This window comes from Dama dama, chromosome 9 (assembly GCF_033118175.1).
Source record: "Dama dama isolate Ldn47 chromosome 9, ASM3311817v1, whole genome shotgun sequence".
Lineage (NCBI taxonomy): Eukaryota > Metazoa > Chordata > Mammalia > Artiodactyla > Cervidae > Dama > Dama dama.
Window position 1 is genome coordinate 33,288,938 of NC_083689.1, and position 107,027 is coordinate 33,395,964.

The 107,027-nt window shown below is 37.6% G+C and overlaps 1 protein-coding gene across 3 annotated transcripts; it reads left to right on the forward strand.

Annotated features, from left to right (window-relative positions):
• Nucleotides 1–538: 538 nt before the first annotated feature.
• CEP120 (centrosomal protein 120) lies at nt 539–82,144 on the forward strand. 3 transcript variants are annotated; one of them, XM_061150904.1, is made up of 21 exons: nt 539–667; nt 921–999; nt 8,362–8,518; nt 10,087–10,201; nt 15,114–15,255; nt 36,283–36,431; nt 42,683–42,880; nt 44,628–44,855; nt 45,819–46,035; nt 47,553–47,730; nt 50,786–50,935; nt 51,687–51,869; nt 53,601–53,697; nt 53,803–53,955; nt 54,713–54,802; nt 58,961–59,053; nt 60,310–60,471; nt 64,056–64,178; nt 68,406–68,504; nt 77,348–77,493; nt 80,395–82,144. In XM_061150904.1, the coding sequence occupies exons 2-21, from the start codon at nt 951–953 to the stop codon at nt 80,627–80,629; spliced, it is 2,964 nt and encodes a 987-aa protein (XP_061006887.1). In that variant the 5' UTR covers nt 539–667; nt 921–950; the 3' UTR covers nt 80,630–82,144. The 3 variants fall into 3 exon arrangements, with proteins under 3 accessions (XP_061006887.1, XP_061006888.1, XP_061006890.1); XM_061150905.1 differs by having other exon boundaries at nt 580–667; nt 918–999; XM_061150907.1 differs by lacking the exons at nt 539–667; nt 921–999 and adding an exon at nt 1,009–1,152.
• Nucleotides 82,145–107,027: the final 24,883 nt, after the last annotated feature.

Below are 107,027 nucleotides of genomic sequence, written 5' to 3' on the forward strand. Positions count from 1 at the left end.
ACGTGACAATGTTTTTGTTTTAGGGTAGTTTTTACTGTACAGGAAATTCTCAGCGAGCTTACGTCACTGCCAGCAGTTACAGCAGTTACCGTAATGACGCTACTTTAGTTTACAAAGCGTGAAACCTGGGCTGCCGTCAGGACAATTTTAGTTGATTTTAGAGTTCAGACTTAAATCATTATTTTTCCAGGATTTAACTTCTAAGCAGTATTGACACTGGTGGCCTGAACAGAGCTAGCTTTTTTGTTTTCTAAATTTATATTGATGTATTTCCCAGGTTTTGTCTAGGACGAAAACCAGAGAATACATTACATTCACTTTCCTTACTGGGGAAGTTCGGGAAGGGTTTGAAAACTGCAGTAGTGCGCCTGCGCGGTTGGTCTCCACCAAATCGCCCGCTTTCCCCGGTCCGGCTAGCAGGGGGCGCTGTGAGGCAACGGCCAGTCTTTTCTTCAGGGCTCTGGAACGTAGCGTAAAAAGGGTAAGAGGTGAGGCGGGCTGAAGGGCGTTCTATCCTCGACTGCCCTGATCTCTATCACCCTTTGTCCTCCAGCCTCCCCGGGGCGCTGGGCCTGCGGGCCTGGTTGCTAGGCGGAAGCGGGGAACTGCGGCGGCCGCGGCGGCAGCAACCGGGGTGTTTGAAAAGCTTTTACGCAGGCGGCAAAAGGTCCTCTGGCGGCGGGCTCGCGTCTCCCTGAGGACAGGCCGGGCCGGGTGGCCGACCGGCTTTTGCCTGAGTCGGGACCGGGTTGCGGTTGGACTGGCGGCCCCGGGCCGGGGAGCCGGGCGCGCTGCAGGCCGACCGCCGAGCGGGATCCGGGTGTCCAGGGCTGTGGGCGGGCGGCAGAAGCCTCGCCGGGGGTTCTGCCTGGGGTCGCAGGCTGCCCGCCACTCACCCGGGCCCCTCTTTCTCCCAGCAGACCCCCGCCTACCGGCCGCCGACTGCGACCATGGTCTCCAAGTCCGACCAGCTGCTCATCGTCGTGTCCATCCTAGAAGGTGAGCGACCGGGAACTTGGTGTTTGCAGTTGCTGCGCTCTAAATATTAACGGAGTAACGTGGGACTGGGACCGAGGCTTTGTTATCCTGAAGAACCCTGTCATCTTCGCCGGTGCAGTCCTCAGAGGCTTGTTTGAAGTTGTATGCTGTAAGGTCTGTTGGGCAGTTGATTTAAAAGTCCCCCAGGGGAGTGGGAGTATGGGAGGTATTAAGGGTAGGTGTTATTTAGCGTGATTAGCCGTAGACCCAGAGAATGGTGGAGAAGGTTTCCATCAGAAGCAGCATATCGATGCTGCTTACAATATGAGCTGAAATAGTACCTGGAAAGCAGGTTCTGCTCAGCGTCCTCCTGGTATCAGTGTTGAGAACTTTGCTCTGACTCAAATACATATTTCTTGCATTTTTCAGAAGTGTTTATGTGTTCTTGCATTTTCAGATGTCTTTGTGGGGGCCCTTCCGTTTACAGGTCTCTACTGGGTGCTTAGAGGACTTAAGTTGTCAAGAGGGTCTATTGCACATGCCCGGAAGTTGGGTTTGTTTGGAGACTAGCTGAGTGTCAGGCACTGTGCTGGGAATGAAAACACAACAGACCTGGTTCCAAAAACTACCGGTGTAGCCCGGAGAACAAGAAATTCTTATCAAGGTGTGGAAGAAGGAATGATCACCTCTGTCTGGGGAAGCTGGGAACGTTTTCCCAAAGGAGATGCCGTTTATTTTAGTCCTAAAGAATGATTAAAAGTTTGTCGGGGGAGAAAAAAGGAAGGAAGGGCATTCCAGGCAAAGGGAAGCGCCAGTGGTGTTTAAGGGATAGTCAAGCCAGACATCTTCTTTGCTTGAATTCAGTGTGGTTGGAGAACAGGAAAGTGGAGGATATAGGAGTTGATGGGTAAATTGAGGTTAGGTTTTGAATAATAGGACAAGAAGGAGTCATCTTGAACGGTGAGAGGAATGGCTGGGGACCCCTGCCCTTCAGGGGAGGTGTCTCATGGAGGCCTGACACTCTTTGGGAGGTGAGAGGGAAGAAAAGATAAAACTAGTCTTTTAATTTTGGAGGAGAGGATGGGCCGGAATCCATAGTGTTGGGGAAGATTTTAGCTGTTAGGTTACTGACTGTTTAAAGACATAGGACTAAAATCCTCTTCTAATTTGGTGAACAAAAACTTTTGGACTGTGGCCCATGCTATGAGGTAACAGAAATGTAAGGCACTCTCTTTCCCTTCAAGGTTGTAGGGTTCTGTCTCCTTCGGGAGGTCAAGGTAATGTGCAGGACATAGTATGTTGGGATGTAATGTAGATAAAGTAAAAATAAATAATACAGGCTGTAAACACAGGTTTGGGAGGTGGATGAGGTTGATGGCTGAAGTGCCTTGGTTGGTAGGTAATCAAGGATAGAAGAGTCATTCCAGGCAATTAGACAGCTCAGACCACTGTGGGATTGAGTATGGTGGTTTCCAGAGAACCTGGAATTGGGAAGGTCAGTTAGGTGTTGCTATAAACATATGCAGTCCTCCAAGCCGTTCCTCCTCTTGTGTTTGTATTTTCATTCATTGTAACCACGCTGTTGCTTCAAGCCAAGACCCTGGGAGTCTTCGTCTTCCTGGGTTCCTTCTCCATCCCCAACATCCAGATGGTCACCAAGTGTTGATTTTATTTTAAAAATAATAGTAGGTGCTTTATATAACTTTTTTTAAAATGTAAGCTTTTAAATGAACGAGTTTCCATTGTGGGTGCCTTGCTGTGGGCTGTCATTATCCCCCTAATCTACTGTAGTAATCTTCTCAGTAGTCTGTTTGATAAATCTTTTCAGAAAACACTGTCCACCTTACTGGCAGGGGTAACTTCTGAAATGCCAAGCTAAGTTTCTTAAAGTCCTTTGATGTGCTGAGGGATAAGGTCTTGCTTAGAGTGGCATACATGGCCCTTTAGGGTAGACTTGTGACCTACCTTTTCAGCCTTCTCTTTCCTGCTGTGTGTATTCATATGTTCCTGGTCCTTCAGCTGTTTGAACTGCTTGCAATTTCTTGGCTATGCTTCTAGAAGTGCTCTTTACTCAAAAGAAGATCACTGGGCCTCTACCATGAGCAAACTTTGGCCCAAGTACTAGATTCCAGGGATGAGAATGACAAGGGTTTCTGATTTCAAGGTCGTCTTTGTCTTTGGGACGAGGCAGGCACCTGTTGTTCCCGTACTTATCCTCAGTTTTCAAGCTAATTGGAAGTTGTGGTTAGGATAGCCTTTAAATATAGGGGTGTTTTTGGACACATGTGAAATTCATTTGTGAAACTTAGTGATTGGTTAGAGCAGCCAACAGTGATGTCCCGTGAGAGGCCCCTGAGTTCTAATGGGGAGAGCCATGCCCAGCGTGGCAAGGCTCTTCATAGGGAGTTTCAAATGAGGACTTTAGGTTGACACTCACAGGTTTGCAATCACGGTCTTTATGACCAGCTTAATTCCTTTTAAGCAGCTTGAACCAGGGTGAGTAGCAGGAGGGATGCACTTATTTAACAGTGGTTAAACTCCGCTCACTGAACCCCCTCACCAGACCTGCAGACACATTGGCTGTAAGATGCTTAGTGCTTATTTCTTCTTTAGTGTTTTGTTTTCACTGTGTTAAGTCTGTTTCCACTGGACCCTCAACTCTTCAAGAACACATACTCTGTTTTCTTCCTTTTGCATCCCATTTTCTGGCATAAACCGAACTCTGAATATGTCTTCAGCAAACTGAAGGAATGAAGTCTGTCAGTACAAATGAACAGTAATGCAGAGAGAATATTTTACTATTTCTTGATAGTGTATAACATTGTCATTGAAAATAACATGAATGAATGAACGTGTTTATTTTCCTTTGGCTAATTTGTAAAGTATCCTTTACTGTGTTGTGTTAGTTCAGTTGCTCAGTCGTGTCTGACTCTTTGTGACCCCATGGACTGCAGCACGCCAGGCCTGCCTGTCCATTGCCAACTCCCAGAGTTGACTCAAACTCATGTCTATTGAGTCCAGGATGCCATCCAACCATCTCATCCTCTGTCGTCCCCTTCTCCTTCCGCCTTCAATCTTTCCTAGCATCAGGGTCTTTTCAAATGAGTCAGTTCTTCGCATCAGGTGGCCAAAGTATTGGAGTTTCAACTTCTGCATCAGTCCTTCCAATGAATATTCAGGACTGATTTCCTTTAGGATGGACTGTTTGGATCTCCTTGCAGAGACTCTCAAGAGTCTCCTCCAACACTACAGTTCAAAAGCGTCAATTCTTCAGTGCTCAGCTTTCTGTATAGTCCAACTCTCACATCCATACATGGCTACTGGAAAAACCACAGATTTGACTAGATGGACCTTTGTTGGCAAAGGAATGTCTCTGCTTTATAACTTTTCTTCCAAGGAGTAAGCATCTTTTAATTTATGACTGCAGTCACCATCTGCAGTGATTTTGGAGCCCAAAAAATAAAGTCTGTCACTGTTTCCACTGTTTCCCCATCTATTTGCCATGAGGTGATGGGACCAGATGCCATGATCTTAGTTTTCTGAATGTTGAGTTTTAAGCCAACTTTTTCACTTTCCTCTTTCAACTTTCATCAAGAGGCACTTTAGTTCTTCTTTGCTTTCTGCCGTAAGCCGTAAGGGTGGTATCATCTGCATATCTGGAGAAGGAAATGGCAACCCACTCCAGTACTCTTGCCTGGAAAATCCCATGGATGGAGGAGCCTGGTAGGCTGCAGTCCATGGGGTTGCACAGAATCGGACACAACTGAAGCTACTTAGCAGCAGCAGCATCTGCATATCTGAGGTTATTGATATTTCTCCCGACAATCTTGATTCCACCCTGTGCTTCATCCAGCCCAGCGTTTCTCATGATGTACTGTGCATATAAGTTAAATAAGCAGGCTGACAATATACAGCCTTGATGTACTCCTTTTCCTATTTGGAACCAGTCTGTTGTTCCATGTCCAGTTCTAACTTGCTTCCTGACCTGCATACAGGTTTCTCAAGAGGCAGGTCAGGTGGTCTGGTATTTCCATCCCTTGAAGAATTTTCTACTGTTTTTTTGTGGTCCACACAATCAAAGGCTTTGGCATAGTCAATAAAGCAGAAGTAGATGTTTTTCTGGAACTCTCTTGCTTTTCGATGACCCAGCGGATGTTGGCAATTTGATCTCTGGTTCCTCTGCCTTTTCTAAATCCAGCTTGAACATCTAGAAGTTCATGGTTCACGTACTGTTGAAGCCTGGCTTGGAGAATTTTGAGCATTACTTGGCTAGCGTGTGAGATGAGTGCAATTGTGCAGTAGTTTGAGCATTCTTTGGCGTTGCCTTTCTTTGGGATTGGAATGAAAGGTGACCTTCTCCAGTCCTGTAGACACTGCTGAGTTTTTCAAATTTGCTGGCATATTGAGTGCAGTACTTTCACAACTTCATCGTTTAGGATTTGAAATAACTCAACTGGAATTCTATCGCCTCCACTAGCTTTGTTTGTAGTGATGCTTCCTAAGGCCCATTTGACTTCGCATTCCAGGATGTCTGACTCTAGGTGAGTGATCACACCATTGTGATTATCTGGGTCATGAAGATCTTTTTTGTATAGTTCTGTGTATTCTTGCCACCTTTTCTCAATGGCTTCTGCTTCTGTTAGGTCCATACCATCTCTAATTTTCTTGAAGAGATCTCTAGACAGTTCCCATTCTATTGTTTTCCTCTATTTCTTTGCATTGCTCGCTGAGGAAGGGTTTCTTATCTCTCCTTGCTATTCTTTGGAACTCTGCATTGATATGGGTATATCTTTCCTTTTCTCCTTTGCTTTTCGCTTCTCTTTTCACAGCTATTTGTAAGGCCTCCTCAGACAACCATTTTGCTGTTTTGCATTTCTTTTCCTTGGGGATGGTCTTGATCCCTGCCTCCTCTATAATGTAATGAACCTCCATCCATAGTTCTTCAGGAACTCTATCAGATCTAATCCCTTGAATCTATTTGTCACTTCCACTGTATAATCGTAAGGGATTTGATTTAGGTCATAACTGAATGGTCTAGTGGTTTTCCCTACTTTCTTCAATTTAAGTCTGAACTTGGCAATAAGGAGTCCATGGTCTGTGCCACAGTCTTGTTTTTGCTGACTGTATGGAACTTCTCCATCTTTGGCTGCAGAGCATATAATCAATCTGATCTTGGTATTGACCATCTGGTAATGTCCCTGTGTAGAGTCTTCTCTTGTGTTGTTGGAAGAGGGTGTTTGCTATGACCAGTGTGTTCTCTTGGCAAAACTCTGTTAGCCTTTGCCCTGCTTCATTTTGTACTTCAAGGCCAAATTTGCCTGTTACTCCAGGTATTTCTTGACTTCCTACGTTTGCATTCCAGTCCCCTATAATGAAAAAGACATCTTTTTTGGGTGTTAGTTCTAGAAGGTCTTGTAGGTCTTCAAAGAACCATTCAACTTCAGCTTGTTTAGCATTACTGGTTGGGGCATAGACTTGGATTACTGTGATATTGAATGGTTTGCTTTGGAAACGAACAGAGATCATTCTGTCATTTTTGAGATTGCATCCAAGTACTGCAGTTTGGACTCTTGTTGACGATGATGGTTACTCCATTTCTTCTGAGGGATTCAGGGATTCTTGCCCAGAGTAGTAGATGTATTTGTCCTCTGAGTTAAATTCACCCATTCCAGTCCATTTTAATTCTCTGATTACTAAAATGTGGATGTTCACTCTTGCCATCTCCTGTTTGACCACCTCCAATTTGCCTTGATTCATGGACCTAACATTCCAGGTTCCTATGCAATATTGCTCTTTACAGCATTGGACTTTACTTCTATCACCAGTCACATCCACAGCTGGGTGGTGTTTTTGCTTTGGCTCCATTCCTTCATTCTGGAGTTATTTCTCCACTGATCTCCAGTAACATGTTGGGCATCTACTGACCTGGGTAGTTCATCTTTCAGAGTCCTATCATTTTGCCTTTTCCTACCGTTCATGGGGTTCTCAAGGCAAGAATACTGAAGTGTTTTGCCATTCCCTTCTCCAGTGGACCACATTTTGTCAGAACTCTCCACCGTGACCTGTTCGTCTTGGGTGGCCCTACACAGCATGGTTCTTGGTTTCATTGAGTTAGACAAGGCTGTGGTCCATCTGATCAGATTGATCCTGTTACTGTGTTAACAGGAAAATTAAGATGCAGGTAAATTTGATTTTGTTAATTTGATTATTTTTTAACTCTCTAGACAACCTGTTCTATATTATATACTGGTATTTGTTGTTGTTCAGTTGCTCTGTCCTTTCTGACTCTTTATGACCCCATGGAGTGCAGCATGACAAGCTTCCATGTCCTTCACTATCTCCCAGAATTTGCTCAGACTTATTACCATTGAGTCAATGATGCCATCCAACAATCTTGTCCTCTGTTGCCCCCTACTTCTCCTGCCCTCAATCTTTCCCAGCATCAGGGAGTCACCTCTTCATTTCAGATGGCGAAGGAACTGGAGCTTCAGCATCAGTCCTTCTAATGAATATTTAGGGTTGATTTCCTCTAGGATTGACTGCTTTGATCTCATTGCTGTCCAAAGCACTCTCAAGAGTCTTCTCCAGCACCACAGTTGGAAAGCATCAGTTCTTTGGTGCTCAGCCTTCTCTCCAACTCTCACATCCATACTTGACTACTGGAAAAACTATAGGTTTGACTATATGGACCTTTGTTGGCAAAGTGATGTTTCTGCTTTTTAATATGCTGTCTAAGTTTGTCATCGGTTTTCTTCCAAGGAACAAGCATCTTTTAATTTTGTGGCTGCAGTCTCTGTCCACAGTGATTTTAGTAACATCTAAAGTGGGTATAATCACATTTTTAACAGTTTAATTTTGAATGTCATTGAGATCATTGCTGCTCCAAGTGTGAACCAAGAACAACACCATTGACATCTCCTGGGATCTTGTTAGAAATGCAGAATCCTGGGCCCATCCCAGACCAGTTGAACCAGAATCTACATTTTAACAGGACCTTGGGTGATTCATTGCACATTAATGTTAGAGAAGCACTAATTTATTAATCACGGCTTTCAGTTTGACTAATGTGTTTATGAATAATGAATTTGAGTATATATGTGAGTATGTGCTTCTGCTGCTGCTAAATCACTTCAGTTGTGTCCGACTCTTAGCGACCCCATGGACTGCAGCCCACCAGGTTCCTCCATCCATGGGATTTTTCAGGCAAGAGTACTGGAGTGGGGTGCCATTGCCTTCTCTGGAATATGTGCTAGTGAGTTAGTTTATGGAATACATGATAAGTTAACCACTGTTAACATGTCAGTTTTTAAAACTTAGGTGCCAGGTGACCATATTTGATTTTTGTAAACTTCCAGTTAACCTGTACAGTCTTTTTTTCCCTAGGTCGCCATTTCCCCAAACGTCCAAAACATATGCTTATAGTAGAAGCGAAGTTTGATGGAGAGCAGTTGGCTACTGATCCTGTGGACCATACAGACCAGCCGGAATTTGCTACTGAGTTAGCCTGGGAGATTGACAGGAAAGCACTTCATCAGCACAGGTGACTGTTATTTCCAGTCTGTTCAGCTCTTGTTTCAGTTTGTGAGGTGTGTGTGCACGGACATGTGTGCACGCTCGAAGGTGCTGTGCTGTGTTTAGTCACTCAGTCGTGTCCAGCTCTTTCTGACCTTATGGACTGTAGCCCACCAGTCTCCTCTGTCATGGGGATTCTCCAGGCAAGAATACTGGAGTGGGTTGCCATGCCCTCCAGGGGATCTTCCCAACCCCAGGGATCAAACCGGGGTCTCCTGCATTGCAGGTGGATTCTTTACCATCTGAGCCACGAGGGAAGCCCAAGAATACTGGAGTGGGTAGCCTACCCCTTCTCCAAGGGATCTTCCTGACCCAGGAATTGAACTGGGGTCTCCTGCATTGCTGGTGGGTTCTTTGCCAGCTGAGCTACTGTGTGTATATATATGTATACACACAAATGTCTTGATAGGCTTCCCTGGTAGCTCAGGTGGTAAACAGTCCGCCTGCAGTGCAGGAAACCTGGGTTTGATTGGGAAGATCCCCTATTAGTCCATGAATTTCTTTGAAATGGTATTAAATTCCTAGAGGATACGAGAATTTTGCATTTCATCTCGGTGACTTCTGGAATATCTGCTCAGTGTCTTCATATTGAGATATTAGTGCCTGCGTTGATGTTTGTGTATACGATTGTGTTAGTATAAAGTGGCACCGCTCTGTGTTTCGTGGACTGAGACAGTAACACAGATAAATACATACATGATGACTTTTGTGCCCAGTGCAGGGATCTCAGTCATTCCATTAGATGATGGCAGTGATGGTGAACCCCAGTCAGCTTACTGTATGTGTAGGGGTTCCAGAATCAAGCTCCTGCTTACATGACCTTATCATGTATTACACTGAATTGTTTTTAACTTAATTTTAATAATTTACAATGTTATAACATTTAATTCTTAAGCTTCTTTCTTTTTTTTTTTTTTTTTTAGCAACAAAAAGAGCTACAAGCATATAAGTAGGGACTCCCTGGCTATACAGTTAAGACTGCCTTCCAGTGTAATGGTGCAGGTTCCATCCCTGGTCTGGGAGCTAAGATGCCACATGCCTCAGGGCCATAAAACTAAAACATTAAACAGAAGCAATGTTGTAACAGATTCAATAAAGATTTCTTTTGTCTACATAAAAAAATCTGTATAAAAAAAACAAGCATATATATGTGTATTCGAAACTTTATGTGTGTAAGTCTAAGAAAAACAATTTAAAATCAGTCTTGAGGATTAATGGTAATTTTTGACTTTGAAAGCATTCTGTGTATCACAGAAGCTTGAGAAACATTGACCTAGATGTTAGCTTCTTGGATGAGAGAGACTTAAAGTTGTTTTTTTTTTTTTACATGTTTTGTGTATTAGTTGGTATATAGATAAGTAGACATAATTAATAGTTCATGCCAGTTGAGTTTTTTAGAAAGTACAGAAAAGATATAGGTTATCCAACAAAATAATAGTTGTCTTGAATAGTAGTAAGTAGCTTTTTCAAAGCTAATAGAAAGTTCAGTATTAAGCAAAAGTGATTTTATTTATCACATGAATTGTTACGTTACAGGCTACAGCGTACTCCTATCAAACTGCAGTGTTTTGCCTTGGATCCTTTAACTTCAGCCAGAGAAACTATTGGTTACGTTGTTCTCGACTTAAGAACTGCTCAAGAAACGAAGCAGGTACTGACCTTTTGATGTTTTGTTACTGACTCTGTCAAACAGTTTGTTATTTTCAGTAGATAAGAGATTGATGGAAAGGACATGGACTATTAAACCTGATAGATCATGGCTCGTACCATGGTATATGGTATGGTAGTTCTTAGTTCTTAAAGTGAATTTGGCATAGAAAATCCTGACCTTCTGATCCTTCCTTTGACCTAGATCTATCTCTCAAAGAAACTTCTGAGTTCAAATCTGTGTTCAAGTTGCTATCACCTTTACGTTTAACATGTTCAGCTCCTGCTGAACCTTCAAAGTGCTCCTCTTATAGAGTTCCTTGCTTCAGTGATGGTCACTGCTCTCCTTCTGGATGTCTTCCTTGACACTCCCCTTTCCTGGCCTCCAGAGCCAACCTTTTCCAGTTGGTTTTCCCTCCTGATTCATGTAATGTCCCACGTTTCATGCTGCCATCTCAAACTGAAGCCACTTACCCAGGCTGTCATGTTGTTCAGGCACTAAATCGTGTCCAACTCTTTGCGAGCCCATGGACTGCAGCACACCAGGCTTCCCTGTCCTTCATTATCGCCCAGAGTTTGCTCAGATTCATGTCTACTGAGTCGGTGATGCTCTCTAACCATTTCATCCTCTGCTGCTCTCTTCTCTTTTTGCCTTCAATTGTTCCCAGCATCATGGTCTTTTCCAGTGAGTCATCTCTTCACATCATGTGGCCACAGTATTGGAGCTTCAGTTTCAGCTCAGTCCTTCCAGTGAATATTCAGGGTTTATTTCCTTTAGGATTGACTGGTTTGATCTCTCTGCAGTCCAACTGCAAGAGTCCAACTGCAATAGGACTCTCTGTTTATTTAACTTACATGCAGAGTACATTATGTGAAATGCCAGACTGGATGAATCACAAGCTGGAATCAAGACTGACATGAGAAATATCAACAACCTCATAGCTTTGGGTATATGGACCTTTATTGTCAAAGTGATGTCTCTACTTTTTAATACACTGTCAAGGTTTGTCATTCCTTTCCTTCCAAAGAGCAAGCATCTTTTAATTTCACAGCTGCAGTCACCTTCCTCAGTGATTTTGTAGCCCAAGAAAGTAAAGTCTGTCACTGCTTCCATTTTTTTCCCCTTCTGTTTGCCGTGAATACCATGATTTTTGCTTTTTGAATGTTGAGAGTTAAGCCAGCTTTTTCACTCTTCCCTTTTACCCTCATCAAGAGGCTTTTTAGTTCTTCTCTTTCTGCCATTAGAGTGGTATCATCTGCATGTCTGAGGTTGTTGATATTTCTCATGTCAGTCTTGATTCCAGCTTGTGATTCATCCAGTCTGGCATTTCACATAATGTACTCTGCATATAAGTTAAATAAACAGGGTGACAATTTACAGCCTTATTGTACTCCTTTCCTAGTTTTGAACCAGTCAGTTGTTCCCTGTAAGATTCTGACTGTTGCTTCTGAACCTGCATACAGGTTTCTCAGGAGACAGGTAAGGTGGTCTGGTATTTCCATCTCTTTAAGAATTTTCCAGTTTGTTATGATCCACACAGTCAAAGACTTTAGCCTGGTTAATGAAGCAGAGGTAGATTTTTTTCTGAAATTCCCTTGCTTTTTCTATGTTCCAGCAGATGTTGGCAATTTAATCTCTGGTTCCTCTGCCTTTTCTAAACCCAGCTTGTACGTCTGGAAGTTCTTGGTTCACATACTGCACAAGCCTTGCTTGAAGGATTTTGAACATAACCTTACTAGCATGTGAAATGAATGCAATTATACCCTAGTTTGTACATTCTTTGGCACTGCCTTTCTTTGGGGTTGTAATGAAAACTGACCTTTCTTGGTCCTGTGGCCACTGCTGAGTTTTCCAAATTTGCTGACATATTGAGTGCAGCACTTTAACAGCATCATCTTTTAGGAATTGAAATAGCTCAGCTGGAATTCCATCACCTCCACTAGCCTTGTTTGTAGTGTTGCTTCCTAAGGCCCACTTGACTTTAGACTCCAGCATGTCAGGCTCTAGGTGAGTGACCACACCATCGTGGTTATCTGGGTCACTAAGAATTTTTTGTATTTTTCTTCTGTGTATTCTTGTCACTTCTTGTAAATCTCTTCTGCTTCTGTTAGGTCCTTACTGTCTTGTCATTTATCGTGCCCATCCTTGCATGAAATGTGCCCTTGGTATCTCTGATTTTCTTGAAGAGATCCCTAGTCTTTCCCATTCTGTTGTTTTCCTCTACTTTTTGCATGGTTCATTTAAAGAAGCCCTTATCTCTCCTTGCTATTCTCTGGGAACTCTGCATTCAGTTGCGTATATCTTTCCCTTTCTTGATTTTTGCTTCTCTTCTTTCCTCGGCTATGTGTAAAGCCTCCTCAGACAAGCACTTTGCCTTCTTGCATTTCTTTTTCTTTGGGATAATTTTGGTCACTAACTCCTGTACAATGTTACGAACCTCAGTCCGTAGTCCTTCAGGCACTCTGTCAGATCTAATCCCTTGAATCTATTCATCGCCCCCACTGTATAATCAGAAGGGATTTGAACTGGGTCATACCTGAATGGCCTAGTGGTTTTCCCTACTTCTTTCAGTTTAAACCTGAATTTTGTCGGCTTTCATAGTAGCCTTCTAATTGGTGTCCTGGCTTCCTGCTCCTTGCATGCCTTTTGTATTATTTAAGAGTAAGGGAACTTCTTGTAACACACTTGTTATGTAAATAATATCCCCTTGGCAAGGTGGTAAAACCGCTCAGGGTCTTGATTATGCTTTTGTTATTGAAAATGCTTCTTAGGTCTTTTAAAATATCTTACAACTTTTTTTGTATGTTACTGACTTTAGAAGTTCTTAGTTTCAGTTTTTCTTAATGATAGTTTTTTGGTCCTACTTTCTTCAGAAAATAAAGTAAAAAAATATTCTCTTTTATTTTAAAGTCCTTGATGGATTTGGATCTTAAATTTTTCTTCACAGAATCCTCATTTATCTGTTACTGACATTTCTGCTCCTGGTAGAAAGATAAAGGCATACCTCATTTTTATTGCATTTCAGTTTATTGTACTTCACAGATATGCTTTTTTTTTTAAAAAAAAAAAAACCAATTGTGACAACTGGTTGTCAAGGAGATCTGTTGGAGCCGCTTTCCAGCAGCATTTGCTCACATTTTGGTAACTGGAATATTTCAAACATTTTCATCATTATATTTATTACAATGATCTGTGATCAGTGATCTCTGATGTTACTATTGTAAGGAGATTATGACTCACTGAAGGCTTAGCTGATGGTTAGCATTTTTTAGCAATAAAGTATTTTTTAAATAAGGTATGTACTTTTTTTTAGGCATAATGCTACTGCACAGTTAAACTACAGTATAGTGTAAACAGAACTTCTGTGTGCACTGGGAGACCCAAGAACTTTGCTGCAATAAGTCAGTTTATTGTGTTCGTCTGGGACCCACCCTGCAATATCTCCAAGAGTATGTGTGTAATTGCAAATAAGCCACTCAGTCTGGCCCAAATTTGGGGCTATTCAAAAGAAACTGAAATGCTTTAAAAGAGGACTTGTTTCTCCTCCATCTTTGGGTCACCTCTCTTCCCCCCAAGTCTTGAGAAAGGTTTTCCTTCTAGGCTTAGACCCAGAATACTTGTGTAGTTTCTTTGGTTAAAGAGAACATAATGCCTCTGAGAAGGAGGATGTCCAAGCCAAGCTCTTATCTCTAAATGCTCTTGGCATTGCTTTTACCTGGTTAGTTCTTTAGGGCAGTTAGTCTTCATATTGGTGAACAGAGTTAAGAAGGAATATTTCAAAAGTATGTTAGTTTTGGGAAAACTAAATATTGTCTTGCTTAATGTTTTCTGTTTGCCAGCAGAAATATTTGAAGTTGGATAGTAGAATATTTTAATTTCAGGGTAAATTGATTCTCTGTAAATAAACACAAACAGAAGAAACCAAATTTGTTTTTCTGAGTTAATACCAGAAAAATAAAATATATCGTAAATTCTGCGAGCAACTAAAAGTCTTTTTTTTTTAGGCTAATGCTTAAAGTTAGAAAATATCTGTCATAAATACAGCAACAAACTATGAGTTTTTGCCTTAAAAAAAACTTGGTTATGGATTTGAAAAAATACCTATGGTTTATTTCATCCTATTTTACCTATAAACATAGTTTGAATATAAAGCTGCAGTTTTTGGTTTTGATCATCAGTTCCTTCGCCTTTCTATTACAGTGTTCAGAGTAAGAATGCTGTTTATAGGTATTGAAATGGTGCCCCTGCACTAATGGTACATGTGATCATGGGCCATGAGATTCTGCAGGCTGATTTGGGTATTAGAATTCTTGCAGTTACTCTTGGGTTTGAGGAGAGAGGGTGGCTATGCAGGTATTTTAGGATTCCTCATTCTGTGAGAAAGCTTTTATATTTCAGTATCAGTCAAATACATGGCTCATAACCGAGAACGCTGCCATTAGACCTTACTTTAGTATTTTGTGTTTTTATTAACACTAAGCTTTTCTTTTCCTGATTTGATATAAACAGAACAAAGCAGAAATGTGGCAGGCAGAAAAGGTGTAACAGAAAAAGTGAAAAATTAGCAGTTAGAAATTGGAAAACTGATAGTCTTTGTTGTTATAAGGGATGAAGTGAGACAGACGATATAAGAATGAAGATAGAAAGAAATACACATACCTGTTGAAGCATAGGAATAAAAACAACCAAGGCAATCTAAACTTTTGCCTGCTTGTTTTTTTCAACAGGAAACTCAGTTAGCTTCCTAAGCAGGATTCATTTCTTTTGAGGAAAATGTGGAGGAAAAATACTTTAAAAGAGGAGGAAGTTCTGAGAAACTACAGGAAACGTATTTACAACCTTATAGAACATTTCCCACTACTGTTTATTTCCTGTTAACTATTAAGGAGCTTTGCTTTTTTTTGTTACTCTCTAGGCACCAAAATGGTACCAGTTGCTGAGTAATAAATACACCAAGTTCAAGTCTGAGATACAGATAAGCATTGCTTTGGAAACAGACACAAAGGCACCAGTGGACAGTTTTAAAGCAAAGGGAGCCCCTCCTCGTGATGGAAAAGGTTTGTGTATCATCTCTAAGGTTATTCTCTGCGATGTACACCTGTGGACTAGAATTTCAGGAAGGGAGGGGTGGAGGTATTATAGGGAGATAAATGCAAGGGTGTGAACTGATTTTACTCCAGAGCATCAGACAAATGCAACGTTGTTACGCATGAACACTTGTTTCTCTCTGCTGTTGTCTTCAAAAATTAGCAATAAGGAAAGATTGTGTTTTCATTGTTTGATATACAGCAGAATAAAGCAGAATTTTGTATTGTTTATAAAAATTGCTTCTTAGGAAAATTTTCTTCCTTAGATGAGTGCAGGGAAACCAAAAATGTCTTTATTGGTCTCTGTTAACTCAGCTATAGTTTAAGAAAACCTTCACTTTTTTCTTTATTTTTCATTTAATAAACTTTTGTTTTTTAAGAGCTTTTTTAGGTTCACAGCAAAATCAGGTGGGAAGTACTGAGTGTTCCCAAATACTACCCACCCCCCCACAGTCCTCCTCACCACTGTCAGCATCTCCCACCAGAGTGGTACATTTAGACAGTTGATGAACCCACACTGACACATCATTATCACTCAATGTCCATAATTTATATTAGGGTTTGTCCTTGGTATTGTACATCGTGTAGGTTTTGACAAATCTGTAATGACACCCATCGATGGTTGGAAGATCCTACAGAATAGTTTCATTGCCCTAAAGTTCTGTGTTCTGTTTGTTCATCCCTCCTCCCCCTCTAACCCTCGGCCACTACCGATCTTTTTACTGTCTCCATAGTTTTGCTTTTTCTAGAATGTTGTATTGTTGGGATCATGTAGCATGTGGCTTTTTCAGATTGGCTTCTGTCACTCAGTAATATGCATTTAGGTTTCTTCCGTGTCATTTTGTGGCTTGATAGGTCATTTCTTTTTAGAGCTGAATAATACGCCATTGTTTGGATGTACCAGTATTTATTTATCCACTCAAGCTATTGAAGGATATCTTAGTTGCTTCCAAGTTGGGGCTGTTAGGAATAGAGCTATTACAGACATCCTTGTGCAGGCTTTTGAATGGACCTGAGTTTTCAGTTCATTTGGGCAAATACCAGAGAGCGTGATTATTGGATCATATAGTAAAAGCATGCCAAGTTTTATTAATATAAGAAACTGCCAAACGGTAAGAGTGTATGGTAAGAATGTTTAATTTTGTAAGAAACCAACAAACTTGTCTTCTAAAGTGGGTGTGCCATTTTCCATTTCCACCAGCAGTGAATGGGAGTTTCTGTTGCTGCACATCTGTAACAGCATTTACTGTTGTCTGTGTTTTGGATTTTGTTCATTTTAATAGGATCTGTAACAGCATTTACTGTTGTCTGTGTTTTGGATTTTGTTCATTTTAATAGGTACATAGTGGTATCTCATTGTTTTTATTTGCAATTCTCTAGTGATAAATGATGTTAACATCTTTTCCTGTGCTTATTTGCCCTCTGTATATCTTCTTAAGTGAGGTGTCTGTTTAGGTTGTTTGCCCAGTTTTTAATTTTTTTTTTTTTGCATTGTAAGTGTTCTTTGTATATTTTGGATAATAGGTCTTTATCAAATGTCTTTTGCAAATATTTTTTCCATTCTGTGGCTTGTCTTCTTATTTGTTTGACATTGTCTTTAGCAGAGCAGAAGTTTTAAAATTTTAACAAAATCCTGCTCATCAATTCTTTCACGGATTGTACCTACAGTGTTGTATCTAAAAAATAATTCCATAACTATGGTGACCCAGGTTTTTCCTAGGATTTAGTAGGGTTTGTACTTTGGTCTTTTAGGATTTAGTAAAGGTTTCTACTTTACACTTAGATCTATGAACCATTTCGAGTTAACTTTTGTGAAGATTTTAAAGTCATACAGACCTTAAAATAAGTTTGTGTTCATATTTTTACACGTGGCTGTCCCGTTGTTCTAGCACCACTTGGTGAAAGACTGCTCCATTGTATTGTCTTTGCTACTTGGTCAAACATCAGTTGACAGTGTTTATGTCCGTCTGTTTCTGGGCTTTCTGTTTCATTGATCTGTGTGTGTTTCACGACTACCACACTGTCTTACTTACTGTAGCTTTGTAGTAAGTGTGTAGGTTGAGTAGTATTAGTCTAGCAACTTTGTTCTTCAATATTGAGGTGCCTATTCTGGGTCCTTTGCTTCTCCGTTGAAACTTTGGAATCATTTTGTCCTTATGCCCACAAAATAGCTTGTTGGAGTTTTGATTGGGATTGCACTGATTGTGAAGATCAAGTTGGAAGGACTGACATCTTGACAATATTGAATTGCTCTACTCATAAGCATAGAATTTGGCTTAATTTATTCAGTCCTTTGATGTTATTTATCACAGCTTTATAGTTCACCTTGTATAGATCTTCTGCATGTTTTGTTAGGCTTATTTCTAAGTATATAATTGTTTCGGGTGCTGATGTAAATGGTATCTTATTTTGATGGTATATTGAAACATTTTATTTGATGTTGGAGTAGATAGTTGATTTAAAAGTTTGTGTAACTTTCAGGTGTTAGAGCAAAGTGGTTCAGTTATACATATGCATATATCTGTTCTTTTTCAAATTATTTTCCCGTTTAGGTTATTACAGAATATTGAGTAGAGTTCCCTGTGCTATACAGTAGTTCCTTGTTGATCATCTGTTTTAAATATAGTGTGTTTATTTAAAATTTGGGATTTTAAATAACTCCACCTTATCCCAAATTCCCAGTTCACCTCTCCCTCCCACCTTTCCCCTGGTAAGCATGAGTCTATTTTTCTATGTGTGTGAGCGTTTTTGTTTGTAAATAAGTTCAGTTGTATCATTTTTTCAGTTTCTTCAATAAGGGGTATTATATATTAGTCTTTCTTTGTCTGACTTCACTTAGTATGGTAATCTCTATGTAGATCTCTACAAATAGCATTATTTCATTCTTTTTAATGGCTGAGTAATATTCCATTGCATGTACATACTCTATCTTTCTTTATCCATTAGTCTGTCAGTGGACATTGGGTTGCTTCCATGTCTTGGCTATTATAAATAGTGCTGCAGTGAACAGGGGGTGCATGGATATTTTCAAATTATGGTTTTCTCTGGACATATGCCCAGGAGTGGCTTCCCAGTGGTAAAGAATCCGCCTGCCTATTTAAGAGACACAAGAGACAAGGGTTTGATCTCTGGGTTGGAAGGGTCCCCTGGAGGAGGGCATGGCAACCCACTGCAGTATTCTTGCCTGGAGGATCCCATGGACAGAGGAGGCTGGCGGGCTGCAGTCCATGGGGTTGCAGAGAGATGGTCATGACTGAAGCACATTAACACGCACATAGGTACACACGTGTGCCCAGGAGTGGGATTGCCGCATCATGTGGTAGCTCTACCTTAGTCTTTTAAGGAGTCTCCATACTGTTCTCCATAGTGGCTGTATTATTTAACATTCCTATGAAAACACTGTAGAAGGGTTCCCTTTTCTCTACACCCTCTCCAGCGTTTATTGTTTATAGACTTTTTTAAAATTTATTTTTTTTATTGAAGGATAATTTCTTTACAGAATTTTGTTGTTCTCTGTCAAACCTCAACATGAATCAGCAATGGGTGTATATATATACCCCCTCCCTTTTGAACCCCTCTCCCATCTCCCTCCCCATCCCGCCCCTCTAGGCTGATACAGAGCCCTTGTTTGAGTTTCTTGAGCCATACAGCAAATTCCCGTTGGCTGTCTATTTACAGATGATAATGTAAGTTTCCATGTTACTCTTTCCATACATCTCACCCTCTCCTCCCCTCTCCCCCGGTGCACAAATCTATTCTCTGTGTCTGTTTCTCCACTGCTTCCCTGAAAATAAGTCCTTCAGTACCATTCTTCTAGATTCTGTATATATGTGTTAAGTTCAGTTCAGTCACTCAGTTGTGTCTCTGTGACCCCATGGACTGCAGCATGCCAGGCTTCCCTGTCTATCACCAATTCCCAGAGCTTACTCAAACTCATGTCCATTGAGTTGGTGATGCCATCCTACCATCTCATCCTCTGTTGTCCCCTTCTTCTTCCGCCTTCAATCTTTCCCAGCATCAGGGTCTTTTCCAATAAGTCAGTTCTTCACATCAGGTGGCCAAAGTATTGGAGTTTCAACTTCAGCATCAGTCCTTCCAATGAATATTCAGGACTGATTTCCTGTAGGATGGACTGGGTGTATCTCCTTGCAGTCCAAGGGATGCTCAAGAGTCTTCTGCAACACCACAGTTTAAAAGCATCAGTTCTTCAGCACTCATCTTTCTTTATAGTCCAACTCTCACATCCATACATGACTACTGGAAAAACCATAGCTGTGACTAGATGGACCTTTGTTGGCAAAGTAATGTCTCTGCTTTTTAATAAGCTGTCTAGGTTGCTCATATCTTTCCTTCCAAGCAGCAAGCGTCTGTTAATTTCATGGCTGCAGTCCCCATATGCGGTGATTTTGTAGCCCAAAAAAATAAAGTCTGTCACTATTTCCACTGTTTCTCCATCTATTTGCCATGAAGTGATGGGACCAGATGCCATGATCTTAGTTTTCTGAATGTTGAGTTTTAAGTCAACTTTTTCACTCTCTTCTTTCACTTTCATTGAGAGGCTGTTTAGTTCTCCTTCGCTTTCTGCCTTAAGGGTGGTGTCATCTGCATATCTGAGGTTATTGATATTTCTCCTGGCAGTCTTGATTCCAGGTTGTGCTTCATCGAGCCAAGAGTTTCTCATGATGTACTCTGCATATAAGTTAAATAAGCAGGGTGACAATATACAGCTTTGAGGTACTCCTTTCCCTATTTGGAACCAGTCTGTCTTTCCATGTCCAGTTCTAAGTGTTATATATGCACTAGGATATGATATTTATCTTTCTATTTTTTGACTCACTTCACTCTGTATAATAGGTTCTAAGTTCATCCATCTCATCAGAACTGACTCAAATGCATTCCTTTTTATGGCTGCATAATATTCCATTGTGTATATGTATCACAACTTCTTTATCCATTCATCTGTCCATGGACATCTACATTACTTCTGTGTTCTAGCTGTGGTAAATAGTGCTGCAGTGAACAATGGGATACATGTGTCCTTTTCAGTTTTGGTTTCCTCAGGGTATATGCCTAGGAGTGGGATTGCTGGGTCATGTGGTTTTATTCCTAGTGTTTTAAGGAATCTTCACACCATCTTCCATAGTGGCTGTATCAATTTGCATTCCCACCAACAGTGCAAGAGCGTCCCCTTTCCTCCACACCCTCTCCAGCATTATTGTTTGTAGACTTGGCCATTCTGACCAGTGTGAGGTGATATCTCATTGTGGTTTTGATTTGCATTTCTCTAATAATGAGTGATGTTGAGCATCTTTTCATGTGTTTGTTAGCCATCTGTATGTCTTCTTTGGAGAAATGTCTGTTTGTCTTTTTCCCACTTTTTGATTGGGTTGTTTGTTTTCTTGGCATGGAGTTATGTAAGCTGCTTGTATATTTTAGAAATTAATTCTTTGTCAGTTGTTTCATTTGCTATTTTTATCTCCCATTCTGAGGGTTGTCTTTTCATCTTGCTTATAGTTTCCTTTGCTGTGCGAAAGCTTTTAAGTTTAATCAGGTCCCACTTGTTTACTTTTGTTTTTATTTCCATTACTCTAGGAGGTGGGTCATAGAGGATCTTGCTTTGATTTATGTCTTCAAGTGATCTGCCTATGTTTTCCTCTAAGAGTTTTATAGTTTCTGGTCTTACATTTAGGCTTTAATCCATTTTGAGTTTATCTTTGTGAATGGTGTTAGGAAGTGTTCTAATTTCATTCTTTTACATGTAGCTGTCCAGTTTTCCCAACACCGTTTATTGAACAGGCTATCTTTGCCCCATTGTTTATCTTGTTTGTCAAAAATAAGGTCCACATAGGTGCATGGGTTTATTTCTGGGCTTTCCATTTTGTTTCATTGGTTTATATTTGTTTTTGTGCTAGTACCATACAGTCTTGATGACTGTAGCTTTGTAGTATAATCTGAAGTCAGGAAGGTTGATTGCTTCAGTTCCATTCTTTCTCAAGACTGCTTTGGCCATTTGGAGTCTTTTGTGTTTCCATATGAATTGTGAAATTTTTTGTTCTAGTTCTGTGAAAAATGCCATTGGTAATTTGCTGGGAACGCATTGAATCTGTAGCTTGCATTTGGTAGTATAGTCATTTCCACAATATTGATTCTTCCTACCCAGGAACATGGAATTTGTTTATGTTGTCTTTGATTTCTTTTATTAATGTCTTATAATTTTCTGTATACAGTTCTTTTGTCTCCCTAGGTAACTTTATTCCTAGATATTTAACTCTTTTTGTTGCAGTGGTAAATAGAATTGATTCCTTAATTTCTTTCTGAATTTTCATTGTTAGTGTATAGAAATGCAAGTGATTTCTGTGTATTGATTTTGTATCCTGCAACTTTGATAAATTCACTGATGAGCTCTAGTAATTTTCTGATACTATCTTTAGGGTTTTCTATGTATAGTATCATATCATCTGCAAACAGTGAGAGCTTTACTTCTTTTCTGATCTGGATTCCTTGTATTTCTTTTTCTTCTGTGATTGCTGTAGCTAGAACTTCCAGAATTATGTTGAACAATAGTGGTGAAAGTGGACACCCTTGTCTTGTTCCTGATGTTAGGGGGGATGCTTTCAGTTTTTCACCACTGAGAATGTGTTTGCTGTTAGGGCTTCCCTGGTGGCTCAGAGGTTAAAGCTTCTACCTGCAATGCGGGAGACCCAGGTTCAATCCCTGGGTTGGGAAGATCCCCTGGAGAAGGAAATGGGAACCCATTCCAGTTTTCTTGCCTGGCGAATCCCATGGAGGAAGGAGCCTGGTGGGCTACAGTCCACGGGGTCGCAAAGAGTCGGACACAGCTGAGCTACTTCACTTTCACTTTATCACATACAGCCTTTAATATGTTGAGGTAGGTTCCTTCTATGCCCAGTTTTTGAAGAGTTTTCATCATAAATGGGTGCTGAATTTTGTCAAAGGCTTTTTCTGCATCTATTGAGAGGATCATATGGTTTTTATCTTTCAGTTTGCTAATATGCTGTATCACATGGATTGATTTGCATATATTAAAGAATCCTTGCATGCCTGGAATAAACCCAACTTGATCATGGTGTTTGAGCAGTTTGATGTGTTGCTGCATTCTGTTTGCTAAAATTTTGCTGAGGATTTTTGCATCTATGCTCATCAGTGATATTGGCCTGTGGTTTTCTTCTTTTGTGTTGTCTTTGTCTGGTTTTGGTATCAGGGCGATGATGGCCTCATAAAATGTGTGTGGAAGTGTTCTTTCCTCTGCAGTGTTTTGAAAGAGTTTCAGAAGGATAGACATTAGCTCTTCTCTAAATGTTTGCTAGAATTCTCCTGAGAAAGTATCTGGTCCTGGGCTTTTGTTTTTTGGGAGATTTTTGATCACAGCTTCAGTTTCAGTACCTGTAATTGAGTTGCTCATAATTCCTATTTCTTGTTGGTTCAGTCTTGAAAGACTGATCTTTTCTAAGAATCTGTCCATTTCTTCCAGGTTATCTATTTTATTGCCATATAGTTTTTCATAATACTCTCTTTTGTATTACTTCATTGTCTGTTGTAACCTATTCTTTTTCATTTCTAATTTTGTTGATTTGATTCTTCTCTCTCTTGCTCTTGATGAGTCTGGCTAAAGGTGTCTCAATTTTGTTTATCTTCTCAAAGAACCAGCTTTTAGTTTTATTAATCTTTACTATTGTTTCTTTTATTTCTTTTTCATTTATTTCTGCTTAGATCTTTATGATTTCTTTCCTTCTACTAATTTTGGGGTTTTTTGTTCTTCTTTTTCCAGTTGTTTTAGGTGTAAAGTTAGGTTGTCTATTTGATGTTGTTCTTGTTTCTTGAGGTAGGATTGTATTGCTATAAACTTCCCTCTTAGAACTGCTTTTGCTGCATCCCATGGGTTTTGAGTTGTCATGTTTTCATTGTTGTTTGTTTCTAGAAATTTTTTAATTTCCTTTTTGATTTCTTCAGTAACCTGTTGGTTATTTAGAAATGTGTTGTTTAATCTCCATGTGTTTGTGTTTCTTACAGTTTTTTTTCCCTGTAATTGATATCCAGTCTCATAGTGTCATGGTCGGAAGATGCTTGATATGATTTCAGTTTTTTAAAAATTTACTGAGGTTTCATTTGTGACCCAGGATGTGGTCTTTCCTGGAGAATGTTCCATGTGCGTTTGAGAAGAAGGTGTATTCTTCTGTGTTTTGATGGAATGTCCTGAAGATACAATCAATGAGATCCATTTCATCTAATGTATTATTTAAGACTTGTGTTTCCTTATTAATTTTCTGTTTTGATGATGTGTCCATTGGTGTGAGTAGGGTGTTAAAGTCTCCTAGTATTATCGTGTTACTGTCAATTTCTCCTTTTATGTCTGTTAGTGTTTTTCTTATGTATTGAGGTGCTCCTATGCTGGGTGCATATGTATTTACAATTGTTAAGTCGTCTTCTTGGATTGATACCTCAATTATTATGTAGTGTCCTTCCTTATCTCTTGTAATATTCTTTAAGATCTATTTTGTCTGATGTGAGGATTGCTACAGCAGCTTTCTTTTGTTTCCCATTTGCGTGGAATATATTTTTCCATCCTCTCACTTTCAGTCTATATGTGTCTTTAGGTCTGAAGTGGGTTTCTTGTAGACAGCGTATATATGTGTCTTGTTTTTGTATCCATTCAGCCAGTCTGTGTCTTTTGGTTGGAGCATTTAATCGATTAACATTTAAAGTAATTATTGATATATATGTTCCTATTGCCATTTTCTTAATTGTTTGGGGTTTACTTTGTAGATTTTTTTCTTTTCTTGTGTTTCTTGAGTATATAGGTCCTGTTAACATTTGTGGTAAAGCTGGTTTGGTGGTACTGAATTCTCTTTAACTTTTGCTTGTCTGAAAAGCTTTTTATTTTTCCATCAATTTTGAATGATATCCTTGCTGGGTACAGTAACCTTGGTTGTAGATTTTTCCCTTTCAGTACTTTAAATATATCCTGCCATTCCCTTCTGGCCTGCAGTTTCTGCTGAAAGATCAGCTGTTAAATGTAAGGGGTTTCCTTTGTATGTTACTTGTTACTTTTCCCTTGCTGCTTTTAATATTCTTTCTTTGTGCTTAGACTTTGTTAGTTTGATTAGTATGCATCTTGGTATGTTTCTCCTTGGGTTTATCCTGTATAGGACTCTCTGTGCCTCTTGGACTTGATTGACTATTTCTTTTTCCATGTTTGGGAAATTTTCAACTATAATCTCTTCAAAAATTTTCTCATACCCTTTCTTTTTCTCTTCTTCTGGGACCCCTATAATTGAATATTGGTGTGTTTGATATTGTCCCAGAGGTCTCTGAGACTGTCCTCAGCTCTTTTCATTCTCTTTACTTTATTCTGCTCTTCAGAAGTTATTTCCACCATTTTATCTTCCAGCTCACTGATTCGTTCTTCTGCTTCAGATATTCTGCTATTGATTCCTTCTAGAGTATTTTTAATTTCAGTAATGGTGTTGTTTCTCTCTGCATGTTTATTCTTTAATTCTTCTAGGTCTTTGTTAATTGATTTTTGCATTTTCTCCATATTGTTTTCAAGGTTTTTAATCATCTTTACTATCATTATTCTGAATTCTTTTTCAGGTAGTTTGCCTGTTTCCTCTAAATTTATTTGAACTTCCTTGTTTCTAGTATGTTCCTTTATTTGTGTAGTATTTCTCTGCCTTTTCTTTTTTTTTTTTTTTAATTTATAGTGTTTGAGGTCTCCTTTTCCCAGGCTTCAGGGCTGAATCTTTCTTCCTTTTGGTTTCTACCCTCTTTAGGTTGGTCCAGTGGTTTTCGTAAGCTTTGGGTAGGGTGTGATGTTTATTTGTTTGTTTTTCCTCTGATGGGCAAGGCTGAGTGAGGTGGTACTCCTGTTTGCTGAAGACTGGGTTTGTATTTTTGGTTTGTTTGTTGTTTAGATGAGGCATCCTGCACGGGGTGCTACTGATGGTTGGGTGATGCTGGGTCGGGTCTTGTATTCAAGTGGTTTCCTTTGTGTTTGTTCTCACTATTTGGTACTCTCTAAGGTTAGTTATCTGGTAGTCTGGGGTCTTGGAGTCAGTGCTCCCACTTCAGAGGCTCATGACTTGATCTCTCTGGTCAGGAACGAAGATTCCACAAGTGGTTTGTTATGGCATTAAGTGAGATTAAAACAAATATCCAAAAATGAGAAACCAAAGATGAACCCCAGACAAATGACAGTTACAAAATCAGGCAAAAAATAATTAAAATATTGGAATGTATACATATACATATATACCCATAAGCAAAGTCAAAACAACCAACAAAAATAAAGTATAGTAGATTGACCAGGTGAACAAAGGAAATCAGAAATCTATTTACCAGTTAAAAACAAAACTAACTAAAGCACAAACTGGAAAACAAAACTAAAGCTGGGTGCCAAGTGGGTAATAAAGCAGTGAAAACAAAACTAACAAATATGTTTAGAGGAAGGGAAGGAAAGAATAGATATGCAAAGTTAAATAGAGGTAGATGAAGAAGATTTATATACATTAAAGTTTAACTGCAAGGGGAAAAGAACAGTAGGGAAGGCAAACAAAGGAATAAATGTAGAAAAAATATAATAGGTTTAAAAAAATTTTAAACTAAAATTATAAAAAAGAATAGAAGAAGAAGAAAAAAAAAACGGAAGCAGAAAGAAAAAAGGAAAACTCCATAGAACTGCACAAGCCCAATGTAGAGGCAGAGGTTTATAACAACCATAAAAAATGTGACTGAGAGGGGAGAAAAAAAAGCTCAAAAGCTTAATTAGATTTCATAGTGTCAGTAAAATCGACAACTGCAACGGGGTAGGGGGGGAAATAGAAAAAATCCCAAAGTATCTACAGAACAAGTCAAAACATAATAATAAAGGTTTTTCTTGAGTCACTGCTGTCAGAGTCCCTTCCCTCGCTGGGAGTCACAGTCCACTTCACCTCCCTGGGATGCCCTTCAACACTGTGCTGGTATCTGGACCTGCTGTGGGGGCAGCTCAGATTATAACCTGGTCCTACTCCTGTGTGTTCTTGCCTCCAAAGTCCCCAGCTATCAGAACTAGTGTGTTTTCTTTTGCGGGAGCTCTCAATGGCCTTTATATATTCCACAGACACAGAGTCTGCCTAGATGATCGTGTGGATTTAATCTGCAGCTTGTACAGCTGGTGGGAGGGTTTGGGCCTTCTTCCTTAGCCACACCACCCCTGGGTTTCAGTTGTGGTTTTATTTCCACCTCTGCATGTGGGTTGTCCACTGGGGTTTGCTCCTGAGGCTGCCCTGGAGGACTTGGGTTTGCCCTGTGAGGGCCAGGAGTGGAGGTGTGCAGCTGCTTGGGTCGCAGGGGTTCTGGCAGCACCAGGTTCTCAGGGGAGTTGGCGGCCAGGGCAGCAGGAAATATAGTGCTCTAGAGGGGTATGGCAACCAGTATTGGCCAATACGCTCCAGTATTCTTGCCTGGAGCACGGCCCCTGACAGAGAAGCCTGGCAGGCCATGGTCTACGAGGTCTCAAAGAGTGGGACGCTACCAAAGCGACCCTGCGCACGTAGATGCAAGACTTCTTTTGCCTGTGGCAGCGCTGCCCCAGTGAGAGTTGAGCGTGAAGGTGGTGCAGCTGCTTGGCCTGTGGGGATCCTGGTGGCGTCAAGTGTGCAGGGACACGGACTGCCTCTGCTGCGGAGTTATGGCCCTGTCAGAGTCTTTTTTCAAGCCTCCTGTAGCTGGCGATCAGAAGGCCTCTTTGGCCGGTCTTTCTCCGCAGCTCCGCCGGTTCAGGCACTTAGAGGGCCGCCCCCTGGCTGGGGTCATACTCTGTAGCTCAGTGCATCAGGCATTTGATGGGCCTGCCTCTGTTGTTCAGCTGCAGATGCTGCTGTGTGGGGAGAGAGAGGCTGTGGTGATGGCTCCACCCATTACTCATGACTCAGCAGTGAAGTGAAGTCGCTCAGTTGTGTCCCCATGGACTCTTTGCGACCCCATGGACTGTAGCCTACCAGACTCCTCAGTCCATGGAATTTTTCAGGCAAGAGTACTGGAGTGGGTTGCCATTTCCTTATTGCCTTGCTTCTATGGCTTTTATGCTTCTATGCTTCTATGGCAGCTTTCCTCTACAGGCATTTCCCATCACAGTCTCCTTCCTGACATCCCCTTGATCTGTCTCTCTGCAGTCAACAGCAGTCCTTGCCCTGGGATTGCTCCACAATCCCTAAACTCCAGCTCCCAGCCACTGCGCTTTTCAGGGGACTTGCGTCCCTGTCCAGGGTATGTATGGCTGCAGCGAGGACTGTTTGATTCTCATTCCATTTAGCCTGCTACAATCAGCTGTTTCAGTGTCAGCCTTAAATGTTCCTCCTCTGACTCAGACAGTTGCCCCGATATGGGGATTGGACTTCTGCTTTAGTTCCCCCACCTGCCGAGGGCAGGTCCAGTCCTACTGACACTCCTGTTTTTCCTCCTAGTTCCTTCCTCCTACCGAGTTTTGCATGGTTTATATATTCTCTTCCACTGGTCAGGTACTCCTGTCCACTCTCAGCTGGTATTCTGCATGCACTTCTGTGTCTGAAGGTGTACTCCTGATGCATCCGTGGAGAGAGATGTACTCCCTGTCCACCTGCTCCTCCACCATCTTGTTCTTTCCTTTATAGACTTTTTCATGATGGCCATTCTGACTGCTGTGAGGTGATACTGCATTGTAGTTTTGACTTGCATTTCTTTAACAATTTGCGATGCCAAGCACTTTTTCGTGTGCCTCTTGGCCATCTGTATGTCTTCTTTGGAGAAATGTCTATATAGGTCCTCTATATAATGCCTATATAGGCCCATTTTTTTAAAAAGGATGTATTTATTCAGTTTTGGCTACACTGGGTCTTCTTTGCTGTGTGTGGGCTTTCTCTAGTTGTGGCAAGCAGGGACTACTCTTCATTGCCGTGCATGAGCTTCTCATTGCAGTTGCTTCTCTTGTTCCGGAGCACAGGCTCTAGGCTTGTGGACTTCGGTATTTGTGGGGTGTGGACTCGGAAGTTGTATTACATGGACTTATTTGTCCCATGGCCTGTGGGATTTTCCTGGGCCAGGGATTGAACCTGTGTCCCCTGTGTTGGCAGGTGGATTCTTGACCACTAGACCACCAGGAAAGCCCCTGCTGACCATTGTTTTTATGGGGTTGTTCATTTTCTTGATATTGAGCTGCATAAGCTGTTTGTAAATTTTGGAGACTAATCCCATTTTGGTCACATCGTTTGCAAATATTTTCTGCCATTTTGTGGGTTGTCTTTATGTTTTGTTCATGGTTTCTTTTGCTGTGCAAAAGCTTCTGTGTTGAATTAGGTCCCTTTTTTGTTTATTTTTTTAAGTTACTTTTTATTGGAGTATGGTCGATATAAGGTGTTAATTTCTGCTGTATGGCAGAATGAATCCGTTATACACATATGTAGATAGTTTTTTTTTAGGTGCTATTCCCATATAGGTCATTACACAATATTGAGTAGAGTGCTCTGTGCTATGTAGGAGGACCTTATTAGTTATTTAGTTATATATCATAGTGTATATATATCAATCACAATCTCCTAGTTTATCCTTCCCTGCTTCCCCCTTGATAACTATAAATTTGTTTTCTACATCTGTGACACCATTTTTGTTCTAAATGGATGCATTTGTACCATGTTTTAAAATTCCACATATGAGCAATATCATATTTGTCTTTCTCTGACTTTCTTCACTTAGTATTACAATCTTTGGGTCCATCCATGTTGTCACAAATGGCATTATTTGGATCTTTTTAATGACTGAGCAATAGTCCGTTGTATATATGTACCACATTTTTTAAAAACCATTCCTTTGTCAATGGGCATTTAGGTTGCTTCCATGTGTTGGCTATTGTAAATAGTGCTGCAGTGAACTTTGGGATGCATGTGTCTTTTCAAATTATGCTTTTCTCTGTACATTTGACCAGGAATAGGATTGCTGGATCATATGGTAGCTCTTTTTAATCCATTGGTTTATTTGTGTTTTTATTTCCGTTACTCTAAGAGACATATTGGAAAAGATATTTCTGAAATTTCTGTTAACAAGTGTTTTTCCTGTGATTTCCTCTTAACGTTTTATAGTATCTGGTCTTATGTTTAGGTCTTTAACCCATTTTGAATTTATTTTTGTGTTAGTGTTAGAGAATGTTCTTATTTCATTCTTTTACAGGTAGCTATCCAGTTTTCCCAACACCACTTATTGAAGAGACTTCTCTCCGTTGTATATTCTTATCTCTTTTGTCATAGATTAATTGACTGTAGGTGCATGGGTTTATTTCTGGGTGTTCTATCCTGTTCCATTGATCAGCATTTCTGTTTCTCTGCCAGTGCCATACTGTTTTGATTGCTATAGCTTTGTAGTATGGTCTGAAGTTGGAGCGCCTGATTCCTCCAGCTCCGTTTTTCTTTCTCACAATTGTTTTGGCTCTTCAGGGTCTTTTGTGTCTCCATACAAATTAGAAATTTTTTTTTCTACATCTGCAAAAAAATGCCTTTGGTAATTCGATGGGGATTGCATTGAATCTGTAGATTGCCTTGAGTAGTATAGTCATTTTGAGAATATTGATTCTTCCAATCCAAGAATTTGGTATCTGTTTTGTGTTATCTTTAATTTCTTTCATAAATATTTTATGGTTTTCTGAGTACAGGTCTTCTGCCTCCTTAAGTGGGTTTATTCTAGGTATTTTATTACTTTTGATGTCATGATAAGTGGAATTATTTCATTAATTTCTCTTTCTGATCTTTCATTGTTAATGTATTAAAATACAAGAGGTTCCTGTGCATTAATTTTGTATCCTGCAACTTTACTGAATCCATTGTTGTAGTTTTCTGGTTGCATCTTTAGGATTTTCTATATATAGTGTCATGTCATCTTCTAACAGTGATAGTTTTACTTCTTTTCCTATCTGGATTCCTTTTGTTCCTTTATCTTCTCTGACTGCCATGGCTAGGACTTCCAAAACTATGTTGAATAAAAGTGGCGATAGTGGATGTTCTTGTCTTGTTTCTGATCTTAGAGAGAATGCTTTCAGCTTTTCACTTTTATGAATGATATTAGTTGTGGGTTTGTCATATATATAGCCTTTACTATGTTGAGGTAAGTTCCCTCTTTGCCCACTTTTTGGAGAGTTTTCAATCATTAATGGGTATTGAATTTTGTGAAAAGTTTTTTTTGTATCCCCTAATATAAGCATATGATTTTTTAATATTTATTTATTCTTATTTTGAGCTGTGCTGTGTCTTCATTGCTGCATGGACTTTCTCTAGTTGTGGTGAGCAGGGGCTGCTCTCTGAGGTGGTGCTCAGGCTTCTTATTGCGGTGGCTTCTCTTGTTGCAGAGTCCAGGCTCTAGGGCCACAGGCTTCAGTAGTTGCAGTTCAAGGGGTCCAGAGTGCAGTCTCAGTAGTTGCCTGGGCTTTGTTGCTCCATGGCATGTGAGTCTTCCCAGATGAGGGATCGAACCCGTGTCTCCTGCATTGGCAGGGGGCTTATTATCCACTGCACTACCAGGGAAGGCCCTGAGCATATGGTTTTTATTCTTCAGTTTGTTGATGTGATGAATCATGCTGATTGATCTCCAGTACTGAAGAATCCTTGCATCCCTGCAATAAATTCCACTTGATTGAGCTGGGTGATTCTTTTAATATATTGTTGGATTCAGTTCGCTAGCATTTTGTTTTTTGTATCTGTGTTCATCAGTGATATTTGCTTGTATTCCTCCTTGGGTTTATCCTGCCTGGGACTCTCTGAACTTCCTGGCCTTGAGTGAGTGTTTTCTTTTTCATGTTAGGGAAGTTTTCACATATAATCTCTTCACATATTTTCTTGGGCCCTTTCTCTCTCTTCTCTGAGAACCCTATAATGTGAATGAAAGTCGCTCAGTCGTGTTCATCTCTTTGCGACCCCATGGACTCTATAGTCCATGGGATTCTCCAGGCCAGAATACTGCTGTGGGTAGCCTTTCTCTTCTCCAGAGGATCTTCCCAACCCAGGGATTGAACACAGGTCTCCCACATTGCAGGCAGATTCTTTACCAGCTGAGCCAAAAGGGAAGCCCAAGAATACTGCAGTGGGTAACCTATCCCTTCTCCACCAGATCTTCCCGACCCAGGAATTGAACCAGAGTCTCCTGCATTGCAGGCGGATTCTTTACCAACTGAGCTATCAGGGAAATAAATGTGAATGTTGCCTTTAATGTACCATGAGTCTCTTTGACTGTTCTCATTTGTTTTCCTTTTTTCCCCTTTATTCTGCTCTGTAGCAGCATATCCACCATATGTCTTCCAGCTCAGTTACCTGTTTTCCTGCCTCATTTAACTTGCCATTGACACCTGTAGTATATTTTTCTTTTCAGTTCTTGTAAGATTGATCTCTGTTTGTTCTTTAGGTCTTCTAGCTCTTTATTAAACATTTCTTGTATCTTCTCATTCTCTGCCTTCATTCTGTTTTTAAGGTCTTGGATCATCTTTACTATCATTACTCTGAATTCTTTTTTGTGTAGATTGTGTATCTCCACTTTGTTGTTCTTCTGGGGTTTTATATTTTTACTTGATCTGGGAGCTACTCCTCTGATATCTCATTTTGTCTGCTTTCTGTGATTGTGGTTTTCGTTCCACAGACTGCAGGGTAGTGAAAGTGAAGTAGTCATCATCGATTAGTCTTCTTGCTTCTGCTTTCTGACCCCTGGTGGATGAGGCCTAAGAGGCTTATACAGACTTCCTTGTGAGAGAGACTCGTTCTGCCCACTTATGGGTGGACCTGGTTCTTGACCATCTGTGGGGCAGGGCCGTGTCAAGGGGGCAGCTTGTGGGCTCAGAAAGATTTTAGGCAGCCTGTGTGCTGATTGGTGGGGCTGTGTTCCTGCTCTGCTGGTTTGACTTCAGGTATCCCAGCGCTGGAGTCTACAGGCTGTTGGTTGGGGCCAGATCTTGGGGAGAAAATAGCACCCTCCAAGAGAGCTCACGCCAATGAGTACTCCCCAGAATTACTGCCACCAGTGTTTCTGTCCTTGCAGTGAGCCATACCCAAGCCCTGCTTCTGCCAGAGACGCTCTGATTCCAGCAGATAGGTCTGGCCCAGGCTTTTATGAGATCGCTGTTTATTTGTTTTTTACCCTGGTCGTGGTGTACAGGAGACCTTGTGTGCATTCTCCGAGAGTGGAGTTTTTGTTCCCTCCATTACTGTGAATTTCTTGTAATCAAACCTTGCTTGCTGAGAGTTGAAAGCCAGTTTGTTCTGAAGGCTCTTCCTGATACCAGACCTCCAGGCTGGGGAGCCTGACATGGGGCTCAGAAATTTCACTCCTGTGGGAGAACCTCAGGAATATAATTATTTTCCAGTTTGTGAGTTGCCCATCTAGTGGGACTGGCATTTTGATTTTATTGCATTTGTGCCTCTCCTGCCCTCTTGTGGCTTCTTCTTTGTCTTTGGATGTAGGATATCTTTTTTGGTAGGTTCCAGTCTTGTTTTTTGTTTGTTTTGCTTGTTTTTTGGTTGATGATTGTTCATCATTTAGTTGCAATTTTGATTTCTTTTGAGAAGTGAGCCTATGTACAATATTACTCCACCATCTTGTCTCCATACTGGTTAACTCTCTGTAAATGGTGTTTTAAATTTCAAATTCTACTTTATTCTTGGTCTGTAGGAAAGCAGTTGGCTTTTGCATGTTAACCTTATCTGCTGCACTATAATTGTTTATTCTTAGTTCCAGGATTAGGGTTTTTTTGTTCTGTTTTTGGTTTTCCATAGATGGACATTCTACACTTATCTGCAAACAGGGAAAGTTTAGTTTCTTTCTTCCCAATCTGCAAGACTTTGTTTCCTTTCTTGTTTTACAGCGACAGCTAGGATTTCCAGTGTACTATTGAAAAGCAGAGTGAAAGGAGACATCCTTGCCTTGCTCTTGATCTTAGTGGGAAAGCCTCTCGCCAATAAGTATGATGTTAGCTGTAGATTTTTATAGATGCTCTTTATCAAGGTAAGGAGGTTACTCCCTATTTCTAGCTTACAGACAGTGTTTTATCATGAGTAAGTGTTGGATTTTGTCAGATGCTTTTTCTGCATGTACTGATAAGATCACATGAGTTTTCACCTTTAGTCTGTTGACATAGTGGGTTATATTCATGGCTTTTTGAATGTTGAACCAGCTTTGTGTACCTTGAATAAATCTTATTTCATTGTGGTGTATAGTTCTTTTCATGTATTCAATTTGATTGTCTAATACTTGGTTGAGGATTTTTACATCTATGATCATGAGAGATGTAGGTCTGTTGTTTTCTTGTAATGTCTTTGCCTAGATTTCATATTAGGACAATGCCAGTGAGCGACTTCACTTTCACTTTTCACTTTCATGCATTGGAGAAGGAAATGGCACCCTACTCCAGTGTTCTTGCCTGGAGACTTCCTGGGACAGGGGAGCCTGGTAGGCTGCCATCTATGGGGTCACACAGAGTTGGACACAACTGAAGTGACTTAGCAGCAGCAGCCCTATATAATGAGTTAGGGAATATTCTCTCTGCTTCTGACTTGTGAAAAAAATTGCAGAGAATTGGTATAGTTTCTTCCAGAAATTATGGTGAATGTTAGGTAGAATTCACCAGTGAACCCATCTGGATCCAGTACTTTCTGTTCTCTGAAGTTACTGATTCAGTTTCATCACATAGGCCTATTTTTAAAAAGAATTTTCTGTTTCATCGAGGTTATCAAATTTGTGGACATAGAGTTGTTTATAGTATTCTTTCATTAAACTTCTAATGTACATGAAATCTATAGTGATATCCCCTCTTTCATTTTTGATGATAGTAATTTGTGTCTCTTCCCCCCACCCCCCACCCACCCTCTTGGCTGGCTACATTCTTACTGATCTTTTTCAAAGAGCCAGCTTTTGATTTTGTTAATTTTTTTTCCATTGACTTCTTGGTTTCAATTTCATTGATTTTGGGTCTAGTTTTTATTATTTCTCTTCTGCTTATTTTTAATTTTACTTGCTCCTGTTTTCTTAAGATAAAAGTTTAGGTTATGGATTTTTTTTTTTTTTTTTTTGTCTTTTAGTATGCCTTAAAATTTTTTATTGAAAGATGGACCTGATATACTACTAATGCAGTGAGTGGTAAGGGGGAGGAGAGCATTCTATTCAGAAGATCAGTTTCGGTCTTTTGGTGAAGATGTGTCTCCTGTACATTTTGGGCTTGTCTGACACTAGATTTTGGTTAGGCATCTTTGGCAGGAGTATCAAGATGCTCTGTTCTCATTGCATTCTGTTGGTTGGTACACTATTTTCATTTAGTCTCATTACTGATGATGTTCACTTGATTATTTGATTAAGGTGGTGTGTGTCTGTGTTTTCCTTTGTAATTAATAAATACTTTGTGGGGAAGAATTAGAAATTTAGAAAAATATTTATTTTTCTCATACCTTCAATTTATTTATTTATATTATCTAAATATGGACTTATAGTTTTCTCTTAGTTTAGTGGATTATAATCTTTAACCATCATTATTTGTCACAGATTTGAGCATTAAGAACTCTCTTAATTATCTATTTTTAGTACATCAGCAATTCTTTGAGTTTTTTTTTTTTCCTTTTTTTTTTTTTTTTTGGCTATAAGAAGATAGTCTAAGTTAATCTTATACTTTACCTATCTCAGTCCTGGATTCAGCTATTTCTATAAGGAGCTGTGCTTCTTTTTAGAAAAGAATGATGTTTAGAAGTCAGGATTCAGCTGTTAGGTGTGCCAGTTGCTGTTGGGCTGTTGCCGTTCCCATGTATGTATACACATGGATATATATACTCAAACACATGTACATGCACATATATCCTTTTGTATATTTATTTGTCCATATTTATCCCTAACAACATATACTCACATTGAAATGTTCAGTCCTTTTAATCCTTCACCACAAGACTTATCCTAGTGTTCTCCCTTTCTGAGAATGAGCAATGAGACCCATCATAGTTAGTATTTTGACTTTTATTTAAGTACTTTATTAAAGTACTTGTCAGGTACTGTGCTAAGTGCTTTATTTTACTTATCTAATTTGATCTTCTCAACAGCAGTGTAAAAGATTTTCAGAAGAAAAACTGGAGACTAAAGGAGATGGTATAAGTTCCCCATACAACCCACTGAATAGCAGAACTCGGGTTGGAACCTTGGTCTGTGTGACTGTGGTGTTTGTGCTCTTAACCATTAAGCTACTTTTAGCCAGTGCTGCCATAAGCATAATCCTTCAGGATTAACTCCTGAAGGAGTCGGGGTTTGCTGTGGTATACCGTATGCATGCATAAAGTTTTGGTAAGCCCTGACATACTACCCTTCAAAAGGTTGAACTAGTCTGTGCCTACCAACATGGACAGTGCTGACTTGCTGGCAGCCTCCCTAACACTGAATATTATCTGTTACTTTAGTTTTATGTAGTTTGATTTTTCAACTTAATCAGTTGCAAAAACCCCTGTCCTCTGCCATCTCTTCATAACAAAGCCTGTTTGTTCTTCTCAAAATTGTTTATTGTTTTCTGTTATTCTTAGAACACTGTCCAGATGTTTCAGCATGGTCTTCAGGAAGACTCTTTATGATATGGCCTCTCTCCTCTTTCTGTACCTGAGTCTTTGCACTATGGTCCAGCATGCCACACCTGTTTCAGTTCTCTAACCACATCCTTTGTCTTGCCTCTGAGGTTTTGTATGTATTGTTCCTTTTCCCTAGAATACCTTTCCCTCTATCTAGTCACTTTGCTCTTTTCAGCCAGGTTTTGCTTATTTTTCAGTTCACAGTTTAGATTCATTTCCTTCAGGCAACCTGTGATGCCTTTTCTATGTGGTTTATTAAACTGAAGTCAGAGGAAACCTTACTGAGGTATTGACTGTATCTGTGAAAATGGCCAAGTAAATGAAAAAGTATAAGCAGCTTTCGAACTCTTATACTAGTTTATGGCAAACTACAATGTAGTTAATTGTGTTTTTTTCCATACAGTACCTGCCAGCCTGTCTGGACTTGACCCAAAGGACATCGTGGCAGTGCTGAATGAGGAGGGAGGCTACCATCAGATCGGACCAGCAGGGTCCTGTACCGACTTCTTCATCATGTCAGTGACCATAGCATTTGCCACCCAGTTGGAGCAGGTGAGATTGGTGATTCACGAAGAATCTGAAAACATTTTATTTTTAAAATCTGTCTTTTAGGTATTGAAAAGACTTGTAAGTAGACTTAAAAAATAATTTAGAATAATGTTTTCTTTCACGTCAGAAAACATTTTTGTTTTAGGAAAAAAATAAATAGGGATGATCTTGGTAGTAAGAGAATAAATTAGATCTCTTAGAATTTAGAAGAAAGACCATGAGTAAACATTGTTTTACATTGTATTGTGTGACATTGTTAGGACTGGTATGAAATGATTCCCCTCCCTCACCCCCACCCACAAGTATTAAATTATTTACTTTTTGGAGAAATGTATAATGTTGGGAACATTGTCTCAGTCATACCTTAATAGCTATCAGGTCTGGGATTCGATTTTACCCTATTTACAGACTAATAAATTATCCCAAATTCTGCCAGAAGATAGTAGATTCTTAGATCAGGGATAAAGGAGTGTATTACTCTCAGCCCAGCAAACAATATGACTATCAGTGTATTTCTTTCAGTTTCTTCTACCCCAAGTACCGTGGCAGTGACATAGAGGGGCCTAGGTGGTTTCTCCACATTCACCGGGTATGTCCCAGTTTAGGAATACAGAATTTAGGCAATGTACCACTTTTAGCACAAGCAGTACTAGTCTTTGTCTGGGAAGACATGTTACAAGGTTATGAGTTGCACAGTAGTGAGGGCCTGACAGTCTTGGTACACAGTAAGAATGTACCGACCAGGATGAATTCTGGCAGCATTCAGGCTTATTTGTTAGTTTGTAAACAAGGTAATATCTAGTCCCAGAATGTGTGGAGATGCTTAAGGCCTATGGCTGATTATCTCTTCCCATCAATGGCTCAGCACAACAGTAGCTGTTATTTCCTGCCCTTTTCAGGATCAAGTGCAGTTTTTTTTGACATTATGTTGATCTATAGTGTGTGAAATAAATTAATGTTTTTAAAAAATAGAGACTATAATTTATGACTTTACATTTTTATCATGCTATTCACTTTCTTAGAGGTATACATTTTTCAGATAATCCACATGCATAAGTGAAATATGAGTTAGTGACCACACTAAATCTTTGTAAGGTTTATCAGGTAAAGATTTTTCTTAGGAAATAATATTTAGCTTTGTCACACTGAATGCATGCCCACTCTACAAAGTACTTTTATATATGCGTTTTCTTTGAGCATTTCTTTGAAAAAGAGTAATACTCTTTCTCTCCCAATTTGGTCCTCTCATTTTCTCATTAACACTTTGTATGTGTTTTTGTCTTTCTCCATCAGTTTCCTTATTTCTTTCTTCTCTTCATAAAACTGCTTGTTGATTGCCCTGCTTAATATGCCTCACTGGCTGGGGGGAAAGCTAGCTGCCTATTGTCTGTTCATTAATCACATCAGATAATGATCCTATTGTATTTTTATTATGTTATTAAATACCTGCAAAGTATTTAAAATCACTACTTTATTTTTAAAAATATTTTTTCAGCTTCCCTGGGAAGGCATAGTTGTTAATATTTATCAATCACTCACTTTTGTTATGTTTTGTGAAATACTTTGCTAATGTTGGGTTTAAACGTACCACAACTTTAGGAGGTCATTAGTTTTACTTTTGAGATAAGGAAACCAACTCTTGAGAAAGTTCTGTAACTAGTAAATATACTTAGGAATTTCCAGCCATCGGGTCACTTTCCACATTCTGTTGCCGTATTTTGCTCCCTCTGAAGGAGTTTTGGAGTAAGATCAATTTGAGCTGGAGTCTCATTCTCATACTTACTAGCTTCTTTAATTTAGGGAACTTACTTAACCTTTCTCAGGCTTGAATTTTCTTGGTTGTATGGTGTTGGTACTACCAGCTTTGTGGGTGTGTGTGAGGAATGAAATAAAACTAATGTGCTTAACATGTAGTTTGTATGTGTCAAGCTATACACACATACATGTGCTATATGGTGAAAGCTAATCGACCTGTTTGAATCCACCACTAAAACTAATTCAGTTCTTGCTAATACAAAGGAACTGATTAGGACAAATCACTCAGCTTAGTTAAAAATGTAAAACAAGCTTGTCTGGCAAGCTATTTGAAACCTCTGATAAAAATTAAGCCAAATATGTACCTCCAAAGATTAAACAGAAAATTACCATAGAACTCAACAATTTCACTACTGGGTATATATGAAAAAAATTGAAAACAAGGTATTCAAATAAAAACTTAAACGAAATATTCATAGCAGCATTATTCACAATCCCAGAATATCACAGAAATAACACAGTGACCATCCATGGATGAATGGATTAATTATACACACACACACAATGGAATATTAGTGGAATATTATTCAACTGTAAAACAAATGAGGTACTGATCCATGCTACAGCAAGGATGAATGTTGCAAGCATGCTGAGCAAATAAGCCATATATGAAAGGCCACATACTGTATGACTCCATTTATAAAAAAGTATCCAGAACAGGGCAAACTCAGAGAGACAAAAAGCAGATTTGTGATTTCCGGGTGTGGGAACAGTTGCAGGGGTGTGGAATGGGAGTGGCTGCTTACTGCTTCTGGTGTTTCTGCTTGGGGTGACTGAAAAGTTCCGGGACAAGGTGTGGTGATGGTTGCACAGTATTGTGAATGTACCTAATGTTACTGAAATGCACAGTATTTAATGGTTAAAATGTTAACTTTTCTGTTATATGTATTTTACAATAATTTTTTAAAACACACAAAAAAATAAGCCCAGTAATTTATTCATACCCTGATATTGCTTAGTATTACTTGTTTGCTTTTTTGGGGGGAGGGACTAGCCCAAGGATTTTTAAAAATAGCATTTTAGATTTCTTCTTCTCAAGCTAGTCAAAGGCCATGTGAAAGAACATTTAGTAGTAAAGAAACATATTTTTCAGATGCAGATAAGGGACTTAGAATACTGATACTATAAAGTAGTAGAATGGAGGAGTGAGATTATAATAAAAATACTGGATGATAATAATCTTACAAAGACTCCTTTTTAAATAGTGAAATTAAGGGTAAACAAAACAAAACTGTTTCTAAATCCAAGGGTGATAAAGGATTTTTAAAAGCATCTCTTCCCTTAATGGGAATTACTTAGAAGTAAGTGTACTATGAAATATAAAAGGGCTATCTTTATTTCTTAAAATTTTTGTTGCTGCCTGATTACGGAAGAAAGGAAAGGGAAAGTCTCTTTTAAGTAAACTCAGAAATAATCACCCATAAGGGCAGAATATTTTTTCCTCAGATATTTTCCAATTCATGTAACAGTTGACTGTGTGCTGGGTAGAATTGTAGAAGTGAACATGTATTATTTCTTTTAATCTTCAAATAACCATAGGAGAAGTGGAGCTGCAGAATGATTAAGTACTTGTCTAGTCTCAAGGCAAGCCATTGGTGGAACCAAGGTTGAGGACTGGAGAGTACTCCAGAATTTGTTCTTAATAACTACAATATTAGTAGTTTTTGATTATGATTTTAGATTTGATTAATGATTAAAATCTAATCAATTAAACAAATACATTTTAAAGTATAAGATTAAAGTAATAACATATATAATACAGAGGTTCGTGACATTGTACAAGAGGCAGTGATCAAGACCATCTCCAAGAAAAAGAAATGCAAAAAGGCAAAATGGTTGTCTGAGGAGGACTTACAGATAGCTATGAAAAGAAAAGTGAAAGGCAAAGAAGAAAAGGAAAGATACACCCATTTAAATGCAGAGTTCCAAAGAATAGCAAGGAGAGATAAGAAAGCCTTCCTCAGTGATCAGGACAAAGAAATAGAGGAAAACGATAGAATGGGAAAGACTAGAGATCTCTTCAAGAAAATTAGAGATACCAGGGGAACTTTTCATGCACAGATGGGCACAATAAAGGACAGAAATGGTATGGACCCAACAGAAGCAGAAGATATTAAGAAGAGGTGGCGAGAATACACAGAGCTATACAAAAAAGATCTTCACGACCCAGAAGTAGCAGAAGTAGATGTTCTTCTGGGATTCCCTTGCTTTCTCTGTGATCCAACGGATATTGGCAATTTGATCTCTGGTTCTTTTACCTTTTCTAAATCCAGCTTGTACATCTGGTAGTTCTCGGGTCACGTACTGTTGAAGCCTAGCTCGAAGAATTTTGAGCACTACCTTGCTTCGTGTGAAATGAATGCAGTTGTACAGTAGTTTGAACATTCCTTGGCATTGCCCTTCTTTGGGATTGGAATGAAAACTGACCTTTTCCAGTCCTGTGGCCACTGCTGAGTTTCCAAATTGGCTGGCATGTTGAGTACAGCACTTTCACAGCATCGTCCTTTAGGATTTTAAATAGCTCAACTGGATTTCCATCACCTCCACTTGCTTGGTTTGTAGTAATGCTTCCTAAGGTCTGCTTGACTTCACACCCCAGGATGTCTGGCTGTAGGTGAGTGAGCACACAGTCATGGTTATATGGGCCATTAAGACCATTTTTGTCTTTTGTTAATTCTTGCCACCTCTTCTTAATCTCTTTTACTTCTGTTAAGTCCTTGCTGTTTCTGTCCTTTATTGTGCCCATCTTTAAATGAAATGTTCCCTTAGTATCTTCCAGATTTTCAATCTATACCTCCATTCTTTTTCCAAGATCTTGGATCATCTTTAGTATCATTACTCTGAATTCTTTTTCACATAGATTGCCTATCTTCACGTCACTTAGTTACTGTTCTGGGGTCTTATCTTGTTCCTTTGTCTGGGACAGATTCTTCTGTTATATCGTTTTATCTTCCTGTGATTTCAGTTTCTCTTCCACAGGCTGTAGGATTGTAGTTCTTTTTTGCTACTTCTTTCTGCCTGTGGTGGATGAGGCCAGCCCAAGGGGCTTGTGCAGGTCTCCTGGTAGGAAGGACTGGTCCCTGCCTATTGGCTGGTGGAGCTGGGAGTCATCCTTTGGTGGGCAGGGCAATATTAAAGGCTGTGTTTAGTGGGCAGCTGTAGGCTCAGAAAGCCTTTATGCGGTTTATCTGCTAATTGGTAGGGCTGTGTCTCGCCCTGTTCATTGCTTGACTTGTTGCATCCCAGCACTGGAGCCTACAGGTTGTTGGGTGGGGCCAGGTCTTGTTAAAAAATGGTGGCCACCAGGAGGGTTCACGCCAATGGGTACTCCCCAGAAATACCACCACTGGCATCTTTATCCCTGCAGTGAGCCGCATCCACCCCACCTCTCACACCTTCACAGGACACCCTGCAACATCAGCAGTCAGGTCTGGCCCAGGATCTCACGAGGTCACTGCTTTTTCCCGTGTTCCTGGTGTGCCCGAGACCTTGTGTGCATCCTCCAAGAGCGGAGTTTCTCTTTTCCCTGGTCTGAGGGTTTCCTGTGAGCAGGCTTTGCTGGTCTTCAAAGCCAGGTGCTCTGGGGCTTCTCCCAAGACCAGCCCTCCACACTGGGGAGCCTCATGTGGGGCTCAGAACTTTCACTCCTGTGGGAGAACTTTTGTGATATAATTGTTTTCCAGTTTGTGGGTTGCCCACCCAGGGGTATGGAATTTAATTTTATCGTGGTTGTCCCTCTCCTACCCCCTTGTTGTTGCTCCTTGTTTGTCTTTGGATGTAGGATATCTTTTTTGGTATGTTCCAGTGGTTTTTCTTCCTTTCCCCCTCCCGTGGTTGTTTAGCAGTTGTGAATTTGGTGGTTTTTTGAGAAGAGGTGAGCTCACATCCCTCTACTCCACCATCTTGTTCCACCCTCAGTAAACATTTCATTGGTGAAGGGCTCCATTTTCCCCCCTGCAATAGCTCTTTATAGTGGGTGGAAGATAGCCTTTTGTAGCTGTTAATTTACAGGTCTCCAAGTTTTGTAGGAATAACTAAAAAACCATTTTTTTTCTTTCATCAAAAGCCCTGGACTGAGAATTTATAAGGAAAAGTTCAGTGTCAAATATTTCACTACTTTCTTCTAAAATAATATTTATGGACTTTTCATAGACTAATTAAATGAAATGTGAACTCTAAAACAACATAAGTGTTATGTTATACAACATAAATGTATAAAAATATTTTAGTTTCATTTTGCTTGTCTAAGTAAACCTTTAAAAATTAAAACTAGTAACTTAGTAGCAATCTGGCAGAGATTTAGAAATTTTGAGTTACTAATTGAAGGCCTGAATTAAAAATCATTTTAGCAAATGTTTTTGTAGTTTATCAGACATCTATAAGCATGTTTAGTGGTTTATAAAGTAATAATCTTTCCCCCCCCCCCCTTAAATGTTTAGTTAATTCCATGTACCATGAAACTTCCAGAAAGACAGCCCGAGTTTTTCTTTTATTATTCTTTACTGGGAAATGATGTTACAAATGAACCCTTCAATGATTTGATCAACCCAAACTTTGAGCCAGAGAGAGCATCTGTTCGTATCCGGAGCAGTGTAGAAATTCTTCGTGTTTACCTGACTCTTCATTCTAAACTACAGGTAAGTACAGCAGAAAATTGTTTCCAATTAGAGCTTATTTTTTTGTAAGCATTAAAGAGGTGCCTAAACTCTCTTGTTTCTGAAGTACATACCATCTTTCTACCACATCTTATTTTTTTAGGAATTATCCTGACTTGTAAGTCATAAGATGATAGTTATTTCAGAATGTTAGGAGATGTAACATTTTAGTTATTTTGAAAAGAGGTAGGTCAGTTATCAATCATTTATCATATTCAGTAACAAATTGTACCTGGAACTCAAACCTGTGAGCATCACGAATGTTTCATTACTGTTACTGGAGGTTGGCTGTTACCATACAGATCACACTCTAGAGTTCAGAATTTATAAACCTTTTTGCTATTAAAGCAAAGAGATAATAAAACAACTTTTTAAAACCTGCCCTTGAATTAAGTAATTTTGTAAACCAATTTTAAATAGGACTTTATTTTTTAGAAAAGTTTCTCTAATCTGAAATTACTTCTCTGTTCATGATGATTAGCTTTAATCAGACTGAAATGGGTGGCGAAATGTAGGGTGGGGTAGTCCTTTTTTATACTAAAGTGATTCAATAGACTTTGCTTGTACTTTGGGTGGATAGTACAAAAAGCATAAAGAAATTTTAGTGGAACTAAATTTTAGAGGTGGTTGCTAAATCCAAGGTATTTAGAATGTTGACGATTATATAAAATGATGAAGGAAAACAGTAGTTTGATCTTATATCTAACATATTCCTCACCAAACTATTGACTTACATATCAATTTGATTCTTATGGACTTGTAAGTCATAAAAATCCTTTCTTTCCAGCCCGTTAAAAATATCACACTTAATAACATTAAGACTGACATTAGAATTAAAAATATTTTTATGTAATGATTGCATATTGTTCATGTGAATAGTAGGTCTGCTGAGGCTTCAGGGTAGTAAGGGAAAAGAATAGTTATGTAACACATACCTGGAACAGCCATTTGTTTTTTTTTTCTTTTTTGGTAGTTTCCAAAGGTGGTAATGTCCAGGTTTTGATTAGCTAGCAGTGATTCACAGTACATTCCATCTCAGTGATATTCTCTTTTATCTTTTACTGTTAAGCACTGTTTTATATAGAGAGTTTGAAAAACAAGAAAAAAGAAAAATTCATAGTGTTTTATGGGTGAATAAAACAGAATTATTTGAAGTTCTTTAGTTCAAATAGGGCTGATCCACTCACTTAGTTTTTAAGAACTGTGCTTAAATTAATGTTATAATGAAAAGAGAAAAGAATGGTGGATGTATTTCTCTGTTTAAATTCATGTATTCATGATACAGTTTGCATATATACAATAAGATAGTATGGTAAAATATTAAAGTAACCATAGCTCACCAAGGAGACAGAAAAGAGAACAAGAAGTAACATGTAATGTCTATGGATGATGATTCATGTTGAGGTTTGACTGAAAACAACAAAATTCTGTAAAGCAGTTATCCTTCAATTAAAAAATAAATTTTTTAAAAAGTAACACATAGGAGTAAACAATACTGCAAGGAAAAGTGAAAAGAATTAATAACTTTATTATTGAGTTCTGGGTAACTTTGTACTTTATCAACAGTTTTAGCAATCAGGTATGAGAATCTTAGTCACTAGCAGTCAGTAAGATAACCTGCATTCTGCTTTCCTTCTCTGAATCATTTTATAACTTTGTTGTTAAGTTTGTGTGTTTAGGATAAAGGAGAAAGTGTAAATCCTGGTTTTGAATTTCCCTTTCATATTAGATCCATCTCTGCTGTGGAGATCAGTCACTTGGAAGTACAGAAATACCCTTAACCGGACTACTGAAAAAGGGTAGTACAGAAATTAACCATCGCCCAGTCATAGTTGAGGGTGCTTTTACCCTTGACCCTCCAAACCGAGCCAAACAAAAGCTTGCGCCTATTCCTGTGGAGCTGGCCCCCACGGTGGGAGTGTCTGTGGCTCTGCAGAGAGAAGGCGTGAACGCCCAGGCAAGTAGCAACCCACCTTCCCCTCCTCCAGCTTCTCCGATACGTTGGTCATTAGTTACAAAAGTCAAATTTCAGATGCATCATCTCACATAAGAGAGTATTTATCACTCTTAATTCATGGTCTTCATTATACGATAACCCCTTCTCTAAAAAGACCCTTCTGAAAAGTGCTGTGACTTCTGCCATGGTTCATAAGTGACTCTGCCCAGAGTCTTTGAGTCCAGTTTTCTCACATAGTGGAAACCATCTCCCACACTCCAACTCAGCATCAGTGACCACAGGACTCTGGTGGAAGAGACTGTTTTTAGACCTGGTTTCTGGGGATCTGCATTAATAGATCTTTTTTAGTTGACTCAGCCTTAGCTAAGGTTCTCGGTTCCTTAGTGCTTCACAGTCCTCATACTGTCTCCAGGCAATAGAAACATTTATTTGAATGTAGATGTTTTTTGATTATATATAGCCCTTGAGTCAACTTTAGCATCCTGTTCTTTTAAATAACTGATTTTTATGTAGACTCTGAACTAAAGTAAGAATTTAAAAGGACACATACGCATGTATTTTTGGAGGATAGTGAACCAAAGGAAGAAAATCATACTAGACTTCTGGGTTTTTGGTTTTTGTTTGTTTTCTAGTAATGTGGACCTCCTTTGTATTGCTTTGGTAGGAATAACCATTCTTGGGGACACCTATGCCTGACTTCCTTTATTGAACATCCCTTCGTAGGCATTAGGATGCATTTTGATACTGAGCTCTGGATATCATATTTCCTTCCTGTTCATCTCCCTTTTTCTGGTCCTAGATGCTATAAGAAAATATGCAAATTATGAAGAAAAATAGACTAGGAATATCCAAACTGGGAAAGGAAGCTTTTTAAAAAAAAAAAAACAAACAACATCACGTTTTTTGCTTAATTATGAAGGAAAGTTCTTTGCAAATTATACTTTATTTAAAAATTGTTTTTAGTCTTTAATTGAATTAAAGACCCAGAATGAACATGAGCCACACCATTCAAAGAAGAGAGTTTTAACCCCCATAAAGGAGAAGGCACATACTGGGCCGCAGTCACCCAGCGGGTCCCCTGCTCCACCTCACAACCAGTCACCTCCAACCAAAGACGACGCGACAGAAAGTGAAGTGGAAAGCTTATTGTACGATAAGGACGCAAAACTCAATCCAAAGGGTAAGATGTTCTTTTCACAGATCATTTAGGTTTAGATTTTCCGGCCATCTGATAAATGACTGTGAGGGTTTTCATGGGCGCTAAGTAAAAACTGTAAGTTTTTTTTTTTAAAGAGCCAGTAATGTGTGGTGATGTTTTAAAAAAAAAAAAAAAAAAAATCAGTTTAAAGTAATTGCAACTTATGTAACTTCATAATAGAATTTGCTAACAGAAAATTTTTCATTGACTTTCATACTAGAAATAGTATCTTATTCAAAGGAAATTAAAGAATATAGTTCTTTGAAGTAGATTTTCAGCAATCTCAAATTCATTGGAATTTTAGAGAAAAGAGATACTGCCTCTTACAGTAAACTGAAAATAATCATTTTTGATCTCAACTCTAAAGTTGAGACAGTTTGAGAATACACATTTATCTGTCTTATACAATTTTTCTACCTGTTACATAAGAATCTGTAGTTAAATTTAGTAGTATAAATGGTAAGAGCAGTGGTGGATTAGGAATTAGAAGTTTGGGTGCAAGTTATAGGTGTTTCCATAAGTAGCTATAGGACTTGAGCCATTCACTAAACATCTGTGATATATAATAGGATTGGAATAGATATCTCTGTCTTTTCAGTTTTAAAAATTTTTATTGCAGTGTAGTTGATTTCCAGTGTTGTGTTAGTTTCAGGGGTACAGCCCAGTGAATCAGCTGTACATATATCTACTCTCTTTGAGATTCTTTTCCCAAGGCCATTACAGAGTATTGAGTTCCCTGTGCTAGACAGTAGGTCCTTACTAGTCACCTGTTTTATATATAGTAGTGTGTATATGTTAGTCCCATATCCCAATTTATCTCTCCCCCCACTTTACCCCCTGGTGACCATAAGTGTGTTTTTTACATCCGTGACTGTATTTTCTGTTATGTAAATAAGACCATGTGTACCACTCTTTGTAGATTCCACATATAAGTATTATTATTGATACTTGTCTTTGTCAAGTTTTATTTTGTTAGACTATGTCATATGTGTCTAAAATAACCAAGCTACTTTTTTTAAAAAAAAAAAGGATGTAATTATTTACAAAATTACTGTAAAATACTGATGTATATCTGCAGCAAGTCTCAAACACAATCTTTGCAATACTAAGTTATATTCACCTGCTTCTTAGAAATAAGTTAGTGCCAGGCTGCTGTCAGACATTGCTGCCTCAGTACTATATGCTTTTTAAGTTCTGCGCTACATCTTGAGAGTGAGAGTAAGGTTTTCTTTTTTTTTTCCCCCACAGTTCTATGATGGGAATTAAACATCTTGAGAATGAGAATAAGGTCTTTTTTTTTCCCACAGTTCTATGATGGGAATTAAAGCCTACATAATTTTGGACAAATCACTTGGAAGTTTATGCTTCAGTTCATATGTTTATTTAGTTGAGTTATTTAGTTGAGTCTTTGAGATTATATCTTTAAATTATCTGAGTAACTTAAGAGAAATTGCTTGCAAATGAAATTTTTTTTTTTTTAATTTTTATGTTCACCTTAGCTATCAATTCTTCTGTACCTGCAATACTGGCCCAGCCAGTGACAACATCTGTTGCTTCAGAAACAGCCTCAGGACAGAAGATTGCTGTTCCTGCAACATCACATCATTTTTGCTTTTCAATAGACTTGAGGAGTATCCATGATTTGGAGGTTGGGTTTCCAATCAACTGTATACTAAGGTATGATTTGATTTTGTTTCAGAGTGTTATTTTCTGAGAAGAAATGCCTTTTCTGTATTTGGGGTGTTGTAGACAATGTCACCAAAGAAATTATTACATTTGTTAAATCAGTGGACCAGAAGGATTAAAGCGGTTGTGTCCTATGACTTTGAAGATATTGGAGGGTGGCATTGATGGTATGAAGGGTAGTTAATCTTGCCTATTCTGATATAGTAATTATAGGTATTTTACAATACTTGTTAATGTTCTGTTTCAAAATACACTGACTCTTGAACTTAAAATGTCTTGTTTCTGGAAAAGTTGCCACAGTTCAAAATACTTGGATGTATAGTATCTGATTTTTCTATAAAATTGCATTATAATGGAAGGTTATATTCCTGATATCTACCTTTTGTATGTATGAATCTAAAAACCATACCTAATGAACTGGAAGTGGAATGTGTCCACACTGTTTAGAGAATTGAAATTTAGTCTGTTAAATGACTTTATGCGGTGGCTTGTTTTTAATATTACATTTTCATAAACTTTTCAGCTGATAAATATATTAAATGTAATATGATTGTGTGTTTTAGTTTGGAGTCTTTAGGTTCTTATAAATTACTTTGGAGCAAGCAATAGCATTTGTAATAACATTTTTGGTCTTTATGTGACTAACATGCAAAAAATTAGAAAATTTTTCTGTCATTTTGGATTACCATTCCCAAGAACTTCATCAACTTTTTGTTGCTTCCTGCTGTTGTTTGAGGCACATCTGCCTTTCAGATGTCCAAGTGAACTCCTTGTGTGTGTGTATGCTCATTTCTGTCCGACTCTTTGTGATCCTGTGGACTGTATCCTGCCAGGCTCCTCTGTCCATGGGATTCTCCAGGCAAGAATACTCGAGTGGGTTGCCATTTCCTTTTCAGGAGATCTTTCCTATCCAGAGATCAAACCCAGGTCTCCATCATTGGCAGGTGGATTCTTTACCACTGAGTCACCCAGGAAGCCTTAAGTCCACTCCTATTGTATCTAATTTTACAGTTCTTTTGATTGTTTATCAAATTGTTTCCAAAGTCTTCTGAGCTTTGGTGTGAATAAAGGACAGAATCAAAGGGACCCAGCACTGAATGTGACAGTGAAGTCGTAGAATGGAAGTCTTTCCTCACAGCTTAAGTTCTGCCTTTTACTTCATGTTAAAGGCTGAGAATCATGGCTGAAAGACTGTTTTTATTTAAAACTTGAAAGCCCAGAAAGGGTTTCCTCTTACAGACATAGCTTTTCTCACAGGGTTTATATAATATAGAACTATTGCTTTTTCTGTTTTGCTCCTAGTGGAGAAACTGGTTTTAGAGATGATGTTGGCCAGAAGCACAGGGATGATCTAAAATTGGATGAAGGACTTCCCTGGTGGTCCAGTGGTTAAGACGACACACTTCCACTGCAGGGGCATGGGTTCAATCCCTGGTCAGGGTGCTGAGAGCCCACATGCTTGTGGTACAGCCAGAAAATAAAACAAATAGAATAGATGTTTTGAGGGAAAGTCTTGAACAAGCCCACTTAGAAAGCACATATTAGTTTTTGTGTTTCCTGATTGCCACAGGCCCATTTGTTTAATCATCAAGTGATTACAGTAAGCCAGCAGTTTGCCCAGTATCAGGGCAGGGGGCATATAGACAAAGAGCTCAACCTAGTGAAGAAGACAGATTCAGAAATATGTTAGTAAATGAGGAAGGCCAGTATTATAGTACACTTGACAAAGAAAAGTGGAAAGAATATTCTGCCCCAAGGAAATAGTTAGAATCCACTTAATACTCTGTAGAAATTATTTGATCATAAGGACTACTGCTTCTCTTTGATTCATTTTAAGGCTTTTAAAAAAAAGGTTGGGCATTTTATGTTTGATAGATTTTATGTTATCATGCTCTGCATTGGTATGAAATTGTTGTGTCCTATTACCTAATGGAATTTGTGAGATAACATTTATATTAGAAAAAAAGTTTAATGCGTTTCCTTTTTTTAAAATCACTACATCTGTTAAATTTCTAGGGGATGAACTCTGTGAGATGACCGAAATTCAGTTTATGTAATTGTTTAGAAGTTGAATGTATGCACAGGATTCTTCTTGTATTAATAGAAAAAGTAGTTTTCACTAGTAGAGCTTAAATCCTAGTTTTGTCAATAAACAACAAAGTATCAGATGAAAGTTAAGTGAGCATTACAGTATCTTTATATTTGACTTTAAATACAAAATAAGTTCAGCAATAGGCCAGGCATTCTTCTGTTTAATCTGGTGTGACTTATGCTGAAAGAAATAATGTCAATCTTTGATTCTTTTGTAGTATATTCTCAGTTCAGAGACAAAACACTATGACTGCATCCTTTAGGAGTTGACTAAGGGTTTTTTTAACCCATAAAAAAATCAGGACATTATTATATAAAGGAAAATAAGTTTAAAAATTGAACTTAGCAAGCGTTTCTTGACAGTATACTGTGTCACAAAAGCTGTTCCTTGGAGTGCAAAGATGGAAATGATAAGAACTGTGCCCTCAGGAATTCTTTTTCCCCCACATTTTAGTTTTATTATTTCTTCATAAGAATATTTTTGAAGTATAACATTGTGTGAATTTAATGTGTACAGCAGGTTAATTTGCTACATTTATACACCTCAAGGGTACCAGCACTGTCTTTGTTTAAGGGAGTCATTTTCACTTCTAAATCTTTGTCTTACTGGGAATTTATCAAAGTGACTCTCTTCCTTAATTAGTATATTGCCTTCAAATTACAGTATTCTCCTTCTTCCCCAGAGCATCATTTGAAGATGACTTGTAAAGCAACTTTGGAAGCCAGTGCTGGGCAAATAATGCATTTTTTTTCTGTAATCTCTGTGATTTTTTTCTGTTAATACTGAAAATATTTATATAATTTTAAAGTTGGTGATAGTAAAACCATAAGGTATTTGTACCATTTATCTATTAAAATTTATTTGCTCATAATATTCATATTGTACTCTCTTTTTCACAGATTATAAATCTCATCTGTACACTGCTTTAAGATTTTTGTTTTCCTTAAATTCTAGGTACTCATATCCTTTCTTCGGAAGTGCAGCTCCTATTATGACTAACCCTCCAGTAGAAGTTCGGAAAAACATGGAGGTTTTTCTTCCCCAGTCTTACTGTGCATTCGATTTTGCAACTTTGCCTCATCAACTCCAGGATACTTTCCTAAGGTAATGTGTACATGATAGTATTTTTTTCAAATCAGCTCTCGAAAATTTGTATCTTGTTGACAAGAGGAATTCCTTTACATGTCTAAATCCATAGCAGCTTATGCATTTGAGAATCTGGAAACAAACTTAACATCTCTGACACTTGTGCTTCCACTATAAGGTTTTATCAGTATGTGTTCATGAAGGCTTTTCTCAGATTTTCATATCTGGTTTTCCTGAGTTGGGATATTAGAACTTTACTAAAACAATATAGGAGTAGTGAAGGCTCTTTGAAAAGTAATCTTGCTTTTTCCTGTACAATATGTGAAGATAAATACAGGCTGTTTAATTCTTGATGATTCATTTAATGACTGTAATGCATTGTTTGCTTTTTCTGTTTTTTTTTTTAATCTGTATAAAATAGAGATGTTGTTCCAGCTATCTGAAATGGATTTGTGAAGAAAAATGAGATCTTTGAAATATCTTTTTACTTTCTTAGAGTATCACAATTCAAAAAGAATTTTAAAAGAGAAAAAAATAAACATTATGTAACCATTCGTGGGAATAGTGTTTGAAGGGTTTTCTTTATTGCATAGGAAGAGGTGTAAAAAAAATGTAATAATATTTTCTATGTGTTATTTGTAGAACTGAGCCTTTACATTCCAGGTAACAAAAACATGCTTGACTACATTAAAGGAATTCAAAATTTTTAGTCCAGAAAAGCCTTAGTTCACAGTTGATAAGTATGAACACATGTTTCTCTTTTCCTTAGGATTCCATTGCTGGTTGAATTATGGCACAAGGATAAAATGAGTAAAGATTTACTTCTGGGAATCGCCAGAATCCAACTTTCTAACGTCTTGTCTTCAGAAAAAACTCGCTTTTTAGGTTCTAATGGTGAACAGTGTTGGCGACAAACTTACAGTGAAAGTGTGCCTATTATTGCAACACAAGGGTAATGCATTTCTTATATTTAGTCTTTGCTTTTTATTCTGTTTAGCTGGTTATAGCCTTATCCTTTAATGTCATTTTTTTCATATCTTTTCTCTTTGACCCATGGGGGCTATATCCCAGTTTGCTCGTTAGCTTTCTGATACCTAGTATACCCTCACAGAGTGAATCTGTGGTACCATAATACTTAAGAGTGTTGAGTGAGTATTTCTCTCTCCTCTGTTTAGACTCATAATTTTAAGTTCAGGATCAGGCTTTTTTTTTTTTAATTTAGTAATTCAAGTCAAATTTATAATGTATTTTTACATTATTTTGAATTTTTCTACTTGAAAAATATGTAAACTTTTGCCTTAAATATAGTTGGCGAATGTTACAGATGTTTGACTCTAAAAAATGAGTATTTTTTTTTGGCCCTGAAATTCACTGCCACAGTGAAAAACTGGAGTTCGTATATTTTAAATGAAATCATTCAACAATTATCTCTTTATATATCACCTGCCTTTATGTTTATAGTGCAATAAGAATGTGGAAGAAAAGCAGGCCCAGTGAAAAGCTGAGATGTCTTAAGTCTTATTGGAATTTCTTCCCTCACTGTTCCTTCTCCAGTCCACTTCCAGAGACTGAAGGGTTTAGTAAACTTTCTTATTTACTTGGAGATCTGGGAACAGTTTTTTTAGAAAATCGGTTATTCTGGATAATTGAAAATTCTTTTAAAACTTAACATTCTTTTCTGTTAGGTCAAGTAGAATATAATGAAAACAATCATTACTTGTTGGAAGTTATTCTAATGATGATTGCTTTGAATATTAACTTTTATTGACCTGCTGTGTAGACAAGTTTTAAGAAATTTACTTAAGCGAAAACTTCAGAGGTGATTCTGCTTCATTTTACTTTACTCATTTCTTCTAAAATCTGAGATGAGAAGAAGGAAATGTAAAAGTTGATTAAGAGTTCTAATTGTGTGAATCCAATCCTTAAAGTTTTGATTTAAACAAAGCCACGTATTTTTGTTGCCAAAATTTTATTTTCCTTTAACATTTTTTTATTTAATGCCCCATGCAGTTCTGTGATACAGAGAGGTATTCATTATAATAAACATGTCATTATCCTGCTTCCAGGATTTAATCCTGAAGCAATGCTCATATTCAGCAAAAGATTTATGAACGAGAATGTTACAGTCCAAGAAAAGCAGAAAAAAGAGTTCAGAATAATCTATATATAATTGAGTAGGGGAATTGTTATGTGTTTAAAATTTTACCAAATAAATTCATTAGTATGTTTTACAGGCTTTAAAAGTTACATTTTTGAATTAGTGTTTGTTATTACACTGGAGAAAATGTTCCTGTATAAATGGAAAAATGGACAAAACTGTATGAATTTTAATATGCATGAGTACATGCATATCTACATAATCTAAAAAAGAAGAAAATGAAATTTTAGCACTCTTTGTGGGCAGTGAGATTTAAAATTTCTCTTTTATACTTTTGAAGTTTTTCAAATAACCTACTACTGTTACAGGTAATTTTGTAGTGAATGTAGGTATGTACTTAATACTGTGTTTGTGACTAAAATGACATATATAGAAGGTCTTGAAGTCTATAGAAGCTGCTTCACTTTGAACAACAAGTGTCAGGAGCAAGACTTGTTGCCTACTCAATGCTCTAGCCTTGGGGAAGTAAAAGGAAACATAGAAGTGTTTCCATGACGTTTTAAATATTTCTGATTTCATTTGTAGGTCAAATAACAGGATAGTAGATCTTTCTTACACAGTGACTTTAGAGGATTACGGACTAGTGAAGATGCGTGAGATTTTTGTCTCCGATTCATCTCAGGTATGTGTCACTGAATGTTATGAAATTATTCTTTAAAGTGGACCTAATGTATGTATGTGTGTGTGTTTGTTTCAATATGCTTTTTTTTTTAAATTCACATCGTAGGGTTTATCTGCTGTACAACAAAAGCCGTCTTCTGTTCCTCCAGCACCCTGTCCTTCAGAAATCCAGACAGAGCCTCGTGAAACCTTAGAATACAAAGCAGCACTTGAGCTAGAAATGTGGAAAGAGATGCAAGAAGACATTTTTGAAAATCAGGTTACCTTTTAAATGTTACTTAAAAAGTATTTTTGTCCAGTTTAGTGTATCTTTCCTCCTGCAACGTAGGCTTTTCTAGGCTTTTCTTTCTTTTCCACAGGTACCTTATCTAGTCCCTTTGAATTCAAGAATTGCCTTGCTCTTTAAAAGAAAGAAAACTAAGAATTAAAAAATAGGCAGGGGACTTCCTTGGTGGTCAGGTGGCTAAGACCTCCCGCTCCCAGTGCAGAGGGCCCAGGTTCAAGTCCCTGGTCAGGGAGCTGGATTCCCACATGCCACAGTTTAAGAGTTCATGTGCCTCAACTACAAAGATCCCACGTGCTGCAACTAAGACCTGGCAGAGCCAAATAAATAAGTATAAATATTTTAAAAGGTGAACTATCAAAGAATACTCAAAATGTGACCACTTTGCAGAAGCCATCCAGAAGGAGTCTTCTAAACTTTCTCCAAGTCAGAGTTCAAGGACTTGAAGGTTTCTTTTAACTGCAGGACCTCACTTAGCATACCCCCCTGGAATCTCCAGTTGTTAAAGAAGAGAGGTGCAAAACAGCTTACTGATAGCTGTATACTGTCCTGAAATACCCTCAGATTGGGGTAACTCACATCAGGCATCCTCGGTTGTGTTTTAAATAGAATGTCTGAAAGAAATATCAGTGGTCAGTATTATTTAACTGAAAACAACTGTTATTTGAAATATTTACTTGTTTGAAATGTTTTTTTAAACTTTATTTTCCTTTCTTTTTTCTTCCTTTGGCAGCTAAAGCAGAAAGAACTGGCTCATATGCAAGCTCTTGCTGAGGAATGGAAGAAAAGAGACCGAGAGAGAGAGTCACTAGTAAACAAAAAGGTAATGACTGTATAAAAATGGAAGGAGGAAAGATAGAGTATTAATGACATAAACCTCTCTGGAATGAATAACTAAGCATAGTGGTTATATATTGGGCTGGATAAAGTGAATGAATGGGTCAAGGGTAGAAAGAAGAGTTTTCACTATAAAGTGTTTTATACTTCTTAGATTTTGAACCCTGCAAATACGTTACCAGTTCAAAAAGTGAATGAATATAAAAAACCCACTGTACCACACAGAGAACTCTATAGAGTGCCCTGTGGTGACCTAAATGGGAAGGAAATCCAAAAAAGAGGGGAGATATGTGTATGTATAGCTGATTCACTTTGCTGTAGAGCACAAATATTGTGAAGCAACTATTTATCAATAAAAATAAAGCAAACATATCCAAAACCAAAAAAAGTGAACACTCTAGAGAAACAGCCTGTCTCTGTATTTAAAAAGAAAATTAAACATTTAAGTGTATATAAATATTACATTATCATCTATTAGTTAATGAAAAGTATGCCAAACTTTTAAGCTGTTTTAAAAGACTGAATCATGAAATAAATCACATCTTTAAAAATGATAACATAAGACCATCTGATCTTATTCCAGAAAGCCAAAATTTAATATTTATCTATTCATACTCAAGTTACTGAGTAAAACAACCTTGAAAATTAGACCTGTCTCAGATATTCCAAATTTAAGTCTCTAAAAATACTCTTATATTAGTGATTCATGAAATGTCTATAAATGGGAGAAGACAAACTATGGCAGGGGAGTTTGCTACACTAGACCAAGACACAGCCCAGTGTGTGGACTAGAAAATTCTTTAAAGTTGTTTCAGGTCTCTTCTCTGACTTTCAGCCATTTACATTTAATGTAGTTATTGATATGCTTGGGTTTAATTCTACTGTCTTGCTCTCAGTTTTCAATTTGTCGCACACATTTCTTGTTCCTTTTTCGCTCTTCTCCTGTTTTCTTTTGCAATTTGTTGCATTTTTTTTTTTAATGATTCCATTTTATTTTTTACAGTTGCTTTATTAGTAACATCATCTCTTTTGTTGTATTTTTTTAGTGATTGCTCTAGGGCTTATAGAATGTATCTTTGTTGTTGTTTAGTTGCTCCGTCATGTCCAGTTATTTTGTGACCCCATGGGCTGTAGCCTGCCAGGCTCCTCTGTCCATGGGATTTCCCAGGCACGAGTACTGGAGGGGGTTGCTGTTTCCTTCTCCAGGGGATCTTCCCAGCCCAGGGATCAAACCCACGTCTCCTGTCTTGGCAGGCATATTCTTTGAGCCACCGGGAAAGCCCATGCATCTTTATTTATCACAGTTTATCTTCAGATGATATAGCACAATTAGTTTTTAACACAATTTAATCTTTGAGCCATTTTTCTAATGTGATTGATGGGTTTTTCATTGTTGATGTTTGTAACATATGTAGAAGCAAAATAGTTGATGATAACACAAGGTGTGGAAGTGAGGATATGGACATACACTGTTGTAAAGTTCTCATTCTACTTCGCTAGTTTAAGCAATCATCTCTTTTCTAGATTACTGCGTTTACTTCTTAACTTGGTACCCTGTCCTCTTTTCCTGGCCCCTGTAGTTTTTTGATACTCATATCAGCCAAGAGTAGAGGAAGTCAGATTATGTACTCCTCTGCTTAAAACCCATCCAACTGATCACATTTAGAATAAAACTCAAGAGTTCTTACCAGACCTACAAGGCCTTATGTGACCCATCCCCTCGCTTCCTCTGTGACCTCATCTTCTGCCAGCCTTCAGTTCACAGAGTCTGTTCTAACCATGTTGACCTCTCTGTATTTCGTCAGACATGCTGAGCCACTTCTCACCTCAGGATCTACAGGCTGCTTTTCTTTAGAGATACTTTCTGGTTTCTGCTCGGAGTGGTCTGAGGGAGGCCTTCTCTGATCACTATATCCAGAATAGTGTCCTCTTCACCTGCCGCCAGGCACTAACCATCCCCTCATTCTGGTTTGTTTCCCTCATAGCATTTCCCTACTATTACATTAAAGATTCACTTCTTTGATTGTAGTTTGTTTTCCCTCCGAGTATATAGGTTCCACATGACTTTGTTTTGCCTGTTGTCTGCAAGGTGTACAGTTAACATTTGTTTAAACTAAAAGGATAATGATTTCGGGTTTTACATAGTTTTGAGTTTGAGATTTATGGGGAATGTTGGCCTGTTCAGCAGGTATTTGGATTTACAGGTCTATAACTGTGGAGCGAGGTTTGACTTTGCGATACAAACTTGGGATTTCTTTGTATATCTGATGGTATGTAGATAAGGTCACCCCAGGAAGTCACATAGTTTGAGAGGAGAAGACATCCTGAGGCAGAATTCTGGGAACACAGATATTTGGGTTGTCAGAGGAAGCACATGTGGTTTGAATACTCTTACCTGCCTTCCTATGAGGCAGTTTTACATGTGGCACTCAGAATTTTTTTTATTTAGTTTTAAATTAGTTTTTATTGGAGGACAGTGTTGTGTTACTTTCTACTCTACAGCACAGTGAATCAGCCATTACATACGTCCCCGCCCTTTTGGACTTCTTCCCCATCCCGGTCACCACACGGCATTATAGAGTTCTCTGTGCCAGACGGTATGTTCTGCTTAGTTATCTATTTTATATTTAGTATCAATAGTATATATGTGTCAATCCCAATCTCCCACCTCCTCCTATCCCCTCTTCCCCCTTGGTATCCATATATTTGTGCTCTAGGTCTGTGTCTCTATTTTTGCTTTGGCAAAGTGGCACACAGAATTCGACACATTTATATTAGTGATTTGCCTAAGATTTAGGCAAATTAAGATTTATTAATTTATTAAGATTAAATTAATTAAGATTAAAGTAAACCAAAAGTCAGTGGTAGAGTTAACAGAATAAATAAATGATCTTGGTTGATTAGTATGTTGGGCTAAATAAAATACAGTTCAACAAGGACAGATGTCAAATTCTGTTATAGGAATAAAACGTTAACTTGGACAGTGGATATAGTTATTCCAGGTTTATAAATACAAACCTTGGGGATTTTCTTTGATATAACAAACGGTGTGATTAGGATCCTCAGATAGCAAATGCAGTTTTAGATGAACTTCATAGACATGTGTTGACCTGGTCTCTGGCAGTGCACGTTCTTTAGTTTATGAAAGAGTGAGATACATCTGGGTGCCATATTTGTGAAAGGACTTAGTTTAGAATAGAGACTCCAGATTAAGTCCAGCATACTAGAGGATGTGGAAATAATAACATGTGGACAATAGTTGAAGCTTGTGTTTATCATGGAGAAGAAAAAAGACTAGGAGGATATATGATGGCTATCGCTAGAGTCAAATATGTGAAGGTACTTTTTTTCTTCTTCCCAAGGGAGGGAAACATGATTAAAGGGGGGGCTCTAAGGAGCATCAAACCAGAGCTTTACTGGCAGTAGTAAAGAGAAAACTAGGTTGGGGCCTGGGACCTGGTAAGGAGGACAGAAAATTGGTTCACAAAGTCCTGGTAAATTCAGTCTGAACTGAACCATGAGAGAGGGTCCTGTGGAAACCAAGCATCCATCATGGACTCACATCTTTAAAGACAGAGCAGAGCAGGACTTTAGGCATTGGGGTAGAATTTGGCATACCAAGTATGGGCCCATGCAGGAACTCTAACTTTAGAAATGACTAAGAACTCAGTTATTTGAACTGTAATAAAGGACCAGGTCTGAACAATAGGAGGACTGACTTGAAACTGATTAGCTGGTCTATCAACAATATTAGTTGCAGGGAGAGAGCTAAATAAATAAATGAATAAGAAGGCTTCAAAAGAAAACTGGGCTGTTGAACAAGGTAGATTTTTAAGGGGCTAGTTTTTTGTTTTTGTTTTTTTTTTTTTTACTAAACAAAATTTTATTGGCAGTCTACCTTAGCACCGCATGGGTGAAGGGCTTCCTCCGGAGACTGAAAAGTACTGCAGATACCCAAGCAGAGGCTAGGTCAGCTTCTTTCCTTAGAGTGTAGTAGAATGAATTTCTGCTTTGAATTGGTGAATATAATTCATGATTTTCCTATTCTCAGATCCTTTGTTTCAGTAAAATAATAATATATGCACTTTTGAATTTGTGTTTTGAATTTGGGGAAAAGTTAAAAGTGATTTTTATTATATTTTAGGTGGCTGAATATACTATTCTCGAAGGAAAACTTCAAAAAACTCTAATTGACTTGGAGAAACGAGAGCAGCAGCTTGCCATTGCAGAATCAGAGGTACTGTATTCATCTGTCATATGTGTTTATTTCACAGAATCCATTTATTAAATAGATACTCATGAATTCATACTATTCATTTGTTTTGTCTTTGTATAAAATATATTTCATGGAAATTGTCTTTTAGGCATTATGGGGGAAACTGCTATTCAACTGGGTAAAGCATATTTTTATATGTTAGAAGGTGAAGAAAAGGTAGAAAACTGTTGTTTAAAATGGTTAATTATTATTCAGTCAGCTTTGGCTGGCTTCTGCAATAGTGGAGACTTTTGGTTACCTTTGCAATGATGTGGAAGGAATGGATAGTTGCACTACCTACAGAAAAGCATCAGGGGCCTAGAATTATACTTTTGATTGCAGTAAGAAGGGAATATCCCTTTTTCTTGCCCATTAAAGATTATATCCCAAGAAAGGATAAACATGTTAGTATTGGTTGGCCAAAAAGTTTGTTTGGGTTTTCCTGTAACATCTTGCAGAAAACTTGAATAAACTTTTTAACCAACCTAATACTGTGCCTAGTTAGCATTTTTGCTAGGTTTTATTGAATTTTACTTGATATACTTTTTAGCATTACTATAAAGGTCACTTCAAATTATTAGAATTTCTTCCACATGAAATTTATATGCCCATTCCTTGCCCAAATATTTCTTAAAATTTTCTCGGTATATAACTCAAACCTTATGTAAATCCATGGCTGATTCATGTCAATGTATGGCAAAAACCACTACAATATTGTAAAGTAATTAGCCTCCAACTAATAAAAATAAATGGGGAAAAAAAAAAAAAACTCTAACCTTATCTTTACACATTTTCTGGGATTTCTAAATTGATTTACATAGTTAAACCTAAATATAATATAATATGTATTTGTTTCTAATAGTAAGGCTCTGTTATCTTCTATATGATTAGGTAAAAAAATTAGTTTCTAAAGAAGAAAAGAAACTTGGGCATATTTGCTTATATAATAAAATGGGTTATTTAGATCAGTTATTTAGTTATTTAGTCTTAAATAGTTAAGGCTTTTTCAGTTGAATTTATGCATCATATATGGATTTGGGGATATACTTTGTATTTTAGTAGTAAATGATTAAAAATTTTAATTTTAATATACCTAAACATTAACTCTCTAATACCTGAAAATATGAAAATCAGTTTGTAAATTATTCTGAACACTTGACCATATATATAAGGATAATATTGAGCAATATAATGCAACTAGTAGTGAATCACCCTCTTAAAGATGTACCCGTTTTAAGCTTCAAAGAGAAAGAAGAGAACTGAAATCAGAACGTGAACGGAACCTGCAAGAACTTCAGGATTCTATCCGGAGGGCCAAGGAAGATTGTGTTCACCAAGTAGAACTGGAAAGGTTGAAGATGAAGCAACTACAAGAGGATAAACACCGACTTCAGCAGCAAGTAGGGTTAAAATATGTGTTACCTCTTTAAACTGAGAGTTTATTTACATTCTAGAAATAATAGAAATGGTTCGCTAAAGAGTTATAAAAATTCTCAGTAATTTGGACTACTAATTGTATTTATTGCACTGAGATTCAAATGTAAGTTGAATCTTCTTTTCCTGAGTCAAAGCTAAGGACTATATTGGAATAATCTCTTATAATTATTTGCATGAGTATGTGCTATATTTGAGTTAAATCTCAAATTAGAATTTTTTTTCAGATAAATCTCCTCTTAGCAAACATACTTTTCATATATGACTGGACCAAGTTCAGTTAAGAACCAAATTTCATGAGAGAATTGTCTGTGCTCCTCCTCGTTTTTCACCTCTCAACCGCTTCTCCTCAGGTTTCTATCCCCATTGTCCCAGGCAGTTGTCAGAGAAACGACCAGTGGCTCAGCCATTAATTTCCGTGGGCATTTTTCATTTCTCATCTAAATCACACTTATCACCAGCATCAACACTGTTGTTTTTGCTTTTGTATATTCTCTTCTCTCAGTGCCACTCTCCTTGTTTTTCTCTACTTTCTGGCCATGCCTCAGGCTCTCTGAAAGCTTATTTTCCTTTGTCTAGACATTAAATGTTGAACTACCTCCCAGCTCCAGACTTAGACTGTGCTAAGCAGTCTTATTCATGTCTATAGTTTCAGAGACAGCCTATATCTCTGGGACTTGCACATTTGTATCCCAGACCTTACCTTTGCACCCTGGACCCACTTATCTCATTGCCTTTTAGACATCTCTCCTTGGGTGTCTTGGGCGTTTAAAACTCAACATGAGCCTCCTATCCATACTTGACCTTGCTGTAAGTGTTCTTTACTTCAGTGAGCAACCCCTGTAACCTGTTCTTCTGTTGCAGCCTAAGTGATATTTTTGAAGTTTGGGAATCATGACACTCTCTTCTAAAACCATTTAGGGTTGTCTTAATGCTCATAGAATAAAGATCAGAATTACTGTCTTGCCCTATCAACCTTTGCGTAGTTTGCACCCAGCCTACCTACCTCACCTCGTCTCTCGCTGTTGCTGTATGGTCCTCTTCAGGTCCTCGGGCATACCATGCATGCTTCACCCTTTAGAATCTTTGTGTACTCTGCTTTTTCTTGGCCCAGTGAACTATACTAATCTCTGTTTGCAGCTGAGGCATCGCTTTCCCAGAGAAATCTTCCCTGACCCCTACTGTCCAAGTCTAAGTCAAGTTTTGTTATATGTTTTCTTGGTGTACTCTTCTCTTATTCTATTTCTTTATGATATGTTATAGCAGTTTGTTTTTTATTTTCATTAGTGTGATGATTTGATCAGTGTCAGATTGTTAGGTCAGTGAAACTATTTGGGTTTCTATCTGTATGCCTGGAGCCCAGCCAGTCTTCAGTACATAATATGGGCTTAAAAAATATTTGCTGGGAAAAAAAAAAAGGCTCAAGCTGTTAAAAATGAAGCTTATCTATCTTGAAAAATTTCAGTGTAGATTAGATATATATGATGAATGCCTCTGAAGTCTTTAGTAAATTCTGGCATGAAGAATAGTTTCCCTAGCAGTTCAGGGTCAGGTAAGACCATATTATTTAGGTGGTTATAAAGATAAATTCGATTGTTATTATGGCAGTCTCATGTAGATTTATGAAAGATAAAGTTGTAAAAGTGGGCAATTGTGCTGGGATTCTCCAGGATTGCTTCTCTTCTACGATTTGTCAGGAAGATTGAGCCATCTAGAAAAAAATGCTTCTAAGATATGTTAGAATCCCTAGGGGAGCTGTTGGAAAAAAAAACAACAAAACAAAACATGGGCATTGCTACCCTGTCCCTACCCTACCTGAGGTATAATTAGCTTACATCTTTGTGGAAAGAATTAGTATTTTGGAAAAATTCCCCAGAGCACTCCTAAAATGTAAGCTAAAACCTGTGGGAAAAACTGGTAGAAAGCAGAAGTTTTGGGGGTGCCCAATTACTAAGTCCATGACTGTAAACATTTCCCCTCTTCTGTATTAGAGAACTTTGCAGGCCCTTACTCTGAACCAGGTTACGTGTACGTACACACAATTCTAACAAGACGGGTAGAAGGGACAGATACACCATCAGTGCACAGTGATGAAGTATATACATTCAAATATGTAAAAGCAGTTATTAGAAGTGAAAAAAGCCAATGTAAATTGTGATCCACTTAGCAAAGGAAAAAGAGCCCAGTATGCCTAATAGTAGATTGATAATGTGCCTGTCAAAAAGTGCCAAACACTAAGTTTATTAGCTTTTGTTTTAAACAAAAATGTGACAGATTCTTTAGAGAAGTTTCTATTCAATTTTAAAAGTTTGCGTGTTCAAAGAGGTAAACTTTAGTTATATGGGAAACTTCTACGTATGGAACACTCACTACCTTAAGATGCTAGATAAATCCTGATTAGAATTATTGATAATTACTAGCATAAATAAGAATTTATTGGTAATTTAAGTTCCATTTTTGCTACCAGTTTTCTCAGTATTTCACATTTCGTTAAGTCTTAGAGAAATAAAAAACTGGTTTACCTAATGATGGCTAGTCATATTGGTATGTTTTTGGAAAGCTTCTTTAACAGTACTTGAAAGTGAAGGGAAAGTGTTGGTCACTCAGTCGTGTCCGACTCTGTGACCCCAGGGACTGTAGCCCACCAGGCTCCTCTGTCTGTCGGATTTCCCAGACAAGAATACTGGAGTGGGTTGCCATTTCCTTCTCCAGGGGATCTTCCTGACCCAGGGATCAAACCTGGGTCTCCTGCACTGCAGATGGATTCTTTACCGTCTGGGCCACCAGGGAATCCCTGTGCTTACTTCCATTTGATAAAAAAAAAAACCCCAGATTTTGAAACAACACTTTTATTATCTTTTTGTCTTGATAGTTTTGAAACTGTTTTAAGGGAAATTACAGTGTTTAGTCAAGACAGTCTTTTTTTTTTTTTTAATTTAAGGAAATATTGCCTGCTTTCATTAGAGGACCATTCTAGGAGATGAAGATATCTGAGTTCTGTTCGTATGTCTGCCACTTGCTGGCTGTATGGCACTGCCTCAGTAATCTAGTTCTCTGACCCTCAGTTTTGCTACCTATAAATATGAAGGGACTGAGCCAAATCTTTAAGTTGTAATCATATTGGAATTGTGAAATTCATAGAGTATCAAATTATAAGAACAATAAATACTGCATTAAAATTAAACTTACTTTCATCAATAATCAGGTATACCTATAATGTTCGATCATTCATGACACATTTTAAAAAATTATTTCCAGTGTTTTTATAATATTACTTTTCTGTCACCTAAAATTTAACAACAATGTTCTCAAGATACTGGTTTAATAAGAAATTTCATACTCTTAAAAAGTTTTTGTATATTGTTAATCAGTTGACTTACTGAATTTTTAAGATTACTAGAGCAGTTAATTTTCCTCATTACAGTTTATGTATTTTCTAAATTTTCTAAATATGAACATGCCTTAAAGATAAAATGACACTGTTGAATTCTGTAATACTACACTTTGCATACCTCTGTTTTAAAACGGCTATAATCTTTTTTTAATACAGCTTAACGATGCTGAAAATAAGTATAAGACTTTAGAAAAAGAGTTCCATCAGTTCAAAGATCAGCAAAGCAGCAAACCAGAAATTCGACTACAGTCTGAAATAAATCTTCTCACTTTGGAAAAGGTACCTGTGTTGGTTTATGGCATCTTAACTAGCCCTAATGATCATTTTATAAAATCAGTAAATGATACTTGCATATTCAGTGTAATAACATTTAACTGTAGTATTCTGATATCAAATAATACATCTCATCAAAGAATTTGATGCACATGACGCTGTCACTTGAATTTCATCGCTTTATTTTTAACAATTATAGCCTATACTGGAGTCATTGGTTGAAAACTGCAGAACTGAGTAACTCTTGGACTAAAGGAATTCACAAACCTGTCAGGAAAGCTATAACAGCCAGGAGAAACTGAAGCTTTAAAAAAGGAGAGGATGGTTGGACCGTAGAAATAAAATGTAGTCCTTGATATAACTATTCAAGAGGCAAAAAGGGTGTATATAGAAAATTTGGAGAGAAGAATAAGAATGTGGTTTAAAAAATGGAGTTGGAAAAGGGTATTAACTGATTTCTTCTAGCATTTCTGAATTCATTAAATGTTTCTGGAGCTTGTCAAATGCCATGCTATCTTTGGTTCCTCCTCTTACCTCATACCTATTTAATTGCAAAGTTCTGCTTCTCACATATCTAGACACTCTCAGCCTTCTCTTCATTTCTTTACCAGTGACCTTGAATTTGAATCAAGCTGGACATTTCCCACCCTTTTTGATTAATCCAAGTATTTAAAGTACTTCTGTTTTTGTATTATGAATTCTGTGACCTACCAGAGGTCTTTGAAGCATTCAGACAATATCTCATAAATTCTCACAAGCTCTATTAAGTAGGTGTCAAAAATATTTGCATTTTTACCTTGGGGAAATTCAGGACCAAATATCTCAAAATTGGAACAGAAATATTTATCTTATTAATCTTTTCTGAATATAAATTAGATAATATCCACCACAGAAATAAATGGTAAGTGATTTTTAAAATTCCTTCTTCCAACTGCATTTCTACCAATAGAATAGAAATCACCAAACATAGTACAAGTATAAATAGTACCATGAACTTGTTAAGGGAAAAAAAAAGTGTAATTGAAGTGCCTTTATATCAGACCTACTGAATTCATCTACTGTTTTTAAATACCTAGTAAAACAAGACTTCTCAGCTCATTTTAAAATTCTTTGTAAGTGCTTTTGGAGCCAGAAGAGGGCAGAATCTTATTTCTTAAGTAGTAAAGTCATAAAAGCACAAAAAGGAAGGCTTAAGTGAAGAAGTCCCTGATTTAGTCTGCAACTTCTAATTATGTCTGATTGAGAGCTTTTTCTTTTCTGTTTACTCATCTCTTCAGTGTAACACAAATATTCCCATTCTTCACTGAAATGGTCTACAGATAAGTTAACATTAAGATTTAAGTTAACATTAACAGTTTTACTAAATTCACTTCTTGATTCCCTTTATAAGAAGTAAAAAATAGTTTGATTTGCTTTAAGCTAGGAAATGACTTTATATGGCTTAAAAGTAATTTGGACTTTTAAAAAATAAGATAGGGAAAGCATTATAATTTAGTAGGGCATAAAGAAGAAGACATAAGTTCTACAGAAGCCAAAATTGGTGTACTTAAGAGCATTTGGTGAGTTCCTATTGTGTGCCCACTCCTGACTTAAGAAAGAGGGGAAAATGAGAGAAAAGAAAAGAATAAGAGGAAAAATATGTTATCCTTTTGAAAGGGACCTCACAGAGTTTGTAACCTAATTGGGGAGATAACCCAGAGAGGCTTAAATGATTGTATATAATTAAATACCAGGGAATGTGATAGAAACTCTTTGCAACTCAGAAAGAAGAAATCATTTGATGTTCAGAATAGAGTAGTTTTAAGGCATCTCCATGTAGAGTTAGAATTTGAGCTGAACCTTAAGTTTTAAGCAAGCAATGAAGCAAAAAAATGGACAGGTTCAGGAATTAACTTGGACTAGGAGATGGAGGGGGACAAAACTGGTGGTTGGTATTTCATACTGAGCACCAAGAATGTTGAACAAGTAGGATGGAAATTGTGTTTTGGTGCTTTAACACCGAGGCAGAGGAGTTTGGGTTCAATACTTGCCAATAGGCAAGTATTTAGTAGCTATTGTAGATGCTTTAGTAGAGAGTAAACTGATGCAATAGTGGCTTGCAGGATTTGTAGATAGAATATATTTAAGGCTGAGGAGACAAGAGAAGATGAGATGAGCCTGAACTTAGGAAATGGTAGTAAGAATACAAAAGAATAAAACTGGAAAATATTTCAAGGGAGAAATCTGTAGTTTCTTATGACAGATTGGAACTGGAGAATAGAAGATTAGAGGCAAAGACAATGCCATGCCAACAGTAGAGAATTAGGAGTTGTGGATATATCAAGGATAGAAATAGGGACATTAAAATCAGTGGAAGTCTGCTTGGTCTTCACTAGGCCCTGAATTGATGCTGGGTGCTGAGCAGAATTTTATTTTCAGTCTGTAACTTGGCTTATAATTTAAGTGCAAAAAAGGTTTCCTCAAGTCTCATGTCTACTACCCACAAAAAGGGCCCTTAACTCGAGGTCTTTGAATGTCCTGAAATTGTGTCAGAACTTTGGTTGTGTACATTTTTCTGGGAATTGGGTGTGTATATTACATTAGAATCACAGAGGCATTTGTATCATTAAAAAAAGTTAGGAATCACTGATTTGATAGTTTGGGATGAATTAGGAAAATGATGTTTACATCTCAGATTTGTTAGCTATCACTTTTTTGTTGTTTGTTAAGAATAAAGAAATTATATGTTTTGATTATATATGTGTTTTAAATTAGTGTGAATAACAATGCAAATGTGAATTATTTTGATAATCATGGCAAAACGGATGTAACCTACCCAGTTTTTTCTGATGGAGTCAATTTAGTGGGTATAAACGATCTTTCTAGTTGTCCTAACCCTCATCCTGGGGCTTGTCCAGGACACTATACCTTCTCCAAGATGGAGGGACATGATCACTTTTATAATTGAATACTATTCTTGTATCTCACAGTTATAAACAGATTTTTGCTTTTCCTCTGACATATGTCCAGTTAAGTAATAGGAATAAATCTTTGGGGGCATAAGTGGAAGAGATCATATTTGATAATCTCAGAATATTATTCAGCTTAAGACGTATGAGTCTACTTGTGAAATGTCAACACATTTAAATCCAAGCTCTAGGGATTTGTAAAGCAGCAAAAACCTTGACTCCATGAAGTCATATATTACTGCAGAGAACGTTCTGGTCTTTTGTGAAGGGGTTTTGGCAATCTACTTTTCCTTTCATTTTATTTCCTCCTGAGTTTTCTGAAGTTTGAATATTTGGATAGTGTCTTTGATTTTATTTTTCTGCAAAACATTAGGAGTTGTGTGTATGGGAAAAACTAGAATCGATATTCAAAAGCTACAGCAGTTTAGATGAACAGTATGTTACTGTAATTCAGCCATATTATCACCTTATCACTTCAATAGTAAAACTGTCTGTTGGCTGCATGAATTTGTTTGGTACTTGGTTTGAAACTTTGAGAGAGCACATTCCAAGAGCTAGCCAAGTTGGCTTCAGTTCATGCACAACAGATTGCCTGCTGCAAGTATAAATAACTGTATTTTAAAAATTGAATCTCTTTCGTGTTTCTCTTCATGTGTTTGAGGAAAAATAGAAAATAAAAGTTAGATGAGTGTTTTTAGGAGCATTATTTTTCTTACTTGGGTTTAACATTCTTAAAATATTTTTGACTTTGTAGTCTTACTAAACTGCTTTCTGATAAAACAGTTCACTGTTCTCAGAATTCTGTGATTTTTGCCAAAATGAGTTATAAAAGTATCTCTACAAGCTCTCTTCACTGTAAGACAAAATTCCACATAATGATAGGTCTCCAAAAGGAGTAATCTGGTTTCAGGGTCGAGAGTGTCAGCTAAATTGGAATGCTAACAACTGCTTTTTGTAAAAAAACAACCCCCAAAAATGTGTTTTTTTTTACTCTATGATCTTTGTTATATGTTTTAAATACATTTATAGTAACTGTCTGGAGGTTAAGACTGATTCAGTTCCTTTTAGTATAGGCTGTTAGGCAGTAAAAATACGACTATATTTTAAACAAGAAAATGTTCACGTGCCATAATATTTATAGTAAATTATATAACAGTTTTAGATGATGTCGTATGTTACACTGTATAAACTCTTTTCTTAAGCCAGACTCCTTGTATATATTATCTTTCAGTGATTGTACACAGTGGTATAGTGTTTCACTTGATATGATTTTAATCACTGTTAGGTTGAACTTGAAAGAAAGTTGGAATCTGCAACCAAGTCTAAACTGCATTACAAGCAGCAGTGGGGACGGGCTTTGAAGGAACTTGCCAGACTTAAACAGGTACGTAGTTTATAGCTGATGATGATTATTCTTTCCATGCCATTTTCCCTTGATTCTTTACAAGTTTGCATATGTGGCAATATCTGTTATGTTCGGATGTCCATATTTGAGTCTCCAGTTCTATATTTGAGATTAGGGCCTTTTTTTTTTTTTTTTAATGTATTATATATAAGATCTTCCTTTCCTTAATTAAAAACTGAAACTTATAGGTCTTTTTTTTTTTTTTCCTCCTTAATTGCAACTATCCTCTGGCCCACGGAAAACTGGGAATAATTTCTTCTACTTATAAACTACCATCCTTTTCTCCCTAGTATTAATTTCCTTCTATTGGGAGTGCCTTTAGGAGGGAGAACTTTAAGAACATACTTTTAAATGTTACCTCCTAGGAAGACATAGTAATTTCTTCATCAAGCAAAGGAATCACGGGATAGCTCTGCATAATTTTATAAGAATTTAAAAGTGATAGTACTTTCCTGAATTCTTTGTTACTTTTTTTTTTTCCCCTTCCTGGTACTGGGTGACAAATGCTATTAGCTTTATGAGAAATTAATTTTAATTTTGGGTATAATTTCTTCAAATTATTAAGGTCAAATAAAATATGAACAAGATTTTCATTTTGAAATTAGTGGTTAGTTTATTCTAAGTTTTGCTTTTGTTAAATGTGTCCATTTAAATTCTGAATGAAATTTGGTACATAGGGTCTCTTAGATTTGTGTGTTTTTTTTTTAATGTGTCTCCCAAACCATCAAATGTTATTAAATATCTTTATGGTATTGTTCTAAATGCATACCAGTGTCATAGAAGAGTATTTACTAGACTGCCTGAGAATAGCACAGTTTGCCTTAACATAGCTTGTAGATGAATTGAGATTGTAAGCATAAAATAATATTACACACAGTGAATATGTTTTATAAATGCTCACAAGACTAAGGATGATCATATATAGTATCAGGGCCTCCTGTGTTCAAGGCACTGCCCTAGATTTATAGATACAAGTTAAACATAGGTCTTTGTCTCAGGGAGCTTGCCATTTAGTAGTAGGGAAGAAAACTATGACATTTACTGCCTAATAGTAAGAGCCCTGAAAAGAACTGTACAGAGTACTCAAGAGAGGAAGTACTTTTATTTAATAGAACTTAGAAAAGGTGTCATAGAAGATGAGGTATTTGAGATGGAGCTCTGAAGAATTGCTTGTGGTTTAGAGAAGTTGTTGGGCAGGGGGAGAAGTGTTGTAAATACAATGAATAGAATGATTATAGTAAAGAGGCACAAAGTCAGAAAGCATACACTTCATGGACAACAGAGGAGGTCCCATTTTAAAGGTCATTTCAGGAAGTAGGGATTAGAACTTAAGTGGTAGCAGTGAGAACGTGACAAAGAGGTTATTTTAAAAGATGTGATTTTGGTAGATGCTATACAGGACACTATACCTAATCAGATGCAGAGTGGAAAGTCAAAGATGATGTCAAGTGTTCAAGCCTCAGCGTCCAGAAAGAGAGTTTTCCAATAGTGGAATTATGGTTATTAGGACAAGAAGCTGATTGAGGCATGGGAAGAAGATAGGACATGCAGATTTGAACATTTTAATTTTTACAGAAAGAAATTCAGTAATCAGAAATACGGACTGATATGTGGAGGATGTTTGAGCTTAAGGATAGATGAAGGAATCCTTTGCCGAGATGATAACTGAAGATGTAGATAGAACTTAGAATGCTTATATTTAAGGAGGAGGAAGGAAAGCTGATAAGTCTCAGCTAAGCCCTTCATATCTTTTCATTTGCCACTAAACAAGATCCTATATGGCCTTCCCTGGTGGCCCAGTGGTAAAGAATCCTGCCTGCCAGTGCAGGAGATGTGGGTTCAGTTCCTGGGTCAGAAAGATCACTGGGAGAAGGAAATGGCAACCCACTCCAGTGGGAAATTGCACGAATAAGAGGAGCCTGGCAGGCTGCAGTCCATGGGGTCACGAGAGAGTCGGACACAACTGTAAACAACAAGACCCTCCCCCTATATAGCAGGTACTATTTCCATTTAATAGATGAAAGAAACAGAGAAGTTAAATTGCACATGATCACACAGATACTAAGTGGTAAGAGTGAGGATAGAATCACTGAGCATACACTCACGTTCTTTCCCCTTTCCAGTGTTACGGCTTAATTCCATAGAACCCACATAAAGTATTTCAGAGTGAGCCGTGGAAGACATTAGGGATCTCTGCCTGAGTACTGAAGCAGAAGAAGTAATGATTTGGCTTATGATAAGCAAGGAAAATGCCATCATTGAATGTTAGATAGACCAGCTCTGGAAATGAGAAATTAAAGTGACTTTCAAAGAGAAGAAGCTAATATAAAGTCATGATGCCAAGACATTGAAGTTCCCTTTAGTTCCATAGGGAAGGGTCCCCATGGAACTGGGAGCAAGGGGATAATGTGATGAGAGTGGCTATTAAAAATAACAGAATAACAACTTCTGTCAGAGGCAGCACACATAGTAGTTTAGAACATGGTCTTGGTGTCAAGAGAGCCGAATTGAATCTTGGCTGTTAATAACTCTGCGACCTGGGGAATTTAATTTCTCCAATTAATCCCTTTATTTGTACAATGAAAAATCTTTCCTCGAGGTTGTCTGAGAATTACTGAGTGGTCTGTAAAGCATTATTAGCGTTTGGTACTTTGTCTATGCTCAGTAAAGGGTAACTTGTTAAAAGAACATGAGCCATAATGCTGCGGTGTAGTGTTCTTGGTTTCAGCGGGTGAGGACCTAGTGAGATGGTAGCTTCGTATATTGATGAACAGAACAAATATTAGAAAGATTTGTGACTGATTAGCTGAAAGATAATGGCAGCAACAAAAATTTGAAACATTTTAAGTCTAGAAAATAAGATGTTGCTATATGCAATAGCTGTAGTGAAGTGGGGTTCGGGATAGTTGGAGTAAGAATAGTACTTTGGATGATAGTTGTAAGGTAGATATTTTGTAGAAACTGACAGAAGAGAGAAAAACCTACATAAGGGCTAATTGTGCAGTAGTGTCAGTCAGCAGGTGCAAAGAGGTGAGAGTGTGTTAAGTCTGGAGAAACATTTAGAGTTGTTTTATGTGTTCATTCTTTAGCACATACTTATCAGGAGCCTACTGTGTGCCTTGAACAGTGGAGGATGCTCTGTTCTGGAAGAGACAGCAGTTCTCTTCCACAGGAAAGTGCAGCTGGGAGGGCTGATATGTAACAGGAATATGGCAGGGTTGTAAGAAATGCAAATGAAGTTAGCAAAACTAACAGAAAATAAGTATTAGACAAACAAGAGGACTGTGGGGTTCTCGTTTTATTTTGTCATTCAGAGCTAAAGGAGAAATATGGTTCAAAACCAGTGTTTCTAATATCAGTATTAGAAAAGGGATCCAAATTGGAGAAGTGAAACTGTCCTCGTGTGCGGTTGCCATGATCTGACACACAGAAAATCCTAAGGTGCTACAGAAAACTGCTAGAGCTCATCATTTTAAAAACAATAGTTAGAAATTGGTAAAAACAAAAAATAGCAGTATAGATATAAAGTCACTAAGTTTAACAATAAAGAGCATGTAGGAAAGAAGTGGAAGACAATGCCTTTCTCTGAAGAAGTTTATGCAACTTGTGAAGGATAAGAGACTAATGCAGTGGTAAATACTTATAGGGCATTACCAAAGTCAGTAATGAAAACATGGAAACCTGTTGATTAGGGTGTTTCTTCTGGAGAACTTAGGAATTATCAGAGCATAATTTCATTATAATTGTCACGTTTCTTACTAAGGAATACCCATGCAAGAACAATGAGTAAGTAAATTGATTTTTAACTTATGTTCATATGTGTATATTGATGGATGACATTGTTTTCACATTGTTTGAGGTAGTTTTTAAAATGTAAAAAATAATGTTTTGAATATAAACCCCCCAGTTCATGAACTGAAACTGGCTCTTAAAAAAAAGTTCAATTTAAAATGCTTCCATCTAAGCACCCTCTCCTTCTAACATAAGCATTCTCATATACTTTTGCTATCTTCTTGGTTTTTCCTTTAATTCCTTGTTTTCTATTTACCCTTTTTTCCTACCCTCTTGCCTAAAAGCCATTAGCATAGTAATTTTAGCTATTTGTGCCTAATAACAGAAGACATCACAAAAGTTCAGATGCGTCTTTTAAGTTTCTATAAGTGAATTAAGGAGAAAAAACTTTGTTAAATTACTGATTCAACCCCAGACGTCTGCTTCATGAAAGAAAATAGTCTCAAATTCTTTAAGTGCAGTAAGCTTCATTGCAGACCACTTCTATTCCTTATCCCGCAGACTTTCTGCGTTAGAAACAGCACTGTAAACTAATTTTAGGGTCACTAGGAATTGCTGATGTTCTACAGGCCACATTTGAGAGATGCAGCACTTTAAAAATGTAATAGACCTTGGGATTGCCATAGTGAATTGTGCTCTGCCACTAACTGTTTTTGGAAGATTAAAATTAATTACTTCATCAAATAGGCACAATTTATATGTGTGAAAATTACTTCAGTTTTTTTCCTAAAACTTTTTATTAAAAACACATTGTGTTTGAATATAAAATTGGAATCCTCTATCTGCTTTTGTTCAGAGGATTGTTTGTGCAACTTCTTGTTTAAATTGGATTAGTACCATGTTAATTTTACATTGCCTCTGGTGAATAGCCACGGGGCTATAATCTCTGCCAGTAATTTGTCACAGCAAAATCCTCTGGAGGGCAGTACAAAACATTTGTGTAGTGCGGATTAGACGGCGAAAGCCGTATCTTAGATTGTTAATAAATGTTAATGACAAAACCCAGCTGGTAAAGCTTGGAAATAGGACCTAATGCTCAGTGCCTATTGCCAAAAGAATGTTTAAACAGAGATTTCCATTACTCAAAGGTGACCTCGTATAGTCAATTGGTGAATTTAAAAAATCATAATCTTCCAGTTATTTAGAAAAAAAATCTTTTCTTCTGATTCATAAGTATAAAAGCCTGTGTTTTTTCATGTTGTAAACTTTTTTGTTCTTGGGTAACTGGGTAGGCAACAGCTGTAAAATATAAATAAGTGTAACTTGAAATGGGTTCTAACTTAGAAGACAAGGAAATGATGCCCGTACATTCTGGATTTGCTATCTTTGGTATGATGTATAACACTGACTTTGAAGAGTTCTAGTTGTCAGACACTTAAGGGGTAATTTAGTTTCTTTTTTTTCCCCCTCAATTCTAAGTTAAGATTGTTACTTTACTGTGTCCTAAGTGCCATATTTACTTAAAAACATTTCTTGACACATTAGAATATAGTTATGGAGGAAGAATAATAGCCACTGCTTTTTAAAAACAAATGAATCATCGTTAAGAGAGATGAATTTGTTGTTCTGGGCAATTTAACATTTTCATCATGTCTGATGCATTAAAACTAGGTATGTTTGTTCGCAGGACAGGAAACAGAACTAAGATTTGGGTAGGACGTGGGCCCCTTACCATATTTGTGCACAGTAGATCTGTTTAAAACTGAGCTGATATATTTAGTTAAAACAACACAGACTTCATTGGCTGACATCAGCGCTATCTTGTCCAGCCTCCTGCTTATCCACTCAGAGTAATTAATTTGATTAATTTATAAGTAATTTAGCCAAGGATGGGATGTAAATCTTTGTTTAAGAAAACAGTTGGAGGTCCAAGTCTTGGTTAAAAACTGTGTCTTGAAACCATCCAGGCCCTCCTACTGACTTGTCAGCTCTGGGTTATTTTCAGAAAACTTGACTTGAGTTCCTTAGTTTAGTTGTAAGTTTTTTCCCACAGACTTACATGGTATGTGTGAGTGGGAGAGTAAGTAGTGGCCACGTTTTAGCCGCTGTTTAGTCTAGTGTATGTATGTTTACATCTCCTCTCTGGATTTATAGGCAGCCAAGGCAAAATAAAGATTATACTCACTTGATTGAGGAGCCTTTAACCCAGAGCACCTGGCAGCAGAGGGGTTCGTCCTGGAACCTCTAATTTTTGTGTGTGTGCATGTGTGATTATTATTAATGCTGTACGCCAGATTAAACACTCAGGGCTGTTCAAGGCTTTTCTTATGGTTTAGAATTAAAGTGTTTCAAGTCTTATAATGTTACACTTTTACAAAGGAACCTAAAATTAAATCATTGACCTTTCCCCCCCTTGTTTGCAATTATATCTGCTCACTGTAAAAGAAACAAAAAAGTCTAAATTTCCTGCAGCATAACATACATGAAAGTCACTAGTAACCTTATCACCTCTTCAGCCAGATGTAACAATCCAGTGTGTTTTTTGTCTGGATTTCTTTTCCTTTATTTTCTTAATAATTACTTTTGAAATGAAACACGTTACATGTTCCAAAAAGGGATTCAAAGATTCTTCTGCTCCTCCACCCCCACCTTCTAGTTTAAGAAACAGCATTATCAGTGCTGCATGCGCCTGTTCTCACCTGCATCCTCTCCACAGTTTACTGCTTTGCTGACTTTGGTATTTATTATTCCTTTGCTATTTTTTTAATAAGATTAGAAAGATACTAAAAGTATCGGTAAATAACACTATTTACTTTTGTATGTCTTTAAACTTTATATACATGGAAGTACTCTGAATCATTCTGTGACTGCCTAGTGTGATTCAAAATGGTTTTTGTGATATAGCTATTTTGATGTAGTAGCCTGATTTTATTTTTACTGGTTTACACAACTTAAACATATAGTAAGACAACACTGAAAAATTTTTTACATGTGAGCATTTCTCTCTGTTTCTGTCTAAAAGTAGAACTTCTGGGTAGTAGGCTTTGCTCATTTCTTCTTCACTAAATGTTGCCAAATTACTTTCCGAAGTGGTTGTACAGACCTGCAGTTCCCAAGATGGGTGTGTGATTGTTATGCTTCACACTATGTCGAACACGTAGCTGTTATCAGATGTATACATTTTTTCCAGTTTGGTGGGTGTGAAGTGGTCTCGCTCTGTGGTTTACCTGTTTATTTCCCTGATTATTAGACTTGCATGTAGAATGCCTTTTTGTTTTTTGCTCAGTAGAAATCAACAGATTTTGGAATCACCAGACAGAAAGTTAGAAATAACTGCCAGAAAATAAGCAATATGATAGAGAAATGTATTAGAGAAGTGGAGCTTTTTCAGTCACATAGACATCCTGGAACTGAAAAGTTTTACAATGGAATTGTAAATTCAGTAGATGAATTAATAGCAGAACCAAGAATATGTGAGCTGAAGATAAACCAATAAAAAGTATCCAAACTGGAAGAGAAAAAAGGATAGAAAATGCAGCGCAGAACATGTGAGACTCAGGGTAGGTAACCCCAGACCCCCCTCTTAGTCTGTTTGGGCCTCTGTGACAGAACAGCACAACTGGGTGGCTTATAAACATCAGAAGTTTGTTTCTCACGTTTCTGGAGGTTGAAGTCTGAGATCAAAGTGTACACACAGTCAGGTTCTCTGGAAAGGATCCACTTCCTAGTTTATAAATAGCCATCTTTCTACTGGGGAACTCTACTGAGATTCTTTTTTTAATTAAAATAGTCAAACAACTAGAACTCATCAATGAATTTGGTCAAGTTGCAGGCTACAAAATTAATACACATAAATCTGTTGCATTCCTATACACTAACAATGAAAGATAAGAAAAAGAAACTAAGGAAACAGTCCCATTTACCATTGCATCAGAAAGAATAAAATACCTAGAAATAAACCTAGTTAAGAAGGCAAAAGACCCATACTCTGGAAACTATAAGTACTTTTCATCAGTGTAAAAGAATGAAAGAAATCAAAGATGACACGAACATATGGAAAGATGTACCATGTTCTTGGATTGGAAGAAACATATTGTGAAAGTGACTATACTACCCAAAGCAAGCTGCAGATTCAGTGCTGTTCCTATTACATTGCACAAACTGTTTCAGAAACTAGGAAGAGAGAATAATTCTCACTTAAAAACAATGACACCACCATTCTCTTCATTCTAAAATCTGACAAGGATGTTATACTAATATTAACTGATCAGTCAATCTCATGTACATATAAAGCTTGTAAGTAGCACAACTAAATTTATTTATTAAACAAAGGGGAAGTTGACTGTCACCTTAAAAAATGAAGAAATCAAATGCTCTTATCAAAAATGCAGAAAGTCAGTACCCATTCATAGTAACAATGTAGAAAGGTTCATGAGATCACTATGTTAGATGACAGGATGTCTTACTGCAGCATTCTAAAATGTCTGTTACTGAGAGAGTGGTTGACTAAATCATGGAATATCCATTCTGTGGAATGTTACACATTTATATAAAAGAAATTTTCTGTGCATAGATTTTTTTTGTGAGTCTGAAGAGTGGAAAGGCATTATTTCTTGAGATAGGAGTGGAATTAATTACTAGAACAGGGGCTGTTATTGAATTTTTCTTGGTAACTCTGTATAATTTGTATTTTATATAATTACTTTGTATACTCTATCATTCCTTTATAATTGTAATTTCTTATATAATTTTGTATAATTAACCTGTTTCTTAGATGCTACTCTTACCATTGCTCTTGTGGCAACTTACTGTATTGACAGGAGACTCTTTCTTGCCCTTAACTTCTGTTATCTTATATTCAGCTAACCTCAGTCACTGATTGAAACATGAGTGGTTATGGCTTATAACAGGAAGGGAAGTCATGGAAAAGTTTGTAAAGAGAACACAGACATTTCTAGATAATATGTGTCCCCAGAATCTGCTGTGTATGGCTATATCACGGGTACAGTCAAGGAGGGTTATAATCACAAATCACAGTCATATAAGTATATGTGTTCCTAACATGAGAGATCTGGCTTGTTTCTTTCAAGCGAGAGCAAGAAAGTCAAATGGCTCGTCTCAAAAAACAGCAGGAAGAATTGGAACAGATGAGACTCCGTTACCTGGCCGCTGAGGAAAAAGATACAGTAAAAACTGAGAGACAAGAATTGTTGGATATAAGAAATGAACTGAACAGGTATAATGACTAAAAAATTACTTTCTTTTCCATACAAAAACTCAAGTTCAAATAGTACAACTTTTTATTTATTCATTGGTCCAGGGAGAGTACAACATCAAGTCTAAGAATAGGGACATCATTTCTAAAATGTAGCTGTTATATAATAGAAAATCTTTGCCAAAGACCATTACTCTCACATTTTTTTTTGCCATGAATGTAGCTCTGTTTAGCTTTTTTGTTTCCATAGCATTAGTACTTTAAATTTTATTCCTGTGTGACTATTTCAGATTTATTGCAACTATTTCAAGGTAATTAATGATAATGAATTTAATGATATAAAGTATAACAAATTTCAAATATTGTTATTTATATAAATAATAGATTAGCTCTTAATTATTGCCCTTACTGTGTATCAGCAGCTATTTTAAATATCTCATATGCCTATCTCCACTGTTTTTTTTTTTCTTTTAACTCTGCAAAACAACTTTTTGAGGAAGATAATTAATCCCATTTGGAGATGAGGAAACTGAGGATTAAAGAGATTTAAGTACCCCTTCCAAGGTCACACAGCTAGTAAGTCAGGGGGCCAGAGTTCAGATCTGATGCCAGAGGTTGTATTTGTAACTCCTCTGCAACACCGGGCTTCTCTGTAGTGTCATGGTACTCTTAGTGACTCTTTTAAGTATTTCGTGTTAGAAAAGTAATCGTTAGGAAGCAATGTTAGAACAAACTAGTGTCTTTTTGGAGGAGAATGTAGGGGAAGACTCTTAGAGTTTATCAGGAGACTAGTATTTTGTTGCAGCGAAGCATACTGTCTTAGCTTGGCTAGCAAAACAAAATACCATAGATGGGCTTAAACAACAGAAATTTATTTTCTCACAGCTCTGGAGGCTGAAAATTCCAGATCAAAGCATCAACACAGTTAGTTTCTGGTGAGGACTCTCTTCCTAGCTTGTCGACAGCTGCCTGACCACTTGTCCTCACAAACTCTCCCATGTCTCCTGCAGGAAGTGCACAAATTTCATCATGATGGCCCCTGGCTCATGATCTCATCTGAACCTAATTCTCTTTCAAAGGCTCCATCACCAGACACCATCGCACTGGGGGTTGCATCATATTCATTCAGCATGTGAATGTGGGGAAGGCACAATTCAGGACATAGGACATGCATTTGACAGACGACCCCGTGATACATCCCTACACAGCCTGGGGAAGCTCAGTCACTGTATCCAGTGGGTTTGGAGCTGAATTACACAAATGCATTTAGAATATTAATGTATAAATATCAGTTGGAAAAAGGTCAAGGTCTTTAGTACATGCTACAGGGCTCAGTTCACTCTGTTAGTCTCTTAATTCAGCAAATACTTATTTGGTGTCAACTGTGTCACAGATCTGGAAGATGTTACGAATTAATTTTAACATGCCCCTTGCTTCCAAAATTTTCCTATTGTATGTAGCAGTTTAGTTTAGCAAATACATATTAAGCCACTACTCTTTGCTCAGCACTGTTTTGGTGGTTTAAATGAAGATAGCCATGTGCCTGTCATATGTGTAGGTCATATGAAATTAAATATTATTAATCATCCCCATGTATTGCTCCATTTTACCAGTGTTCCATTAATCACTTGATTTCCTCCCGAGTCCCAAAGCACAGGGCCCTATTTTTTATTTCCTTTCTTAGAACAAATGGAGGTATTTGGTGTCCTGTTTGGACTGTACACCTCAGTTTCTTATTCTTTTGTGATGGATCATAGGAGTTCATATGACTCTTTGAAACCTGAACTAACAAAACCATGCACTACCACTGATCCTGCACCCTTTCTGGGGTCCGGCAGAACTCTGCCTGGCTCTTCCTCTCCCCCACGCCATATGTAATCTCAGAACTGGTTCTTATGGGCTTACTTACTGTGAAGGCCATCTAGAAGCAGGGACTTAGATTCAGCTGTTTTTTATCTTCTTTATAAAGACAAAAGTCAGGAATAGTTGCAAATTAAAATATTTTTGTAGCTTGTTACTTAGAGAAGTATAAAGTTGTATCTTAGTTGTAGATTCCAAATCAAATCAAAACCTACTCCATGTCCAAACTAACTTAGTATACTTACTAAGTGATAATAATGCCAGGTATACTCCCCATTTTCAAGGTAATGTGATTGATAATATTCCATTGGAAATACCCAGATCCCAGGCTGGCACCTGCTCCCCTTTCTTCATCTTTTAGATAATATCATCATAAACGTAACTTGAAGTTATCCATAACTTATCCTTTTAAACTCTTAAAAGGTACACACCCTAGATTCAAGCATTCATATCTATAGAATATCACTTTCTACAAATAATATTTATATAAGCTCCATAATAACAGAAACTTCTTCTTGATTTGACACAGTATCCCCCAAACCTAGCACCTTTTAGTATGAGTAAATATTTGTGGGATAAAGTTAGAAGAAAATTATGTTCAAGAAACAATAACAAGGGCTTAATAACAACCTAAATATCAATAATGATGATATAGGAAAATATTCATTATATTAACAGTAGTGAAAATATATTGGTAATTGTACAGAATTGCATATATACAATTGCTTTTTAGATAACTGTTTAAAATGCATGCATTTTTTAATTGAGAAGAGATATAGAAAATTACTTAGATTGCTTATCTCTGCTTAAGATGATTTTTTTCCCGCATACTCCGAAAATTTCTACAGTTTTCATGTATTTTATGCAAGTATTGGTTTTTAAAACTGTCTTTTGTAAGTGTCCTAACTCTGGCTAGCCAAGTAGGTTTTTGTTTTCTTCCTGAAAATATTACTGAAAATGTATTTTACCATTGAGTCATTCTGTTGTTAAGTGGCAGTACTAACTAAAAACCAAAACAGTGTGTGTTGCCTGCTCGAGTGGCCTGTGTTCTTGACTTCTCAGGTTAAGGCAACAAGAACAAAAACAGTACCCGGATTCCAGAGAGATTGCAAGTGGAAAAATGGATGGCCCCCATGGCAGTGCATTGGAAGAAGGTTTGGATGATTATTTGACTCGCCTAATAGAAGAAAGGGATACTTTGATGAGGACGGGTGTGTATAATCACGAGGATCGAATTATAAGTGAACTCGACCGACAGATCAGAGAGGTTTTGGCAAAAAACAATGCCAGTAACTAGTAACATTTTGAAAAACTTTGCCTGAGACTCCGGGTCTAAATTTTAATTGTAAAGCCCTCAAAAGAAGAGAAAATGGCTGTTTTAAAATGTAATTTTCAATTTTTTATAAGCAGAATTTTGTACGTTATTGTATAGTATTTATTTGGTTTTATTTGCTGTGTGCTACCTCTCCCACCCTGGTTTATTTGTAATTGCATTTTATATACTCATTTTTTAAAGAAGTCAGTGTTTATCATTTCATGGCTAACTTTCAAAACAGCTTTTCTTTAAATTTGTTCTCAGAGAAATGACTGTACTAATTTCCAGTTATATAATTTTTTATGTTGAGCCAAAAGAGTATATGTTGCACTTTAAAAATGCTGTTCATTTGAAGAGATATCTTAAAAGTTGATACCACTTAAAAATCCAACTAGTTTTATTTAATTCTTTTTAGATTACCTTTTTTTTAGCTTGAAACATTTGCAGAGAAGTCATATGTGATCTATTGAGTGACAAATTAGTCATTGATTTAAAATAAAGTTAATACAGATTAAACTTGTTTCAATAGCTATTAAATTTTCAAACTTTTAAGAATATGAATAGCTTAATAAGTCTCTGTCAGTCTCCTGCTCAAGATTGCATTGTTTTCTTTTGTTGAAAAGAGATTTCATTGTCCAGTAATAGTAATACTAGTTGTTAACGTAAACCCTCTGTAATAAAACATGAAAGCAGACGCATAAACGCTTCAGCTAAGAAAGTAGAGTGGAAACCTATTTTTGATTTTCCCTAGTTTTAATCAATCTTTTACAAAAGTACAAGAGACTAAGTCATTGTATCGATGTAGTGTCATGTCAATATAAATTTTTAAGGATTCCTTTATGTAAGATTGTTCAGAGCAAACATTTGCCCTCAGAGCAACACTTTCCACTTCCTTTTACCAGGTACTTGAAAAGGTTTAATTAGCAAATTCACAGATTAGGTCAGCTTTACAATAGATGTAGTTTAAAATTTCTTATTCCCAAATATAATAAATTTAAGTATATACTTTAGGAAGTATATACTATTTACTGATAACTTCCACAAAAGCAGAATAGGCTATTTTCTGTCATTTTCAAGGAGATGGATTTCTTGTTTGGGAAATTAAAGTCCCTCCATGCTTTATATTTTCTTTTTTTCCCTTATTACCAAGTGTTAACCCAAAAACAACCCAACAGTAAATACAGAAATTACTGAATGAGAGAATAATGAATATGAGAATTATAGAAAGAATGTGAAATGTTAATTATGGCTGAACATTTTCTCTCATTGATTTTTGTGCCACATGAACAGAGTATTCTTTTTGTTTGGGAAGGTCTCGGGTAAAGTATCGTGACTGTGCCTTCAACTGCCTGGTGTGCTGCATGTGATGTTTTCAAACACTAGAGGGGGCCTTAGATTTAAAGAAACAAAAGGGACAGTTCTAAAATGGATGTGTGGTTTGCCTTCTCTAATCTTTTGGCTATGTATTTTATCAAATAAAAATCATAATTATATACATCTTTGAGTTTCTGAGCAGTCTATTACTTTTTTGTTAAATAAATTGGGCTAGTGCTTGTCACTTCCTGTATCAAGTAACTAACTTTGTATTTTTGGTTTTTAAATGTTTACATTGCAGATACCTTTATATGTTCTAAAGTTGATTGGGAGAGTCTGAAATTTTAACACCTTTTTGTGGTCCTTCAGCAGCAGACATTTCATTTGTCAGTGACGTTTTCTGTGTTTATCCTGATTGCTCTACTAGCTTGTCCTCCGTGCCTGGGATTTGAGTGTGACCACAGTAGACAGATAGATGAATGAGAAAGGGAGTAGGCGAGTGAAGAAGTTTCCTCAGTACTATGTGTAACAGCAGACCTTTCATCAGATACTTTCATGGGAAACAAAATTTACCTTTAAAATGTTTGTGATTCCTTTTCATGAAGAAAGCCTAGTTTCCATGCCCAAGGCCAGCCCATACCGCAGGGGAAGTGAATCACATCTCCCAGGTTCGTGTGGTGCCATGTCTGTATAAGTTGGAAGAGTTCCTTTACGGGTGTAACCCAGTGATTTCTATATAGGCCTGGGATCCTGTTGCTTTCAGCAGCAGTGGAGGTTTGGGTGGGATTTAAGGATGTGTAAAGGCACTGCATGAACAGCTTGAGAGTACAGCAGGTGAGTCTGACCAGATGACTTTGTCATCCACATACTGCTCTGTCCAGTTCCTTCCCAGCCTGAATCCTCAGATCACCTCAGTACATACTGCTTGTCCTCAGCCACCTCAGAATGGACCACCTGACCTGGTTCTTGCAGCCTATAAAAAAAGAGTCTTCTCCTCTGGTAGCTATGTTTGGGCTTTTAAAATTTGGCCTCTCACTACCCTTGTGTCTGGCTTGAATGAATACCTAACCTGATGTTTTTACTGATAGAATTCACATACCATAGGATTCACCATTTTGATGCACTTGAGTGGTTTTTAGTATATTCACCTGGTTGCACAGTCGTCACTGCTATCTATCATCTTCCCCCAAAGAAGCAGCGTATTCATTAGTAATCATTACCCCTTTACATCTCCCCCCAGCCCTTGGCAGCCACTCATCTACTTTCTGTCTCTCTGGATTTGCCTATTCTGGGTATTTCATTTAAATGAAATTCTAAATTTGATACTAAAATTGGAACCCCGAAATATTTTTCGTGTGCCCAATTTCTATGGTATATAGCATTTTTATTGTTGTTCAGTCACTAAGACATGTCCGACTCTTTGCAACCCCATGAACTACAGCACGCCAGGCTTCCCTGTCCTTTACTATCTCCCAGAGTTTGCTCAAACTCATGTGCATTGAGTCAGTGATGTTATACATACATACATATATAAATAACTTTAGTTGGGCCTTCTGCATCTCCTTATTTAACATCTGATAAAATGCTATATATATATGTATATATAGCAGCGGAGGGACTCTGTGTGTATATATAGAGTTGCTCTGTTCAATGTATTATTTTTATATATATATATATATATATTTGTTAAGTAATAGAGATGCAGAAGGCCCAAATAAGGGTATAGCATTTATCAATCAGTCAGTATAGCTCGCTGTGCTATTATCCGTTCCTTAGTGGAGCAGTCGCCAGGAACAGTGAAAGGGAGAGAAAGCTCTGCTGCGCCACCCCTGAGCAGTCCTGCGGTGCTGGAAATGCATTACTGATACAAGGCGTGTGAAATGCCACTCACATCCTATCGAAGTTGCACACTTTCCACATTAGCACAGCCACTGTGGAGAACAACATGGAGGTTCCTTAAAAAACTGAAGGTAGAGCTACCATATGACCCTTCAGTCCCACTCCTGGGCATATATCCAGAAAAAAACATGATCCAAAAGGATACATGCGCCCATACGTTCATTGTAGCACTGCTTACAATAACCAAGGCATGGAAGCAACATCAGGTCCATTGACAGTGGCGTGGATGAAGAAGATGTAGTACATAGGTACATATGTACAATAGAATATTTCTCCTCCCTTAAAAAGGATGAAATGCCATTTGGAGCAATACGGATGGACCTAGAGAGTATCTATTGGATGAAGTCAGTCAGAGAAGGAGAGATACCATATGGCACCCCACATATGTGGAATCTAAAAAGAAATGACACAAATGAACTTACTTACAAAACAGAAAGAAGCTCAGAAAGTGAGCTTATGGTTGCTGGGGGAAGGGGTCGTTAGGGAGTTTGGGATGGTCATGTGTACACTGCTGTATTTAGAATGGGCCTCCTGTATCGTACATGGAACTCTGCTCAATGTTATATGTCAGCCTGGATGGGAGAGGTGTTTGGGGGAGAATGGATACATGTGCATGTATGACTGAGTCCCTTTGCTGTTTGTCTGAAACTGTCATAATATTGTTAATTGGGTATATCCCAATAAAAAAATTCAAAAGAAAAATTGCACACTTTCCCATGTGATTTCTAGAGTGTGAATAAGGAAAAGTATGGTTAACTAGAATATAAGGTCCATGAAGACAGAGGTTAGGGGTCTCTGTCTGCCATTTGCCTGCCCCATGCAGGCACTCAGGAGTTGCTGCATTCATGAAGAAACACGTGAAGAAACAAATTGTTTATGGTCTACCAGTCAAAATAGACATAAAAATGAACGATGACAGGTACAGCCCCTGCTGAAACTGAAGGATTTGTTTGTTGGATTGTTGGGCTTTTTAAAAGGATGCTTCAACTACACAGATAAAAGGTAGAACAGAGGTTACCTAAGGGATGGGGTGCAGGAATGGGGGAGCTACATGTTGAGTAGGTACAGAGTTTCTGCTTAGGGTGATGATTGTAGAAATCACTGCATGGCATTGTGAATATATTGCTGTGTAATACCACTGAATTATACACTTAAAACTGTTAAAATTTTATGTATTAATATATTTACTACAATTAAAAAATGTTTGCTTCAAACCTGCCTACCCAGTGTTTAAATGCTAAGAGGTTTTTGCACATGAGTCTCCCAGTAAGCCATTGTTAAAGACACTTATCTTCTCATTCCCAGGAATGCATCAGATACGTCATTATATATTTATAGTATCTTTGTTAGCAAAATCTGAAATTTGTGAAAATTAATGGCTACTTTTTCATCCCAACTTCTAAAGGTAAAATTGGGGCATCCTTGAAACTTGGAATTATGATGCCTTTATGTATTATAAAATTAAGGTCTTATTATCCTTTTAAGAAAGAAAAATGACAAAAATCAAGACAACACTGGTTATGTAATTGAGCAGATAGTCCAGACCATGGACATAAATTTGAGTGGTAATTTTTCACAATGAATTACTAGTTTCTTAAATTGGGCTTAATATCTTTTTGTTTGAGGTAGTCTGATTGTTGGTTGGTTGTCTTATTAACTGACAAAATGGTTTGTGTGGGAGTAAGTGCTGAATAAAGTCTGGGTGGATAATTTTTAATATGGTATAACTTCAAAATGAAAATCCATCTTTGACATTTGGATTTTGGCAACTGGGACAGAGGCCTGGGAACCCAGACTTTTCAGCCTGCAGTTCTTTTGTCACCTGCCCTAGAGCATAGTCATTATGCTTCTTCCTATCCAATGGACTCTCTGCTTGTGTGACTTGGCAGACAAGGATGCAACTCCTCCATTCTGGTGTAAATGTGTAAATACAGACAGAATTGTTTAAGCACCTACATTTTTCACTGAAACCAAAAGAATTAGAGTGGTCACTGATTTTGTTATATAACCTCTATTTGGCATCAAATTAGAATCCACTATTGTTAGGAATGTAACTGTAGAAAGGCTGCTATATACTTAAATCTCATTTTATTTGCTTCTCTGGGGGTTGTCTTCATGTTTTCATTAGGAATGTTTTTACAGATGTAGGCTCTTCAGATATAAAGTTGCTGAAATAGAGACTCAGAAGTTTAGCTTTCAAATTGAAGAGGGGTGGAAATCTGTTTAGAAAGATTAATTTATAGATAAATAATTTACTGACTCTGATACGTTAATGTACAATAATCCCGAGAGGCTTTTAAAGATGTAGTCATTATATTCTTAGGGTTTCTAGGAATGTTAAACCTGTCATTCATAATAGGAGAGAACTAAAATAGGGCCCATTTATAATTTCTTCTTGGAAACATTTCATCCACAAATTCATAGACAAATATTTTTTCTTTTCCAAATAGCTTATCTAATAGTTGGACAGCATAACCCTTTTCTCGATTAACATGTTAACTAGTCAAAAGCCTGCAGACACATTGGATGAGTGCTGAATTTTCCTCAATATTGCAGATTAAAACTTGGCCAGAACAAATAAAATATTACCACAAGAATCCTACTCTGACATTATTGTAAATTTTAGTGAATGCCAACCCGATAGTGAGAGGGTCTGTGCCTAGTAGGTATGCTCAGTTTTTTAGCAGACTCTCATGTTAATGAATAGATGGAGCAAGGCTAAAAGCATTAAAGAACTGGCTTCATGACTATGACTTCTTTCTGTAGTCTGAAAAACTGAGAAAGATTTGGTCACTAAAATTTCCATCTGTTTTCTGGAGAGAAATACTGAATTTCCAAGCAAGGCTATTATTGAGTTACTTGAGTTCAGTTCAGATTGTGTGCAAAGATGCCCTGAAGATGGGATGTCAGATCAGGAACTGGAGGCATTAATATTCAGCAAGTATCTTGAGTCATTCTATTTAGATTGGATGAGATAGGAAAAAAGAAAAGATAGCGCTAAGTCATGTCCAACTCTTGGAATCTCATGAACTGTAGCCTGCCAGGCTCCTCTGTGTATGGGATTCTCCAGGCAAGAATACTGGAGTCAGTTGCCATTTCCTTCTCCAGGGGAACTTCCTGACCCAGGAATTAAACCCAGGTCTCCCGCATTGCGGGCAGATGCTTTACCAACTGGGCTATGCAGGAAAGCAGACTGGTTTAGTGGCCTGGTTGTTGCCTCAAGGAAAGAACTTTCAATTTCTGACTTAGCTTCATTGTTGGCAGATGAGAGTAATGGTCTGTTCTTGGTTTCTGGCAGAAGTTTATTTATGTAACCAAACAAAATTTGTAAAGTTTGCACAAAGAAAATAAAGGTACCAAATAGGGAAGTTTTATAGTCCAGAAGTGATTCAGGCCAACAGATTTTTTTCACCAATAAAAGATGAAATAGCCGGCCCATGTTTGGCCTATCACTTCTTTCCCTGTTATCAGTCCACACTTATTTCTTATCTCCCTATAAATGTGTGTTTATCAGAAACAAATGACACCCAAAATTTGCCTCTAAGAGATTCCTTATAAAACTCCTTGGAAAAGAAAAGGAAGAAAGAAAAGAGTGGATAGAAGAACTCACACCTCAATTTTCCTTTGGTCTCCCTTTTCTTTTTCTATCCAAGGTCTATAAAATAGGTGGTTTCAGTGGTTCAATTATTCTTTACCCCTTATCACTTGAACCTCAGTGTTACTTCCAGATCCATCTGAATGCATTTACGAATCCAGCAGTATACATACGTATGAGAACCAACTGTCAATCTAGTATATTCTGGCATGAATCCAAACTTAAAATTTGGAACATATACGAGATAGCCTTTAATGCGCCCTTCCATGTGTGTACTTATTTGGCAGTTGCCAGTGGCATGCCCGTCTACCAAAGGAGAGAATAATCTGCCTGTCCCACTGAAATAAAAATTATACAATTTAATATATACATATATATAAGATTATATATATAATTTTATATAAAATTTTATATATTTATAACTATAATTTAATATATACATATATTATATACAAGTGCTTTATGTAATATACAATTCTACATAACAGTTGACCCTTGAACAACGCATGTGTTAGGAGTGCCAACACTGGCAGTGGAAACTCCACCTGTAACTTTACAGTTGGCTCTCCTATCTGTGGTTCTGCATGTGCAGATTTAAGCACAGATCACACAGCTCTACAGTTCATATTTATTTACGTGGACCCATATAGTTCAAGTCCGTGTTCAATGGTCAACCTGTGGTTATATATGAAGTATACCTATTGTTCTTGCATGACTCAATGAAGCTATGAGCCATGCCATGCAGGCCATACAAGATGAACGGGTCATAGTGAAGAGGTCTGACAAAACATGGTCCCCTGGGGACAGAAGTGGCACCCACTCCAGTATTCTTGCCTAAAGAACCCCATGGACAGTAATGAAAACGCAAAAAGATGTGACATGACACCAGAAGATAAGTGCCCCCAGATCAGAAAGTGTGCGGTATGCCACTGGGGAAGAACGGAGGGCAATTAGTAACATCTCCAGTAAGAAGGAAGTGGCTGGGCCAAAGCGGGAACACCACTTAGCTGTCAATCTGGTGCTGAAAGTAAAGTCTGATGCTATAAAAAACAATATTGCATAGGAAGCTGGAATGCCAGGTACATGAATCAAGGTAAATTAGCCATGGTCAAGCAGGAGATGGCAAGAGTGAACCGACATTTTAGGAATCAGTGAACTAAAATGGATGGAAATTGGTGAATTTAACTCAGATGACCATTATATCTACTACTATGGGCAAGAATCCCGTAGAAGAAATGGAGTAGCCCTCACAGTCAACAAAGAGTCTGAAGTGCAGAACCTGGGTACAATCTCAAAAATGAGCCATTCAGCATCACAGGAATCCAGTGTATGCCAACCACTGACGCCAAAGAAGCTGGAGTTGGCCAGTTCTGTGAAGACCTACAAGACTTCCTAGAACTAACAACAACAATGAAATGTCCTTCTTATCACAGGGGACTAGAATGCAAAAGCAGGAAGTCAAGAGATACCTGGAGTAACAGGCAAGTTTGGCCTTGGAATACAAAATGAAGCAGCGTGAAGGCTAACAGAGTTTTATCAAGAGAACACACCGCTCATAGTAAACACCATATCCAATGCAAGAGATGTTGGATGGACATCACCACATGGTCAATATACATGGACATCTCCACATGGTCAATACCAAAATCAGATTATGTTCTTTGTAGTCAAAGATGGAGAAGCTCTATACAGTCAGTGAAAACAAGACCTGGAACTGACTGTGGCTCAGATTTGGAGCTCCTTATTGCAAAATTTAGGCTTCAATAAAGTAGGGAAAACCACTAGGCTATTCAGGTATGACCTAAATCAAATCCCTTACAATTATTTAGTGGAGGTGACAAATTCAAGAGATTAAATCTGATAGACAGAGTACTCGAAGAACTATGGACAGTGATTCATACATAACATTGTACAGGAAATAGTGACCAAAACCATCTCCAAGAGAAAGAAATGCAAGAAGGCAAGAAGAAGAAATGCAAGAAGTGGTGGTCTGAGGAGGCCTTACAAATAGCTGAGGAAAGAAGCAAAAGGCAAGGGAGAAAGGGAAATTGAATGCAGAGTTCCAGAGAATAGGAAGGAGAGATAAGAAGGCCTTCTTCAATGAACAGTGCTAAGAAACAGGAAAACAATAGAATGGGTAAGACTAGAGATCTCTTTAAGAAAATTAGGCTTACTTCACTCTGTATAATGGGCTCCAGCTTCATCCATCTCATTAGGACTGGTTCAAATGAATTCTTTTTAATGGCTGAGTAATATTCCATGGTGTATATGTACCACAGCTTCCTTATCCATTCATCTGCTGATGGGCATCTAGGTTGCTTCCATGTCCTGGCTATTATAAACAGTGCTGCGATGAACATTGGGGTGCACGTGTCTCTTTCAGATCTGGTTTCCTCAGTGTGTATGCCCAGAAGTGGGATTGCTGGGTCATATGGCAGTTCTATTTCCAGTTTTTTAAGAAATCTCCACACTGTTTTCCATAGCAGCTGTACTAGTTTGCATTCCCACCAACAGTGTAAGAGGGTTCCCTTTTCTCCACACCCTCTCCAGCATTTATTGCTTGTAGACTTTTGGATAGCAGCCATCCTGACTGGCGTGTAATGGTACCTCATTGTGGTTTTGATTTGCATACATTACAGCATACTGACACATGTATATGGAATTTAGAAAGGTGATAACGATAACCCTATATGCAGAACAGAAAAAGAGACACAGAAATACAGAACAGACTTTTGAACTTTGTGGGAGAATGTGAGGGTGGGATATTTCAAAAGAACAGCATGTATACTATCTATGGTGAAACAGATCACCAGCCCAGGTGGGATGCACAAGACAAGTGCTCCGGCCTGGTGCACTGGGAAGACCCAGAGGAATTGGGTGGAGAGGGAGGTGGGAGGGGGGATCGGGATTGGGAATACATGTAAATCCATGGCTGATTCATATCAATGTATGACAAAACCCACTGGAAAAAAATAAAAATTAAAAAAAAAAATAGAAAATTAGGGATAAAGGGAACATTTCATGCAAGGATAGGCAACACATCCTGGAGTGTGAGGTCGAGTAGGCCTTAGCATTTCTGTAAATAATGCTAGTGGAGGTGATGGAATTCCAGCTGAGCTATTTAAAATCCTAAAAGATGAGGCTGTTAAAATGCTGCACTCAATGCTCACACAACTAAATACCAGAAGAACAACCCAATCAAAAAGTGGGCAAAAACCTAAACAGACATTTCTCCAAAGAAGACATGTAGATGGCTAATAAACACATGAAGAGATGCTCAACATCACTCATTATTAGAGAATTGAAAATCAAAACTACAGTGAGATACCAGACAGAATGGCCATAATCAAAATACCCACAAACAACAAATTCTGGAGAGGGTATGCAGAAAAGGGAACCCTCTTACACTGCTGGTGGGAATGTAAATTGATACAGCCACTATGGAAGACAGTGTGGAGATACTTTAAAAAACTAGGAATAAAACCACCATCAGTTCTGTTCAGTTGAGTTGCTCAGTCATGTCCAACTCTTTGCGACCCCATGGACTGCACCACACCTGTCCATCACCAACTTCCAGAGTTTACTCAAACTCATGTCCATTGAGTCGGTGATGCCATCCAACCATTTCATCCTCTATCTTCCCTTTCTCCTCTCACCTTCAATCTTTCCCAGCATCAGGGTCTTTTCAAATGAGTCAACTCTTCACATGAGGTGGCCAAAGTATTGGAGTTTCAGCTTCAGCATCAGTCCTTCCAATGAAGATTCAGGACTGATCTCCTTTAGGATGGACTGGTTGGATGCCTTTGCAGTCCAACGGACTCTCAAGAGTCTTCTCCAACACCACAGTTCAAAAGCATCACTTTTTCAGTGCTCAGCTTTCTTCACAGTCCAACTCTCACATCCGTACATGACTACTGGAAAAACCATAGCCTTGACTAGATGGACCTTTGTTGGCAAAGTAATGTCTCTGCTTTTTAATATGCTGTCTAGGTTGATGACCCAGCAATACCACTTCTAGGCGTATACCCTGAGGAAACCAAAACTGAAAAAGACACATGTACCCCAATGTTCACTGCAGCACTATTTACAATAGCTAGGACATGGAAGGAACCTAGAGGTCAGATGAATGGATAAAGAAGCTGTGGTATATATATACAACAGAAACTACTCAGCCATGAAAAGGAACATTTTGAGTCCGCTTTAATGAGGTGGATAAACCTAGAGCCTATTATACAGAGTGAAGTAAGTCAGAAAGAGAAAAACAAATACTGTATATTAACACATATATTTGGAATCTAGAAGGATGGTATTGATGAACCTGTTTTCAGAGCAGCAGTAGAGACTCAGACATAGAGAACAGACTTATGGACAAGGGCCAGGGAAAAGAGGGAGAAGGCGAGATGGCTGGAGAGAGTACCGTGGATGCATATACACCAACATATATAGATGGCCTATGGGGATCTGCTATATGACTCAGGGAACTCAACCTGGGGCTCTGTAATAACCTAGAGGGTTGGGAATGCGCAGATGGCGGGAGGGGGCACTTGTATATCCGTGGTTAATTCAATTGATACATGGCAGAAATCAAGCCAATATTGTAAAACAATCAATTAAAAATAAATATTAAAAAAATTTTTTAAGTACTGCACCCAAAATGTCAGCAAATTTGGAAAACTCAGCAGTGGCCACAGGACTGGAAAAGATCAGTTTTCCTTCCAATTCCAAAGAAAGGCAATGCCAAGGAATGTGCAAACTACCATACAATTGTGTTCATTTTACATGCTAGTAAGGTTACGCTCAAAATCCTTCAAGTTAGGCTCCATCAGTATGTGAACCAAGAACTTCCAGATGTACATTCTCGGTTTAGAAAAGTCAGAGGAACCAGAGATCAAATTGCCAACATTCTTTGGATCATGGAGAAAGCAGGGGAGTTCCAGACAAACATCTACTTCTGCTTCATTGATTATGCTAAAGCCTTTGTGTGGAGCACAACAAACTGGGGAAAACTCCTAAAGAGAATGAAGTACCAGCCCACCTTATCTGTCTCCTGAGAAACCTGTATGTGTGTCAAGAAGCAACAGTTAGAACCTTATATAGAGCAACTGATTGGTTCTGAATTGGGGAAGGAGTGTGACAAGGCTGTATATTGCCCTCTGTTTATTTAACTTATATGCAGAGTACATCATGTGAAATGCCAGGCTGGATGAATCACAAGCTGGAATCAAGATTGCCAGAAGAAATATCAACAACCTCAGATATGCAGAGGATACCTTTCTAATGGCAGAAAGTGAAGAGGAACTAAAGAGCCTCTTGCTAAGTGTCAAAGAGGAGAGTGAAAAAGTTGGCTTAAAACTCAACATTTAAAAAATGAAGACCATGGCATCTGGTCCCATCACTTCACGGAAAATAGATGGTGAAAAAGTGGAAGCAGTAACACATTTTTATTTTCTTGGGCTTCAAAATCACTGCAGATGGTGACTGCAGCCCTGAAATTAAAAGACACCTGCTCCTTGGAAGGAAAGCTATGACAAACCTAGACAGTGTGTTAAAAAGCAGAGCCATTACTTTGCCAACAAAGGTCTGTGTAGTCAAAGCTTGTTTTTCCAGTAGTCATGTACAGATGAGAGAGCTGGACCATAAAAATGGCTGCGCTCTGAAGAACTGATGCTTTTGAATTGTGGTGCTGGAGAAGACTCCTGAGAGTCTCTTGGACAGCAAGAAGATCAACCCTGAATATTCATTGGAAAGACTGATGCTGAATCTCCAATACTTCGGTCACCTAATGCCAAGAGCCAACTCATTGGAAACAATCCTGATGCTGGGAAAGACTGAAGGCAAAGGAGAAGGGGGTGGCAAAGAATGAGATGGCTAGATAGCATCACTGATTCAATGGACATGACTTAACTGAACAACAACACTGTTCTTCCTATTATGTTACAAGACATATATTATACTCTTCATGGTGATCAGTAAAAACTATCAGTGATAGTGGGCCTCCAATCCCCTTATGGAATCACCAGCAAAGAATGACCAAAATAGCATTTCTGCATTTTCCTTATCATCATCATTCATCTGCACTTCTCTGGTGGCTCAGCAGTAAAGAATCTGCCTGCCAATGCAGAAGATGCAAGTCATTCTCTGGGTTGGGAAGATCTCTGCTGAAGGAAATGGTAACCCACTCCAGTATTCTCCCCTGGGATTTCCCAGGGACAAAGGAGTCTGGTGGGCTATAGTCCATGCGGTCCCAAGGAGTAGACACAACTTAGCTACTAAACAACAACAACAAAATCCTTTATCCACACTCATTGTTCTATCATTTCTATGATAGAATCTGTTACCATAGAGTGAACAGAAGTTTCCAATCTCAGCTTTATCAAAAAAAGCTCTCCTCAAGCATGTTAATTATTTTATCTCACAAGACTTTTCCTCAAAGTTCACATGAGTATTTGGACATTAAATTTGATATTAAAAGGAGCATCAAATTTGTTTGAACCAGAGAAACAATTTACATCAAAGTAGCTACTAGTCACACTAAAATTTCAGAGGTAGGTATAGGGGGAGAATGAAAAAATAAAGCAATATGTTTATAAGCCTGTGCTCCCAAAAATTAGCTTGCAAAGGGAGTGAATATGTAGGCAATCACAGCTGGAATCTAAGGTGGCCTTAAAATCCTTAGGGTCCAAAGTATTTCCATAGAATGTGGCAATAGACATTTTGGGGTACAAGTGAGAGTAGTGGTCAAGTGAGAAAAAGCATTTGTCAAAATCCAGCATCCATTCCTAATGAACACTACTAGAAAACCAAGCATATAAGGGAACTTCTTCAACCTGATAAAGGGCACCTACAAAACCCTAGAGCTAACATGCATGCATGCATGCTAAGTTGCTTCAGTCATGTCCAGCTCTTTGGATCCTATGGACTGTAGCCCGCCAAGGTCCTCTGTCCACAGGATTCTCCAGGCAAGAATACTGGAGTGGGTTACTGTGCCCTCCCTCCAGGGGATCTTCCTGACCCAGGCGTTGAACCTGCATCTCCTGTGGCTCCTGAATTGCAGGTGGGTTCTTTACTGCTAAGCTGCCTGGGAAGCCCAGGGCTAACACACTTAATGATAAAAGAGTGAGTGCTTTCCCAAAAGATCAAGAACAAAAAAGCATCTCCTCTCACTATCTCTGTTCAATACAGTATGGAAGGTTCAAATACCACTGTATGGTACACCCAGTGAAATAAGGCAGAAAACAGCAAGATAATAGAATAGCAGATACCCAGCCTCAAGAACATATAGCAAGTATGCAGCTATTCATGAATGAAAACAGCCCTGGTAGGACTCAAGAGTCCAATAAGAGCCTATAGCAAGACAGTGCAACCAAACTGGAGAATAAAGAACAAAAATGACTCCTTGTAAGATCAGCACAGTTCCTGTCTCAACAGATGCACCTACTTTCCAGATCCCAGCTACCACGGCTGCTGGCCTTGTATGCACATCTCAGAGAGCAGAGCAGCCACCACTGTGGCAGCCAGTGCCCCAAACCCTCGATCCACTGTTGCTCTGTGACCATTCACACTCCAGAGCCCAGCTTCACAGCTGTTCCATGGTACCTATGTATCAGACACCAGTGTCAACTTAAACACGAGGGCACTCATGAGCTGGACATGGATCCATAACGGATACCCTCTCCCGTGACATGCCCAGCAGGAGAGAAAAGATCAGAGTTCTCCAGAAGCCTTTACCACCAAAGACCCCATCAGACCCCACCACTGCTTCAGACAACCACAATCCTGGGCCAGTGAAGACCCCAGCAATCTTTGGGAACAGTGACCTCAGCTGGTGGACCTGCATGGAGCAGCACTGTCAGGGCCTAACTGGAGCCAAGGACTACCACATCCCACTCAGCCACTGTCCTTAGACCACCTGCTGGTAACCTCTTCCCACTAAAATCTGTCCATAAAGTCTGAAAGAGGTGACTGATCCATCAAATGCAGAGACATCAACAAAAGACTGCAAGAAAAGGTGAAAAATCAAGGTAAAGTGACATGACCAAGGAAACAATAAATTTTCCAGTAATCAACTCCAAAGAAATAAAAACTATGAGTTGACAGAAAATTCAAAATAATTGGTTTAAGGAAGATCAACGAGCTATAAGAGACTACATATAGACAATAAAACTATGAAAATACATAAGCTAAGCAAGAAGATCAACAGAGAGATAAATCGTAAAATAGAACCAAACATGCTGGAGCTAAAGATTATAATGAATGGAATGGGAAAAAAAAATGCAAGTACATCAACAGAATTAACCATGCAGAAGAAAGAATTTGTGAACTTGAGAACAGGTCATTTGGTATTACCTAGTCAGAGGAGAAGAAAGAATGAAAAGCAAAGAAAGCCTATGTGAATTATGGGATCGCATTATGAAAAATAATATTTGTACTATGAGAGTACCAAAAGCGAAGAGAGAAAGGGACAGAAAGCTTAAAGAAATAATGGCTGGAGAGATCAAGATGATGAAGTAGGAGGATGCTAAGCTTGTCTCCCTCAGTGAACACAGCAAAAATACATCTACATGTGGAGAAATTCTCACTGAAAACAAACTGGAGACTGGCAGAAAAATTATAAAGGCTATAAAGAAAGATCCACAAAGAGTGTCAGGTAGGAATAAAAGAGAAGTGATCATGTCAGGACCTGCACCCCTGGGAGGGAACACAGAAGGGGCATATTACACAGGCCTGGAGATACTTCCTGGGGAGTAAGTGGTTCAAACCACATATTGGATATGCCAGACTTTGGGTCCCATACCAGGAGGATGAGTCCTGTTGCTGGCTTGAGGACCAATAGGACTGGCGGGGCTGGGGGGCACTATGAGAAACTTGGACTCCACTTGTGAAGTTCACATACGTTTCCTTGTTCCCCAAACAAGGCTGAGTAAGCAGATTGAGACTGCCCAGGACTCTGGCTAGTTTCCCATGACCACCCAACAATGTACCTTGACCCATAATAAGGGCCCACTTTGGCCCCTCTTGCTATGTGGGGGAGCACCCCACTAGAATGAAGGCTGCTGCCGCCAGGGGAACTGTGCTGTTATGGGGGCCAGAGCTGGCTTATACTTGGTACTACATCTGAATGGGGCAAGGGCAGCCCTTGCTGGCACTCTTGGAGGCAGCAGATCAGAAGCGGTCCAAAACTCTGACTGGATATATGGGACCACCACAGTACATGTCCTGGCCTGAACTGGGTGCCTGAAATGGCCTCTCCTGCTCCAACTCTGCTTCCATCTAGAGTGAAGCTATCAATGCTGGGGGCAATACAGAGCACACCCTTAGAACAGAACCAGTTGGATCTGAACCTCAAGCTGTCTTCTCTAGCATCTTGGGAAGTGAACCCACCCCCACTGGGGTGGTGTCAAGCACTGAACATAGAAAAAACCCCAGCTCACATGTGGCTCTGGCTCTAGCTCTGCCATCCCGGCTCCCCACTTCAGTGACAGCTGCCAGCATACCCTGGGAGAAGACATGACTCATGGTCTCCCACCAAAAGCCGCTAGATACACACACAGACTGTGGGTGGACACAGCCACACAAAGACACCCTTCAAGACCAGGATGGGCAACTGCTTTACCCAACTTCAGAGAGAGAGAGAAACATGGAAAATGAGAAGACAAAGGAATTTGTTTCGAATGCAAGAACAAGGAAAAAAACCTCTGCATACATCACGAGGTGACACATCTGTTTCTCACCAGGAATTGTGCTTGAATCAGCAGGTAAGAGGCCTCTCAACTCTGTCCAAGCACCCTGTGAACAAGTGAAACTAGACAGAGCAAAGAAAAACAAAAGCTTTGCAGGGTCTGAGGACAATAACGCAGACTAGAAGGACCTGAGTTTACCTCCTCTCAAGGAAACATCAAAATCACAACTACTTGCTTCACAACCACCAAAAAAAAAAAAAAAAAAAAGACTGGAACCTACAAAGAGAGATATTCTACTTTCAAAGACAAAGAAGAAGCCACAACAAGTTGGGGGCAGACACCCAAAACAGAAGGAACTAAAATCCTGCAGCCTGTGGGACCACAAACACAGCATCTTACACAAAATGAGACAGCAGAGGAATATGTTCCAGATGAAGGAATGAGATAAAACCTCAGAAAAACAAGTGAAATGGAGACAAGCAATCTATCTAAAAAGGAATTCAGAGACCTTTTTAGGTATTCAGAGTAATGATAGTGAAGATGATCCAAGATCTCAGAAAAAGAATGGAGCCACAGACTGAGAAGATACAAGAAATTCTTAACAAAGAGCTAGATGATATAAAAAACAATCAGTTGAACAATGGAGTAATGAAAATGAAAAATACACCCGAAGGAATAGGAGAATAAATGAAGCAGTAGAATAGATGAGTGGGAAAAAAGAATGGTGGAAATCAATGCCACAGAACAGAATAAAGAAAAAAAAATGAAAAGAAATGAAGAGTCTCAGAGACCTCTGGGACAATATCAAACACATCAACATTTGTATTATAGGGTTCCCAGAAGAGCAGAGAGAGAGAAAAGACGTGAGAAAATATTTGAAGAGATAATAGCTGAAAACTTCCCTAATATGGGAAAGGAAATAGTCACCCAAGTCCAGGAAATGCAGTGAATCCTAGGCAGGATAAATCCAAGGAGGAATGCACCAAGACACACAGTAATCAAACTGACAAAAATTAAAGACAAAGAGAAAATATTATAAGCAACAAGATTAAAGCAACAAACAGTATACAAAGGAATTCCCATAAGGTTATCAGCAGATTTTTCATCAGAAACCCTTCAGGCCAAAAGCGGCATGATATATTTAAAGTGATAAAAGGGAAAAACCTACAAACAAGAATTTTCTAGTCAGCAAGGCTCTCATACAGATTTGACAGAAATCAAAGTCTTTACAGACAAGAAAAAGCTAAGAGAATTCAGCACTACCAAACCAGTTTTGTAAGAAGTCATAAAGGAACTTCTCTAGACAGAAGAGAAAAGGCCACAACTAGAAACAAGAAAATTATGAATGGGAAAGCTCCCTGGCAACAACAAACATAAATATAATATCAAAACAAGCAAGAGTACATATGCAAGATATTGGAAATGCATTGGAAATGAAGACTAGCAACTTAAGATGATCTTGGACATATACAGACTACTATATCAAAATTTACCTCATGATAACCACAAACTAATAGATATAAATCCACAAATACATAATAGATATACACACAAAAAAGAAAAAGCAACCCAAACACAACTCTAAAAATAGTCATCAAAAAAGAATAGAACACAAGAGAAAAAGAAGAAAAAAGACCTACAAAACAAATCCAAAACAATTAATAAAATGGCAGTAAGAGAAATTTCCTTAAACATAAACAGATTAAATGCTCCAACCAAAAACACAAACTGGCTTAATGGATACAAAAACAATATCCGTGTATATGCTGTCAAAAAGAGATCCATTCAGAGCTAGGGACACACAGACTGAAAGTGAGGGGATGGAAAAAGGTATTCTATGCAAATGGAAATCAAAAGACAGCTGGAGTAGCAAGACTCATATTAGACAAAATAGACTTAAACATAAAGACTGTTACAAAAGACAAAGAAGGACAATTATAAATATATATGCACCTAACACTGAAGTACTTCAATATGCAAGGCAAATGTTAATAGCCATAAAAGGGGAAACTGACAGTAACACAATGAAACTGGGGGATTTTAGTACCCCATTTATGCCAACAAACAAGATTATCCAGACAGAAAATCAATAAGGAAACACAAGCCTTAAATGACACATTGGACAAGATAAGCTTAACTGATATTTATAGAGCATTATATTAAAAAGCAGTAGGATACACATTATTAAGTGCACATGTAACATTTTCCAGGACAGAACACATGCTGTGCCATAAGGCAAATCTCAGTACATTGAAAAAACTGAAATCATATCAAACATCTTTTCTGGCCACAATGCTATGAGATTAGAAATCAGCTATAACTGTAAGATCAACTATAAGAAAAAGGAAAAAAAAACCCATAAAAACCACAAACACTGGAGGCTAAACAATATGTTACTAAACAACCAAAGAATTACAAGAAGAAATCAAACAGGAGATTAAAAAAATACTTAGAGAAAAATGAAAATGAAAACACAATGCTCCAAAAACTATGAGATGCATCAAAAGCAGTTCTAAGAGGGAAGTTTATGGAAATACAATCTTACCTCAAGAAACAAGAAAAATACCAAATAAACAACCTAACCTTATACCTAAAGCAACTAGAGAAAGAAAGCAAACAAAACCCAAAATTAGTAGAAGAAAAGAAATCATAAGATTCAGAGCAGCAATGAATGAAATAGAAATTAAGAAAACAATAGAAAAGATCAATGAAATTAAGGCTGGTTGTTTGAAAAGATAAAGAAAATTGTTAGACTTTTAGATAAACTCATCAGTAAAAAACAAAGGGAGAGGGTTCAAATCAACACAGTTAGAGATGAAAAGGGAGAAGTTATAATGGACACCACAGAAATACAGAGAATCATAAGAGACTACTACAGGCAACTATATGCCAATAAAAAACCTAAAAGAAACAAATTCTTTGAAAGGTACAATCTCCCAAATCTGAATCAGGACAAAATAGAAAGTATGAATAGACCAATCACAAGCTCTGATATTGAAACTGTGATTAAAGCACTCCTTGCAAACAAAAATCCAGGACCAGATGTCTTCAAGGTGAATTCTATAAAATATTTAGTGAGGAGTTAAAACATCCTTCTGAAACTATTTTTAAAAATTGCTGAAGAAGGAACACTCTTTAATTCATTCTTCACAGCCACTATAATCCTGATAACCAAAAACCAGACAAAGATACCACACACACACACACACACACAAAAAGACAGTCCAACATCACTGATAAACATAGATGCAAAAATCCTCAACAAAATACTAGCAAATCAGGACTTCCCTGGTCATCCAGTAATTAAGAATTCTCCTTGCAATGCAGGGGACGTAGGTTCAATCCCTGATTGGAAAACTGGGATCTCACATATTGTGGGGCAACTAAGCCCATGTGCCACAATGAAGACCCAACACAGTCAAATAAATAAATACTTAAAAAAAACAACAACTATCAAATTGAACAAATTGAAGAGTAAAAACCATATGACCACTTTGGTAGCACAAGGATGGCATGGAAATTCATCAAATGTTTCACATTTTTTTTTAACAGATATAAAGGGAGAAACTGATAGCAATACAGTAACAAAAGACTTTAACATCCCACTCACATCAATGGACAGATCTTCCAGACAGAGAAATCAATAAGCCAACAGAGACACTGAATGATACAATAGAACAGTTAGATTTAATTGAGATTTTCAAGATATTATATTCCCAAAAAACCCCAAATAACAACCCAGAATACACATTCATCTTGGTCTCTAGGCCCCCAACAACATATGAGGGCACAATACAATGTAAACAAATTTAAAATATAGAAATCATTTCAAGCATTTTTTCTGACCACAATGACATGAAACTAGAAATTAACCACAGAAAAAGAAATGAGGAAAAATAATTACATGGAGACAAAAAAAAAAAAAACAAAAAACATGCTACAAAGAAATCAATGGGTCTACGATAAAATCAAAGAGGAAATTAAAAAATAGATGACAATGAAAATATAACTGTACAAAATCTATGGGATACAGCAAAAGCAATTCTTAGAGAAAATTCATAGCAATACAGGTATTCCTCAAAAAACAAGAAAAATCTCAAATAAACTAACAAAATTTAAGTCAGAAGAAAAAAAGGAAATAATAAAAATCAGACAGGAAATAGAAATTTAAAAAATAGAAAAAAATCAGTAAAACCAAGAACTGGCTCTTTCAAAGTATAAGCAAGATTGACAAACCTCTGGCCAGGCTCCCAGAGAAGAAAAGAGAAAGAATCCAAATAAACAAAAATAAGAAATGAAAAGGGAAACATAACAATTGATACTGCAGAAATACAAAAAACCATAAGGGAATACTATGAGCAATTTTATCCCCCCAAATTTGACTAATGAGAAGAAATGGACAATATTCTAGAAACAGCCCAACAAAATTGAATCAAGAAGAAATTAGATAATTTGAAATGACTAATCACTAGAAGTGATATAGAAGCTGTAATTTAAGAACTCCCTACATACAAAAGTACAGGACCAGATGGCTTCATAGGTGAATTCTACCGAACTTGCAAAGAATTTATACTAACTTTTCTTATACTCTTTCAAAAAACTGAAGAGGAGGGAGCACTCCCAAAGACATTCTATGAAGCCACCCTCACTCTGATACTAAAACCAGACAAAGACACCACCAAAAAAAGGAAATTACAGGCCAATATATTTGAATGTAGGTGCGAAAATTCTCAACAAAATATCACCAAACCAATCCAAGAACACAAAAAGATCATATACCACAACCAAGTGGGATTCATCCTAGTTCAAAAGGATGGTTCAACATATGTAAACCAATGTGGTTCACCACATCTAAAATAGAAAAGACAAAAAACACATAATCATCTCAATAGATACAGAAAAGCATTTGACAAAATTCAAAATCCACTCGTGATAAAAAACTCTTACCAAAATGGGTACTGAAGGAACATATCACAAAATAGTAAAAGCTATTTATGACAAATACACAGTCAATCCAGAACAGGACAAGAATGCCCACTCTTACCACTTCTATTCAACATAGTATTGGAAGTCCTAGTTACAGCAATCACATGAAAAAAGGAAATAAAATGTATCCAAATTGGAAGGAAAGAGGTAAAATTGTCATAAGCAGATGAGATGATACTGTATACAGAAAAATATAAATACTCCACACAAAAACTACTGTAACTGATGAGCTCAGCAAGGTAGCAGGATACAAGATTAACATACAGAAGTCAGTTGCATTTCTTTACATCAACAAAGAAATAACAGAAATGGAATGTAAAAATATGATAACTTTTAAAATCACAACCCCAAAAATAAAATAGGAATGAACCTCACCAAGGAGGTAAAACACTTAGCCACTGAGAACTATAAAACATTAATAAAGGAAAATGAAGACAATTCAAAAAAAAAGGAAAGATATCCCATGCCTTTGGATTGGAATAATTAATACTATTAAAATGACCATGCTACCCAACGCAATTTACAGATTTAACATGATCCCTATCAAATTATCTATGATATTTTTCATGGAACTAAAACAAAGTATCCTAAAATTCATATAGAACCATAAAAGACCCAGAATTGCCAAAGAAATCCTGAAGAAAAAGAACAAAGCAGGAGGTAAAACCCTTCCAGACTTCAGACAATATTAAAAACCTACTGTAAATACAAAACAGCAAGATATTGGCACATGGATATATGGATCAATGGAACAGAATAGAGAGCTCAGAAACACATTTATGATCAATTAATCTTTGACAAAGAAGGCAAGAATATACAAGGGAAAAAAGACAGTCCCTTCAGCAAGTGTAGTGTTGGGAAAGTTGAAGAGCCACACATAAATCAATGAAGTTAAATCCTCACACCATACACAGAAATAAACTCAAAATGTTTGAAGACTTAAATGCAAGACATGACACCATATAATTCCTAGAAGAGAACACAGGCAAACATCCTCTGATATAAATTGTGCCAATGTTTTCCTAGGTCAGTCTCACAAGGCAATAGAAATTAAAAAAAAAAAAAAGGAGCTAGTCAAACTTAAAGGCTTTTGCATAGCCAAGGAAACAATAAACAAAAAGAAAAGACAACCCACAAAATGGGAGAAAATATTTGCAGAAGATGTGACAAACAACGGCTTAATTTCCAAAATCTATAAACAACTCATATGACTCAAAAACCAAGAAGCAAACAACCAAATCGAAAAATGGACAGAAGACCAAATAGACGTTTCTCCAAAGAAGACATGCAGATGGCCAACAGGTACATGAAAAGATGCTCAACATCACTCATTATTAGAGAAATGCAAACCAAAACTGCAATGAGTTACCATCTCACAACAGTAAGAATGGTCATCATTACAAACAGCAAATGCTGGAGAGGGTATGAAAAAAAGAGAACTCTTCTACACTGTTGTTACAAATAAATTGGTACAGCCACCATAGAAAAAGTGTATAGAGGTTCTTCAGAAAAGTAAAAAGAGAGCTACCATATGATCCAGCAACCCCACTCCTGGGCATATATCTGAAGAAAACCACACTTTGAAAATATATGCACATCAACGTTCATAGCAGCACTGTTTATAGTAGTCAAGACATGGATGCAATCTAAATGTTCATCAACAGCTGAATGGATAAAAAAAGATGTGGTACATATATACAATGGAATACTACTTTGCCATAAATAAGAATGAAATAATGCCATTTGCAGCAACATGGATGCAACTAGAGATTATCATACTAACTGAAGTAAGTCAGAAGGGAAAGACAAATACTACGTGATATCACTTATATGTGGAGTCTAAAATATGACAATGAACCTGTCAAACAGAAACAGAATCATGGATATAGAGAATAGACTGGATGCACTGGAAGTTTGGGATTTGCAGATGCAAAATGGCATATATAGAATGGATAAACAAGGTTCTACTGTCTAGTATAGATAATGATATCTAATCCCCTGTGATAAACCATAATGAAAAAGAATATGAAAAAGAATGTGCTTATTTGTATAACTGAGTCACTTTGCTGTAGAGCAGAAACTAATGCGCCAACGTAAATCAACTACACTTTAATTTTTTAAAAATAAAATACCTATATGATCATGTCAGTAGATGCAGAAAAAGGTTTTGACAAAATTTAATACTTATTTATGATAAAAGCTCTCCAGAAAGTGGGCATAGAGGGAACATGTCTCAGTACAATAAAGGCCATAGATGACAAACCCACTGTTAACATCACACTCAATGTTGAAAAGCTGAAAGCATTTCCTATAAGAACTGGAACAAGACAGGTATGTCCATTCTCACTTCTTTTATTAAACATAGTTCTGGAAGTCCTAGCCATGGCAATCAGAGAAGAAAAGGAAATAAAAGGAATCCAAATTCAAAAGGAGGAAGTAAAACTGTCACTGTTTGCAGATGAAATGATCCTATACGTAGAAAATCTTAAAGATTCTACCAGAAAACTATTAGAGCTCATTAATGAGTTTGGTAAAGTTGCAGGACACAAAATTAATACAGAAATCTGTTGCATTTCTATACATTAATAACAAAAAATCAGAAGGAGAAATTAAAGAAACAATCTCATTTAGAATCACATCAAAAAGAATAAAACACCTGGGAATAAACCTACCTAGGAAGGCAAAAGACTTGTATTTCAGAAACTGTAAGATGCTGATGAAAGAAACTGGAGATAACACAGATGGAAAGATGTAAAATGTTCTTGGAATGGAAGAATCAAAATGACCATATTACCCAAGGCAATCTATAGATCCAGTTCAATCCCTATCAAATTACCAATGCCTTTTAAATTTTTTTGCAGATCTAGAATTAAAAAACTTAAAATTTGTATGGAAACACAAAAGACCTGAATGGTCAAAGCACTCTTTTGTAAGAAAAATGGAACTGAAGGAATCAGGCTCCCTGATCTCAGACTATATTAAAAAGCTTCAGTAATCGAAACAGTATGATATTGGCACAATGACAGACTTACAGACCAATGAAACAGGACAGAAAGTCTAGAAATAAACCTATGCACCTAAGGTCAATTAATCTATGACAAAAGCAGCAAGAATATACAATGGAGAAGAGATAGTCTCCTCAATAAGTTGTGCTGGGCAAACTGGACAACTACATGTGAAAAAAGAAATTATAACAGTCTCTAATATGATACACAAAAATAAACTCAAAATGGATTAAAGACATAAATATAAGACCAGATACTATAAAACTGATGGAGGAAATCACAGAAAAAACACACTTATTTAAATCTCAGCAGTATCTTTTTGGATCTACCTCCTAGAGAAATGAAAATAAAAACAAAAATAAACAAATGAGACCTAACTAAACTTTAAAGCTTTTGCACAGCAAACAAAACCATAAACAAAAAGACAATTTACAGAATGAGAGAAAATATTTGCAAATTATGTGATCTAAAAGGGATTAATGTCTAAAATATACAAATAGTTCATGCAGTTCTATATAAAGGAACAAACAAACCAATAAAAAAAAAGGGGGGTCAGAAGATCTATATGGACACTTCTCCAAAGACAACACATGGATGGCCAAAAAAGCACATGAAAAGGTGCTCAATATTGCTAATTATTAGAGAAATGCAAACCAGAACTACAATGAGGTATCACCTCACACCGGTCAGTATGGCAAACATCTACAAATAATAAATTATTGAGATGTTATGGACAAAAGGGAACCCACCTACAGTGTTGATGGGAATGTAAATTGGTGCAGCTACTATGGAGAACAGTATGGAGATTTCTTTAAAAACTAAAAATAGAGCTAGAGCAATCCCAGTCTTGGGCATATATCCAGAAAAAAAATATACTTCAAAAAGATACATGCAACCCAGTGTTCACTGCTGCACTATTTACAATAGCAATGACACTAAAGCAACCTAAAGTCCACCAACGCAAGAATGAATGAAGATGTGGTCTATACATACAGTGGGATACTACTCAGCCATAAAAAAGAACAAAATAAGGCCACTTGCAGCAACCCTGGATGAACCTAGAGATTCTCATACTGAGTGAAGTAATTCAGAGAAAGACAAACACATTGTATCACTTATAAGTAGACTCTTAAAAATTATATAAATGAACTTATTTAGAAAACAAAAACAAACTCACAAACTTAGAAATAAACTTCTGACTACCAAAGGGGTAACGTGTGGGGGGAATAAAAGTAGTTTGGGTATACGTGTATTAGTGGGAAAACCACAATTCTAAAACACATATGTAACCCAATATTCATTGCAGCACTATTTACAACAGCCAAGATATGGAAGCAACGTATAAGTCTATTGACAGATGAATGGATGAGGAATACGTGGTACATATACACAATGGAATATTACTCAGCCATAAAAAGAAATAAATTTGAGTCACTTCTAGTGAGGTGGATGAGCACAGACCCTGTTATATAGAGTGAAGTCAGTCAGAAAGAGAAAAACAAATATCATATATTTATGCATATATGTATGGAATCTAGAAAAATGGTATTGATGAACCTACTTACAGAGAAGGAATGGAGATGCAGATGTAGAGAATGGACTTGTGCACACCCAGGGGAAGGAGAAATGAGATGAATGGAGAAAGTAGCATCAATACATATATACACTACCATGCTTAAAATAGAAAGCTGGTGGGAAGTTGCTATAAAACACAGGGAACTTAGCTTGGGGCTCTGTGATGACCTACAGGGGTGGATGAGGAAGGCTCAAGAGGAAGGGGATATATGTATAATTAAGGCTGATTCACATTGCTGTTGTGCAGAAACCAACACAACATTGTAAAGCAATGTTCCTCCAATTAGAAAATAAATTTAAAATAATAAAATGAAAGTACCAAAAAA

Bases quoted from the DNA above. Each gene is read 5' to 3' on its own strand.
- CEP120 (XM_061150904.1), top strand. From the start codon at position 951: ATGGTCTCCAAGTCCGACCAGCTGCTCATCGTCGTGTCCATCCTAGAA. The intron at 8,519-10,086 runs GTGACTGTTATT...GTTACGTTACAG, and splicing joins AAAGCACTTCATCAGCACAG to GCTACAGCGTACTCCTATCA. The intron at 59,054-60,309 runs GTACTGTATTCA...ACCCGTTTTAAG, and splicing joins TTGCCATTGCAGAATCAGAG to CTTCAAAGAGAAAGAAGAGA.